The 112,967-nt window shown below is 59.4% G+C and overlaps 4 protein-coding genes across 10 annotated transcripts; 2 read left to right on the top strand and 2 right to left on the bottom strand.

Moving 5' to 3' along the window:
- Positions 1–2,344: 2,344 nt before the first annotated feature.
- Positions 2,345–9,962, top strand: SH2D7 (SH2 domain containing 7; the record flags this gene model as incomplete). The annotated part of the gene is made up of 6 exons (XM_080808665.1): positions 2,345–2,520; positions 3,684–3,773; positions 6,116–6,281; positions 6,492–6,704; positions 7,853–8,539; positions 9,739–9,962. The coding sequence occupies 6 exons, from the start codon at positions 2,345–2,347 to the stop codon at positions 9,787–9,789; spliced, it is 1,383 nt and encodes a 460-aa protein (XP_080664791.1). The 3' UTR covers positions 9,790–9,962.
- A 1,029-nt stretch (positions 9,963–10,991) lies between these two features.
- CIB2 (calcium and integrin binding family member 2) lies at positions 10,992–26,147 on the bottom strand. 3 transcript variants are annotated; one of them, XM_080809274.1, is made up of 6 exons: positions 25,860–26,147; positions 21,553–21,587; positions 15,473–15,584; positions 13,855–14,002; positions 11,759–11,954; positions 10,992–11,596 (listed from the first exon to the last, which is right to left on the bottom strand). In XM_080809274.1, exons 1-6 carry the CDS (start codon positions 25,908–25,910, stop codon positions 11,575–11,577), a joined length of 564 nt encoding a protein of 187 aa, XP_080665400.1. In that variant the 5' UTR covers positions 25,911–26,147; the 3' UTR covers positions 10,992–11,574. The 3 variants fall into 3 exon arrangements, with proteins under 3 accessions (XP_080665400.1, XP_080665402.1, XP_080665401.1); XM_080809276.1 differs by having other exon boundaries at positions 21,324–21,587; positions 25,860–25,979; XM_080809275.1 differs by lacking the exon at positions 21,553–21,587 and having other exon boundaries at positions 25,860–26,146.
- Positions 26,148–36,432: 10,285 nt separating this feature from the next.
- Positions 36,433–50,213, top strand: IDH3A (isocitrate dehydrogenase (NAD(+)) 3 catalytic subunit alpha). 4 transcript variants are annotated; one of them, XM_080808292.1, is made up of 11 exons: positions 36,433–36,579; positions 40,116–40,178; positions 42,183–42,266; positions 43,502–43,616; positions 44,800–44,987; positions 45,335–45,468; positions 46,179–46,281; positions 46,376–46,440; positions 47,624–47,708; positions 48,119–48,271; positions 49,539–50,213. In XM_080808292.1, the coding sequence occupies exons 1-11, from the start codon at positions 36,553–36,555 to the stop codon at positions 49,620–49,622; spliced, it is 1,101 nt and encodes a 366-aa protein (XP_080664418.1). In that variant the 5' UTR covers positions 36,433–36,552; the 3' UTR covers positions 49,623–50,213. The 4 variants fall into 4 exon arrangements, with proteins under 4 accessions (XP_080664418.1, XP_080664420.1, XP_080664421.1 ...); XM_080808295.1 differs by lacking the exon at positions 40,116–40,178 and adding an exon at positions 40,215–40,476 and having other exon boundaries at positions 36,515–36,579; positions 49,539–50,192; XM_080808293.1 differs by having other exon boundaries at positions 36,521–36,579; positions 40,116–40,154; positions 49,539–50,192.
- Positions 50,177–98,757, bottom strand: ACSBG1 (acyl-CoA synthetase bubblegum family member 1; the record flags this gene model as incomplete). Of its 2 annotated transcripts, XM_080808290.1 has the most annotated exons (16): positions 50,177–51,618; positions 52,802–53,048; positions 53,455–53,594; positions 55,930–56,147; positions 56,576–56,806; positions 56,944–57,125; positions 57,771–57,947; positions 58,244–58,393; positions 58,477–58,557; positions 64,389–64,509; positions 64,771–64,859; positions 65,238–65,458; positions 75,081–75,181; positions 76,111–76,209; positions 78,735–78,885; positions 79,549–79,725. In XM_080808290.1, 15 exons carry the CDS (start codon positions 78,773–78,775, stop codon positions 51,533–51,535), a joined length of 2,184 nt encoding a protein of 727 aa, XP_080664416.1. In that variant the 3' UTR covers positions 50,177–51,532. The 2 variants fall into 2 exon arrangements, with proteins under 2 accessions (XP_080664416.1, XP_080664417.1); XM_080808291.1 differs by lacking the exons at positions 78,735–78,885; positions 79,549–79,725 and adding an exon at positions 98,696–98,757.
- Between the last annotated feature and the right edge of the window lie 14,210 nt (positions 98,758–112,967).

Genomic DNA, 112,967 nt, shown 5'->3' with positions numbered 1-112,967 from the left:
GCCTGGCACTCTGCCCTTCGAATAAGAATGTGCGGATCAGCGGCTGTGCACAGGGAAACCCAGGAAGGATGTGGGGGCGGGGGGGGGGGGCGGCCCTGGGTCCCCATGGGAGGGAGAAGGACCTGGGTGCATGGGATTTAATGCTTGGGCGGAAAGTGCCGGTACAGATACGGTCTTCTATTTTTTATTTTTAAATGCCATGTGGGTGTATCCTGTACCTGGACAATAATTTAAAACATGCCTATTGAATGAGTGATGGGTGTTACATGCGAGTGATGGGTCGCTAAGTTCTACCCCCACAGCTAATGACCCGCTGTATCTTCACTAACTCGAATTTAAGTGAAACCTAAGTAAAGAATTTAAGTTAAATGAAATGTGCCTGTTGGGCATGCAACAGTGCCAAGCCCTGTTCTAGGCACAGAACAGACTAGAGAGTGGAGCAGACGACGGAGAGAGGAGGATCGCTCGCGCGCGCTCCACGCCCTCGTGTCGGGGAGCAAATCCACGCCCACTAACAGAATAACTAAGGGCCTGAAGACGTTATGTCCACAAACAACGAGCGCTGGAACTCACTCAGGAGGCCATGCTGGGCTCTCGCCACCACCGCATGGGCTCAGAAAAGGAGGCGTGCGGGGCTGGGGCTGGGTGTCCAGTCAGGACAGCTGGACAGACCTCGGGGGTGGCCTCGAGGAGGGCAGGCCAGACTGGGCGCCCTCAGGCAGGATCCCCTTTGGGGTGGCCTGCTGCCCGGTATGCGTCCTCCAGGAGGAGTGTGACCTTGGAAGGAGAACCCATCACCAGGAGGTGACGATCCGACAGACACCTGGAGCGGGGGCTGACGTTTCTGGTCCAGTGTGTCCCTTCCAGCCACTGGCCTGAATGCACAGGCTTCTGACGCCCCAAACCCTACCAGGGCGGTTTCTCCCCTCCATTTATATAGACGAGGGCACCGAGAGGTGGTGAGGTTTAGGACTGACTTCAGAGCCGCAGAGCCAGCCAGCGGGGACCAGGGTCCCAGGCCAAGCCCCTCCTGGTGCCCCAGGGAGCAGAATTGAAGGGGCACGGCCACAGCAGTGTCCCCCCCAGGTGACCATGGTGGGGACAGAGCAGCAGGGTCTGCGGCGCTATCAGAGACCACCCTCCCGCAGTCCTTCACAGAGCCCCCCCGGTGCCCCCAGACCTGGGCCTTGTCTGTCGTCTGAGCACAGATACAGACTCTGGCCCGCTGCCCCACTGGGGATCCTCACCCTGGTCCTAGGGCACAAAACGCCTTTGTCTTCCTATGCAAATGACCAGGTCCTGCCCAGGACAGCAGCGCCTGAAAGGGAGGTGGGGAGAGAGTGCTTCATGGAAAATCATAAAAACACATTTCTTTGCATTTGAATGCGTGCAGAACCTCAGTCCGGCCGCAGACCGCCTCTGCGCCAGACCCCGGCTCCCCCAGCGTCCCCTTCGGGGTCTGGCGATGCCCCTGGACTTCTCAGAATTGCGTTTTTAAATGCACATAACAGAATACACGGCGTTCCAGCGGAAATCAGTTGCACTAGAACAGGCTCTCAAAATGCTCGTGACAAGAGGTCTGTGTCCATCAGCTCCACCACGTTCTGGGCTGTTCTCCCAGACCTCCAGCGAAGACCCTCCCCATCCCCCTGCAGGTGAGCAGCCTCTCTTCCCCCATCCCCGGGCACCTGCCTGCTCCTGGCCAGACCCCCACTTGACCCCTGACCCCTGACCCAACCCCTTAGGGACGGGAGCCATGCCCTCTTCTCCCCCACTTCTGTTGGGGTGCCCATCGCACTGGACAGCGTGTTCTGTACGTGGACTTATCAACGGTCTGTGTCCACGCCACGCGTGGAGAGACGCTCTCTGGTGTACGACCCGATTCCCACGGCCCGGGGCACGCGGCGCACGGCAGGCACTCGATGCATCTTGAGAGGGAAGAGAGTCATCAGTGCAGACCTTCACCAAAAGACAAGTGGCATCCACGAGGACAGAGGGAATTTAAGCCCCTGCTTTACTAAGAGCTGCTGGGCTGAGGACCTTAGCCAGGGCCTGGCTTCAGCAGAGGCAGAGGCTGGGGGTTGGGGGGGGAAGGGTCAAGAAGTCCGAGTCTCCCCTGCGATCCAGACCCCCCAACCTCGCTGCTCATAGGACGCTCCCCGCAGTGTCTCCAGCCACACAAGGTGTCCGCCCCAGAGTCAGGAAGGAGCAGTGACAATAGGGCTCCTGTGTGTGGGGGTGGCTGGGCGTTGGGGCGGGCAAGGACTCAGGCAAATGAGCGGGGCGCCCACAGATATAGAGGCCTGTGGGTGGTCTGCCCACTGCTTCCACTTAGCTGGCCAGAATGGAGGGCAGCCCAAAGCAGCCGTGCCTGCGGAGGGGGCCCCGGGAGGTGGGGGACAGCCAGGCCCTCGCCAAGCTACAGGAACTGGCCCTGACGTGGTTCACGGAGACGCAGGCACCCTTCATCCTGCAGGACGGAGCCCTGCCCCCCTGGTTTCACGGATTCATCACCCGCAAGTAAGGCTGCCCCGTCCCCCGCCGTGAGAGAGCTGCCTGGGGCCCCCCGGGACAAGTCGGGCCTCTGCTGCCTCCCTGGGCCAGGCAGGGAGCAGACTGAGGGGCGCCGTGTGGGCAGGGCAGACGAGTGCCGGGCCGCTCTGAGTGCTGGTCTAGCAGAGGGACGGGGGCAAGGGCAGGGTGCGTTGGGACCCGCCCCGGAGAACCAAGGACTGGAGGGCTGTCATCTCTTCTGTCACGCAAGCCGGACACTTGTCCGGGAGGGTGAGCGCTGTCTTGAATGGGGGCCGACCTGGGCCAGCCTGGACGTGCGCTGCCCCACTGTGGAGGAGGCGACGTGGGGCCGGGGTTCGGGTTGCGAGGCCCCTGCCAGCAGCCTGAGCACGAGACAGAGGAGTGGCAGGATCCCCCCTGGCGCTCCCGGCTCCGCGCCGGCTGTCAACCAGGGCTGGCCACACTTAGTGTGCGGCTCTGCTGTCCCCGTCTCGAGAGGCTCGGTGTTCGTGAGGGGCTCGGCACTTTCATTTAGTGCTGGGCTTGCAAACTCTGGCGTGGGCCCTGCGTGGAGCCAGCACTGGGTGAGCAGGTGGTCCGTGGACTGCCCAACCAGAAGACAGCTAGAACTTTCCACCACCTCTCCAGAATACTTGGCGCCATTCAGAAATGGCCGTGGCTGCCTCGGGCTGGAAGGGACATGTAGGGAGATGAGAGTCTAGGAATTGCCCTTGTGATCAATCTCTGGGCATAACAGCACCTTCTCCTGGTAGAAACGTGTGTTGTGCACAGCCTGCACAACCATACAGTGGTCCTGAGGCAGGGAGCCCCCCAGACCTAAAAATCTCTGGTGATAGAGATTCATTCTTACTACAGAGACATTCAGGTGGAGAGTGGGCGGCCAGGGTCAGTGGCTGTTGTACCTGCCGGTGAGGGTGGCGCACGGGGGCCCCAGCACTCGGGCCCAGCCCAACCCTGAGCCTTGAGTTTGCCGGCTGCTCGAGCACACACAGACCACAGTAGCAGCTGCAGGTCTGAGAGTCCCCTGTGGAGAGCTGGAGATCTGTACCCACGGGAGTGGCCAGCAGGGACTCTGGGGCAGGCTGAGTCCGCCCGCTCCTGCTGCCACACGGGCGCGGGCCCCTGTTAATTGCACATCCTCCGCCCAGGCAGACAGAGCAGCTGCTTGGGGACAAAGCTCTCGGCTCCTTCCTCATCCGCCTCAGCGACCGGGCCACTGGCTACATCTTGTCCTACAGGTAGGAGAGGGAGCTGTCTGCAAGGCCCCTGAGCCCGCCTTGCCCCCACAGCCTGCACTGCCTGGCTTTCCCTGGGCGCTGGCTCTCCCACCCTCCACCACCTCCCTCTGTCACTGAGCAGCACTGGCCACGGGATGGGAGGCAGCAGCCTTCGGAAGGAGTGGGCAGGGGGCATTGGGGGAGCCACAAGGGGCTGGGGGCAGCGGGTTCCTGGGGAGGAGGGTTGCGCAGGAGGGCAGGGCCATTTGGTCAGGGTCCTGCTGTGGACGGAGGACCTAAAGACAGAGCCTGGACGGGTGAGGCCCGTGGGGACCCTTGAAAGGATGAGGCTACGATACAGAACAGAGAGCAGGACGACCAGCACGAAGCCGAGGGAGGTGGTGACATCAGGCCCAGGTTGGAGAGGAGTTTGGGTCTGAGAAGGCAGAGCTGGAGGAAGGGAGAAGCCTCCTCCCCATCAGGAAGTGAGGCCAGGGCTCCTGTGCACCTCAAAGGCCTCAGATCAGAATCAAAGTTACCTCCTGCTCAGACCACCCCAATCCTGACCTTCAGCACAGGCATCCCTGTGCCTCTGTCTCTCCATCTGTAGGGTGGAAACATTGTAGTACGGACGTCGCAGGATCGCTGAATGGGTAGGATGGGTTTACACATTGAAACGTGCTTGGCACAGGGGCTGAACATCATAATGACCAAACAAACGTCTGTCACTACCCAAATGGGAATTGTTATTCTGTGTGCCAGGTACTAAGCTAAGCACTTTGAAACACGTGAGCTCGGCAGCTTCCAAATGTCGTTTCAGCATCAGGGCTCCTTTTCCCGAACATGGCTTGGGTGGGATGCCAACTTATACAATTGCTCAGAGGTCCCTGATGGGTAGACGGACCTGTGGGCACCCTGGGGTCCAGAAACAGTCCCGCGCTTGCGGTCACCTGCTTCCCAGCAGTTCTGTGGGGGAAAGGCAGGTCTTTCCAGCAAGGAGCTCGGGAGCAGTCGGATATCCAGATGGAAAACGATGACCCCCACCTCACACCATACATAGAAGTCAACTAATTCTAGCAGGATCACAGCCCTGAGTGAGAAAAACAAAGCAGGACATTTCTAAGAAGACAGGAAAAAATTTCAAGACTTCAAGAAAGACAGATTCCTTAAGACCACACCTACTAACCATGAAAGAGAAGGTGGACACGGGGGTTTCTTTAAAATTAAAACTTTCTGCCCTTCAGAAGATGCCAGTAAGTGAATAAAAGGACAAACCAAAGTCTCGGGACAACTTACGGGTCGTAGCGCGCGTGTCTAGCGAGGGCAGAACACGCGAGGAGCTGCGGAGAACCACTGCGACAGAGACGACGCGGTACACAAGCGGGAAAGGCTGGGATGGCGCTTCGCAGACGGGGCTGTCCGGAGGGCAACGGGCCTCTCCCGGGAAATACAAGCGCCGCCCAAGTGGGCCCACGGCGGGAGGAGGGTGCGCTCCGACGCTCGGCTCCCGCCCGGCTCGCAGGGGCTTCGGAGAACATCCGCCCCAAGCCGCCGAGCGGCACAGCGGCGCCCCCCCAGCCCCCGCTACCCCCGCCGCAGTCTGCTCGGGAGCCGCCCCTGCGCGCCCAGAGGCGCGCCCCAGGATGCCCGCGGCGGCTGCGCTCCTAGCAGAGCCGAGCCTGCACACGAGCGGACGCGCGGCGACAGGGGGGGACGCGCGTGTTTGCCCGCAGGGGACCTCGCGGCATCGGGGCGGGGCGCTCGCTGGACGCGGACCCGGTCGGTCTGAGACGGAGGGTCAGGGCAAGGAGCCGGGCGGGAGAGCGAGGCGCCGGGGCTTCGAGAGGTGACGCCCCGCAGCCGCGCGGGGCCGGGCTGGGGTCTGCGGGCGGGAGCGCTCCCGTGCGGGAACCGTCGCTGCGCGCCGCACTGCAGCAGCGGTCGGTCCGTCCGGGAGGACGTGCCCCCGGGAGGGCGGCCGTGGACCCGCGCCTGGGGGCGGGGCCGGGAGTCCAGGGGTTTGGGGCGCGCTGAGGAAGTGCAGGGCTGGACCTCGTTTTGGTCGAAGATTTCGGTGTTTTGTTCATCACGGACTTTGATTCTCTAAAACATCGCCTTGCCGGTCACTGTGGTGCCCCGCTGGGTGCCGCCCTCGCCCCACCGGGTGGGCCTGGGAGCTTCCCTGCCGCCTGGGGCCCGTGGTTTGGAAGCCACTGCCCCGCTCCCGACCCCGCACGGCCACCCGCGAGGCTGGGCTCCGGGACTCCAGGCCCCGCTACAGAGGGACACACGGAGGGCTGTGCGGCCGGCGGGTGCTGGCGCCGAGGCTGGACCGCCCTCGGCCACACCTGCTTGCCTTACAGGGGCAGCGACCGCTGTCGGCACTTCGTCATCAACCAGCTGCGGGACCGGCGCTACCTGGTCTCGGGGGACACGCACAGCCACGGCACCCTGGCCGACCTCGTGCGCCATTACCAGGAGGTGCAGCTGGAGCCCTTTGGGGAGACCCTGTCTGCTGCCTGCCCGCGGGTAGGCACCCCTACCCGGGATGTGCAGGGGTGGGGCGGGGTGCCCAGGCACGCAGTGCAGAGTCGTGGTCGCCTGTGAGGAGAGCGGGCTGAGGCGGCACCTTCCCTGAGGTCAGGGCCCTGGGGAGCCTGTGCCGGTCCCTCCGTGGCAGGCCGTGGGAGGTCAGCAGGGAGTGTGTGACCACACTCCCGCTGTGCCCCCACTGCCCAGCCGGAGGACAATGATCTATATGATGCTATCACCCTGGGCCTCCACCACACCCATCTGGGCCTGGACAACCCAGCCGTCACAGCTTCGCGGGCAGCGGTCCCGGACGAGGCTGCCAGCCCCTGCCCCTGCCCCAAGCCACAGGTCTCCTTCCTCCAAACCGAGAAGAGCCTGGAGGCGAGTTCCTGCAGCTTCTCGGAGGACGGGGGCGCGGCGGTAAGCAGCATCGGGAGCCCAGTGGGTCCGGCATGCACCAGGCCCACAGGTCTGGCCTAGGGCTTTGGGGTTTGAGCTCCAGGCTCAGAGAGGTGTGGGCTCACCCACCCCAGCGCCACCTCTGGCCTGCTGGGGCTGCCTCAGTTTACCATTCCTACAGTTCTTCTGAGGCATGAATGAGAAAATGGGTAGGAAATGGCCTGAAATTCCTCTAAACTATAGGGGAACGAGGTGGGAGGTGGTGCCTATGAGAGGACATTCTCCCTCCACAGCACCCCCTGGGAGGGGCTCCGAGAGCTTTTCCTCCTATGCAGCAGACCACAGCATGCCCCAGGCCTCTCCTAACGTTCGGAAGCAACCTGAGGCCTTTCCCAGGGTCCTCGGGGGGCCTCACCAGGGGTCCTGCTACCTCCCCTCTGCACCCTCTTCTCCGACCTCTCTGGCACCTTCCCAGAACACGCCAATCTTGCTCCCACCCCAGGGCCTTTGCACTTTCTGTACCTTGCTGCGATGCTCTCCCTCCCAGATAGCTGCTTGCCCTCCTTTCTCTGCTTGCGTGTCATCTCTCCAGAAGGGCCACGACTGCAGGAAAGACCCCTTCCCACCTGTCATTCTGTCTATCCCATACATGGGACCAATCACCACCTGACAGCTTACCATCTTGTGACATGCTAGCCTATGTGTCAGGCACATGAAACCATGTAACAGACTGGTCTGCTGTCCATCTCCCAGGGTGGAAGGCAGACTTCAGAGTTGGCCTTGCTGCCCACTGAGTCCTTGGCACCTGGAACCGTGTCTGGCACAGAGCTGGTGCCCCGCGGGCATTTAGAGAATAAACACACAAATGACAGCCTTGGGAGTGACAGTCTATTCTGAAGGAGGGGGAAGCAGTGAGAGGAGGGGCTCAGGGGCTCTGAGGGGCCAGTGGAGCACTCAGGAGGGAGGACAGTGCAGGATGAGCTTGGGTGGTGCCTGCTGACTTCCAATGGCAAGGAAAGACTAGACTCGGAGTGTGGGGGCTGACAGGGACAGGACAGTGAGGTAAACTGAGCCAGGACAGGGGCTGCGGCTGGCCGAGAGCTCCTGTTTACCTGAGGGCATCTTAGCAATGGGAGAGCGTTCCAGGGGTTCTGTTTCTGTCTCCCCAGGTCCCCGGGAGGGTGCCTCCCCTCCCTGAGAGGGGTGCCTCCCTTTTGGATGAGTCCTTTGGAAGCTCCAACAACAGTATCTACTCAGACCTGAGGAAGATGAACCAGGCACGGCTAGGCCTGGGCCCAGAGGCATCCGGCAGACCCAGGCCAGCTCCAGGGGGCAGCCAGCCCAGCTCCCCAGGCAAGGAGTCCCTGAAGAGACTCTCGGCTGGAGGTCAGAACAGGCCTGATGGCCTGGGGCCTGCCTTCTCTGGGGTGAGCCCTGAGCAGGGTCCCACAGGGCCTCCCACAGCCTGGGGCCACCTCCTGCCCCCCACTTCCGAGGCCCTGGGATCCTCCACCACCCCCTGGAGCCAGGCATCTCCAAAGCTGGGCCACAGGGCTCAGCCCGGCTCCCAGGGCGCTTCTGCAGACACTTACCAGCTCCTGCAGACAGAAGGCTCCCTGTCGGAGCCCAGGGACAAGCCAGACCAAGAAGGCAGCGCCTACGCGCAGGTCCCAGTGCGCTGGGGGGGCTCACCCAGGCCCCCGTGTCCCGGGACCAGTCCTCCAACTAGCAGGCCACCAGGATCCACAGACCATGGCTACAAGAGGCTCTCAGGGGCCCCAGAGCTCCCTGAGCCCGGGAACACCTATGAACAAATCCCAGCAGCCAGGAGCAAGGAGACTGGACGGACACACAAGGTGGGCTCCACAGGGGGATGGGGTGGCTGCCAGCCCCTGCTGGTAAGAGGGATCGGTGGCCTTCATGCACGAGCGGGTCGGGTCACTGCTACCGCTCCGAGGGGCCCAGGATTTTCTAGAAGTAACATATGCTTGGAGGTGGTGGGAGGGGCTGTCGCTCAGTTTGAATGTAAGGTGTGGTCTTCTAGGCCCTTCTGAGGGCTTTCTCTGCAGACCAAGTTTCCTGGCCCCCTCCAAGCCACTTGTGCCAGGCCCTCATTGTGGCTCAGCCACCCCCAGCCATGTGGCTCTGGGCAAGGCAGCGTCCCTGGCAGGCCTTCCCAAGACTATGTCCCAAACACTGTGATCACTGCTCGCTTTCCTTCAGCAACCCGACCCAGGACCTCCCTCTCTTCCTCTGTGCAACTGTCTGCCCCAGGGCGAGGCTAGACATACTCCTGTGCTCAGGCCCAGAGACCGCCAGGCAGAGCTGTCAAATGGAGGGTTTCTGATCTGAGGGCCGGCGGGGGAAGTAGAGGGCAGGGGCTCCCACGGGGCCCAGGCACCCTCGGCCCCAGCACACTCTACCTGCACCCCGAGCCAGTGGGCAGGGAGGGTCCACTCCTCGTGGGGACGGCTTCGGACCTCGGCTCACGCAGACCCTCGAGGTCTGGGCAGCGAAACCTGAGGTCCTTGCTGAAAGGCCTTCCCACACTTCCCGGAGCGGGGTGTTCACCCAGTGCGGTGCCGGGCAGCACTGAGGTCCTGACTCTGCTGGGACCACAGGCCCTGCCTGCAGGCAGGCCCTCGAGGAACCCTGAAGCCACATCCCATGGCAGTTCCCGCCCTCCCCATCACTGCAAAGCCCACATCCTCTCCAGTCCCTCCCGCCCCAAGGATCAGCCCCCTCCCACCTGCCCAGGGCCCCGCTGGGAGATAGGGGACCCCAGGACCCTCCACGGAGGGAAGGGTGGCCGGGGCTTGCTTCTCCATCCTTTTGGAGACCCCCTCCTCCCCTAGCTTTCTCAGAAGACACAGGTCCTCACCCAGAACGGGGCGGGGGGTGGGGCCGGCTGTGCAATTTCTGGCACCGTGAGGCTCGTGAACAGCAGCAATCCTCCCAGCAGGCCTTTCCCGGGCTTGGGCCCCAGCGCCCGGCCGGTGCCGCACCGCTCTCCGCCCAGGGCCTCCAGGCCCCCGTGTCTCCTCCCTCTCTGCAGCCCGACAAGTTCCGGAGGATCTTCTTCACCGACAAGAAGCACAAGTCCTGAGCGCCGGGCTTCCTTCCAGCAGCTCACCGGCGGGCTTCCCCGGCCCCTCACTCTCCCCCGAGAGGAGTGGGAGGTCAGGGCCGGAGAGGCGGGGGGCTGACCACAGGCAGGGGCAGCACCCCCATCTCCAAGATGAACTGAGGCCTGGGGCGGCCGTTCTGAGCTGAGACCTGAGCCAGCTCCCGTGCTGAGGGCCCTCCCAGCAGCAGGGTTCAGAGGCCTCTGAGGCAAGAGTTCTGGCCCGAAGGCGCTGGGCTCCCAGGAGCGGCTCCCTTGGCCCTTCTCTGCCCCCTGCCTTACTGCAGCCCCGCCACACGGTCCCACCAGGCCCCTACCCAGCCCCTCTGTGCTGTGGACAGAGAAACCAAGGCCTGCAGAGGGGGAATAAGCCGCCTGAGGTTCTGGTCAGCCCCTCAGCACACAGCCCAAGCCTGCCTGCCCAGGGTCTGCCTGAGACGCGGTCCTGGGCGTTTCTGGAGCCAGTCGGGTGTGGACTGCCCATCCATTCGACAAGGTCACCCTCCCCTGCCCTCTGGCTCCCACCAGTCCTGGCCCCGAGGGTCGGCTCTCACACCAGGAGGCCCACACAACAGCTCTGGATACAGGCACTCCTGGGTCCCCGTCCCTCCGGGTCCTTCCTGCTTTGTCCCACTCCCCCTCGTCCCCCACGTCCCCACCTGTGTTAAGGGTGAGTAGCTTGTCTTCTGCTCCCTGCCCACAGCCCCCAGAGGTAGAAAACAAACTGACTGTCCCCCGAAGAAGCACTGTGGCCCCCACCCCGCCTACCCATGTCCCTCAGTGGCCTTGGCCCGCCTCACACCTGTGGGGGAATCTCCCCTTAGCCGCCTCTCCCCACGAAGAGCGAGCCCGCGGGAGCCCCTGCCTCCCGGGAGCCTTGTAGGATGGAGAGCGCGGCAAGCAGCCCCGTGTCTGACTCATGGTTAGCGTCCCGTAAATTCTCACCACGAGCTCTACTGTCACAGGGGAAATGGACACGGTTCTCACCAAATGTCTCCTGTGGGGCTCACCTGGAGGTTCGGGGCAATGTGTTTCCCTCTCAAAAATACAAGCACTGAAATAAACGTGAGTGTCCAAAGCAGGAAGGCAACGCTGGGCCGAGGTGACCCACTCACCATGGGATTTTAAGGAGCAGGAGAAAGGGACCACTGAGCCCGTCTTAACGTCAGCAGAGAGAGCACAGGGACGTCCAAGTGCTTTACTACCGGGAATTCACAAATGTGTGGGCAACACGCACCAGTGAGAATTCCACATCTTGGGGGGGGGGGTGCAGAGCATGGGCAGGCCTCAGAGCCAGGGACAGGGACAGAGCCCTTGGCCCACTGTCTACACAGTTTCACATTGGGGGGGCCGGGGGGCAGCCCAGCCGTGAGTTTTGGAGAAAGACTGCATAGCTCATGAAACCTTGTCCTCTTTCCCTTTTCACTTTGCCCTGGGTGACCGGGACACCCACCCAGGACTTGGGACACATCTGGAGCCCTTGCCCTGTGAGGTCTTGCTGTCCCTTGCTAGTGGGGCCACTTCTGACGGGGAGAGGACGGGGGTCCGGAGGGCTTCGGGGCCCAGACGAATGGCCTGTGGCAGGGCCCTGCTCTCCACATCCCCCTTCCCTGGTTAAGGATTTTTTTGCTGAAAGGGCCGAGGAAATGTTGGCGGGTCTAACCCCAGAGGCCACAGCCTCTATTCCGGGTAGCTCAGAGGTCACGCTCATGTGGACAGGACAGCCAGAGGGTCAGCTTCGGGGCCCCCGCGCCCTCACCAGTGTTCTCAGATCCGGATGTGAAAGGTGCTAGAAAGAGAGGAAGGGCCCCTCAGCAGAAATCCCACTGGCCCCTGGCCCAGGGCACGGTCCCATAGGAGGATGTGAAGGACACAGCTGGCCTCTGCGGAGGGCGGGTGGGCAGGGGCCCAGCTATTGCCGGAAACCCCAGCCCCAGCCGCGGGGCCTCACCTGAGGAAGTCGGGAGCCTTGGCAATCATGTCCTCAAAGTCCGCAAAGCCCAGCTTGCCGTCGCCATCCAGGTCAGCCTCCTCGATGACCTTGTCACACACGAGCACCACCTCGTCCTCGTCCAGCTCTGACTTGGTGAGCCGCGCCAGCGTGCGCTCCAGGTCCTCCTTACAGATGAAGTTGTCCGTGTTGAAGTCTGCGGGCGGGGGCGGGGTGCTCAGGCCGGGGCTCCCCATGATGTCCCACCCCCGGTGCCCAGGCCAAACAGCACATCCGAGGAGTCGACACTCATGACCCCGTAAGACCCCGTGATGGCCCTAGGTCCAAACCTGGCCCAAGACCCTTCCAAGTCTGAGTCTGAGGCTTGGGACACTGGGCCATTCCAGCCGCACCCGAGGGGGCCCTGCGCTTCCGCTGGAGCAGAGGAAACTGAGGCCCAGGAGGCCAAGCCACCGAGCCAAGGGCAAAGGGCTGCATGGAGGGGGTCAGGACAGGTGTCTTTGCCACCAAGTGCTCACCCACAACGGCCACGTTCTCCCAATGGCACCATGTGGCCTCCTGCGGGCCCCCTGCCAGGTGTGGCGGTGGTCAGGAGACTCGGGAGCCCTCAGAGGGGGGCCCAGACTGGTTGCCGTGCACAGAGCGGGGCGCATGGCTCCAGTCTACTTGGCAGACGGCACTACCGCTGCCCCAAGTACAGCCACCCAACTCGCAGCAGTGACCCCGACACCCTGCACGCCGCGTCCAGCTCGGCTCCCAGATCTCTGCCCCTCCCACTCGTCTGTCCAGCAAATTCCCATTTGTCCTCAGGTTCAGATCAAACACCACCTCTGGGGGGTTTCTAGGCTGCAGGGTCCGCCGCCGCTGGCTGCACCCTGACACGAATGGCAGGGATGAGGAGTGTGGTGGCCCGTGGGAATGGCAGGAGCTCTGCCTCCTGGCACCACCCATGCAGCAGACTGGTGGGTCCAGGTCATGCACATGTGAAGAAACAGGGTCTTGCAAAGGGCACGTGACCCAAAGGGACACCCCTAGTCAGGGCTGGACCCTGAGCCCAGTCCCTGGACAGGTGTACCTGCACAGCCCACCTCAGGACTGGTGGGCAGGCACGGGTGGGATTTTCCTCGGCTCCCGCAGGAGAGCCCAGAAAGCTCTGCAGAGATGTGCTGGCTGCCCGGCCGGCTGGATTCCTGTGCCCCTTTGATGGGAAGGAGCTAAGGCCCAGGAAGGGGGTGACCCTTGACGCGACTCTCCCCAGCACCAAAGCCCGTGTCCCAGTTGCCCTTCCCACTCTGTCCCACAGCCGGGGCAGCAGAGAGCCTGGGTACCCCTGAATCTGTCCCCACCTGCCCCCCACAACCCTCACTGGCAGACATCAGCATGCCCCACGTGTGCTGCCCTCCACGCTGCCCCACGCGTGCTGCCAGGGGTCCAAGGCTAGAAGGTGGCGGGTGCAGTGGCACAGCGTGCCACAGTGTGGCACAGTGGGGCGTGGCGTGGCACGGGGAGGGTGGGCCCACGGCTGCCGTGTTTAGACACACACACAGGGGGTGCTGCGTGTGCTGAGACCAGGCCTCTGAGAGCAGCACGGTGGCTACAAAAGGAAAAAGTCCAAGAGGCCCGGAGCCACAGGCTGGTCAAAGGTGCTGGGACACACAAGGTCTCTTGTAGCTCAGGCCCAGCCCCGCCCTGGAACTGGGTGTCCCCATGGGGGTATAGGCCAGCTGTGCCAAGTTCTCTCCTCTGGGGCCTGGTGGGACCGCGGCCCCGGGAGCCCCGCTACCCGGCCCAGGTGCCCTCTCCAGCCCCTGGCCTCTGGCGCACACGTCCACCACCCAAAGCCCGCAGCGGCCCCGAAGCCCGCAGCGGCCCCAGAGCCCCAGGCGCCAGGTCCAAACTCGTTGGCTGGTTCCTTGCAGCCTGACCTGCAACCTCCCTGGGCTCACACCGCCTGGGTGTCTGCTCCTGGAGGCTGGCACCTCCTTGCTGCTCCGTCCGTTGGGCATGCCTGCCCCCACCGTGGTGTCCATAGACAGCCCCCAGGACCCTGCATCCCCAAACACCACCCCCACCCCCAGGACCCCCCAGGCCCCCACCGTAGATCTTAAAGGCGTAGTTAGCCTTGAGCTCCCGTGGAGCCGACTCGCACAGCACAGAGAACATGTCCACAAAGTCGTTGAAGGTGAGGTTCCCCTCGCCGTCCTCAGAAAAAGCCTCCACGATCCTTTCCTTGAAGGGATTCTCCTGCAGGAAACAGCCACAGCGGTCGCGTGGGTGCAGGGTACTGGGCGGACTCCAGAGAGATCGCTAGGCCTGTGTGGCCTCGGACGAGTGAGCCCCCACGGCCGCCCGCACAGCTTGGCCGGTGTGTGAGGGGATGAATAAAGCGTGATGGGGGTTGGGGGGGGGCGGTGCGTGGCCAGGCGCCTGGGTTCCTGGGGTCACGTTTCTCAGACGAGCATGGAGCCGGCGAGGCCAAGCTGTGCTCACCAGACACTCTCTCGTCTCAGACAGCCCTGGGCTAGGCCAGGTCAGGCCAAGGTCATGGGAGGCAGAAGTGGGGCCCCCAAGGCTTGGAGAAAGGGGCGGACAAATGGCAAGACTCGGGGGGCTAGTCAGAGCCCAGGCCACTGTCAGCCTGCTCGGGGGCCGCCCACTCGGGGAGCTGCACCCCAACTCCGTCCTCTGGTCCCAGGTCTCGGGGGCTCCCTCTTCCTGGAGTCCCCACCCCAAGTGGGCTTGGCTACCCCCACTCTATGCCGGGCCAAGGAGACTCAGGAACCACCTGCGTGGCGGCCAGAGTGCCCCACGCCCCTGCAGTGACCTCTGGGCCGGCGCTCAGGCCCTTGTCTAGGCTGGCAGGCACGTGCCAGGGCCAAGCCTGGGCCTCACCGTCCCTCGGGACAGAAGTCACAACTGGAACACATACCAGAAAGAACGCCACATGGTGCCCTGACCCCGAGTCACACATCCAAGGCCTGGCGAGGGGCTCCTGGCAACATCCCACAGCGGGATGCAGCTGTGCCCCGAACACCAGTCTCCCTTACCCCTGGCGGGCACTGGTTGCGTTACAGGTCAGGAACTCATGAAATGAAACTTTCCCGTCAAACATACATGTGGTCTGAGGTCCAGCAGCACCCGCGGGCGAACGGAATCTCGCCCCCTCCACCCAGACCTGCTGACCCTAAGCGGCCTTCTGACAAGATCGGCAGGTCTGAGAAGGGGTAGTGGGGGGTGACCTGAGGCGAGAGGCCAAAGCCAGACGAGGCGGGGACAGAAGAGCCGTCTACAAAGGCAGACACAAGCGGGCACCTGGGGGGCTCTGTCGGTTAAGCGTGGGACACTCGGACTGGGCTTGGGCCATGATCTCAGGGCCACGAGATGGAGCCCCGTGCCAGGTTCTGTGCTCAGCGTCTGCTTGTCCCTCTCCCCCTGCTCGCTCACTCCCTCTCAAGAAAATAAATAAAATCTTACAAAAGAAGAAAGCAGACGAGCTCTGCCCTGAAGAGCTGCCTGGCCACTGCACAAGGGGCAGGCGAGTGAGTGCAGCCCCTGCGCCCCACCGCACGCGAGCCCGTGCATTCAGAGTGCAGGGGAGCGAGCAGGCACGGAGCAGGTGAGCCCTGGAGGGCGGAGCAGCCTCAGCCCGGGGTCCAGAGGCATGTGCTGCCTGTGCCCAAGCCCCCCTCCCGGCAGCAGCAGCCTCGCTCGTACCCGGAGCTCCGGCATCTGGATGATGAGGCTCATGGGCACGTGGACGACGGGGCTCTTCCTGTAGTCCATGGGGACGAGGTTGGGGGCCAGCTCGTAGAACCGGGCGTGGAGCCTGCGAGGGAGACAGAGGGGAGGAGCTGGAGGGGTGCACCCCGGAGCCCCCAGCGGCCGGTGCTGCCCACCCCGTACCCCAGTCTCGTGCACAGCACACTCCCCCACCCCGGCCCTTGCTCTGCCCACAGGGCCGGGACCTGTGAGGGAAGCCGCTTCTGCCCAGACCCCAGCGCCAATAACCAGGTCATGTCCTGGCCCCTTGCACCACCCCCTGCAGGCCGGGCCCCACTTGCGGGGTCTACAACCAGACCTTTGTGCTCCCCTTGGGCTCCCATAAGGGCCTTCTATGTGCTAGGCATGTCCCCTCATTTAATTCTCCCCTCGGCCATGCAGATACACTGCAGGCCCGGCTCACAGCTCAGCAAACCGAGGCCTGAGGAGGTTAGAAGCCATCTGTCTAGGACCCCCCAACTACAACTCTCGGGGTCCATGGCCGGAATAAAGACCGGGAGCTCTTCACCGCTCTGCTCCAGCCCCAAAGCTAAGGCCTGGGCTGTTTGCTGCCCCAGCCTCAATCCGGGCTGCGAGGCCTGGTCTCTGGAAGGGCTGCCAGCCTCCCCCACCCCCACCCACCCCCACCCACCCCCACAGGAAGCCCCTATGGGCCCCGGGCCGGCCGTGGGGAACGTCCTCGCACCTCCCTGGGTGGCCTAGCACTCAGGGAGAGGCCCTTCCCTGGCTCTTCGGGCCTCTTCTGCCCTGTGTTTCTCTGTCTACGCCTCTAACATCGCAGACAATAGCCCCCAACTCCCAGGCCCAGACAAGTACAACTTATGGGGGACAAGTGTCAGGGCACTGAGCAGGGACCGAGGCAGGTCCCTTGCCCAAGGTGAGGCCCAGGACTGTTGGGAGTGGCATCAAAGTGGCCCCCGAGCTCCTGGCCACACCTGCCCTGCTCCCCCAAAGCCGGGTCTGCTTGCAAGTGGAGGACCCCGCGGCAGGCCTGTCGGCACCGCCACCCAGCCCTCGCCGGCAGAGCGTGGAAGTGTGCATCTGGCTCCCCCAGGTGACGACAGCTCCGTCTAGCAAGGGCTCACTCTGCCCTGCTCCGGGTCAGTGCCCCGTGAGGACGACTCAATGTCACTCCCACACCACCCCAAGACGCAGGTGTCACCCTCTCCATAGTTTCCGGGGAGGAAACTGAGGCTTCGAGGGTTAAGTGCCCGCCCCCAGCACACCAGCCAGTGAGTGGTGGGGCTCAGACTCGAACCCAAGGCCCTCCGGGTTCCAACCACTGGGCTCCTCCCAGCCCATCGGCACCTGGCTCAGAGTACGCGCAGGGCGCAGGCAGAGCAAAGTGCCACGAGCCTGCCCTACCGGCCACAGGTTCCTGTAAACATCCCAAAATCACAATGAAGCTCTGTGGCTTAGAGACACAGCGCTGGAGGGAAACAAGCTGAGGCCGGTACCCTGGCTGGGGGCACGTTAGCAGAGAGCGGGGTGACCAGACCAAGCCAGACTCCCCACCGGGCACACTCAAGGGCTTTCTTTGCTCTTGCTTTCGGAATTACTGTTCCCAAACACGGAGCCAGGACTTCCATACCCCAATTCAGGCAGCTGGGGTAGAGTACTCGACGGTGTGTTCAACTTCCAAATGGCACATTACACCCCCGCCCCCCTGCCCTTGACTCTTGACATGCTGGGGCGTGATGCTGCATGCTCCTGGGCATCACCTGACCCTTCCAAGGTCACATAGGGTCAAGTCAGGTGGTGGCTGGAGCCCACACCTCGCTGGCTGGTGGTCTGACCCCGGGGTGAGTCAACTTCCCTATCAGAAAATGGGGACTGTTCTACTGTCCTCACATGTGGGGCTCAAAGAGGATGGCGCTACAGAAGCCAGCGGGCCCTCAGCTGCCCTCCCGTCAGGGGCACCCCACCGGGGGAACTGGGGAGAGGGGTGCAGGGCTGGCAGGGTGGTGTCCCCCCTTGTGTGGGGGGGGAGGCCAACTTCCGCCCTGACTCTAGGACAACGTGACATGGCCATTTTTTTCTTTTTAGGAGAACTTGAAGAGAATTGGGAAGGCTGAATCACTGTGGGAGAAACTCGGAGCAAGGAAGTGCATCCCTGCCTCCCCGTCCCAGCGCAGGGCCCGTTGAGCTCCTGGAGGCTTCGGCATGATGGACCCCTGCCCCGCGGGGCGTGCTTCAGCACGCGGGGCCAACAGGTAAGAGCCTCCCCGCTTATCTCAGAAAGTTAGCAAGAACCCTGCCCTCTGAACCCAACGGGCGGCATCCAGGATGGGCCGACGGCATGCCACACAGGTGCTAGAATCTTACAAGATGTGGCTACGTCAAGTCCAACGGAGTTGGAAGCTTCATGCACTCGGACCATGGAGGATTCCTGCCAGGAATACACTGGTGTCCGAAAATTTGGAACCCCACGTCATAGCAATAGGTTAAAAAACATTTTTATTCACTTGGCAGCTGCATTTACGACTGGATGGTTGTAAGAACACGGGAAAGACCCCTAGATGTACGCATGCCGTAGTCACACTGGTGGTGCCCGCAAGATGGGGGCACACGCAAGCGAGAAGATGGGGTGGGGGGGCCGCCGCTTCCCGCCAAACCCACTGCCCAACGGCTTTCAGTTGTAGAGTGTTCATTAACACAAGTGTTTACGGAGTATTAATTTTTATCAATAATAAAGCTTCCTATGCTCAGTAAAACAGAAATAAAGGGTTGCTTCACACCAGTGCCCAGCCCCATACTTAAACAGTGACCTAGCAGAGACCCCAGGATGTGGGACGCCCACTGTCACTGTCGTCACACAGCATCCGCCTGACAGCACTGGGCTCCGCAACCAGTCAGGGATATAGGTGGAGTATGGAAGTACTGGAAAGGAGGAGGCAAATTATTTGCCAAAACCAAAAATCGTCAGTTTAAAAACTACCAATGAGAAATGGCTCAGCAGCCATCCAGCGCCAAATAGTTTTCTATGTTCCATCCTCAGCCTATTCAAAAATTAGATATAAATGACCTCATTTACAATTAGGGGAAAAAACCCCACCAAGACGCCGCAAAACAACAAAGTATGAAATATACTCAAAGTGTGTAAAAAGATAGGAAACGCTCAAGGGCGCCTGGGTGGCTCAGTGGGTTGAGCCGCTGCCTTCAGCTCGGGTCATGATCTCGGGGTCCTGGGCTCGAGCCCCACGTCGGGCTCTCTGCTCGGCAGGGAGCCTGCTTCCTCCTCTCTCTCTGCCTGCCTCTCTGCCTGCTTGTGATCTGTCTGTCAAATAAATAAATAAAATCTTAAGGAGAAAAAAAAAAGATAGGAAACATTCAGGTGGGGTAAGTGCTGCTCTTTTCTTCCTTGGAACCCCGTTAACAGTGACAACCATGTCACCATTTTCCCACACAGCGATCACAACCTTAACCGCAGTCTGCAACAGGGTCATGCTAGAGCGTGCTGACCGGACTCAGCAGTCCGCCGGGCAGGATGAAGGCAGGAGAGCGGGCGCGGGCCTGGAGCAGAGGCCTCTGCGGCTGTCTGGCCCTCGGGCGTGAAGACAGCTGGCACGAACAGCAGGTCACCCGGGGGCGCAGACGGCGCCGCCTACAGAAGGGCGGCCCATGACAGACGGCACTGGGAAGCACCGGGAGGGATGGATTCTTTTGGAAGTTGTGGACTGGCCGGCAGTCCACATTTGGGGCTAGCTCGCCGGGAACAGTAAGTAAATGAAGACAATAACCCAAACCGTAGCTGCCAAACATACAAATTAGAACATGGCTTCAAGAGCCTGGATCCGCGGCAAGGCAACGAGTGACAGGCACCATGATTTCCGGGGCTTGCGGCCTGACTGGGGCCATCAGTGCATGACTGAGACTGGGGGGTGTCTCCGCTGGCAGGCATAGTGGCAGCTTGGTACGTCCCGCCGGCCCTCGCCGGGGCCCAGCAAAGGCACCAAAACTGGGATGGAGCTATCTGCACGGTGATCTCCCCAGTGCTCCCCAGCAGGCCCGGGGTTTCGGCACCCGTGCAGTCTGGGCCATCTTCCTGCGGGCAAGACCACTCCGCAGAAGCACGGCATCTGGCCCCTCGGATCCCCAGGGGGTGTGAGCACTGTGGGAAAGCTGGATGAACCAAAGCAAGCAGCCGGGACCAGGGAGGGCACCCAGATGCCGGCGGGGGGGTGGGGGGGTCCTTTTCCTGTCTGGACCCCAGCCTGGTCTGGTCTGAGCTACAGAGGCTGGGGTACTGAAGGGTTCAGAGGGCTCAGAGTGGGGCAGGCCAGGGCTGTGGGCGGGGCCCCCTTCTGCCAAGGGACAAGGGACGCTCCCAGGGACCTACCATGTCTAGCCTAATCTCTGGCCTGGCCTTTGTGCCACCCTGCCCCACGGCAGCCGTGCTCCTCTCAGGGAGAGCCCACTGGAGGCAGAGGTGGGGAGAAGCAGGCCTGTGTCCTTGGCCCTGCGGCTCTGAGCCCAGAATGTTCTCTCAGGACCAACTCGACAGGTCCTCACCTGCAGGATCTCCCAGCGCTTGCTGGTGGCTAACACGTGCCCAACGAGAGCAGGGGGGACCTGGGTCCTGGCCGACTGCAGCCTCGCAGGGGCCCGACCACCCGAGCCATGGAGCCCCCAGAGGCCCCAGAACACCGAAAGAGCAGTGGCAGGGGGCGCTCATGGAGCAGCTGACCATGGCGCTGGGTGTGAAGGGTGCACAGGATCACGGTGAGCAGAGAATGTGGAGAAGCGGTGGCCAGTGGCGGGGACAAGCTCCTGCTGCTGCCGGAGCAGAAATGGCCACGAGCCTCAGAGGCCGAGCGGCTGCATGTGAATGCCGTGGACGTGGGGCCCCCCTGCAGAGAAGAGACGTGGCCAGGCTTCCACGAGGGTCCGGGCCGAGAGCTCTGAAAGGGGAGAAGCGCCCCCGGCGACGGCTGTGGTCGTGGTTCCGAGCGCCATCCTGGGCAGACGGGGACCTCATCCCACACATCACTCAGGCCACAGACCAAATCCCATGTTCTGAACACCACGCCCCGCTGCTCCTGCCTGTCAGCCCGCAGAGAAGCACGCACCGAGGTCCCCACGTTACAGGAGGGACGGAGACTCCGTGAGGCTCACGGCTTGCCCAAGGCCACAGAGCCAGCAAGCGGGAGCAGCCCCGGTCTGCTGATGCCACAGCCTGGGGCCTGTGCCCCCCACCCCGCCTCTCCAAGGCGGTGGACGTGGGTGTCCCTGTCTAGCCAGCGGACAGGCTGGAAGAGCAGCCAGGGCAGAGGAGAAAAGACGCTGCCTGTCCGAGCAGAGCGGTCAGCACAGTGACAAAGCACAGCTCGCTGTTCCAGGCTCCACACCAGCCTGCCTGTCGACGCCCAGGGAGAGCGGCCCTGTGACCGGCTTTAATGCCGCCTGGAAGCTGTTGTCTGGCCTTGGGGCTCCCAGCTGCCGGACCCCTTCATCTCTCCCACCAAAGCCCAAAGAAAGGGGAGCGCCCGGGTGGGCAGCTCAGGGGTGGTGTGGGGATGCAGGCCATGGCCTTGACTTCTGGACCTCCCAGGAGGAGGAGGCCATCAGAGCCGGAGCCAGAGGGCCGTCAGGGGCCGCTCGTCTACTAGACAGATGCCAGGCCACGGGGACAGAGCAAGGGCCCTGCGGGAGGAGGCCAGGTCTTCAGTGCCTGGCTCTGGGACTCCGGCCGACTGCTGAGGCCCACCTGCAAAGTGGGGATAAAGGCGTTCTCCTCTTACAAGGTCACAGTGAGGACTAAATGGAAGAGCCTGGAACCACCCACCATGGCGCCTGGTGTGCAGGACCAGAGAGACGGAGAGGCTCGGTTCCTGGCAGAGGGGCGTGGGTGCAGGCGGGGCAAGCTCTCGAGTTCACTGCAGCCTGAGCTCACGACGCTCCTCCTCAGGTCCAGCTAGCACAGCCAGCCCACGCGAGGGCCCCAGCCCCTGCCCCCGTCCCCGTCCCCGCGCCCGGTGGGGGGGGGGGCGGGGGCGAACGGAAGCCGCACTTACTTGAGGATGTCCTTCTTATTGAAGAAGGTGCAGTCCTGCAAAGGGAAAACACACACACAGTCCCTTGCAAGTCCCAGGTTCCTTTCTCCCTTGGGATCTCACAGACTCATACCGCTCCTCCCTGCCTGCCCCGCCCCTGGCCAAGAGCCGCTGCCTCCCGAAGCTTCTGTCCTGGCCGGGGGACTGTGTACACGGTGTTGAGGAGCATTCATGGGCAGATGGAGAGGTCACCGAGGTGCAGACTGCCCGGCGGGACAGCAAGGAGAGGGGCTAGGAGACAAGCTCAGAGCAAGGGCCGTAGGGCCTCAGCTGCAGGGGCACGCCATCCTTAGCCGTAGCGCAGAGGGGGAGTCTGAGGTCCACAGGCTGGGGAAACCCCAGCATCTTCCCGACCTCTGAAGCCACCAGAAGAGCTGGGGTCACACAGGGAGGCTGGGGTGTGGGGCAGTACCGGCGAGGAGGCAGGCGGGCAGGGAGGGGCTGGTGGCACCTGGACAGAACCAAGGGCGAAGGCTGCCAGGGACCCTCAGACAGGTGTTTCTCAGGGTGGGGGTAGCACACGGGTCCTAAGGCCTCCCGGTCATCAACTCCTGTCAGCTGCCCCCCCCCCCCCCCCCCCGCTCTGGATGTCCCGCCCGGTGATACGGTTACCAGGCCACGGGAGGAAGTACAGAGGCGCAAAGATCCCAGCAGCGGAAGGCTCTCTCGTGCTCACCCCTGCTGTCCGGACCCTCTGCCCTTGCCCACTGTTGCCCACGGGGGCAGGCGGCCCCTGAGGCTCTGTAGAGCCCGGAGACCCCGACGCAATGTGTTGTGCAGAGCGGGCCGACGAGGGGCTCGAGGCTGCTGCCCTGGATGGGACCTCGAACTACCAGAGCAGCTGGACCACACGCTGAGGTCGGTCCCACTGGGCGCCTCTGGGAGAGCTGAGGACGGGAGCTGGTGGACATTTCCAGGCCACACGTAGTCAGTCTGTCCTTCTGAGCCACACGCTGCTACCCAAGAGTTGGACTAAGAGCCCTCATGCTGCCCTGGCCTTCTAGGAACCTAGGAGCTTCTCCTGGAGGGCGAGGCTTTGCTGTAGGCCCTAGCTCCTCTGTCTGCCCCCCACCCCAACAAGCATGGAGAGGGAATGCCCTGTCCTGCAGGCACCAGACACAGGCGGTGACTGTGTGGACTGATTTCCTCAATCCCCCAGATCTCAGGAGCAGGTCCCAAAGGCCGCCCAGCTGAGTCATCCAGGTACAGACGCCCCTCAGCCCCAGGGCTGGCTCTGTGGCCTGAAGGTGCCCAGTGAGAAGGGCCAAGGCTCTCCCAACCAGCCCGGTGGGCGCGTCAGCATCACCACCAACGCAAATGCATTACCACCAATGCAAAAGTTTCTCACATGATCCTGGTCCCTTATCAAACCACTTACATCTGTCCCCCTCAGTGGTCCTCAAGGTGTGGTGCCTGGACGGGCAGCACCCGCCTCTCAGACTCCACTCCAGACCTACTGAGTCACAAACTCGGGGGCGGGGTGGGGGGAATCTGCAATTTTAGATCCTCCGGCTTCAGTCGTGCTGATGCCTGCTAACTCGAGGGCCTCAGCTCTAGAGCAGAATCAGCTGGGGAGCTGTTTAACCTCCTGTGCCCTCTCCCAGCAGCCCCGGCCCTGGCCCCACCAGCACCAAGGAACAGATCCATTAAAGCAGAATCCCCAGGGCTAGAGCCAGGCATCAGTCTCAAAGCTACTCTGATGCCTGCACGCACATCCCAGGCTGAGAACCACACCTCAACCGGGCCTGGTCTGTGGGGCTCCGATTATCCAATTCTGTTCAGTCCTTACCACTAGCCGATGGGGGGTTGGGGGGATAGGCATCTTCTCCCCATTCTATAGATGCGAAGACTGAGGTTCCATGAAGTTGATGGTTTGCTCTTAGCTGTACATGCAGCCCAGAAGGGCTGACTGCAGCTCGGGCCTCTGTGCTTCCTGATCGTGGCCTACTGCTGTAGGGTCCACCCACGACCACTGTACGTGACCGCGTCCTGCTCCTGCTGTGTGTGCTGATCCCCTGTGCACCACAGGTGCTCAATACGTGCAGACGGGATGAGGAACCAGGCCTCTGCACGTAAACCTCCCGCTGGCTGCAGAAGGTGTCCGTGAGGACGCTGACCCTGCCTCCCCTAACCTCGCCCGCCTCTGAGCACCAGCAAAACTGCCGTGAAGCCACACATCAGCTGACGGTCTGCTTCTGCTGCTGCTGACTTATCTGCCTGAAGCCCATGGCAGGAAGCAGCCCCCGGGGGTGAATATGGCAGGAACCTTAAAAGCTTCGCAGGGTTCTGAGTAGGCTGGTGGTGTCGGCAAAGGAAAGGTTTTGTAGCCACATTCAAATTCTTGTCTTGCTTTGGATCCTTAGGCGGAGACAGAGGCAGGTTCCCAGGAGAGTTACAGGACTTGCTCAGGGCAGAAATCGTGGGCTGCCTGAGTGCAAGCAGAGAGCCGGGACTGAGCAGCACTGGTGGGTTCTGGGGAAGGCAGGGAGCCCTGCTTTGGAGAGGGAGAGGTCGGGGGGATGGATCGACTGATCAGGAAGGCAGAGAAGTCTGGAGAGAAACCTGAACTTGGGCATCACTGGCACCTGCAGAGGGGGAGGGGGACGGTGGAAAAGGCTGTAACTGGGGCCCTGGCCGGCGAGGGGCCGGCTGGACAGCTGAGGGAGAGGGCTGGGGCTCTCAGGTTTCTGCAGACGGAGAGGGGCGGGTAGGTGGTTGTAACTGGGGCCCTGACTGGCTGGACAGCCGAGGGAGGGGGCTGGGGGCTCTCAGGCCTCTTCGGCTCTCATTTCTCCCAGCCCGCCTGGCTGTGGCAGGAGGATCACACCCCAGCCCTGGCCTGGCTCAGAAGCGTAACCCAATACCTGCTGGTCTGCATGGAAACCCAGGCTCCCAGCCACACCGGGTCACTCTTCACTCCGGAGCACAGTCTACCTACTAATCGCCAGTGACCATGTGGCCCCCTGCCCCTGGAATGCCTCCTGCACAAGTGAGGCACTCTCGCTGAATCTTGCAAAGCAAAAGCCCCTCTTCCCCGTGGTGTTCCGCCGCCCACCAGGGCCCTCCCCAGAGCTGCCCGCATGAAGGGCCTCTCGGAAGGCTGGCCAGCCTCCAAGACCAAGAGCACACACAGTCCCTGCCCCCAAACAAATGCAGAGAGCCTTGGGCTAGAGCCCTGACTGGTGCCTCAGCCTCTGTTTACTCTTCTGTGAAATGGGGCTGAAAACCACCCGGCTGTAAGGGCACCTGTTCCAGTGCCTGGTACCCAGCAGCCGGGCCATGACTGCGGCTCCCTGCGCCTTCTCAGGGCCTCACGTGGAGCTGACAGTTGGGACCTTTGTTTTACCTCTGCCCAAATCAGAGGGCTCCCATGTCCAGCCCACCACCAAACTAACTGCTGGGGAAGGCAGCAGGCGGCCTCATGGCTCCCACAGCACACTCCACAGGGACCACAGCACAACCAGGGCCCCCTGCCCGGGGGGAGTGGGGTAAGAGGCATCGCCTTGGGCCTTGGAGGAGGAAGAACGCAGGCAAAGGGAGGGAGAAAGAGCTGGCATGCACGGTTGCTGTGGATAGTCAGGGGTGGCTGAAGTGGGCAGAGCAGAGAAGGGGCCTGGGAGGCTGGCCAGGGCCGCCACGGGTCAGGGCTGGGCCTTCCCTCCCGAACCTGCGTTCAGCGGCGGTGTCCTGCACCCACCGGTGGGAGGGCTCTGGACACCTGGTCCGGACAGTTTCGTGACTCTGTAGGCAGGAGGTCCTGGAAGGGTCTTAGGGGGTGGCTGCTGGGGGACTGGGGACCACCAGATGTGGACTGGTATTGGCCCGCCTTCCTGCAGCAACTACTTCCACGCTGGACCAGCGGGAAGGACCCCCACGGATAAACAGGACGCCCCCAACTTAGAACTGCATTTGCGGGCGGCTGCACCTCACTCCCGACGCGGACAGAACCCCACTCTCCTGGGCTGCTTCCTGGGATAGAGGCCCCTCCCTCCAGCCCGCGTTTGATGACCCGTCAGCTCCGTGCCAAGGTGGGCGCTGGGCAGGTGGCTGGGGCAGGGGTCGCGTCCAGGCTGGGGCCCAGAGCAAGGAGGCTGAAGGCGGGCGAGCGCGCCGGCGAGCATCTCCCCACGGGAAAGCGCTCTCAACGCGAGGGTGGGGAAACTGAGGCTCGAGGTCACGGCCCAAGGTCACGCTTCGAGCTGAAGCAGGGGCAGGGTCTCCAGCCCGCACGCGGCGCGGAGAGCGGAGGAGGGCGGGCGCCGGCTCACCTGGTAGTTGTCCAGCTGCTCCTCCGTGAAGATGGTCTGCTTGTTCCCCATGGCGGCCGCCGCGCCGTCGCCCGGGCGCCGTTGCCCGAGCCCGCGGCCACCGGGACCCGCCCCGCAGCCCCGCAGCCCCGCAGCCCCGCGGCCAGCCGGAGCCGGGAGCGTGACCGCGAGCGGCGCGGAGGGGGCCGGGCGACTCCGCCCCGCCTTGCGGCCGGCGCGCCCACCCCGTCAGGGGCCGCCTCCTCCGGCCGCGGGAGACGCTCCCCGGCCTCTTCCCGCCTCCCGCCTGGCGTGACCAAGACTTCCGGCCGGGCGTGGCCGGGACTTCCGCCCAGGTGGGGCCGAGACTTCCGGCAAGGCGGGGCGGGGACTTCCGGCCGGGGGGGGGCAGGATCACCGGCTGGGCGGGGTCAAGGTAATTGTGGGCGGGGCCGAGACTTCCGGCCAGGCGGGGCCTGGACCACTAGCGGGGCGGGGCCGGGCCCTCCTTCCGGGCGAGTCGTGGGGCTGGAGCCCGGATGTCGGGCCGGGCGGGGCCGAGGCTAATGACCCGCGGGGCCGGACCGCGGGGCCGCGGAAGAGTCCGTGGCGCGGGGATGCGGTGCGGTGGGCCTGGCGCCCCTTCACCGGGGCTGGGCGCGCCCGCGAGGCGAGCCCCGCACTGGGTACTCGCGTCCCGGCCTCGCGGCGCGGGGCGGGCGCTCGGGCGCTCGGGAGGGGTCCGTGAGCGGGAGGCCCGCGCGGCCCCGGGCCACTGCCCGGGCGTGGCCTCTCCGGCCCTCGGGTCTCCTGCGCAGGCGGGCAGGATCCGCTGGTCTGTCTTTGCAGCCCTGGGTGCCCACGCGGGACTGCGGAGGATTTCCCGTGTCCGGAGGAGTGGGGCAAAGGCCAAAGACCCTGGCCACCAGACTCCCCGCCGAGTCCTTTCAGGGGTCCCGCCCGTACCTGCTACTGCTGACCCCAGGGCAGCTGGTGCTGCCGGCGGGGACACGCGCTGAGAGCCCTTCGGTCACTCGCCCGGGCCCCACGGCTGGGCGGTAGCAGGACCTGGGCTGGACGCGGTGCCGACTTGGCCGCTGTTCCACACCTGGACTTCATGAGCTCAGGACGTTTTGCTTTAAAGTAGGTGGTTTGTTTCTTTAACCGCTTGGGAGGCTCCACTCCCAGGGTTTTTCTTTTTTCTTTTTTTAAATTTTATTTATGTATTTGACAGAGAGGTCACAAGCAGGCAGAGAGGCAGGCCGAGAGAGAGGGGGAAAAGCAGGCTCCCCGCGGAGCAGAGAGCCCGATGCGGGGCTCGATCCCAGGACCCTGAGATCATGACTTGAGCCGAAGGCAGAGGCTTAACCCACGGAGCCCCCCAGGCGCCCCTAGGGTTTCTGATTTAATAGGTCTGGGGCGGCCCATAATGTGGGGGTCTAACAAGGTCCCAAGTGATGCTAGTGCTGCTGGCTCTGGACTCCACTTAGAGAATCACTGCTGGAGGCTAGGGGTTCCGATGGGAACAGGGGTCTCTCCCTCTTGGACAGATCATCCCTGGTGTTTTTTATGCTTTCCTTTAATGCCGGAGGTTCCTGTTGGAGTTTCTCAACGTTTTGCCACTTTCAGATGAGAACAGCAGCCATCAGCGAAGCAGACGAGCCGCCCTGTTCAAATCCCAAGAGTCACCAGAGGCATCATCTGTGGCTTTGAGACGGGTGGGAGGACTTCAGAAGCCCAGGGGATTGCTGACCAGTCTTCACGCGTAGTGGACCCGTGGGAGGGGGGCCTTGGCCTCAGGAAAGGCGGTGGGATATGTGAGCAGCGATTCAGAGAATGTGGCATTTTAGAGCAGAGAGCCCGTGTGAGATTCTCCCCCGTGTCAGAGCCGGGGAGACCGCAGCCCTCTCAGAGCAATCGCCGGAGTGGTTTTTCTTCTTGCTCTTGCGTTGCACACTGCCCTACAGCGGGCCAGAGCCCTGTCTTCACATTCTGCTCCCACCCTGCGTTCCAGGTAGGGGAGCAAGCACCTCGGCACAGAAACCTGGGTGTTTAGTTCTGGGATTCTGACCTCGGGAGATCAACAGAAGCAACCCCCTCCCCGCCCCAGGAAAATTCCCTTAAAACCCTTGTGATCTCTATCGCCACTGCCCTAGAGGAGGCCCTCCCTCCTGAATTCTTCCCATAGTGCCGTGAGGAGGGGCCAGTGACATCCCGGGTTACAGTCACAGGACCCCGGGCTGGGAGAGGCACAGTGACCTGCCCAATGCCACCCAGCTGGGAAGGGGTAACAGGAACCTCTCACCTCATGCTGGGGTTCCACGCCAAGTGCTTCCACTGCTCCCGTGTGTGTGTGTGTGTGTGTGTGTGTGTGTGTTTGAAGGGAGGGTGGAGGGCGGGGACGTAACAAACATTGGTCACCTACTCAGTGCTGGATGCTGTACATTTGCTGAAATTGACTCCATGGACGCCTCCCGAGTCTGCAGGGTTGGCATTATTACCCATTTCATGCCTCTGAGAAGAGTGGCCAACGGTCACTCTGCTGGTAGTGGCTAGATTTCAATCTTGATCCCACTAAGATGGGAACACGAGGTTTCCACTCCTTAAAGCGGGCCAGCTCCTCGTCTCCCGCGGTCTCGTAAATGGTTCAGCACGGGAGGGTGGTGCCGAGAGGTCGTCGAGGAGCCCACCGGAGCGCCGGGCACTCTGCGAGCACTCAGCAACCCTGAGCTTCCTCGTTTCTGACTCACTCCATGAAATTTGTTTTAAAATTTGGAAGGAAAACAGGAGGCACCAATGGTATGAAGCTGAAGCAGTGTTTGATAGGAGGTAACTGGTCTGAGTGACCACAACGAGACGTTCTTCTCGTTCCTTCTTTCCCGTCCTTCCTCCTCGACCAGCTGTGACTCTTCTCGATGAAATGTCCTTCCTCTGCAAGCAGCTGCTCTAAGACTTAGAGTCTGAGGGGATCTTAGTGGTGGAGATGGAGTGTCCTGGGCCCGAGGCCTGATCGGGACATCTTCTAAAGTGAAGATGTTCCCTGCAGACCGGTCCTTCGCTGTCCCATCTCTAGTCACTGTTAGCAGCTTCAGGGTCCCTCCGGGCATGCCCTACCTTCTCTGACTCTTCTCTACCTCACGGGCTATCGGAACCTCATTCCTTCCCGAAATCTTATCGCTGCTGCAGGGCAGTGGTCATCTTGGCCTCTCCCCGAAGAGCTGTTTGTCATCTGTGAGCAGTTACTGGGTCCACCTCAATCCCTCACACGTGCCCTACAACTGCCCATTCCCTCTCCATCCCGAGCACTGGACGGTCTGTCTGCTCACTTCTCGTCATCTCCAGCGTTTGACACACACGTCTTCGTACTTGTGGGTGAAGGAATATAGTCTGGGGCTGTATTTCCCTTCCAATGCTAGGGCTCAGGAGGGCAACACCACATCCTATGGGGCTCTATCCCCAGGGTGTAGGGCAAGGTCTTAGTGAACACTGAATCCACATTCTTTAAAAGAATCCACTTCCTGGAGTTGTTCACACATTCAGTCAAGTCACTGCTCCTGGAGGGTCCCGTGACCAAGGCCTTCAGTACAGAGCAAGCAAGATGAGCTCGCTTTCTCCATGCATGGCCCCTGTGGTCCTGTTCCGGACCCTCCACCAGAAGCCATTCTGGATGTGAGCTGTTCCTGGGTGGCCTAGAATGGGCCCAAGCCAATGGTGACCGTCCTGTTGTTGAGGGAGGAGGGTCAGCCTCCCCTGCAAACTGTCCCGTCCCTCCTTTCAGGTGCTTTTAAAATCCTCAGAGGCGTGACCCCCTCCTTCCCTCACCCCGTATTCTCCTGTCAGCAGAGTCCCACTGCCGCGAGCTCTGAGTCCCCATCGCTTTGGTCCCAGCCCCCTCACCTCTCCTGGAGCACTGTGGGATGCCTGTCATAAAATGACCCAGGCAGGTTATTCATCACTGGGCTCGGTTTTGCCGTAGATCTGTGTCATCTCCAGCGGGGAGCGCCCAAATCTTGCTATGGGGAGGGGGGTGCGAGGCAGTGCAAGCAGGCTGGATGGTGGGGCCACAGACCATCCCTCGTTAGCAAGGAGAGCCCCCTCAGTGAGAGACGTGCTCTGTGAGCACACGGAGGGCTAAAGAGCATCCTTTCAGGTGTTGCCACAGGCTTCCTTGCTCAAGGATTTAGTCCAAAGCAGAAGCAACAATATTTGAGGAACGAGATGCAGACAGCTTCCAGTTCGGGACCAGAAGACGGCGTCCTCGCTCAGCAGCGTGAACCTGAGGCCAGACAGACATCCAAGACCCGGATCCCGTTGAGCCTTGTGCTCTGAGCGAGAGCAGAAGCCCTTGGCCAGCACCTTGTGGACGGGAACCCCGCCGTCTGAGCGCCCGCGTGCTCACCAGCGGATCCTCCGCCGCCCGGATGCTCTCGGAGTGTGGGCTTCTGGGGGAAGTCCCCGCTGCCCCAGCAGCCCTTCTCCAAGCACGGTGCCCGGGACCTTCTTGGAGGGTCTGCGAGGTCCGCGGTGTTATCATCTCTGCTACAGAAAACATAAGTCGCTGTTCCCACCCTCATCTTCTCCCGGGCGCGGGGGGGGGGGGGTGGCTCTCCAGGACTCAGCCCTATGACAGCAGGTGCGGTGCGCAGACGCAGCTGGCGGGGCGGTCCGGTGGTCCGCCAGCAGATTAAGCCACCATTTGAAGACATCTGCAAACACGTGGAACGATGCCACTCTTCTCACTAACTGTTTATTGTCCTCGAAAATATTCTTTTTTGTAAAAATAATTGAGCTAAGCTAACATATAGCAGGGGTCTTGTTATAATTATTTAAAACACACTTGAGGGATGCATGGGTGGCTCAGTGTGTTAAAGCCTCTGTCTTCAGCTCAGGTCATGATCCCGGGGTCCTGGGATCGAGCCCCGCATCGGGCTCTCTGCTCAGTGGGGAGCCTGCTTCCTCCTCTCTCTCTGCCTGCTTGTGATTTCCGTCTGTCAAATAAACAAAATCTTAAAACACACACACACACACACACACACACACACTTGAATACAGCCGTAGGGGTCATTTGCTATTTTAACTTAGGTTAAATATTGATAATCTATATTAACAGAGTTCAGGGCCTCAAATTTTAAGAGTGAGAAGTAGTGTTGAGGCCAAAATGTCTGGACACCATGGCTCTGGGGTTCAGCACGCTTTCTCCGTTTCGGCCAGACAGGAGAGTTTAGCTCTGCAGGATGCGCAGTCCAGGGCTGTGCCCCGTCTCCTCACCACGGCTCTGACTGCTGTCATACCAGGCGCGTGTGTGGGCTGTGTTCCAGCTACACGTTATCAGCACTGCAATCTGAATTTTACATAATTGAAGTCCCTCAAAGCATTATCTTTTAATTTTTATGAGCCACTTATGAAAGTGTGAGTGTCAAAACAATTCTTAGCTGTCGAAAAGGAGGCACCGGGCCAAAGCTTGTCTGTGGGGGTGGTTTTCCGTAGTTATGGGTTCAAACCCATAACACACAAATACATCACATTATTTAAACTGAAATATTTATTTATTTGTTTGTTTATTTTTTTAAATATTTTATTTATTTGACAGAGATCACAAGTAGGCAGAGAGGCAGGTAGAGAGAGAGAGGAAGGGAAGCAGGTTCCCTGCTGACCAGAAAGCCCGATGCGGGCCTCGATCCCAGGATCCTGAGATCATGACCTGAGCCGAAGGCAGAGGCTTTAACCCACTGAAGCACCCAGATGCCCCTAAACTGAAATATTTAAAGATAATATGGCAGCTTTGCCTCTGGTTCCTGACACAGGACCCCCGAAACCTCTGTCACTTTCTGGGTGACAGGAGTGTCCCTTGTTCTAATGAGGTGACCCCAGGTGGGCTCCTGAAAGGGGGTCTGATCATGAGAAAGACCCAGCAGCCATGACCCCCTCCCCATCCTCCTGAGAAGGGAGAGAGCCTGGAAATAGAGCTACTCGTTGATCATGCCGACGTGGGGAAGCCGCCATCAAAATCCCTCATGGATGAGGTCTGGGGAACTTTCGGGTTGGTGAACACATTCACATGCCTGGAGGGTGACGCGCCCCAAGTCCACGGGGACAGAAGCTCCTGCCTGCGCTCAGGAGCCTCCCAGAGCTGGCTCTGTCCCTCTGCATGGGGCTGTTCACCCGCATTCTGTGTCCTGTCCTTTAATGAGCAGGTACAAGCATGTCCCTGAGCTCTGTGAGCCCCTGGCAAATTAATTGAACCCAAGGAGGGGATCATGGGTACATCAGGTTTACGGCTGATTGTCAGAAACACAGCTGAGTATCTGGGCCAGCAACTAGTGCTGTGGTGGGGACAATCTGGTGGGACTGAGTCCTTGGCCAGAAGGAGGGACGGTGTTGCTGGAAGCTGGTGTCAGAATGGAGTTGGGGACACCCAGGGTGCTGCAGACAGTTGCTTGTTGTGGGGAAAAGCCCCACATCGGAATCACAGGGGGCCGGGAGCAAGAACAGACTTAGGGCCTACATACCATGGTCAGAGCGCTGGCTTTTACTCCGGGAGACAGTTGTGGCTCGCTGCTCTGAACAGAGGAGGCTGTATTTGCCTTAGGCTTTAACAGCATCCCTAAGGCGGGAGATGGACTGTAAGGGGTAGAGGTGGAGGCAGGAAACAAGTCTGCAGGGTCCTGCCCTGGTTTTGCCCAGAGGACTCTAGACCTGGGAGGGAGCCATGCGGGGGGAGGAGTATCTAATTCTAGATCTACTTGGAAAAACAGAGCCGACCCTCAAGGCCTCTGGCCCGAGAAGGGCCTGAGTCAGGGAGCAGGTCCCCTGCTACTCTTTGCTCACATGCACAAAGAAGTGATTGCGGAGCACAGAAGATACTGATGAGGGGGCCAAAGGCTCGCAGAAGACAAAGCAGAAGCTGACCCCCTGCACCCTCTGCCCCCACCCCACCGCCCACTCCTGGATGGCACCTGTGTGACATTCTTCGGGAATTTCCCAACTGTCTTTTTTTTTTTTAAATTTTATTTATTTTTTTGACAGACAGAGATCACAAGTAGGCAGAGAGGCAGGTAGGGAGAAAGGGGGAAGCAGGCTCCCTGCTGAGCAGAGAGCCGGATGCGGGGCTCAATCCCAGGACCCTGAGATCATGACTTGAGCCGAAGGCAGAGGCTTAACCCACTGAGCCACCCAGGCACCCCTTTCCCAACTGTCTTAATGCCTTGCTAGAGGGAAAAATGACCTTAACTTGACAGTGGCAAGGCGTCCGGTATCTTGTAGGTCCTCTTTTGAAACCTCCCTTTTCCTTACCTCCCCCAACCCCTTCAGCCACCCCTCGCCAACCCTCACAGCCCCGGGGCTGCAGCTCTTCCTGCCCATGGGTCCTGCCCTGTGCTTTAATAAACCACCATTATGCACCAAAGATGTCTCAAGAATTCTTTCTTGCCATTGGCTTTGAATCCTGATGTCCTCTTTCCTACATTAGATAAATGTTAAATTCTGATAAATTTTTTTCTGACCATAAATAATTACCAAGATACCAAAAAAGTTTCCGTAACGATCCCTTTTGAGGGCTGTGTGGTGTCCCATCCAATTCCTTTGCTGTAATTACATGACCACTTCCTGTTAATCTAGACTGCTTTTCTTTCAATTAATAAAATACAGACAATCCTATAATGAGTGTCTTCGTGCTGATGGATTTGTCTTTGTGGGTTTTCTCAAGGGATTCTCAGGAATGGATCTCTGCAGGAGATGAGAGTAAGAACACAGAAAAGCTGCAGGCACAGTGGCTACAATGTTTTCCAGAAAGGGCGTGGCGGTATCAGTGGGAGTCAGCGAGCCAGAACCACCACCATCCATTACATAGTAGAGGGTATTAGCACGTTATTTGTACTTCCTAATAAAGGGGGTAAAAAAAAGTTTCTAACTTTTAAAATTTTTGCATGTACTCGATTATGGCTAAGGGTGGACGTTTTATTTTGTTCTCTTAAGCAGGCCCCCTGCCCAGAGTGGAGCCCAACGCAGGCCTGAGCTGACCACCCTGAGATCAAGACCTGAACTGAGATCAAGAGTTGGATGTTTGGGGCGCCTGGGTGGCTCAGTGGGTTGAGCCCCTGCTTTCAGCTCGGGTCATGATCTCAGGGTCCTGGGATGGAGCCCTGCATCGGGCTCTCTGCTCAGCATGGAGCCTGCTTCTCTCTCTCTCTGCCTACTTGTGATCTATCAAATAAATAAATAAAATTTAAAAAAAAAAAGAGTTGGATGTTTAACTGACTGGAGCCCCCAGGGGCCCCTACATTAAATATTTTAAGGATTTTTTGTTTGTTTGTTTCTTTGGCTGTGAACTGACCATTCACATGGGTCCCCTGCCCATTTATTTACTAAAGTTCTAATGTTTAGGAAACTAAATGAGGGCAACCCTATTGAAATAAATCTGTGCTCCCTTTATAAATAGTAAAAAGCAGCCCTTGGTATGTGAATAAATAGAACGTATTTTGCTGATTTATTAAAGGTGGCTGTCTCGATTAAAAACGTTGTCTTGGATTGGGTGGTGCTGTAGTCCCAAGGGCACACCTTCTAGATCCTTCTCCTGAGGGGCAGACAGACACTGCTGCTGGCGCGTCCAGATGCTACAAAGTGTAAGGATAGGACACAGGGGCTTGTCCAGAGGAGAGTGACGTGCATGTCGGAGGCACTCCAGAATGTCTGAGGGGTTCTGGATCCTGTGGCCTGGTCCAGAGAGCGGCTGGCAGCTGGGGCTGAGGCAGCGTTGGTCCCTTGACGTCCCTTCGGCGGCTCAGGAGGCAGGGAGCACCTTGTTGTGGGAATTGGCTGGGAAACCTCCAAGGTCCGTTTCAGTCCCGAGCACCTGAGCTTCTGAGAATTGGATGCTTTCCTGCCTCCAAGTCTTTGCGGGCACCGGTCCCTTCTCCCGGCCCCATCTCAGGCTGCTGACATCTCGGCTCTGCAAGGACCACTTTAAGTTCCATCTTCGCAGTGGGATCTTCCCCAACCAACTGTTCAAAACCCTTCAAGCACCTGTCCCTCTCTGTGTCTGGGTGTCTCCCTCACGAGACTCGGCGGGGAGGGCTCCTTTCTTGTTCTCACAGTGCACCTGACCGAACTCCTCTTGGGAAGCCGTGTTGAACCGATGACCCCTCAGGAATTATGTTTCCCAGTGTCATGCGGCATCACTGCAGCCTGCTCTACCTCAGTTTCCTCATGGGGCTGTTGTGGGGATTCAACAGAGACTGGAGGAAGTCACTTGGTCTTTGTTTTATAGTCACTGAGGAGAAAACGTGCTGGTTTCTGTTCCCGAAGCAAAGACTGCTGGAGGGAGATCTCAAAGATACACAGCAGGAAAGAATGCGACAAGGCTCCCCAGGGGCGGTGGGAATCCAGGGCTGGGGAGCTCTGAGTAGGGAGAGGGACAGGTGGGCAGGTCGCGGGGGTTTCCCCAAGGAACCAACGTCCCAGCTGTCTCAACAGGTGGCTGGAATTTCAGCAGGTGGGAAGGGGAGGAAAGGGCCGCCAGGCAGCGGGAACGGCACGGGAAGCATCTGGGGGCTGGCCAGCAGGCCTACTTGGCGGGCACTCCGGGCCGGTGGGGCGGGAAGGAGGGCCGGGAACTCGGCTGAAAATAGACACTGGTGAGAGGCCAGCGAGAGGCCGGGAGCTGGCAAGCCAGGGTGGTCCAGTGAGAGGGGAGGAGGGCTGGCCCGGGCAGGAGGGCAGGCCTGGAGGACACGGAGGGAGAGAGTCCGCGGACCCTTCAGGGCGGGATCGCCAGGCCCCAAGACGGCCAGAGCCAGGGGGAGGCTGGCGAGGTCCCCCGGCCCTGCCCAGGCCGCAGGCGTAGCTGTGGTTGATTGTTTTATCTCACGAAGGCCCTGGGCGTCATTCCTCACCTAAGCACCACCTCGCAGGGCGGGCAGGGGAGGCCCTAGTGTGAGTCGCCGCGGCGCCCCGGGTCCCCGGGACGAGGCTCCCCGGCCGCCCCCGTCCCCCGGGAGGAGGATCCCCGGACAGCCCCCCGCCCCGGGACGAGGCTCCCCGGCCATCCCCGTCCCCCGGGAGGAGGATCCCCGGACAGCCCCCCGCCCCGGGACGAGGCTCCCCGGCCGCCCCCGTCCCCCGGGAGGAGGATCCCCGGACAGCCCCCCGCCCCGGGAGGAGGATCCCCGGACAGCCCCCCGGCCTCCGGGACGAGGTCCCCCAGCGCGTCCCCGCACCGCCTGCAGCCTCGCCCGCGCGGCCGTGACGCCCGACGCCGGGGTCCGCGGGCCCGCGCCGGACGGGACCCAGCGCTCACGGCAGACCGCCGGACTCCCGCGCCCACTCGTCGGTGACGCTGCCACACAACAAGAAGCGTCTGTGACGGCGCGAGCCGTCCCCAGGGCCCGCACGAAGTTGCAAACTGCGGCGAGCAGCCGCGCCTCGCCGGTCCCAGCGCAGCGGCCGCCGCCGGGAGGAGGGGGCGGGCCTTCCCGATGCTTCCGGGTCGCGTTTCTCTACGTCACTGCGAGGGGAGGCAGGCGATTGGCCAACAGAGACGGCGCCCGTCCCGGGCAGGACCAGACAGGGGCGGGACCGGGGCTCCGGGGAGGGGCCTGAGTGGGGGCGTGGCCCTCGGGGGCGGGGCTCCAGCCCGGGCTCCCGCCCGGGCTCCAGCCCGGACTCCGCGACTGCGCAGTGTGGCCGCTGCTGTCGTCGCGGCGCCAGGAGGGACGCGATGGCGGGGCCCGCGTGGATCTCCAAGGTGAGAGCCCGGCCGGCGGGTGTGTGGCGCGCGGGCTGCGCTGGCCGAGTGGCGGCGGCGCTGCGCGCGGGCCTCGACGGGCGCGGACGGTGCGGGCGGCCGTGCTCCCGGACAGCCGCGCCGGAGGCGGGCCAAGGTCACGGCCGGGCCAGGGTGTGCCCGCACGCGCCGCGCGGCCGGGGTGGGGGTGGGGGGGTGGGGGGGGCCCGAGTGGCGCGGGGTCCGAGCGCGGCCGGCGGGGCTGGCGCGGGGATGGTGCCCCGGGCGCGGGCCGCGCCGCCCGCGGGGTCACCCGGGCCCGCCACACGCGGCGCGGGCCCCCCCGCCCCCGGGACATCCCACCCCGGCCCCCCGCCCTGTCCCCGCGGAGAGCCCCGCGACCTCGAGGAGAGCGGCCGCTGCCCTTGACAGCTCGGGGCGGGGGCCGAACCCGGAAGGGGCGTCAGGGCCCCCCGCGGTTCCTGGGCTCGTTTCTGCAGACGCCGCCGCTCAAGGTCACGCGGGGAGTCGGGGTCGGAACTGGGGGCGCCCCCGGGCGTCCCGCTTCCTAGTTGTCGGTCCCATTCTCCCTACTCGGGACCAAGGTCACCCACATGGCAGGCGGGGACGAGTAGGCCCTGGGTCTCCTGTTGCGCTGCAAGCGTGGCCCCTGGAAATCTGCCGCAAGAAAGTCCTTTTTTTTTTTTTTGTAAAACTTGGTGCTATTTTTCTCCTTTGCTTTGAGCTTAAAGAGCATCCCAGGTCACTGTGATTTAGGGACCAGAGCTCTCCTCTGGTTTGCATCTGGGGCAGTCCTGCTGGTTGGCTGTGTGACCTTGAGCGGCTGCTTCACATCTCTGGGCTCCTGTGGCCGTCTGTAGGGGGTTGTTTGAGCGTTAGACACGGTCCTGGGGGGCGGTGAGTTCACCAGAAGGCAAGCTTCCCCCCCACGTCCATCTTGCACTCCCCGGGGGGCGGGCGGCGTTCCTGGGCCTCAGGGAGTGGGGTCTGCTTTGTCAGCCTCTCCGGACCCGGCTTCGTGCGTGATGGTCACCGTTCTGCCCCATTTGCTCCTGAAGGTGAAGTGATTTCTGTGTCACGGTCTCAGCAGAAATCAAACTTTCAGTCACGGAGGTCGCCCCCACTGACTGCCTCATCTTCGGTGGGTGCCTTGCGCTGCAGAGGTGGGCTCAGGCGGCTGCCGGTGATGACGTGCTGGTCAGCCTGCGCCGACTGCAAGGAAGAACCCCACGGCGGGTGCTCAGAAGCTGCTGGGCTGTGGGATCAGATGAGGTTCTCCCCTGCCATGGACGCCCGTGTGACCCTCGGCCAGCATTGGACCTCTGTGGGGCCCGTTTCTCCCTTGAGGGGTTGGAGCGAGAAGGTGCCGCAGAGCCCCATGCCCCAGGGTGCTGGGGATGCTGGGCTCATGCTTCGAGCAGAGCGGCTCCTCTCTTGGGGGTACATGCAGGGTTTAATCTGGAAAAGTGGTCTGCAGCTTAATCTTTTTGTCTAAAAAAAAGCTTTATTTAGAGAAAGTACTAGGTTTCTAAAGACCTTTCTTGTTCTGAAATGCCATAATTACAACGAGCGGGTTCCCCAGCAGCAAATATGTAGTGAGTGAGTACCAGCCATACATCCAACACTGTAGTTGTATATTTTTAAGTTGGATTGTGAAGCTGTAAAGGGAAGGAGGAGCCGTGGATTGAGACGGCCCAGCACCTGAGGTCAGCCCAGTTCACCACGCTCTGTGAGCCTGGCCCTAGTCTCCTTATCTGCAACGGGCCACTGATACCTGCCTCTCCAGGTTTTATAGCGGTAGTGTAACATAATGTGTGTACAAGTACAGTGTGAAGTACAAGACAGTTTCTGCCTTTAAAAATCTCCTTTTGCTTACAGTTCTGGGTCATTTTCGTGACTTAGGTGTGTACTGCCTTATTCCAAGATCACGTGGGAGAGGTGACAAACGTGGACCATCTGAGAGAAGATCGTCCCAAGTATTAAGATGTTTGCTGGGGTGGGGACTTGTCAGATAAAAGAGATGGTCGAGGCCAGCCTGTGACTCTCCAGAATGCATTCACTGAGCACCTCCTGTGAGCCCCGTGCCGTTGTCGGCACTGGAGGTCCGACAATGAGCGAGACATAAAAGTCTTTGTGCTTGTAGATTGACATTTGAAATCACGGGTTGGTTAGGTCTTTTGTCACAGAACGTGGGCCCGTTTTGTATGACTGTCTTCCCCCTCTTTCTCGCTGGGCTGGGCTGGGCTGGGCAGACACGCTCGTCACATTTTATCATGTTCCTGTCACCGAGTGCTTTTACACAGCCTCTCTTCCAGCGGCCCGTCTGTCCGTGGATGAATCATGTTCTGGGATTAAGATTTTTGCCGCTGGTTTGGCACAGTGTTCTTTTGGGTCCAGAGGGATGACTGTACATGCCAGGTTAGAGAACACCAGTCCTTCATACCTGCTGGGCTCTTGCTTGGTGTCACGTTAGTGGACACCAGGGTACTGCAAAGGGTCGGGCCTTACGAGAACCGTCCCCAGGAGGGAAGACCAAGCCAGGGTGTAACAAATGGCTTATGTATCTAGCGTGACAAAAAATTACCTTTATAACATGTAATGAATTTTTTTAGTACCTGTGGTCTATGGACCCAGTTTCTTAATAGGACTTTGTACCAGTTTTCAATGACTCAGTTATTAAAGTTCAAAGTAACCTTTTAAAATTTCTGTTTCTAGTGTCTGGTAGCGTTGAGTAGAAACCAGTATACCAGTGGTAACATCTTGGGCTAGTGGCGTTAGGGGGTCACTTTGCATTTTTCTGTATCCTCTTTCCTGACAACTAATAATGACCACATTACTTGTATTACTAGAAAAATAAGTAAAATCTTCATTCTGTATGACATAGGTGTCAAATGGCATTAAATAAACTTTGTTATATTTTGTTTTTATAAAGTGTAATTACTAAATACTCATGGGAGAAGGACAGGTACTTCCACTGGTTCCGTCAGTAGGTCCTTCCACCGAAGGAGCACTGAACTGGGAGTCAGGAGACTTGCAGTCTGTTCTCTGCAGCTGTAGGCAAATCCCGACCCTTGAGACAGTGATGCCTCCACCTGTATAATGAATGAGTTGGGCTCTGGAATTTTTAAGGACGCTTCCAGCTTAAAATTTGTGATTGTTTTCTTTGAATATGTGTTCCCCCGCAAAATGACCCGGTAGTCGAGAATGTTGACCTAAAACCTTCCAGATCATCTGAGGAAATTTCAGTGTTTGAGTTCAAAGGGATAGTTTCATTTGACCCTCAGCATTTTTTGGCAACTTAAATTCATCAAGTGAAATGTAAAAGTACATAGTACTGAAATTTTCAAGGCAAAGGTAAGCCAAAAACTGAGGTTTTCAAATCTGAGATAGCTCGTCCCATCGAGCTAATATAGAAGTTCCTGAATTACGTGTGCAAACTTGCCGCGTCCTCAGCCATCAGAAATGTCCTCATCTCTACTCCTCACTGTATGTGGTTTAATTCTGTGCGTGACATTTCTTTGTTGATATTAATGTAGGTCTCTCGGCTGCTGGGGGCGTTCCACAACCAAAAACAGGTGACCAGAGGTTTTGCTGGTGGTGTGAGTATAATTACATCTTTTATTTTTTCCTTTTAGAAGTTTCTCAAGAAAGATGCTCTAAGACATTTATGATACAGTTTTTTGTTGCCATTTACTTAAAATTTGGGAAAACCGTGTCCCACTTACACTGGATATTTAGATTCTTGGCTGACATGCATAAATTCATCGGATCGCTTGCACATTTAAGAATTACCTTGCGCTGGCTCTGTTAAGCCTGTCACACTGATGTCTTAAAGGAGCCTGGTTAAAAATAGAAATCACCCGTGAGCCTGTTGCCTCCCTTCGCAATCTCACTTTGGTAAGACGGTTTTTTTCGAAACTAGTACAAGTTGAGAGAAAGTTGTTGAGAAGCTTCAAAGCCTGCTTTGCATTTTTATTTTGTGAGCTTCCCTAAAAACCGTAGAGGGACCGCTGTTAGGAGGGCCCGCGACTTGTCTGAGCCCCGCGGGCTCGCACGTCCTCTCGCAGTCTTTGTAGACATGTTAGTGGATCTCCCATTTCTCATTAAATCTGCTGCTTTTAGAACCCCCAGCCTAGAATTCTGTGCTTCAAGAGCTGATACCACACTGTTAGAGCATTCTAAGACTGTGGGTCAGCGACTTCCTGTGGGTTTTTGTTTACCCCATCTCACAGAATCAGATTGGATTCCATGATTCCTCTGCTCCCATCCGACGTCTTAACGCTGGGAGGGGTTTGTAAGACCTTCGAACCTCTTTTCTTCCGTTGACTTTCTGTACTGTGGAAGAAAAGTGGATTCTTCTGGTGGCCTGATGACGTTTGTTTTACGTGGTGGGAGAACAGGAAGAAGAAGCCAGAGGGTTCTTTGGGCTCCTGCTCGTGCAAAGACGCAGAACGAGGCTCGCATTTCAAGCGTCAGGCTGGCCGCGCTAGCGTTTCGGACGCGCTCAGAGCTGACGGGGCGAACCGCGCTCCCTGCTGTGATTTAAGCTGTCCGTTTCGTAAAGATATTTGCCCGGTGGGACGGGGTTATATTTGAAAGAAATAAGAAGAGGAACTAAATTTTTAAAAGATGTCTTCGGTAATAACAGAGAAATTCAGAAATAGCCCACCTGCTCAGTGAGTATCAGTGGAAGGCAAATGACCCGTGACACTTGAGTCCGTGATCTAGACCAGTGTGGCGCAGGCAGCTACTTGGGAAAAGACCAGGGACCGCAGTCTGGGCAGACTTCCCGCTGAGAGCAAGTCCCCGTTGTCTCTGAATGGGGAGAGGCTGAATCTGGTCTTACCTCACTGAGGTCCCGTCGTCACGTCCCTTTACACATTTTTATTTCTACGTTTGAAATGCCGGCTTGATTGTTTGAGTCTTTGTCCTAAAGCTCTGGTGTTGCGTTATAAACACCCTTGTCATTTTGTGGCTAACTCAGACTCTCAGGTGTGACCATACTTGCTGCTCTTGTAGGCCCCACAGAAACTCCGCCGGGCTCTCTAGGTGACACTTGTCACCGAGGCGCCGGTGTCACAGAGGGACTCAGGAAAGCGGGGACCCCCTTGTGATTGGAAGTCCGATGTTCTCTGAGTTCTAGAACAGACCGCAGCAGTCCTCTGGGAACGTGTTTGAAAGTGTTTTTAAGCCTGAGCTGCTGGGGGAGGACAGACCTCCCCAGAGTCCCGTGGCGAGGGAGCAGTTGCCTCGTGGGAAGCCCTCCGAATTCTGGTGGCGGAGCGTGGCGGGAACTCTGTTCTCTTCGGTTGCCCAGACGTGAATTAATTGGCCTCTTTGTAGCTTGTCTGAAAAAAAATCAGTTGGGAAATCTGCTTCGTAGTTGATTTTTGTGTTATCTGGAGAGCATCACGTGAGCCTTACGAAGGCCTCGGACTCCGGTGGAGAGTAGAGTCTCTCCTCTTGAGGGACGTCTCTCTTCCTGAAGGCCTTCCCGTCCTCCCGAGCAGCCCCCCGGGAGCTGCATTTCTCCGCGAGTGATGTTCTTTCCGGACCTTCCAGAGTTGAACCTGACTGTCCTCTTTGGTGATTCTCACGCTCAGGTTCAGACAGTCACTCTAATTCCAGGCGACGGCATCGGCCCCGAGATCTCGGCTGCGGTCATGAAGATTTTTGATGCTGCCAAAGTAAGTGCTGGGAAAATGCCCGGAATGATCATTTGTAGAGAACTCTCCTTGGGCAGTTGGCGTGTGTGAGCTCTTGGGATGACTTCTGTGAGGCGGGGCGGTGTCGCCGGTCGCTGCGGCCCTGGCTCAGAGCGGCTCGCTGCGGCCACAGGGACAGGAGCGTGGGCTGGCTTCGTCGTACAGTCACACGAGTCGTGCCGCTGGGCCGTGGGCTCAGCCCTGCCAGTCCCCTGTCCGCCTCATCCCTGCCTTCCTGCCAACCCAACTAGAGCTGCTATTTCAAAAAACCGCCTGGGAGATCTTGAAAGATGAAACCACATTCCCGCTGTAGGGTCACCCTGAAGCGTGGGAACGATTATCGGGGCGGCCCAGCCTTCCGCGCAGGGGCCGCTTCGGAGCGCGTCTCCGTAAGCAACAGCCCCGCGGAGGGGCAGTAGCGCGGAGAGCCGGGGGGCTGCTCCCCTGCTGTGAGTGCCCTGTGGAGAAGGAGCCCCCACACCAGGGGCGTCTCCCGTGCCAGCTGCTGGGGCGCATCCGGGGAGGGAGGGGACCCTGGCGGGCACCTGTGTGGATTAGGGACTGTATCTGGGGTTTTCCCACAGCTGTACTGAAATACAGCCGACATGCTACACGCTCGCTGGTTTGCAACGTGAGGTCCAAGTCCATGGTATTTAGTGCATGCTCTGAGCTGTGCGGCCAGCACCACGGTCTAATTTTAGACTGTTCTCACCCCCCCAAACAGAAATCTTACCCTCCTTAGCACTCGCCGCCCATCCCCCGGCCCTCCCAGCCCGCCCCTCCCTCCGCCGGCCCCAGGTCACCACTTGGCTACTTTCTGGCCACACACTGGCCTCTTCTGGACACTTCTTGTGCGTAGTTTTCTACTGTGTGGTCTTTGATGATCAGATGATTTCTAGTTCACGCCCGTGTCGTAGGCGGCCGTGTTTCTGCGGACCGTGTTTCTCCTCTCGCTGCGATGTTCTGACTCTAGCCGCGGTAGGAGTTGCGAGAAAAATAAGGGGACAGGTGGCAGCTTGGTGCGGACTGGACGGGCTGGCGCGAAGAGGCCCTCTGGTCGCACTAGGGAATGACATCTCTTCTCGCGTGCCAGGAACTTTCTGGACCTTTATTGTGCGTTTTCACCAGTCCCCCCGACGTGGAAGACGGGTCCTCGGAGGTGGGTGCCGGTCACCCTGAGGCCTGCAGCTCACTGTGCTCTGTGTCGCGGCATCTAGGCACCCATTCAGTGGGAGGAGCGGAATGTCACGGCCATCCAAGGACCCGGAGGAAAGTGGATGATCCCTCCCGAAGCCAAAGAGTCCATGGATAAGAACAAGATGGGCTTGAAAGGTAGTGGCCGTGCGGGCTCTGGTGCGTTTCTGCACCATGTGCTGTGCTCTCGCAAAGCTGCGCCGTCGGAACTAGGGCTGACCGCGTTGCAGTGCAACTGTCCTTGTGGGGCGGCCTCTGCTTTCTCCCGCGTCTGTATCAGCGTGCGGCTGACACACGCACGATGGTTGTGGGTGCGCAGCACGGAGGTTCGCCTTCCCTGCCTTCCCTGCCCTCCCGCCGGCCCTGCGCGAAGCAGCCTGGTCACGGCGAGGTGGTTTCTCATTTGGGCGTGTTTTCCCCCAGTAAGAACAGTAAAGGCTTGCTGGCCAGTGTCAAACGGAAGTGTGTGTTTTGGTTCACCCAGATTTACCTTTGCACACTTTCCACATTTTATTATTATTTTAATTAATACGTGCTTTAGGTCATGATCGAAAACACAAGCGCGTGCCTGGGTCCCGTGGAGCACAGGCTGTGGGTGCGGACACGTGCGAGTTCAAATGCCCTCTCCGCCCCTCAGCGCCGGGGGCTCTGCGGGTTTCTTGCTCTTGCTTTTGTTGTTTTCCCTTCACTTTTATTTCATTTATTTTTTTGTTTTAGTTTTAAAGATATTTATTTATTTGACAGAGAGCGCACAGGCAGGGGAAGGGCAGAGAGGGAAGCAGGCTCCCTGCTGAGCAGGGAGCCCGATGCAAGGCTCGATCCCAGGACCCTGAGATCATGACCTGAGCCGAAGGCAGAGGTTTCACTCACTGAGCCACCCAGGCGCCCCTTCCCTAAGTGACAGCGGGAATGTTATCACCTCGTAGGTGGTAGAAGGGTCAGATACTGCCACGCCCCGTCCTCCCCCGGGAGGTGTGTGGTGTTTGTGAGTGCAGTAATGTTCCAGAAGGCTTCCAGGCAACTCTTCCTCCTTTGAGTGAGGGAGGGGGTACAGTCAGAGGCAGGCCTTCTGCACGGCAGCCCCGGTGTGTTAGCAGGTGGGCTGGGTGTGCCCGCCGGAAGCATGCACCGTGCACGTGTCACACGGCACTGCTCATCCTGACTACGCCCCAGTGGAAACGTGAAGCAAGGAAAACCTGGAATTTCAAGTCAACATTCTGTACTCGTGTCCGTAAAGAAGAAGAAAAGGCAGACCCAGAACGTACCCCGTTGTCATCTGGGTGTCTTGAATGTGTCATCTGGGTGTCCTTCTTTGTCACAGGCCCTTTAAAGACCCCAATAGCAGCTGGTCACCCATCTATGAATTTATTGCTGCGGAAAACATTTGACCTTTATGCGAACGTCCGCCCGTGTGTCTCGATCGAGGGCTATAAGACCCCTTACACCGACGTGAACATCGTCACCATCCGGGAGAACACGGAAGGCGAGTACAGCGGCATCGAGCATGTGGTACGTTCGTCTCACGCACTTTCTCACTCGCGTCGCCTTCTGTGCACTTGGGACTGTCCTTCGGGTTCCCGGGTGTTGGGAGCCCCTTGCGCGGACGGCTCACCATGACCTCTGTGAGTCGGGGGCTCAGACCCCAGCCCGGGGTGGGCGTCTGCTGGGCGTCTCAGTCCCCTCACAGGTTTGCTCTGGGGCAGGTGGCCCCTGCACCTCAGTTGTCCCCATCTGTTTAGTGGGCCTCGTGACGCCTGCCTCCCGGGGCTGGGGCTGCCGTGGTGAGCCCCGCGTGTCCCCCGTGGCGGGGCACCCAGCACTAGCTGTGCAGTGAGGCCGGACCCACTCTCCCTCAGATCGTGGACGGGGTTGTGCAGAGCATCAAGCTCATCACCGAGGAGGCCAGCAGGCGCATCGCGGAGTTCGCCTTCGAGTACGCCCGCAACAACCACCGGAGCCACGTCACGGCCGTGCACAAGGCCAACATCATGTGAGTCCCTGCCGGGCCGTGGCCCCGCTTGCCGTCGGGGGGCTCAGCGACTGGCGTCCCTTCCTTCTCCCCGGCCAGCGGGCCGGGCAGCTCTGTCTGTGAGCGGACTGGGGGGCAGGAGGGACTGGGCGTCATCAGAGCAACACACTGGAGACCGGATCCCCAGCTGGTGTGGCCGCTTAGCCGAGGCCATGCAGGTTGAAGGGCAGGCGCGTGTGCCGTCCCAAGTGGGCTAGGACAGCGTCTCTGACACAGCCGTGTGCCGGGGGTGGCCCGGCCAGCGCCGTCTGACGGGTCCTCGGCGGTCACCCTCTGCTCGCCCCAGGCGGCTGAAGGCAGCTCTGGACGGGTGCAGACACGGTTCCCTGACTGGCGAGAGGGCTGGAGTGTGTCCAGTGGTACAACCATTGAAAGGAGTCGGTCTTAACATTTTCTTGTATTTCTTCATTTTTGCTGGACAGAACTATTAAAAATAATAGTTTTTATTATGATCAGACTATTTTACATTTTTATGCCCTTTTGGACTTCCAGAAACATACCCAATTTCAGTTTGCTTTTTATTAACTGCCTAAAAAATAATTTTACTATGATTGAAATCAGATGTCTGGGCTTCTGGAACTAACATTTCTTGAACTTAACTTTGCTCTCTGACCTGACCCTTTTCTTCCTGCAAACCTTTCTTTCAACCATTTTTATTTGATTAAATACAGGCGAATGTCAGATGGGCTTTTTCTGCAAAAATGCAGGGAAGTTGCTGAAAACTGTAAAGATATTAAGTTTAATGAGATGTACCTTGATACAGTGTGTCTGAATGTAAGTATAAGTGCTTGCTCGCTTGCCTTCTGTGACTGTCGTGGGCGCGGCAGCCCGGCTGCCGATCGCTGAACATGCTGTGCGTCCCTCGCAGATGGTCCAGGACCCGTCCCAGTTTGACGTTCTCGTTATGCCGAATCTGTACGGAGACATCCTCAGGTGAGCCCAGCTCTATGTCGGCGTGCCTGTAGTTTATTTGCACGTGCCCTGAAATGCATGTGGCTTAAGGAGTTTCATTCAAATATAAAAAGTACAGCGTGTGTCTGGTGAGTTGGGTCCTGGCGAGTTGGTGGGGACGTTGGTGATCACGTGTTGGATGGCTGATTCGTTTAATTTGCCACATTGGCTCTGGGCTGTGCTCTGATGGTCTGTCCCTCTTCACCGTCTGAGAGGTTTTGTTGGTTGGTTGGTTGCAGTGTGTGTAGCCAGGAGGCAGTCCTTTTTACAAAATTGTTGTGACTTTCTTTTTTTTTTAAGATTTTATTTATTTATTTGACAGGCAGAGATCACAAGTAGGCAGAGAGGCAGGCAGAGAGAGAGGGGGAAGCAGGCTCCCCGCTGAGCAGAGAGCCCGATGCGGGGCTCAATCCCAGGACCCTGAGAGCATGACCTGAGCCGAAGGCAGAGGCTTTAACCCACTGAGCCACCCTGGCGCCCCTTGTTGTGACTTTTGACGTCATTTCAGACTTACAGAAGAGTTACAAGATGGACAAGGAACTCCTGTGTCTCCTGCCCCCCCAGCGCACCCCTGCTAACGTCACTTCTCCCTCTCTCGCACTCAGCCTGCCTTCCCCCTCCTGGTGTGCCCCCTCCCCCACACACGCAGAGGTCGGCGTTCTGCTGCGACGGTCAGCTCCCCTTCTCTCATAGTTACTTGTGTCCTGCTGTCCGTTTGACTCACGTGTGTAACCGTCACAGCCATTATCTGTATCAGTCAGTGCGTGTCCCTTTGAGCTGTCCTGTCTTCTGGACACAGCCCACCATCTGCTTTCTGGAACAGTAAGCTGCCTCTGGCCCATCCTGGTTTTCTAACTGTGGTCCCTGATCTGGAGCTCTGGTTCCCTTTGGCAGAGAATGGAGTCTGGGGCATCTGGGGGGCATAGTGGGTTGACTGTCTGCCCTCAGCTCAGGTCATGATCTCAGGGTCCTGGGATCGAGTCCCACATCGGGCTCCCTACTCAGTGGGAAGCCTGCTTCTCCCTCTGCCTCTTCTGCTCCCCCTGCTTGTGCTCTCTCTGTCACATAAATAAATAAAATCCTTAAAAAATAATAGATAAAATCCAAAGTCTGGGCGAGGTGTTTAGTTTTTCAGAACACCTTTGAAATGTTTTTCTGCCCCCAGTGACCTGTGTGCGGGACTGATTGGAGGTCTTGGTGTGACACCAAGTGGCAACATTGGAGCCAACGGGGTCGCGATCTTCGAGTCGGTAAGGACCCGGGTGACACGGGAAAAGCAGCGTTCACGTAGGAACGGCCCGAGGGTCCGGGACGGGTTACCTGCACAAATATGGTTCAAGTGTTGAGTTTTCCCAGGAGTCATAAGAAACGGCGCTTTCGTTGGGTCGTTTGTGTAAGCGCGGTTTGTTCATTCATCTCCCCGTCTTTGTTTTGTGTCCTTGTTACCACGTGTCCTTCCTCGGTTACGGCACTCGGTCAGAAGTTGGAGAGGGTCGTCAGTCCTCATTGTTGCACCTTCCCCCGTTATTCTGGCTCTTGATTTTTCTGAGGCTTTCTGTCCTGGCCCCGTGGCGGATGATAAGGGACGTGACGGGGCGCAGCGTCCCTGGGAGGGGACTGTTGCTGTCCCCCTGACCGTGTTTGCATTTCTCGCCGGTAGGTTCACGGCACCGCCCCGGACATCGCGGGCAAGGACATGGCCAACCCCACGGCCCTCCTGCTCAGCGCCGTCATGATGCTGCGGCACATGGGCCTTTTCGACCACGCGGCGAGGGTGGAGGCCGCGTGCTTTGCCACGATTAAGGACGGGAAGGTATGGGTCGTCGTCTTGTGCATGCTGCGTCAGGGCGGAGGAAGCAGGCATCGGCTCCCGAGCACACGTGGTGTGTGCTCTGGGGAGAGGAGCTGCAGGTTTCTCCAGGGAGGCCCGGGGAGCACCGACGCAGAGACGCCCGTATGCTGTGGGAGGAGCCACGGTTCCGGGCCCGGAGCCTGCGAGGCCTCGATGTCCTGTCTTCGGCACACGATCTGGGCCAGATCCCTGCTCCTTCCCCCGCAAACCTGGGTGGTACCCCTGATAAGGTCTGCATGGTCTGTCCCTCCCAGCCGCGGGGGCTGGGGGTCAAGCGGTTTGTGCAAATTGGGCGTGTGGAGACGGAGCACTCCATGTGAGTTGTGAGAGTAAGACCCCTTTCAGAAAAGCAGCCGTCGTGGCTGTCAGTACTGCGTGATTGTGTGTTCCCTACACACGGCGGCTCCGTCGGTCTCCACTCCTTGGGGAGGTCTGGGCTGGGAACAGCCCCCTCCCCCGGTGAGGGAACCTGCTCGTCCAAGGTCCCACCGCTGCTCCAGGGCGGCCGGGGCTGGAGTCGGGCAGTCGGGCTGGAGCCCGGCCTGGTGGTTCTGCGCGTGGGCAGGGAGGAGGCTGGGCCTCGAAGGCACAGGCTCTGTTCGGAGCGGCTGTACCAGCCCCGCAGGGGTCCACGGTGGCCCTTGGAGCTGTGCGGGAGGTGGTGGGACGCGGTGGGGTGGGAGAACTAAGTGTCTCAGGGTCGTTTTGTGAGCGAAGGGAGGACAGGCTGGTGGACGACCGGGCTGCGGGAGGGTTTCCCTCAGAGGGGAGTCAGGGAGCGGGCAGTCGGAGTGCCTGGCTGGCCGTCTCCGTGGACTGGGAGCCGCCCAGTCTCCGGCTTATGAGTCGGGCCCCGCGGGACTCACGCTGTCCCTTCAGTTTGTTTCTCAGCTTCCCCAAATAGGTCAACGCTGGCTTTTAAACTTAAAACTTCCCCAAGGGATTTGTGCTTCGTTTAAAGGTCCACAATCAACTGTTTTCTTAGGGTCTGCTGTGCTGACAGGCACAGTTCTGGAGAGCCTCCCTCCTCCCCTGTCGCGAGCGTGTCCTGGCCTCGCCAGGTGTTCCGTGTGCGCTCACTGGGCCCGTCATCCCGGGTCGGGGCCTTGCTCTCCGCGGGGGCGGCCCGACCGGCTCGGCCCGCGTCTCCCCGGGGTGCTCCGGGAAGCCGGCCCGGCTTGGCTCTAGCGCGCGGCTGCCTTTCATCTTCACTCTTTTCTTCTCCCAGAGCTTAACGAAAGATTTAGGAGGCAACGCAAAGTGCTCCGACTTCACGGACGAGATCTGTCGTCGAGTACGAGATCTGGATTGAAGCCCCGCGAGCGGTGTCTGTGGCCGTTAGTGCCACCGGCCACCGCAGGTCCCGCCCGTCGTGCCCACGTTTGCTTCGCTTCTTTCTCGATGGGCCGTTTAGATGTTGCCTTTTCGGAACAAAGTCTGTGCAGAGGCTGCTGGTGACGTCCCCAGGCCTGCTCTCTGAGGACTTTCCCAAGTGCTTGTTTTATTTATTTGGTGTCTATCTGGTGTATGTTTTTTGTAAATTCTGAGTGGACTGTATCGTTTGCCGTGTTAATCATTTTACATTTTGGTTGAAACGGTTTTTCCTCAGCTGTAAATACGATACAGAAGTAATAAGAGAAAACATAACTTTTTAAAGAAAACCTGTTTTCCTTGTTTATGAAGAATGTAATAGAAACAAAATAGATTACCGACATGTTAGTAAAGGTGGTATTCTTATAAAGCTACACAGGCACGGGAGAGGCCTCGGAAAGTTCAGGTCAAAACCAGTGGATACGGCATATTTCTTAGCGATGTGGGGAGTAGACAGGCGCATCCTTCAAAGTGAACTACTGACATGAATAAAGACTTTAAGAACTACGTAACGGGCGATGTAATTTTTGTTAATAACGGTTGTGGGTTCGGTTACTTTGTTACCTGGAGACGCACCCTTCTGGGGGAGAGCTTTAGCAGGGCGGAGGGGCGGCCGCAGGAGCCTGCAGCACGTGTCCCAAGGCCCCCACCGCCTCGACCGCGGCTGTAGTTAAACTGGGGGTGCTGGCCAGCCTGCCCTGTCCCCAGGGCACCGAGTCACTGCCCGCTGTCCTGCCTCAGTGGTGCCAGTGAGAGATGAGCCTGCGGTCCAGCCTGGGCTCCGCCACTGACCCCCTCCCCACACACCCCCCCGCCCCATTCCCCACCCAGCACCTTTGTCCTTTAAGTCAGAGTCTAAGTCACTATTTATAGCGACTCCTGTTCTCTCTTGCACCCCGTGCAGCATTGCGAACCCATGGGCTTTGCATACCGCGCCCTGAGCACATGGGATTCCTTAGCGAGGGTCCCCGTCTGGGTGCTGCCTCAGGCCGGTGCCCACACTCTCTCACGCGTGTCTCGGTCTGTCCGGGCCGTGGCTTCCTCTGCTCAGCTGGATGGCGCCAATGATCGTGACTCTTGGGTCCGCTGCAATAGAGAATTCCAGAATGGACTCAGGGGTATCCTTTCGCCACCCGTCTCCTGGTGGGGCTCTGCGTGTTTGGGGTATGGGGCTGGCGCAGGCCGCCAGCCTTTACAGTGTGCGCCCCTCGACGCCGTCTTGTGCCCCGCGGGCTCGGGGGCGCGATGGGCCCATGGGTGAAACACCCACGACTCCGACCCGGCCCACCTGCTCAGTGGACAAGAAAAACCAGGTCCTTCTTGGCAATTCTGTTAAACGGTTTAATACTCAAATCACACCCGTACAATCAGATAGGCGGCAGTTTTATTAAGCATCAGATCAGCTGGCAAGTGTGAGGTGTCCTGGTGCCGGGACGGGCACAGCAGCGGCCACGGTTCCAGAGCAGGTCAGCTCGGAGGTGAGTTCTAAGTACTGGCTCTCGTGCAGCGTGCAAAGGAGCTCCAGCCGTCCTCCCCACCGTCCTCCTCGCCGTCCTCCCCAGTGCGAGCTAGCGACCTGCCTGCCACTTCTGGGGGGAGAGCTGAGCTCATGCGTCACCTGAACAAAAGCAATGCTTAAAATTAAAACTACCCACACGAGAAGCTTCTGGGAGTCGTCCGCTGCTGCGGGTGCTGGACCTGGCAAATGTAGATGCCAGTGTCGTGGCCAGACACGGAGCCCTCGCAGCCCTGCCAGGTGTCCGTGCACCCAGACTGAAGGCGACCCGGAGCTCAGGCCGGCCCTCCGAAAGGCCTGCCCTCTTCAGCGGAAGCTGGGAGGATGGCCCCTGATTACTTCTTTTGCTCTTGGTAAAAGGAGTCAATGATGTCTTTGTACTTGTCCAGAACCGTGAGCCGTTTCAGCTTCATCGTCGGACCTAAAAGAGGGATTGGAAAGAGGGAGTGAGGCCTGGACGCCACGAAGCCTGGGAAGGTGTGTGTAAGGATCTGAGTGAGGCCAGCCTGCAGGGTGGTGCCCAGTGACCCAGCCCCTGCGGCTACACCCCCGTGCCCCCCTCCACCGCCCCAGCATTGTCCCTGCAGCCGAAGGGCCCACCAAGCATCACGGAAGACCAGGAGGTGCCGCCTTCTTATCCTGCACCCGTTTCTGGTCCCCCCCAAGCGTTTTCTGTTCTGTCTCTGGGGTGAATCGATGACGGAGACGAACAGACCTGCACAACTACGGTTTCTGTCCGGGGCTCTCGGCGAGCCACCATGCCGGGAGCACACGGGCAGCCTCGGGACAAGGCTGCGGCCAACAGCCGCGCGGGTGAGCAGGCAAGCAGCTGACATTCTGACGATCTGCCGGGGACCGTGCACATGACAGCGCGGGGCGCTGTGCTTTGTTTGCCCGACGGGCGGGGGGAGACCAGGCGCGCCACCTCTGCCGACTACCGTCTTTCCCAAATCCCTGTCCGTGCTCCTCTAAAGCACAGTCACAAGGGCTGCGACGTAGCTTGGGGGCAGCTTAGAGGCCGAACGCGCTCTGGGCTGTGACACCGGACACTTCAAAATCGAAGTCCCCTCCGGAGGCTGGTTAGGGAGGACGCCTGCCTTCCCTCTGTTTACGCCAGCCGGCCAGATGCGCTTCAGGCTCCGAGGGCCTCTCAGCGTGCCTGCTGCAGCCTCGCGGGCCAGAGGCTGTTCTAGAAACCATCCCGCCTCCCCTGGCCGTGAACCCGTGCCACAGCCAAGAGCGACTTCTCTGTCCAGCTGGGGCTGTACCACAGCTTCCCCGGTTTTGCGGACCACGGTCCCGAAGGTCTTTTTCCTTTACCTGTACGTGAGCTGAGTCCCCAGAGCCAGGGCCTTGGGGTCTGCCTGCTGCTCCCACTGTGATTTCAGGGGAGAACGGCCCCAGTCAAAGCAAAGTTAAAGGTTGTACGTCCGAATTCATAGGCTCCAGCATACACTTGCTGCACGCAGCAGACTCTCCCCGGGCGCAAGCCAGCGCCGTGCGACCGTGTCCTCCCGCCAGGAGGAGGGGCTGTTCGTGGCCCCTGCCTGCCTACACGGCCCCGCGATAGTGAGAACAGACAAGCGGGAAAAACAAAGCCCTACCCAGCTCTCCACCCGAAATGGAGAAGTCCCGCTGGAGAATGGCCCACTTCTGGACGTGGTAGGGTCGGGCGGCGGCCTTGCTGTTGACCCTCTGGATCCCCTGCTCGATGGCCTGGTACACGGCCTCGTCCTTGGTGCCCACGATCTCAGACACGGTGGTGGCTTTGCTGCCCACCCGCTGGCAGAAGGCCACGGCTGGTTCGGTCAGGCTGTCCGTCGGCTCAGACGTGTCTGCGTCCAGCACGCACTGCAAAGCCAGAGGTCAGACCGGGCCCAGGCCTCGGCCCACAAGACTCGAGCCCCGGTCTCGGAGGGTGTGGGTCACCGCGAGCCGTTCCAGAGACAGCCCGTGGCAGGACAGCCAGAAGGACCTCAGCCAGGAAAACCATGGGCTTTTCTCCCGCTCAGCAGCCTGGGCCGGGAGCATCCGGGCAGGGAGAGCGAGGGCAGGAGCCCTGGGGAGCCAGACTGAGCTGCACTGTAATGGGTCATCACAGCAGCTCGTGACCGCTTGTGTTTCCCACCTCCCACGGCAGGCAGCCAGCAGGTTAGCCCAGAACAAAGTCTGAGACGTAGATGTGTCCCGGCCGAGCATGGCTTCTGCCTGGGCCAGACCCACACCCCCCCCCCCCGAGCCAGACCCCCCGACACACCTTCAAGGTGAGCAGCATGGACAGGAACTTCCTCTGGTCCCCGATCAGCATGGCGTTGCTGATGATGGGCAACTCCATCTTCACGGCCTCCTCGATGGGCACAGGGGGCACGTTCTCTCCGCCCGCTGTGATGATTAATTCTGGGGAGGCAGCCGGCACAGGCTTCAGTCCAGGTGCCCTGGCCGGACCAGGACCCCAGCCTTGCTCCCGGAGGCAGGAGTGCCTGGCAGCACTGGGGATACTCAGGGTGGGGGGGCAGTGCTACGCCCTCAGGTTCCTCACACCTGCTGGGGGACACCCGCTGGGGGACACCCGCTGGGAGATGTACCTGCCGGGGGGATACCTACTGAGGGACGGTGGCAGCTCCTGGAGCAATGCCCGGTTGGGCCCCACGCCTTTGCTCATCTTCCAAGGCTTTGCCTGCTCAGACCTCACCCAGCGCCCTGGACGTGCCACTGTCGCCCCACAGTTGAACTGCCGCTCCCTGGCGGGCACCCGGCACGCACCGTGGGCCAGGCGCTGTGCTAAGTCCTCCATGTGGTTCACTGAACCCTCACAACCGGCCTAGAAAGCAGCTCATTTTATAGATGGAGAAACTGAGGCCCGGGGCGGTTAGGTGTCTTGTCCAAGGTTGAGTAGCATCTGGGAACCAGGTAGAGCCGAGCTCCTGCCGTGAGCCTCTCCCCTCGCCTGCACCTTCCCAACACACCCTCCCGACTCCGTCTAACACACCACGTGCTCTTCTCAGGGAGCCCTCGCCCCTCCGGGGATGCATTTGAGATGATCGGGTGTTGCACACAGAGAGCTGGAGAGACGTCTACGAGTCACCAGCTTCTAACAGGTGGCCCCGGGTCACATGACCCCAGCACGTGGGACAAGGCCCCTCTGCCGGCAGCAAGCAAGTAGAAAACACGTTTTAAATGATGCTCTGTACAGCACCCCAAAAATAAGATACGCGGGAGCAGATCTAAGGAGAAATGTGCAGAAACCTCTAGCCGCACAGTAGGAAATGCGGCCAGGAGACACGAAGCCGAAGGTTTGAAACCCAGGGACAGGCCGTGTCGCTTCCGCCCGTCAACGCCCACATCAGGAGCTACAGGCACGTCTCCCTGGCTGTGACACCTGTCTACGCTCCTGGCAGTTTGACCACGTGGAGGTTTTTTGTTTGTTTATACCAAAGTCAAAATCTTGTAGGCAACTGGCATGATTCCAGTCAAGGTCATCTGAAAAATGAAGACCGGGGCTGTGGGCCTCACTCAGCCAGATAACAGGCGGTATCACAAGATCCTTGGCTCGAGGACAGGCGGACGAGCCGGCTCCACATGGCCCCCTGCGGTGAGGCCCGGGAGCACCGTCTCCTCCACACACACGGAGGCTGGGCCGGTAGATGCTTATCTGCAGAAAAGTCAGCTGGGCTCCAGCCTCTAACCATACTATTTTAAATATTTTACTTATTTACTTGACAGAGAGAGAGAGAGCGCGAGAACAAGCAGGGGGAGCAGCGGAGGGAGAGGGAGAAGCAGACTTCCTGCGGAGCAGGGAGCCCGATGCGGGACTCGATCCCCGGACCCCAGGATCTTGACCTGAGCCCAAGGCAGATGCCTCACCGACGGAGCTCCCCCCCGCCTGACCCCAGCGCCCCTAACCACACTATTTTGAAAGGAGGGCCAACTCAGGTTGGATGTTTCTGGTTACTCTCCCCGTCAGCGTGCCGGCCCTCAGCCACCATCACCAAGCCAGGCCCTAGGCGGCGCTCTCAGCCGGCACCGGGCACGGCAGAACTGTGCCTCCAAGGATCTCACAGCCCCAGGCTGTGGGCTGGCAGCCAGGACGGTCCCGGCTCCTCCCAAGGCTCAAGCCAGGCCTGCCCAGACTCTGCCCAGAGGGCCAGCCCTCTGTGACACTCAGAACCCCGGCTGAATGGCACTCCTGCCTGCGAGATTTCCAGAGTTGTTCCCCCACTCACTGAGCTGGCTTCCCCTGAGAAGCAGGCGGAGATCTCCCCCCAGGGATGTGCTTGGGCTTACATCCCCTTGGGCAGTGAGCAAAACACTTTTTCCGTGCAAGTCCCCAGCTGTCCCCCCTGCCAGGGCCACATCCCTCATGGGAAATTTCTCTGAAGTCTCCTGCTTTATTCTAAATTTTATATCCAATCTGTGTTCTCAATATCATGCCCATTTTGCGTGTAAAAATACATGATATTTATGCCCCAGAATCTTCTGGAAAGACTTGCCTTGTTTCTCTAGGGAGTTGGAACCCAACCCCACCATTTACTAGCTGGGTGACCTTGGGCAAGTCCCTTACCCTCTCTGGGTGTCCTCCTTAGGAAGTCGGGGTGACAGTGTCCGCCCCGCAACGGAGACAGGGAAGTAAGATGCTGTCCAAGTGCACAAGCTCCATACGGGCTCAGGACTCGGTGCACACAGGCCGCGGCGCGTCCCCCCTGTCTGCAGCCACAGAGTCGGCCGCGCTCACCTTTGAGACGTCCGGTGATGTAGAGGAAGCCGTCTGCGTCCAGGCGTCCCATGTCACCCGTGTGCAGCCAGCCGTCGTCGTCGATGGCCTCCCGTGTCTTGTCCTCCATGTTGAGGTAGCCCATGAAGATGGTGCGGCCCCACAGACAGATCTCCCCGACGCCCTCGGCGTCCTCGTTCACCAGCTTTGCCAAGCAGCCTGGCACCACCTTGCCGGAGCTGGGGGGCGGCCGAGGGGGCTGGTCGGGCCTCAGTCCTGGTTGGACTCTGCCCAGAGCATCCCCTCCAACCTCTCCCTCTTAGCGTCCAGCGCTTTTGTATTTTAATAGGGACTTAGAGTGAGAGGCTTTAAGGAGGAAGGAGGGAGGGAGCAGGGAGAGAGGGAGGAAAGGCCGGCACAACTTCAAGCTCGGTGATGGGCTGACAGGAAGGGGTCTTTTAAGCATGACAGAGAGTCCCTGCACTCACCCCAGAGCCGACTGCCCTGTCCTCCCCACGACCTCAGACCCCCGGGGACAGCATGGCGGAGACCACGTGCACGGGACAGGCCTGGCCCCAGGGGCCCGGCCCAGGATGGAAGTGATGGCTCAGGACGGCCACACTGCGACGGCGCCGGGGTCCAGCAAGGGCAGGGAGCTTGTGGGTACCTGTAGAGCCGGTAGTTGTAGGGGCTGGACATGAAGTGGGGGCCCGAGGTCTCGCTGAGGCCGTAGCCCGCGTACAAGCGGATGTTGAGGCCCAGGAAGAAGTGCTGCGTCTCGGCCGTCATGGGAGCGGCGCCGTAGAAGCTCTTCTGACACTTGGCAAAGCCCAGCGCCTGCCGGACCCTGCCGAGCACGAGGTGATCCGCCAGTCGGGCCAAGAAGGGCTTCAGGTCGCTGCGGGGAGTGGGGAGCGGTCGGCGGAGGAACACGTGTGCTCACGGGGGCAAGGGGGGCATCAGGCGGCTGCTCGCTGGCCAGGCCCCGGTGAGCGGCCCGTGCGCCCCCGCCCTGCGCCCACCCCTGCCCCGTACCTGCCCGGGCAGGTGAGGTTCTGCTGCAAGGCCACCGACATGGCCCAGAGCAGCATCTTGCGCCGGATGAAACCAGACTGGGCCGCCACCTCCTGGATCCGCTCCATGAACTTCTCCCACACCCGGGGCACCCCCATGTGCGACGTGGGCTCCACCTCCCGCAGCGTGTTCACCAGGCTCCCCTGTCCGGCACCAGGGAGGGAGGCCCGCCGGCTCAGTGCCAGGAGGCCCCCCACACCCTCACACCAGCAGCAGGGGCACACCCCCCCCGTGTCCCGTGCCTGGGCGCCCACACAGGTGCACACGCACACTTGCACACGCCATGTTCCACGCGGTCAGCCGCTGCCGTCCCCACTGTTCGTGGGGCCCGTCGCTTTAGCGCTGCTCTGCCTCCTCCCAGCCCTCTTTCCTCTCTAACCTGACCTCTCCCCTCAGCAGTGACCTGTGCAGGAATGGACGAGGGGCCCTTTGGGCCAGGAGGTGCGGGGCGGGGGGGTTGTTGGGCAGAGTGCCGGTCGGCGGGGGGGGGGGGGTCCGGGAGAGCTCTCTGCCTACTTAAAATCGGTTTCCAAAGAACGGGGTAGCTGGTGAGCCTGGGAAGCAGGGGGGCTGTGCACCCACAGCCTTCCTCTGAGCACTATCCTTGATGGCACGTGGCCCTTTCCTCCACGTACCGGCGTCAGCCCCTGGGTGACATGGGCCATGCTGGCTGCGGCAGAGAGAGTTCTGGCTGACAAACTGCGGGGGACCCACTCGCTCCCACGCCCCCAGGTGCATACACGGGTGCGCATGTCCACGGACCACTGCTTGGGCCGAGGCAGACTGACCTTGAGGGCGTCAGGCTCGGCAAAGCAGACCTGGGCCCCCCACTGGATGCCCGTCCACAGGTCATAGATCTGGGCGGCGATGTGGCTGAGGGGCAGGTAGCTGACCACCACCTCCTGCTGGACTTCAGCTGGCTGGATGTCGCCGGCCTGGCTGCCGTACCGTGCTGTCCACGTGATCTAGAGGACAGGCACACGGGCCCGGCAGGGTCCCAGAGCCTGTCCCAGAAGTGCTCACCCCGGGGGGATTGGGCGACCTCTTCAGGCACCCCCCAACCCTGGGAGCTCCCAGGATAGGCCTCCCTCCCCTCCCCATCCCCTTCCGTGGACTTGGTCTGGACCACAGACCCAGGGGCCGTCCCACGTGTCCTGCCCCCCCAGCTGAGGGGCCAGAGGAGCATCCCCAGGGGCTGTAAGGTCAGGTCCCGCACCCAGATCCACCTGCGGCCAAGCCCACCCATCCGGGACCCGCGTACATTGTCCTGACTCAGCATCACGCCCTTGGGGCTGCCGGTGGTGCCGGAGGTGTAGACCAGTACGCAGCACTGGTTGGGCCGCTGGGTGGCGATGACTGCGTCCAGGGTCTCCTCGGGCAGCCCGTCCCCCAGCTGCATGAGTTCGTCCATCTGCAGCAGGTGGGAGAGCGCGGGTGCCCGGTCAGTGGGGCGGCCAGACGGGCCCCACCCGCCCCCGCGCGCCCCCCACGCACCGTGTACACATTGGCCATCTTCTTTGGGGGGGCGTCTCTGTACATCACCACTGCCCTCAGGTGTGGCAGGTGTTTCCAGGTCTGGGTTGGCAGGAAAAATAATGGGGCTTCATTGAAAAAGAGAAGTTACCTGCTGAGAAGAGCCTCCGCTCCAGGTGTCCTGCCTGGTGGGCACTTTGGTCACTGGGTTCCTGGGGTCTGACCTGCAACTCAGTGGGACACTCGCCCCTCTTGATGCAGAGCTGTCCCCTCACGAGAAAACCGAGAAAACCGAGCATTTGAATGAAGTTGAATGAAGTGTGGCTTATCCCATAACAGGGAACTTTGTGAAAGAGAGAGGGACAGAGAGGGGGAGGAGGAGAGGGAGAGAGGGGGAGGGGAGCAGAGGGGGGACGGGGAGAGATGCAGGGTGGCAGAGTGGGGGACAGAAGAGGGAGGAGGACAGAGAGAGGGGTTGGGGACGGAGACAGGGAGCAGGGAGGGAGAACAGAATTCGGTTGTCTTGCTGAGCGGAGGTGACAGAGCACAGAGTTCAGGAAAGACAAAGCCCTGGTGACTAGAGTCTGTGGGACTGGACGCTGGTGAGGAGAGAAAGTTCTAGAACTCTCTCATCAGATGCCCAGGGCTCCAGGGTCTTTGGCTGAGGACCAGCGTGCATGGCAGCCTCCGGGGCTGGAGGACAGAGTTCATAGGGGCCAGAACTGTCTGCGTGTCCATCAGGCGGCACGCAGGGGCTCTCGGAGACGTTCAGGGGAGACCCGGAAAGGTCAGATCTGAGCACTGGCGCGAAACCTGGTAAACCTGCCCCGAATGGCCAAACCCAAGTCTCAAAGTTCAGAGAGAGAGAAAACGGGCAGGACAGGGCCCGTGGGAGAGCACCAAGACACCTAGCGTACGTGGAATTGGAGTCCCAGGAAATATTTTTTAAAAAATTGAAAAGCAGTCTGAGAAATTTCCACATTTGATTATAAATCTGCCAATATAAGACTCACGATGAGCCCCAGGCAGGATGAGCACAAAGAAAAACCACACCAAGTCACAGCATAACGGATGCTAAACATCAGCGACGAAGAGAAAAGCCTTAAAAGCAACCAGAGAGGACAAAGGAGCGCTCGTGCGCCGTTGGCCAGGATGCCGGCTGCCGCAGCCGCTCTGGCAAACGGTATAGAGGGTCCCCGAGACGTCAGATACAGAGGCACCCTTAGAGAAAGAGCCCAGACGTCCACCGACAGACGAACGGGCAAAGAAGATGCGGTATATTACGATGCAGTATTACTCAGCCGTCAAAAAATAATGAAATCCTGCCATTTGCAACGACGTGGACGGAACTGGAGGGCATTATGCTGAGCAGAATGTGTCCGTCAGAGAAAGACGATTGTCCTATGGTCTCACTCATGTGGGACTGTGGACACAGAGCAAACGAGAAAACGGGAAAAGAGAGAGGGGGGATCATTTTTTAAAAAGATTTTATTTATTTATTTTAGAGAGAGAGAGCACGCAAATGGCGGGGGCGGGGGAGGGACAAGCCGACTCCCCACTGAGCACAGAGCCCGAGGCAGGGCTGGATCCCAGGACACCGAGGTCATGACCTGAGCCGAAACCGAGACTCAGATGGGCTCAACCCATGGAGCCACCCAGGTGCCCCCAAGAAAGAGACTCTTAACTCTAGAGAACCCAGTGCTGGTGACCCGAGGGGAGCTGGGTGGGGGATGGGGAGACAGGTGATGGGGATGACGGCGGGCCCTGGTGAGCCCTGGGTGGTGTGGGGCGTGTCCGGTCACTGGGCTGTACCTCTGAAAGTAATATTGCCGAAAACGGAAACTGTGTATCAACTACGCTGGAATGAAAATAAAACTTAAAAAGTCAGAAGATAAAAATACATGAAAGCAGCCAGAGAACCTACCTACACGGAGAAGAACAAAGACACAAAACAAGAGACTTCCCATCAGAAACGACACAGAGTTGAAAACATTGGAACGGGGTCTTCAAAGGCTGAAAGGACAAAAAAATCCTATCAATGCGGATTTTTAAACCACATGAAAATATCTTTCAGAAAATGAAAATAAACACGTTTTCAGATGTGTATTACAAGAAATGTTGAAGAAAATCCGTAAGGCAGGAAGACGACGCTGGAGCCAGACTTCTGTCTGCGGAAGGGAACGAGGAGACTCAGAGACGGCCAGTGGGAGGGCGAGTGGGAGAGACGTCCTCCCTGCATTGAAAACGCCTTCCAGCGGTACTGACCAGTGAAAACAATGTAGTGTAGGGTCTGTAACCTATTTGGAGGCGGACCGGAGGCGGGGACCCTCGCAGAGCCGGCGGGACCGTGAGCAGCTTAGCGGGGCGGGGGTTCGGGGGGAGTAGACCCGCTAAGTCAGAAATGCCGTGGCTCCGGGCACCTGGGTGGCTCAGTGGGTTAAGCCTCTGCCTTCGGCTCAGGTCATGACCTCAGGGTCCTGGGATCAAGCCCCGCGTCGGGCTCTCTGCTCCGCGGGGAGCCTGCTTCCCCCTCTCTCTCTGCCTGCCTCTCTGCCTACTTGTGATCTCTCTCTCTGACAAATAAATACAATCTTTTAAAAAATGCAAATGGTAAACCGGGGCGCAAACACTAGCTAGCCACTGGAGATGAACCGGACGCCACAGGACGGACACCCCAGGACGGGCCGAAATGCAAATAAAGAACCGAGTGCAGAGGAGCGCAGGGAGGAGGGAAGCAACAGGGAGCAGACGCGTCCTCCGGCAGCAGCCGTGCTGCTGGGTAGGACAGAGAGGCCACTCCGTTCTGTGCTGCCCACGAGACACCTGCTGTGAGCACAAGGACACGGGCCGCTAGGGACGCTGCAAGCGTGAGTCGGGAGTCTGGAGTCTGAACCGGAGACGGTCGCTTCGGAACGAGCACTGCTCCTCCGCCTTCGGAACAGCCCTCAAGGAGAAGGTTGTGCGTAGCAAGAGGACGCGGGAGCCTGGACGTGCGCGCACGGGACGGACCTTCCAAGTACGCGGGGCAACCCCTCGTGGAGGGAAGGAGAAGCGGACAAACCCACAGTAATAACGGGCAGCTCGCTGCTCCCTTTCTCAGTCCTGGACGGACCGAGGAGGCAGGGATCAAGGAGACCAACGATCTGAACATCGTGACGCCGCCTGCCGCGGTGACGGCGTGGCACTCTGCGAGCCTTCCACCCGGCGGCCGCACGCCGCCCCTCCCTTCGGACGTGCCGGAACATTCGCCGTCACAGGCCGCCGTCCCGCCCAGCGCGAGTACCCGCAGCTGCCACAGACGGCCGAGAGCCCCACCCGGCAGGGAGAGAAAGTTCCGAGAACAGTCCCGGGGTGAATCAGAGAACCAGCTCTCACTTGCCGCCACTCACGAGGTAAACATTCAGGCCACGACCGTCCACGGAGCAAGGTTGATGGGGAACGTCCCGGGCACGGCGCCACCGCCCACGTGCTGATGAAGCCCAGCTCCCTGCGAGGGTCCCCCCACCCCGCCACGCCCCCACCCCGAGGCCGTGGGCATGGAATCCGCCTGTGGGCTGTGTGCCGGGCAGGGCTTCATCAGAACGCGGCCGCCTTTCCATCTAAGAGCAGGGACGGGGGTTAGAGAACCAGGGGAGCAGCAGGGAGGGGAGCGGGCGGGTAAGTCCCCACCGGACACTGCTTAGGACAGCTGGCCTCGTTTCTGCCGCGCGCTTGTGGCAAAGGTTCTCACTGTCGGTCCGTCCGAGGCACCTGCGGGTGTGCTCCCCTCCCCACAGGGTGCCGCAGCCCCACCCGTCAGCGTCCGAGGGCGGGAGGCCTGGGGTGGGGCCTGAGGATTTGCGTTTCTAACAAGTTCCGGGTCAGGCTGCGGCAGTCCCAGTCCCGCAAGGTGGGGCTTTGCTCTGGGTCAAGGACACTCTGAGACCATCACCGGCATCTGCAGGGCCGTTAGGTCCTGATTCAAAGGAACCTACTGTTGAACGGCATTATTCTAAATGGTGACCTGGGGTGAGCATTTCCTCACTCTGGGCCTCAGCCTCTTCAGATGCAAAACAGGGCCGGGAGGACAGCATTGGGCTTAAATCAGGGGTCCATGCAGAGGGCTGCAGAATCTAGGGGAGGGAGGCCTCCCTGCCCTCGGACTCTGGGGTGCCTGCGTGGAGCTGGAGAGAAGGGCCCCGCCTCGCTGGCTCTCAGGGAAACCTTAGAGACTGAGGCCCCAGCAAAGCCGGCCTGGGGGCTGTGGGTCCGCTCCTGGCTGGGTGTGCGCAGGGGGTCCTTCGTTCAGAGAACTCTCGGGGCTCTGAAGCCCCCAAGGCTGAGGAAATCACTGAGTCCCGGGGTAGCCAGGTGGGCCCGTGAGGGGACATCCCTGCTGGTCACTGCTCTCCAAGTACTTATCCCCCTTCTGTTTCGTGAAGGGCCTGAGTGCTTGGGGTGGGGGCAGGGGCGTGAGGAGGGGCGCCCAGGACGGCTCGGGCTGCGCACTGTGGCCCCAGCAGTCCGCACCCCTACCTCCTCCCCAGTCCCAGCAGGATGGAGACATTCCTGACAAGGTCCTGCAAACACATCCCAGAGGACCCCCCAGGGAGGTGAGCCCATCGGCAAATCTTTAACCCTCAAACAAAGCAGGTCCAAAATGCCCTGAGAAAGCCGGTTTTCAGAAGAATCCAAAACCGCAGGGACGGGGAGCCTGCTTCCCCCACCCCCCTCTCCGCCTGCCTCTCTGCCTACTTGTGATCTCTGTCTGTCGAATAAATAAATAAAATCTTAGAAAAAAAAAAAAAGCACTCATATAGGTTGAATTGTGTCCCCAAGAAGATATGTTGGACTCTTAAGCTCCAGTCCCCTAGAATGCCCTCTTACTGGGAAATCCGGTCTTACAGAGGGAGTCAGGCTTAAACGATTGACCCTAACAGCCGCTGTCCTCACGGAAAGGGATTTGGATACGGGGAGCGTGGGGCACGCCAGCGGGGAGGCGAGACGACAGGCTGCCGTGTCCGAACACCGGCCTTCGCAAACAGAAGTGGGGGGCCCACGGCCTCACCGGGGGAGCGATTTCAAAACTCACTCTGATTTGGGGGCGCCTACCGGTGAGTCTGGCTCAGGGGACTGGCGGCCACCGTGGCCGGCCCAGGATTCTGATGGGAGCCAATGGCCAAGCTGGCGTCTTTCTTTAGGCTTGAGGGGGAGACCTCCTCACTGGTGATGGAGGGAGACGCCTGCCCCAGTCTCCTCTCTGCGCTTCCAGACCCACCGTCCCCCCGGCAGGGGCAGGTCAGGAGCCGGGGCCGGGCAGACATCTCCAGAACCAGTGCCAAGCCACCAAGTCCACCCCAGAGGCCTCTGGGATGCAAGGAGCCCCTGAGGGCCCCGCAGGCGGCAGGTGGCAGTGCAGGGGGGCTCAGGGCTGTCCCTGGGCCACCGTGCCCTGGCCGTGGGTCACGTGGGCCGCGGCCGATGGGGGGGGCTCTTAAGTGAGTCCCCGGCTACAGGGGAGGCTTGGCTGGCTCAGGGGGTGATTTCAAGCCCTTGCTCTGCCCCCACTGTCTTTAGAAGACCTGACAAGACCTGCGGCAGGCCCCCGTCCCCCGCACCGAGGGTCAGCGTTGAGTGCTCAAGGTGCCCGGGCCCTGGGTCACTGTCACACAGGCCTGAGGACCCTGGTGCCCACGGGAGGCAGCAGGCCAGCTGGCGGCCCTAGCCCGAGGCTGTCACCCCATCCCGGGCTTCCTGGTCCTCCGTGTCCTGAGCTGGCCAGCAGGTCAGTTCTCATCGCCTGGCCTTGTTCTGTAAGTATCTGTGTGGCATGGGGTCGCCGCAGAGAATGAGGGCGACCCCAGAAGGGAGAGTGGAAAAGTCCTTTTGTAGCCGGAGCTCCCCCAGGACACCTGGTCTCTGGCCCCCGTGCCCACCTCCCCTCTGCTCCAAACCTTCAGGATCTTTTCCAGCTGCTTCTGTGTGTCGACCACGATGATGTTGGCGCGGCTGTCGTGGGCGATGTACTGGCAGGCCTCTGGGGAGCTGGTGGTGTAGATGCCGGTGACAATGCCCCTGCAGGGGACCCGGGGTTCACATGTAAGCCGGTGCAGACGGCCACGCCCTGCCCCAGGGAGCTGCCACACCTGGACAGATGGTGGGGGGGTGGGGGAGTGGGGGGTGGAGGGGGATGCAGAGGGGTTCGCAGAGGGCCCCTGGGGGAAGATGGGGGCTGGGGAGGGCATGGGGGAGCTCTGAAAAGAGAGATCGACCCTCTTTCCCCTCTCTGCCCTCCTCCGACCCACCGGACACCGCGCCCCGCCCCCAGCCACTCACCCTGCAAACACCGCGCCCACGGCGGAGAAGAACCACTCCGGGGAGTTGAAGCCCAGGATGGCCACGCTGTGTGCCTGCTCCAGGCCGAGCTCCAGGACCAAGGCACACAGGCGGGGTCAGCAGGCATGGACGGGGTCTCTCCTTCCCATCCAGGCCGCCTTCCAGACCACAGGGACCACCCTCCCGGCGCACGGAGTGGGAGAATGCCGTGGGGCCTGCCCCCACCCCCGCCCAGCACAGCAGGCAGCCCGGCCCTTCTCGAATGTGACCACAAAGGAAAACCAGCGGCTGAGTGGCTGGCCCGTGGGGAGGGCCCAGGACATACCAGCGGGCCAGTACATGCGAGCGGTTTCACGGTTATTCTCCCTAAAGTCTCGCCAGGTTGAGGGTCAGGGAGGAGGCCTACGGGGGTCCTGAGCCGAAAGGCAGGGCTGGGGAGGCAAGGCTGCGTCTCAAGGGGCCCTCACCTTCAGGAAGCCCTTGGCGGCTCTTCGGGCCAGCTGGTAGTACTGGGAGTAGGAGGTGTGCTCCCACGTGCCCTGGCGCTTGAAGCCCAAAGCGTGGAGGTCCCCATACTTGTCCAGGGCCTCGGAGAACATCCGGTGCACGGTGTAGGGGGGCTGAGGGCAGGCAGGGTGGAGGCGTGGGCGCACGCGCCCGTCGGCCCGCGTTGTCCACAGCTTCTCCTCTGCAGGGGAGGGGAGACCACGGCTGGGATCATGCTGGCCTAGAGTCACCTCCCTACTCCGCCGGGGCCCCGGTCCTCCCGGGGGCAGAGCCCCCAGGCTGCTGGTCCCAGTGGTGCCTCCGGGGCTGAGTGGTGGCAGACAAGCAAGGGACTGGGGTAGTCAGGAGGCTGCCTGGAAGAGGAGGTCTGATGGTTCCGAGGATGGGCCAGGCTTAGGGAGGCAGCGAGGAGGTGGAGGCCACGCAGACGCTGAGGGCCTAGACCTTTTCCTGTCTTCTTGACAGTGAACCTGTCCCCTGAGGCTGGGTGGTCAGCAGCGTTCGGGCCACCTCAGAAAAGGGGCCCATCAGACCTCCCGGTGCTCCAGACTTCCCACCCTTCCTCTGCCTCCTGAGAACTGGGGACAGACCCAGCTGGACAGAAGGTCAAAGCCGCAGAAAGTGCAGCCTCCCGAGGGGGAGACCGGACACTGGAGGCTCCAACGGCCCGAGAAGTGGCCCCGCTGTGGGGACCAATTTCAGGCCTTCTCGCCGGACGCCAGGTGCCGTGCCCATTCCCTCCTGCGGGCGGCCAGTCTGCTCCAAGGGGCTTGGCCCCTCGGCTTGCAGACGTTGCCGCGCAGCTCTGGCAGGCCCAGGCATTTCCCCGAGGTCACAGTGCTGGCCCTGTAGGCCTGATGCCACAGCTCACTCTTGGGGCACCACCCCGCCCTGAAGCGTCAGGTGGCCATTCCCCGCGGGGCAGGTGGGACAGCCTGACCGCTGCGTACCAGAGCCTTCGCGCACCGTGCGGTCTCTGAGTCGGCTTCCTCGGAGGAGAGGCAAAGATGCAGACCTTAGGGCCCATCAGGGGTCAACAGAAACCGTGTCCATGAAGAACCCTGACACACAGGCGGTCTGCAGCAAATGCACGTTTCCGATTTCCCAAGTTCTCCAAATTCCCAGGAGGCTTGGCCGGAGGTCTAGACCCTTCTGTCCTCTGGGCTTCCTTTCCCCGGCCCGAGAGAGTCCTTTGGAGCAGACGACCCACCAGGAGGCGGGGCAGCTCTGCCACCTGCTGGCTAGACCGCACGGGTGGCCCCAGCCGCTGGATGTCTGACCTCAATCCCGTCCTGTGGGATGACCTCGTCCCTGCCCTCCAGATACTCTTGGGTGGCACGTGGACCCTCGAGGTGGATAGGGGACCCCAGGCTGGGACAGGACAGCCCCCTCCTCTTTCCAACGAGCCCACGGAATTTGCCACGCAAAGACGTGGATATGGACGCCATCAGCATTATTTATAGGACAGTCAAACATGCAACCCGGCAAACGCCCGTCCGCTGGTGAACAGAGTCAAGCGTGGCCCCCGCCCCCCACCATCCCCAAACACAGGTCGGCTCAGAAACAGCAGTCGCGACCGCGGCGGGCACGGCGCCGTGTATCTCTGAACCGTGTTCGCGGAAAGAAGCCACGAGTGTGGGAACCGTCCAGAAAAGGCGGGTTCGTGGTTGCCTGGCAGTGAGGAGTCCCCGCAAACGGGCACCAAGGCGGAAAGTCAGATCTAAAGTTCTAAAGTCAGATCGCAGTGATATCGGCGCAACCATAAACATTTGCTACAAATAACGGACAAAATGATTTTTTTTCAGTGAAAAATAATCACACTTAAAATGGGACAGTTCGAGGCTGTACAATTACCTCAGTGAACCTGCTCTAATACCTGGGCAGCCGGAGGCCCTCTTCCCTTCCCTGGTCCCTAAACCAGAACAGGTGGAGTCTCCCGCGGCGCGTCCCTCGGGGGCACGAGAGAGAGGCGGCTGCAGGCGGAGAGGGAGACGCAGGTCCCTGCTGAGCGCGGAGCTCGATCCCGACCCTGAGATCAGGACGCGAGCCGAAGGCAGACGCTTCCCCGAGCCTGCTTCCCCCTCGGCCCCTCCCTGCTCGTGTTCTCTCATCTCAAATGAATACTTAAAATCTTCAGAAACCCGACGCGCAAAGACGATACCGCGGGAGTGGAGCGCTCCAGGGCCGGGCGCCGGGCGTCCGCGCTCCCACAGAGGGGCCGGGCTCCTCCTCACCTCCCCGAAGCGCCGGCTGCGGGGGGCCTCCTCCCGCTTCTCGGTTCTTCAGCAGGCACGGCACTCGCGAAGGGGGCCGCAGTCCAGGGGGACAGTAACCACCCCGGGCCCCGTCCCCGCGCTGGGGAGGCTGCAGGGCAGTGCGGGGCGGGGGCGGCGGGCACAGCTCCTCTGCGGGGCAGCCGCCCTGGGCACGGCGAGCGGGTGCCCGGCAGGAATGAAAACCGAGGGTCCCATGATGTCAGGGTGTCTGTGTGCAGTCACCCTGTTTTCAAATGTTGGCTCGCAGTTTGAAAGAAACATTACTCGGACCAAATCCCACAGAGCTGTCGAAAATCCCCGCTCCTCAATTCCATGAGCCCAGCGAGTCTCCCCGGCGGTGCCCGCGGCGGGGGCGAGCGCCCCTCCCAGACACCTCCACGGCCACGCGTGCTCCCACGGCCCCCAGCTTTGGCCCGCATTCCAGGCTTTCCAAAGGACGAGTCTCTAGACATGGGTCCATTGGCTCTGAAGGACGAAGCATGTAGGTTTCGACGGAGTTCCTTCATCCGACCTCTGCTCTCCCACGGACGGCGGGGCCCTGCCTGGTGGTGCCCACGCTCGGCACGCAGGGGGACGGAGGAGACGGTGAGGAGGGGAAATGTGGTGGGCCCTTGAACCCGGCTGCTCTGCCCCGACAGGAGAGCCACCCCGGAGGATCACCAGCTCCCCTGCCCAGCCAAGCCGGCCAGGCCCCCGCAGCCCCCAGGCCCGCCCGAGGAAGGGCTCTGGTGGGCAAGGGGCCTGCCGTGGTCCCAGAGGCCCAGGCGCCCCCTGCCCGCGGACAGCTGCCGTGGTCCTGGCTCGCAGTCTGAGCGCCCACCTTGCAGCAGGTGGGCCGTGTAAACCTTCTCCATGGCCACGGGACGGCCCCGCTGACCCTCGGAGAAACAGGGAGGCAGGCAGGTCACCTGGCGGCGGCGCAGCTGCGATTCGCACCTGCAGGCCGGCTCCCAGCCCCATGCTGAGCCCAGCGCCCGCGTCTCCTTTGGGAAAGGACTGTTCTACCTCCTGCGCAAGGCCTGGGAGGGTAGCCCAGGAGCGGTGATCTTGGGCAGCGGCCACCACTGCCCCTTCCCACATTCCGTGGCTCCCGAGCGACCTTCTGGAACCCAGGTCTGACCTTGACCACAGGGCGGTTTCCACACTGCGGCCTCTGTGGAAGGCCCTCTGTGACCTCAGCACACACCCCCCTTCTGGTCAGCCAGAGCAGTTCCTGGTCCCCGAGCCCCCCACCCATGCCTGGGCCTGAGCTGCGTCTCTGCCTGGGACTCGCTCTGGGGCACGTGGCTCTCCTGCATTTCCCGTCCCAAGTACCACCCCTCCCTGAACGCTGGGGCCGGCTGGGCCTTGCTGAGGGTCCCGCCTCTCCCATAGCTGGAGGCCTCGAAAGCAGGCGTGACTCCTCCCTGGGGCCTGAGTGCCGAAGCCGGACCCAGAGCGGAGGTCAGGGGGCCTTCAGGGAAGACGCAGCTCGCTTCTGTCCCATCCCCGTCCCAGGGAGGCCGGACCGAACCAGCATGTGTCTAGGGGACCCAGGCCTCCTATCCTCCATCCTCTCGGTCACTGGCATGGCCTGACGGTGATGCAGGTCACCTTCCTGCCCAAGTACCCAGAGAGGCTGGCCCACCGAGTGGCCCACCCGTGAACCTCTGTCCCGCATGCCCGGGAGCCTGCCACAGCTCAGGGGCCGTGGCCTCTGGTGCCCGCCGCCGAGCACCCATCGGCTTGGGGACTGAATGGAGGAAGACACGGGAATCTCCAAGCCTGGGAGGGCCTCACGCTCCCCTTTGTCTTCTCACGTGCACGCAGGCCCACATTTGGGCCTCTGCTCACGCCGTTCCCTCTCCCGACCCCACCTCTGTCCGAAGAGGACACACCTCTGGACGATGAGTTTTCGCTACCAGCAGGTGGGCAGAGCCGTCGGGGGGAGCTGGTGGGCCCACAAAGCAACGAGGCTTGGACCCCGGCCCTGCACCCTGGCCGCAGGAACTCTGGAGCCTCATGTCCTGGACCAGACCCATGGGGTCCCCGTGCCATGGGGGCCTCTCTCGCGCAGAGCACGTGTGGCAGGCCTGGGCCACGGCGGGTGGGGAGCCTAGATAGGCAGGTGGCAGGCGGAGTGTGTGCGCAGTGGCGGCCATGGGCACCCGGAGCCGCGGCCTCTATTACCTCCCATCCCTCCGCCCACCTTCACTTCCTCCCACGTGGCCTGCCGTTGTGACAACCCCCCTGGTGGAGCCATGTCCACTCGACGGCCCACCAGCCTCCTGCCCGGGGCCTCTCCCAGTGTGAGGCAGCGTCAAAGACAGCGCCAGCCCCGCCGACCCCGCTCACGACCGGCCGGGGCTCTGGGCCGTGTGGGAGTGGGAGTCGGTGCGACCTCCCTGCGGACAGTCAGCCAGATACACCAAAAGGCTTCGGAAAGGTGTCCCCTCGGAGCAGCAGCCACTCTTGCAGGACGGGCCCGTGCGACCAGAGCAGGGTCCGGAGCCTGCGAGCCCAGAGACCCATCTGTCCGTGGCTCTGCTCTGAGCGCGGTCCCTGGGACTGACCCCGTGTCCCAGCAGGGACTGGCGCCTGCGTCGGGGGAGCCACACGGCAGATGCTGAGCAGTCACAGGAACAAGGCATCTGAAGCGTTTAACGACACGGAAGTGCCCGCGGATGACATCCCAGGGGACGTGGGGTCAGCTCACAGGTGGAGGGGAAACGGGCCGCCTCTCAGACCCACACCCACAGCCGACACAGTGGGCACCTCCGGAACCTTCCCTCCTTCTCTCCAGACAGACCTGAGCCCGTGCAACCACCGTGCTCGCCACAAACGTTCGCCAACAGTGAAGTAAAGCTAAGCCTGTGGCGTCCATCGCGGATGGGGACGGAGCCTCCGTGGAAGCGGCCGGGATTCCCACACACAGCACGCTGGCGGCCTGAGCGGGCTTCCTTACAGGGGGCCGGGGTGGCCAGGGTCACAGCAGCTCAGGGCAACAGTAGGGCCAGACCGCAGTCAGTCCTGGCAGCTGAAGGGGGTGTAGGCGTGGGGGTCCACGGTCCATTCCCTTGGGGATGGTGTTGGGGGAGGAGCCGGGCCCCCTACCAGACCCGAGCAGGGAGGAGGGCCCGTGAGCTGGGGGGCTGCTCAGCCCTCCATTCCAGGGGCAGTGTCCGCGGTGACCGCGGAGACATAGAAATCAGGATGGGTTGCCAGTCCCCTTTAGCCCTTTCTTTTCTGTTTATTGTTTTTTATTTTAAGTAGGCTCCGTGCCCAACGTGGGGCTTGAACTCACGACCCTGAGATCAAGAGAGCCATGCTCCACCAACGGGGCCAGCCCAAATCCCCGAGGTGCCTGCCCTTTAAAGTGTCCTCGCCCCCCAACCCGACGTTGGGCGGGGACGCAGATCCGCCGTGCCCCACCAAGCTCACGGCTCCAGGAGCAGCCAAGAACACAGCTGCGACCAGCCAAGGTCCCTGACATCCAGGAAGGCCCCCTCGATCCCAGCGCAGACCGTCTGCGGCCGGCAGCCAACCCCCCAGCGCACAGGAGAGAATGCCAGCCGAGTGCCTGGGATGGGCTTTCCCAAGGCCCGGACCCCCTCTCCTCGCCTCCTCTGACCCATGTGGTCACCGGTCTTGGCCTGACCCGGCCTGTGTCTTATCAATCACCCATTATGCTGGGGGTGGCCGGGGGGCTGGGAGCTGCTGTCCTTGAGGCTCTGGGATAAAGGCTTCTGAGTAGCAGAGGAAATCGCTCTGAACTGGCTGGGGAGGAGAAAAAACTGGGCGAGGCGAGGGCGGTGGGGGGAGGAGAAGCCCGGGGCTGTTTACCACAGTCTGTGGGGATGACTGAGAAGGAGCCTATTGTACAGCTGGAGGGATACGTGGGCCTGGGGTGGGGAGGTGGGGCTTCAGGCCTGGGACGGATCTGCCTCCGAGCTGCCCCTTCCAGCTCTGGGCCCCCAAACCTCTGCTGTCGAGGTCAGCCTAGCCGGGGGCGGGGGTTGGACGGGGCCTGGACGCGGGCCTGGACGGGGGCTGGACAGGGGCCCGGACGCGGGCCTGGACGGGGGCTGGATGGAGGCTGGACAGGGGCATGGACGCTCCCTCTGCGCACAGGGACCCTTTGCTTCAGCCCTTGGACCCTGCTCAGACCATGCCAGGGCCTCGTGGGGATATTTAAGGGAAAGAGGTCATGGTGGCCTCAGAACACAACTCAAGATAAGGACAAGGCCTGCCTGGGACAGAACGGCTTGTCCAGACCTTGTACAGAATGTACCAGAATGCGATTGCGGCTCCCCTGTGTCTGAGGTGGGAGAGGCCCCTCCACCTGCTGGCCACGCGCCAGGCTTCTTGCCCAAAGGTTACGAGCTCGGGCTTGTGGCCACTCAGCAGGGAGAGCCTGGGCAGACCCCCATCCTCCCCGGGCCTCAGTTGCCCCACCTGAATTACAATCGGGACGGACAAGATGGTCTCTGTGGGCCCCCTGGGGTCACCGTTTCTGCTTTTATGTTCTACCCCCAGGATTCCACTCGTCCAGGCCTGGACCACTCAGTGGGGTTGCCGAGCCGGGCTTTGCCCGCCTCGTGGTGGGCGTGTGCTGGAGACGCTCCGAAGCCCGGAGCCAGCGTCCACCTGCCCCGCGGAGCCCAGCTTCCCTCTGCCGGCACCTTTTTCAGGGGCAACCCTGTGGCTGGCCCCCTGGGGCCCAAGGCGGTGTTCTGGTCGTTTCGGGCAGGAGCCCAGCCTCCCAGCCCCTCCCTTGAACACGCGTCTGCTCAGTTGGGGTGGGGTGGGGTGGGGGGACAGGCAGGAGCAGCTCGGGGCCATGGGCACAAACGGTCATCAGCCTCTCAGCCCTGGGGCAGCTCTTCTGCCCACCGGGCCTGTCGCCGCGCTTTAGTAAGACCACATTTTGCACCAAAAACATTTCAAGAGTTCTATCTTGACCCCACCAACCTCCCCTACACTCTGAAACAACATCAGACACGACAGCTCTGGGCCCAGACAAAACGTCTACTGCACCCTCCACAGAACGGGGCCTGTGCTCAGGGGAAGTTCGCACAAGGGTCCCCTCTCTCCCAGGCTGGTGCAGCGGAGGTTCCCACCGGCAAGGCGCGGCCTGCACGCGCCCGCCCTGTTCTCGGGGACGTCTGTCCTTCCCCAGCCCTCCCCCGCCAGAGGTAGAGGGGACCGTGGGGGGCTCCCCTCCCTCTGTCCCCGCCCTGCCCCCTGCCTCAGGCTGCGGGCGCCCCAGGACCAGGGTGGTGTCTGCCTCCGCCCAGCCAAGAGCAGCCCCGTCCTTGAGGCACCCGGGCAGGGTGGGAGCGCGGGACAAGGAGGCCCCGTGCGGCCCTTGACCCAGCCACAGGCCTCACGGGGCTCAGAGCTCCCGGGGCTGTGGGGGTCCGCTAGAAGAGGGGCGTGGGGACCAGGCTCCGGCCAGCCCCTCTGCCGGTCCCAACCCGAGCAGCTGCTCTCCCTGGGCCCCTCCCCTTCCCCGTGGTCTTGGCCTGGCCCTGCTCCAGCTGGGGCTCATGCTCTGCTGGAAAGAACTAGAAAGAAATGAATCTCCAGGGCCTGGCACAAGGCTGCCTTTGTGTGGAGGTCGGACTCCAGCAGCTCGCAGGCCCCATTCAGGGGGCCTGCCTCCCAGCTCAGAGCCTGGCCTGGGGACAGGGGCTCGAGGACCCTCCGGCTTCTGGGAACTCACAGAGGCCCCGGTGGTGGGTGACGTGAAAACAAGACTCCCCTGAACTCCCCAGGGGGGCCGCGGCTCAGAGGTGAACTGGAGGGGAGGCGGGGCTGGTGGGCCCGGAGGTGGCCATGCAGGTGGCCCGTGAAGACTTCCACGTCCTACTAGTGGCGTGACTGAGACCGTTGCAGAACCTCTCTGAGCCTGGTTTCCTCCGTCACGTGGGAATGAACTCGGGCCCACCCCACGCTGCTCTCTGAAGGTAACATGCGGGATGGCGAACCCCTCGGCAAAAAGCCAAGCACGCGCCCCATGTTCTCCAGGGGCAGGCGGGTGGAGAAGGAGGACTGAACCCCCCACTGCCCTCCGGCCCCTCCCCACGACCGTCTCCCAGTCCTATGGAGAGCGCTTTTGGACAGGCAGCTCCAAGGCTCCTTCCCCCTCCTTCCCCGTGGAGCCTGGAGCCCGGGTTCCTGGACTTGCTGGGCAGTCCCGAGAGCAAGAGGGCCCAGCCCCGGCACCAGGCGGGCACGTGGCGGGCACTCAGTCCCTGCGGGACTCGGATCCCACTGCGGCCACGCCCCGGAGGCCCCGGGGCTGCACGGGACAGGCTGGCAGAGCACGACCCACATGCCGGGCCTGTGGGGCTCCCAACAGGCTGGACGGTGCCCCTGGCAGTGCCAACATCCTGGGAGCAGCTCTGCCCCGAGGTGTGTGCCCTCCTGACGCCTCTCGGCATCTCTTCTAGCGCAGGGCAACCTTCACCTTGACACTCCTCGGTCCTCCGACCCAGAAAGCCCGGCTGGAAGGAATCTGGGGGAGGAGGCCTGGGCCTCCCCTCCAGCTGTTGCTGGCTCTGCCCTCCCCTCGGTCCTGTGCGGAGACCGGAAGAAATGGCCTCCCAGGGGCGCCTGGGGGGCTCAGTGGGTTGGGCCTCTGCCTTCGGCTCAGGTCATGATCCCAGGGTCCTGGGATCGAGCCCCGCATCGGGCTCTCTGCTCAGCGGGGAGCCTGCTTCCCCCTCTCTCTCTGCCTGCCTCTCTGCCTACTTGTGATCTCTCTCCAACTCTCTAATAAATAAATAAAATCTTTAAAAAAAGGAAAAGAAGTGGCCTCCCCAGATCCCAGACCTAGTCTGAGCATGAGGAAGACACCAGGCAGACCCAAACTTAAGAACATTCTGCAAAAGATGCCCAAGTTCAAACGCCTGCACCCCAACACCTGAGCGAGGGGGCAGCCTGAGGGTCGCGCCTGGCTGCTCCCAGGAGCTCAGGGGCAGGTGACACGGACGGCACTGTCCCAGGGGCCACGCAGGACCAGGAGACAGCCGTCTCTGCACCAGGAGCTTCCTGCTTCTGTTTACCTCTGACCTGCGCTTTTGCTACAATGTTGTCACACAGCCAATAAAAATGAGCGAAGCTATGTGGCTACTGTCATTGTGATGACTCTTCAGGGTAAATGATGGCTCTGTACCCTCCCTGGGCAGCTGTGGGAGAAGGTCTTTGCGAACCTCCCACAGACTCGGCACCCTTCCAGGCCCCGGCGGCCCCACACCCCAGGCAACCAGGCTGCTCCCTGGGACCTCCAACCGTCCAGAGGCCCCAGCCGCCTCCCTGCCTCTGTCCTCCCCACCAGTCACTGCCTTCTCTCGTGCTGGGCCCTGACACAGCCATAAGGAAAGGGGTGTGATGGGGTTCCTGGGGACGTGGCGACCAGCAGGATTTCCACCAGATCTGGCCCCCGAAGTCTCGTCCTGTGGCTCCCCGAGCTTGCCTCTGCCCGGGCTCTGTCCGTAGCCCCCCAGCACCCCGGCGCAGCCTGCAGTCTCCTGGCCGGCTCACCTGAGCCATCCAGCTGGGCGTCCTTCTCCTCCTCCGGGGATGAGAGCGTGAGAGCTCGGCTTAGGGACTCCTTGGAGAGCTTCCGCGCATCAGTCAGGGAGCTGGCGGGGAGGGGAGAAACAACGTGAGACCCTCGGGCCCCGCCTGGCACACATCTGGGCACTGGGGGTGACATGGGCGTCCCTGCCTCCCGGTGGGGGTCGGGGACAAGAGCGCAGCAGCTGCAGGGCTGACCTCGCCCTCCCCAGCCCCCCACCGTGGTTTCTCAGCGCTCAGCCCTGCTCTGCTCTGGATTGTGTGGCTCTGGGCAAGGGCACAGCTCTGTCTGGACTCAGTGTCCCCATCTGGACAAGGAAAGGCTGGGTGGGGGTCCAGCACTGGCCGACTCTGGGCACGACTTCATGAGAGCCCCTCCTGCTCACTCCCAGACCCCTGGGCCTCAGGCGTCGGACGCACTCATGCTTACAAGCTCAGACTGGAGCTGAGGACATTCCTAGAGCTCCCACGCGTCCCGCGCGGGACCCAGCAAGGACCTCCCCGCCCCCAGGGCACCTGTGGGGAGGCCCTAGCCTACTCCTCCAGGGAGAGGACAGGTGTGGAGCGAGAGAGATCTGGGGCTCAGGCCATTTGCTTTCACTCCTGGCCCAGATCCTCCTTGCTTCCCAGGCATGGTGGCCATGGACGACGGATCTCCTGTTCCAGCTGGATGGCGTAAGGGGTTACGGGGCCTCTGTTGTCAACCGAATGGACCTCAGCACCATTCCTCCTCGGGGTTCAGCGTCCTGGGTGATGAGCGGATGGAGTTCAGTACACACACCAGGGTCAAGAAGGGCTATAACCTCACTCAACTCCAGGGGCATATTTCATACACATCAATATGTAAACAGAGCCTACTGGAGTTGTGCAGTGTGCAACCTGTGTAGCTGGTCATGGCAGCCCTGAGGGCAGGACCCTGGCTCCAGGGAGTCTCGTCTGTCAGGGTGGGGCTGGTCCCATCCTTGCCCATTTCCCAGGCTGTTGCACCAGTTACCTGCTTGTCACATTCGGCCTTACTCCTTGCTGGTTCTGCAGGTTCAAACTAAGTTTCTGAACGCACCCAGGCCCACCTGGCAGCAGTCTGCTTAAGAACCTGGGATAGGTTTTAAAGTGAAAGACATCAGGGTGTTATGACGGGAGGGGCCTGGGGAGAGGGGGTTGGGTGGGGGCCAAGGTGGTCCCCTTCCTGGGAACTTTGTGAGCAAGTCCCCTCTGTCTGGGGCCAGGGACCCCTGTCCTAGGTGGAGGGTCTGAGCACGTGGGACTCGTCCTGCTGACTTTGGGTCATTGGTCACCACCATTACCCTCTCGGGTCACAGAGTGGATGCTGCGTCTGCTTTGGGACAGAGACAGCCATGCTGGTACCAAACGGCCCCCGAGCTCTGGGCACAGACACGGCAATCAATGGGTGGATACGGGACATGCACACGCACGGGCCGAGAGTCCCCCATTGGGAGCTCCTGAGCAGGCATGGTGAACTTGGTACAGGGCCCACACTCTCCTGGCCGTGTCCTCAAAGGACAGGTGAGGCCACCCAAGGGGCAAACCCCGGGGCCTACTGCGACGGGCCTCTGGACTCCCCACACCCAGATTAGTGGAGGCCGCCAGCCACCGGCACCGTCTGCTTTAAATGCCCACCACCGGGGCGCCTGGGTGGCTCCATGGGCTAAAGCCTCTGCCTTCGGCTCAGGTTGTGATCCCAGTGTCCTGGGATCGAGCCCCGTATCGGGCTCTCTGACCAGCGGGGAGCCTGCTTCCCTTCCTCTCTCTCGGCCTGCCTGTGATCTCTGTCAAATAAATAAATAAAATCTTAAAAAAAAAAAAAATGCCCACCACCAAGGGTGCAGGCAGCCTGTCCCGCACCTGGTAGAGCTTCTGGTTTCTGCCTCCGCGTGGGGCCCTTTCCCGAGCACCTGGCAGCCCCACGCACGGGCTGGGCCCTGGGGACTCAGACACGCTGCCGTCCACCCCCCGTCCTGGGGGACTGTGATGGGGATACCTCGCTCACCCTGCGCATGGCCCGGAGCCTGCAGAACGCTGGATGCCTCGTTAGGAGAGGGCAGCATCCCGTCTCCCCGGCGAGGAAGGCGTGCCCTTGCCCTTGCCGGAGCTTGGCCCCTGGAAGGGGACAGCACCCTCGCCCACCATCAGAAACAGACTTTGCAGGACCTCCCTGAGTCCTGGCCCCGCTCGCAGCAGGGAAGGGAAGGGAGCCATGCTGTGTGGTACAGGGGCCATGCCCTCCCTGCGTGGCCGCTGCCCCGTGTCCGGGCGGGGGTGCCGCAGTGGCCACTCCAGTGGTCCTCCTCGACCCTGCTCCTGCTGCTACGGGGATGGCCTCCAGCCCCGCCCCGCCCCCATTTTGCAGGCCTGTCTGCACCCGCCCTGGGGGCCAGGAGAGCCAAGCCCGCCAAACCAGCCTCTTCTGCCTGGGGAGTGAGGCCACGGACCCGGCTTCCACAGTGTCTTCCAAGGGCAGCCACCTCGACCGCGCTGACCCTCCCACACACGGGGGCCCTTGGACTCCTGCTGCTGCTCTGGGCAGCCCCGGGGTCCGGCGAGGGACCAGCAGGCGAGGTGGGTCCACCGTGATCATGACCAGAGCCCGTCCAAGGGGATGAGCACAGTATTCCTGTCCCTCCGGCAAGCTAGACCCCTTCCTGTGCGCACGCACCCCATTAGCACCTGGCCTCACGCCGCTTGCACAGAAACCAAATGTCCTTAGCAGGGGCCCAGTCGCCCTGGGGCGAGGAAGCTCTTGAAGGGCTTGTGTGCGGTAATATACCGAAGGTATAGTCGAGGTTCGTGGGACAGGCGGGGGGGCTGTGAAAGCACTTCCTCTCTTGACCGTCTCTGGTCAACTCTCCTCTGTCCTCCTGTCCTGCCCCAGGAGCTGAAGCGAACCATTTGAAGACAGAGCTTACTGAACCTCATTCACTTCCTCCTTCAGGAAGGCCCCAGGGATTGTCCCCAACACCTTCTCACTCTCACGGCCTTTGGACACTCCGGTTTGGGCCTTGAAGGCCACACGCGACTTGGTAAGCTCCATGAGTCTGTCTGTCCTCTGGCCTTGAGAGGCCCTGAGGTGCACAGTTGGAGCTCAGTAAGCATCCTCAAGTTGTCACCATGTGTGTGACCCACAAGCCAAGAGGAACCCTCGTTTTCCATGGGAGCCTCTCCTGGATGGGGGTCCACCTCCTCGTTACTCGTTCTTTCTTCCCTTTCCACTTCCAACAGCCAAGCCACTGTGCCGTATGCAACACGTGTTCAAGAAATGCTTTCTAAGGCTCATCAGAACCGGCCTGTCTGGGGTCAGCTCCTCTGGTTGTGTGACCCTGGGCAAGTCGCCGTCCCTCTCTGAGCCTCGGGGCCCTGGGGCAGCCCTGCATCTGTGGTGAGGCTATGGGACCCTGCAAAGTGCCTCGTGCGCTCAGCGTCTCTCCCATATTGCTGGGGGGCTGTCAGGGGTCTTCCTGGGAGAAAGGAGGAGAAAGTTCTTTGGTGGGATTGGGAGGGTGACTGAGTGGAAAGAAAGCCACCAAGCCCAGGCCTGGGGGTCCAGGCGCCGTGCGGTGCGGGGACCGTCTCTGGGAGGAGGGTGGGGACCTAGTTCCTTACACGGTCCTCAGGACGGAGCAGGCAGACCTGAGCAGGAGCATCTCTGGCGTGGTCCCCGTGGGGCGGCTGTGCCCCTCGAGCTCACCCAGGAGAGAGTGGGGACCGCAGGGGACGCATCAGCCCCAGAGAGGCCCCGCTCCACCAAACCGCCCTGCAACAGAGACACAGCGTGCGTCACGGCCCGAGGCTGGGCTGGGCGAGGACGAAGGTGCCCTCCTTGCCGGGCAGGACTCACCGGCTCCTGGGGCTGGCACCTGACTGTAGCCTGCCGCCTGCTGAGCCCACACACCTGATCCTATTGAGAGCAGCACCGATTCGCCTGTGGGGTCCAGTTTCTCTTCCCAGGGCCGGGCGGCGCTGACCAGGATGAGCAAACCCACCGGTCCCCGGGACTCCTGCACGCCCCCCCCCCTGCAAACCCACCGGTCCCCGGGACTCCTGCACGCCCCCCCCCCTGCAAACCCACCGGTCCCTGGGACTCCTGTGCCCCCCCCCGCCCCGCCCTGGCTGCCTTCCCCTTTCCTCTTCCCGTTCCCACCTCTCTCCGCCCGGAGTCAAAGGGGAGACCTTAGCTCCGGAAACTCAGCAGAGGATTTCCAGTTCAGGGCCTTGCCCAGACATTCCCCGAATCCTAAAACGCCTGGGCTGGGAGAGGAGCAGCTCCTCCTCCAGATCCCACTGTCCCCGTCACAGCGGCGGGAGTCAGGCTCGCCAGCAGCCCGGCGGAGAGCTGCTCCCTCGGGGCCTCTCTGACCCCCCCCCCCCACGGTGGTCCACACCCCTGCTTCTCCTTAGTCCATGTGGCCTGTCTCACCTCGAAGATCGGTTGGACCCCCGCAGCTCTCTCAGGATGCCGGGTTCCGGGCCAAAAACCCCATGGAGGCAGCCCCGGGTCCGGCCCCACGGGGGGCTCACCTGTCTCCCCGAGGCAGAGGCAGGGACAGGGCTCTGCGTTCCCTGCGCGCCGCCGGCGAAGGCTCCCAGTGTGGGAGCTGGTGCCGCCTGAGCTCCAGGTAATGAGGCGGGGTGGGGGCGGGCGGGCATGCGTGGGGACCCGCCCCAGCTTGCCCCGGGGCTGTGGGTGAGGTGTGTCCCCAGACACCTCTGACCCACCTGGCATAGGCCCAGCTGCCCACCCGCAAGCCTTACACAAGAGGACGGAGAAGAGGCAAGGAAGAGGGCCCCGCCGGTGTGGGTGGGGGAGGCAGTGTGCTGGTGCCGCCCTCGGCTGGGCGCTGCTCCTGAAGCCGGCCCAGGCCCCAGCGGCAGGGTGCAAGCTTGACTTTTGGTTTGGTTTTGGCTTTTTAACTTTTCTGTACTAAATGCACGCCCGGTGTCAAGCACCCCAGGTGTGCCTTCCCCTGCACTCTCCCAGCCCCGCGGCGGAGGCTTCGCTGAGAGCTCCGAGCTCTGGGCGAGGCAGCACAGGGGTCTGGAGAGCCTGGGACGGGGTCGACGTCGTGTGCCCAGCCGGAGGCGGAACAGGGACGGGATCCCGGGTCTCCGTGAACCAGGACGCGACGGGTGCTAGATTTACCCATCACCTGCGTCATGAAACAGTCCCCTGCTCCCTCACTCCTGCCTCTGGAGAGTCCCTGTCCCGCGGCAGCCAGCGTCCTGCCCGGTGCCCTTTTGCCCTCTTGTGCCCCCTCTGCTTCTTCCCCCCGGGACTTGGCAGGATTGTCGCATCAAGCCCAAGCCTTTGAACACCAGGAGCCCTGCTCCTTGGAAACCCCCTCCCAGCTGCCCTCCCAGCCCGGGAGGTCCCCACCTTTACTGATCACTTGCAAGCTACAGCTTCAGGATCTGGACTGCCTCCGGGGGAGGCGAAGACGTGCTGAGCCCCGCTGGGCGTTCAGGGGCTTTGAAAGTCCCTTCTGAGGGCCCGGGGGCAGGACACGGGTTGTTCCAAGGCCCTGAACCCAGTCAGGTGGCAGACGCCGCCAGACGGCCCCGGGAAGCTGGTACCCACTGCCAGTGGACCCGCTTCAAGAAAAGTCTGCCTTTCACCAAATCCCGGTTCCTTCAAGTTCCCTTTTCCCGGCCGTGCGCGCCCACAGCCGCCGCCTCAGGACGCCCTGACAGTTTGGGTCTGGGCACTAGCCCTGAGCCTCCCATGGGTTATGTGCTCCTTTGAGAACCTGCCAAAAGCCCCCTCCTCCCCCCCATCCATGCTTCGGAAGGGCTCCCAGCCCCAGCGAACCCCAGGAAGGAATGCAGGCCTCCTCTGTCCCCAGGACGTGGGTGACTCCTGCTGAGCGCCAAGGGCTCCGCAGTGGTGGTGGTGATGGGAGTTGGCGCTGGGCATGGCTGTGGGTGGGGTGGGGGACGGCATCAGCAAGGGCCTCTGTTCAAGGGCTGGCAGCTACCCCCTGCCCAGGCCTCAGCACCCCCAGGGCAGCTGGATCTACAGCAGTTCCTAAACGGAGGAGGAGGCAGAGAGGCTCCTTCTGGGATCAGGGTGGCTTGGGAAATACACCCTCTTCACTTTCCATCCCCTTGCAAAATCCACAAGCTGGCCCGCCTCCTGTTCTCCAGACCCCTCCTCCTCCTCCAGGAAGCCCTCTGGGAGGGATGCTCTGGAGCTGCCCTGGCTGACCCCCTCCCAGAGCACGCAGTCTAGAGGCTGGGTGTTATTTTGTTAAGCATAACCGTCTACCATGAAGTAAAACTTCTAATGAAGCCCATATTCCCTGGAAATGATCTGACCCTTCCCCAGGACTGACAGCACCAGGAGGATCCCCCTTCTACCGTGGGGAGGGGTTCGGTGCCTCCCCTGTGCGGGGGGGTAAGGGGGCCGAGGGAGCCAGCCAGCCTGGCTGAGATTGACTGTCCGGCGACCATCTGTGAATGGAGGAGCATTCAGGGTCACCGGGGCACCCAACCCAGGCTGGGGGTGGTGCGCAGCGAAATTAAAGGAGACAGCTGGCAAGGAGTGAGAGCGCGTCTATTTGGCCCGAGACGGAGGATGTGTTCCGAGGGGCGGCAGCTGAGGCCCCGTGAGAGACCAGCTCCGGGGGGACCCATGGGCTCTCCAAAAGGGTGGGGACAGGGCACAAGCGGCCTAAGCCAAGTTTGCCACACCCACTAGAAGGAACATATTTGTGGCAGGCACCTGGGGACTGAGCCTCCAGGGCAAGGCCTCCACAGAGGTGTGTTTGGGGAGTGGCGTTCGCCCCCAAGCCTGGTCCCAGCTCCAGCTTGGCTTCTGCCGTGTTGGGTGAGGCCAGCCAGCTCACTTCTAACCCAGCTGGCCACACCCAGAGTCTCCAACCCTGTCAGGACAAAGCTCACAGGCCTACCTGGGATGAACCCACCCATCATCAGGCTCTCTTGCAAAACCCAGACGGAGCCGGGAGGCAGTCCCGTCCTGTCCAAGACAAAGTGTTCTGGACACTGAGCCCTGTGGCTTCTAGCTTGGGGTCTGCCCCGGATGGGTGATCGTGGGTGAGTCCTTGGTCCTCTCTGGGACCGCCTTGCCCCGGTGAAGGGTGATTTTGGCATCTGGGCCGGAATTCAGCTGCCTCGGGCAGGGACAACGCTACCAGATGGGGTGTTACCAGGCCCCTAGGCCAGAGGGGGCAGAGGGAAAGCTGGCAGAAATAATAATTTTATGTAAACAGCCGGTAGCTAGCATTTATGTGGCTCCACGCATCAGGCCATTGCCTCTGCACCTTGTACAGACGTGAACACAGGCAGCCCTCAGACGGCCAACAAGGGCACCTCCTGTCGCTGTCGTTAGTGTCCACTGCTCGTCTTCTTTTTTCTTTTTTCAGATTTTATTTATTTATTTGACAGAGACACAGCAAGGGAGGGAACACAAGCAGAGGGAGCAGGAGAGGGGGAAGCAGGCTTCCTACCAAGCAGAGAGCCCGATGCGGGACTCGATCCCAGGACCCTGAGATCATGACCTGAGCCGAAGGCAGAGGCTTAGCCCGCTGAGCCACCCAGGCGCCCCCTCCAGGGCCTCTAACGGCAGGAACGCCTTCCCGGGGAAGGCAGGATAGCGATCCATAGCGATATCTTGAGGGACGCCTCTGGTCGCTTTTGACACGCGAGAACCTCTGACATATCCTGCGTGGGACGCCACCCAGGAGTCGGGGGGGATTTGGTCATGGACCTTCTTTACTTTTCTGGGAGCATGGCCTCAGCAGGCTTCTTCAGTTCCCAAGGACTCTACCTAGGGGTGCCTTTAACCCACTGGAAATAATTTGGATTGCAAACCTTAGAAAAGGACTGAGCTCCTGTAACACTGCACGGCCTCGGTGGGATCTATCAGTTAGATCTCCTCTGCGGGAAACAGGGCAAATGGACCTAGGACACCTTCATTGCTCATACCTAGGACTTCATTGCTCTGCACCAGGACCCCGAACTAAGAGGCTTTTGCGGAATGTGTTTGCCCAAATGAGTCCGCTAGTAAACTTCCTCCTGACATACTGGATGATAATTACGTTAATAAGCCGCCTTCTAGTAAACCCGGGTTGCTGGGCCATCCCTAGCAAAGGGGACTCTGACTTTATATCTCTCTGTTTCTCCTAATAGATGTGGGGGCTTCTCCCTCACTCATTTCCCGTGTTAATGGCTATAACCGGAGCCAACTGGGGTTAGTCTAACTCAAGACAGAGACCTTAAGGAATATTCTCAAGCAGCTGCCGAAACTCTCTTTGTTTCGGGGAAATTCCCTGTTTTCTCTGGCCTGACTTGGACTGCTTAACCCCTCCCCCCCGCTGGTGGGAAAGCTGGTGGGAAAGTCTGCTCCTCTGTTGGGGCTGATGAGCTCTAGAACCGGGAATCCTTTCTCTGCCTCCTGGCAGCACTTTATTTCCTCTGTTTCCCCCTTCTCGTGTTTCGGCAACAACGTGTGTGCAGCCTGCATGACCAGTCTCTAGACCGTGCACCACGGCTCCTTCTCTCCTCACTGTCAAGGAGCAGGAAGATCATCCCCTGGACCTAACACCCCCCACTCCGGATCTCCCCACTCGTGTCTCGGGTAAACATTCAAAGTGGAGTGGGCCCAGGTGGAACGTAAATCAGTTTGGAACTAAGTTAAGTTTGTTGGTTTAGTTATCAGCAGTAAATGTGAAACTTCGAAGTTTACTGAAGATCAAATAAGCTCGTGTTATTTGTTTCAATTTGTTAGCAAAGAAATGACTAAACTGATGGTTAATTGTCTGTCTCAAAGTTTTAATGGGTAATTGCTGAAGTAGCTTTCAAAGTCTTTGGTAATCCAAAACTTTAAAGTTTTGGTGGGATGACAAATGGAATTAAATTATGGACATCTAGGTCTTAACCAAACAGGATAAAATGCTAAGTCGTTAATTACTGGATGTAGGTTTGTGCTTTTGACTTCTTACTGCAAAGAAACTAAGAGTATTTAAATTACTGTTGGTAAACATGTTTTGTGCTTAACTGACTGATAAATTTGCCATCTAAAGAATTCTGTTCTAACAGTTCACAATTGGTTAATAACTGATTAAGGTGTTTCGAAGAGTACAAAATGCTAAGTGTACCTAAGACTGATGGAGAATAAGGGAAACAACCCTGTGGAAAAGTAGATGATATGTAAGAAAGATTTAAGGAATGGAAATGCATTTTATTAAAGATAAAAGGTAAATTTGTCCTAAATAAGATGGTTGTTTGGAAGGAAATGACTTGCGACAAAACCTGAATGCAAAGGAAAGTTGTAGAAGGTTTGTGAAGGGAAATCTTCAGAAAAGGAATTTTAGCTCTGGTCGGGACGGACTAAGATTGAAATGAATGGGTTTTAAAGGTCCATTGGTATAAGACTGAAATTCTCTCTGTTCAAAAGGACAAAGTTTTCTTAGATTAATTGATCTGCTGTTAAGAAAATGTAAATGGGGGGCGCCTGGGTGGCTCAGTGGGTTAAAGCCTCTGCCTTCGGCTCAGGTCATGATTCCAGGGTCCTGGGATCGAGCCCCGCATCGGGCTCTCTGCTCAGCGGGGTGCCTGCTTCCTCCTCTCTCTCTGCCTGCCTCTCTGCCTACTTGTGATCTCTGTCTGTCAAATAAATAAATAAAATCTTAAAAAAAAAAGAAAGAAAATGTAAATGGTTTTCTCTTTGCCTGCCCAGAAAACCCAGTTTCTATGTTTTGTTTTATCAGGTATTTAACATCCCTAACTATATTTAGGTATGTGCTTTAAAACTTTATAAGATTTTAGCAAATGTTGACAAGATTTAAGTTGTAAATCTCTTTAACTCAGGCTTTTCCTTGGTATGCTAAGTTACTCATGAAGTACTGCTAAGCCAATGATAAACCTTGGGTCATATTTGGGAAAATGCTGTAACTATTCTAGAGATTCTATGCATTTCCTAAAGTTTTAATGTTTTGAGAGATCATCGCTTGATATTGTGATTATGGAAATGTTATGTGTCACAGAAATAACCTGATTTCCTTGCCAGCTAAAGTGTAAACTCTCGTCTCATCAGCTCTAACCATATCCATTCTGAGTTTTTGTCATTTATAATTGTTTTATTTCTCTTGTAAAATGAGTTTTATCTTAAAGGAGATTCATATAAAGGACTTTCAGGACAAATACAGATATTTGATATACTTGAAAATCCTAAAACTGAAATGGGTAAGAATTTCCAAAACTAACTAAAGCTGCATTCACCAGATTTAGTAACATGGGACTAAATGAACTAAAACATTATAGTGTTGTGTCTCGTCATGTTTTGTCTTGTTTTAGACATTGCTGGTTTTTTAATGTTTGCTCTTCCAGACTAAGGAAACTTTTTTCTTAAAATGTCTGTGACTTACAGAAATATAAAATTATTTATTTGCAAACAAATCAAAAGCATTCAACTTTTCCCTCTATCTGAACCCTCTAAAACTCAAAAGGGCTCAGCAAGTATTCTTTCTTCCTTGGCAATCAGTCATTTGCATAAGTTCAATAAGAATCTGTTCTCCTCGGAACAGGACAGCATTGGAAACTGGTTATTTTACCAAGGCTTTGACTGGAATGTCATATTTGAAAAGACTCAGATATGACCAGACAGCTTAAAGGAACTAAGGTTGACTTTGTGAAACCTGGAGCCGTAAAGCCCCTTGGAACTGTTGGCCTGACACCTGCTTACAGAGTTCCCAGCAGCCTCACCAGGTGAGTAAAGAATGTCACTCCCTGGCAGGATACTTTGGGAACCTCAGAAGACGCATTTGCCCAAATCGACAGGTATTGCAGGCATCTCTGATGGCAAGTACGTGGCTTGGCTTCTGGCCCGGAGAGGCTACTAAAAGTTCAACCTAGAGATTCCTTATAAGAAGTTCCAGCAAAGCAGATTCTAAAAGATCTAGATGATCACACTCACCGTTCTTGCCGAGCTTATGCAAATAATAGGTCAAGTTTGTTAAAACTGGACTTGTTTTTCAAATGACTTAGTCCTGATTTGGCTATCTCCTGGAGATGAGGGTTATTTTAGAGAGAAAAATTATGTTTTAATAACACACCTTTATGGATGTTAAACTCTAGGTTTGGTAGTATTTAAATGTTTGTTTACCCAAGCTAAACAATTTGAGATAAACTTCAGAGAATTTGCACAATAGCTTCTTTAGTTGATCTTATTATTTTGTGGAGATATGAGCAGAACCCCATGGCACATGATTAAACAACTAGAAAATGGGATTGATTCCCCTACAATGGTATAACTTAACTATGAACTTGTGGAGATAATGGATAACCCCTTTTCTTTATGATTGGATTGGATGATGCATGGGGAACTCCCCTTATCTCTTGACAAGTTTTCTCCCACTTGCCAGTGATCCTTTGTAATTAGGATATTGTTAAGGCTGGAGCACTCAAAGGGCTTCTTAATGGTTTCATCCCTTAGTCATATTTATCCTAGAAGCCACCTCTGTTGAGGTACAATTGCAAATAAATGTTTTAGCCAAGCATAGAACAGCCCTCCTCATAAAAAGAGCCTCAAAGCTCACTATGGGACAGTCCCTGACTGTAATGACTTCACATCAGGTCCAGATTTGTCCTAGAAACCAAAGGCCACCAATGGATGATGGAGGCCGACTTGTTAAATACTGGGCTACACTTACAGATATGCCCGGGATAATACTTAAAACTTGTCAAACTTTAAACCTAGTTACCTGTATGCCTGAACCTGACCATTGTACTTCTCTATAGAGCAAAACTGTTCAGAGGTTATTGATCTAGCTTACTCTCTTTGGCCAGATTTAAGATGCTCCTGTTAAAAATACAAATGACAGTTGGTTTACTGATGACAATACTTTTCATAGAAAGAATAAGAGAAGCTAGGTATGCCATAGTGCTCACTAGCACTTTGCAATTGCCAAAGCCTAAAAATAAACAACACGGACTCCAAATATGCCTTCCTGGTACGTCATGCCCAGGGAGCTATCTGGAAGGAAAGGGGATTGCTGTCAAGCCATAACTCCCCAATCAAATATGGGCCTAAGTTAAAAACCCTCCTTATCACTATACTAAAGATGGTATTTATCAAATCTGGGATACATATTTGTGGCTCACACCCACTATTGGACAGCTCAGTCAAAAGGCAGTTTAATGCCAGGAACAAAGAAATCATACATATGATACTTGGGCAAATAACACACGACATCTAGGATGGCTATCATTAGAAATGTGTTCCCAAATAATAGTACTCCAGGCTACTGACTGGTTTGCTACTGGTTGGGCAAGGCGACCTGCCATTAGATGGTCAGTTCCAAACGGAACCCACTGGACATGTGGAACTAACCTGTGGCCCTGGCTTCCTCCAGGGTAGATAGGTCGCTGTACCTTAGGATTTGTCTGGATTCATGGGCACACTACTAAAACCATCACCACTCCAGCTAATCGCCCCAACTTAAAGCAAAGATGGACACGATCTGGTTTTGAATGGTGCGGCCACTTAGCATCCATTTTTGTTCCATCTGTGGGACTAGAGGATGTCATTTGGCATGTAAAAGCCCTTAATAAATATACTACAAAGGCACTCAATGATTTACTAAATAGCATCTCCTTAATACAGAAATCTCACAGATAACGCAAGGCAGTCCTACAAAATAGGATGGCCTTAGATGTCCTGACAGCAGCACAGGGTGGCACACGCGCAATTATCAAAGCAGAATGTTGCGTGTACATCCCAGACTATCACAAAAATGTCTCAGGACTAATAAAAGATATGAATGCCCAGATGAAGGCTCTACAAGATCCTTCTCTCTCTCTCGGTGATTGGTTAAGTTCCTGGTTTGAAGGAGGACTATGGCCAACAATTAGAAATCTCCTTTTTGGGATTCTCATCCTTATCGCCTTATTAATCTTAATATGTTGCTTTGTTCAGTGTTTGTTTCTCTACTTGGTGCCGAGACTCCACTGCCGCAATGACTTCCCCGCGACAGATGATCCTGACCACGCGCAGAGACACTTCTTCCCTGTCAGCGCTGGATTCAACTGCCGCTGCCTTTCGTAACTCCCCTATACGTTCCTCCACTGATCAATGTTGACCCAAGTAGGTAGGGACAGCTCTACGCCCCTATTCAGCAGGAAGAAGTTACAGAAGACGAGACCTTCCACTCTCAACTACCTTAAAGATTTAAGGGTCAAAATTGTTCAGGGGGGAATAATGAGGGAGCAGGAGGCTGACCGAGGACAAAGCAAAAGCTGGCACCTTGCACCCCCTCTTCATCCACTCCCCTCGGTAATATGTGTAGCATTCCTCAGGCACTGCTGACCGCCATAAATGAGAAACAAATAGTTAACTTGCAGAGATCACAATCCTGCAAGACAGGAATCTCCCAACTATCTAGATGTCAATGGCGTGCTGAAAGACAACATTGATCAAGCTGGGAGACCTCAGGTATCCCCGCACCTTGTAGGCCTCCTTTGGCATATGAAAACTCAAACCTCCCTTTCCCTCACCTTCCCCCAACCGCAGAGTACATAACCTGCCATCCCTCACAACCCAGGGCGGCAGCTCTTCCTGCCCACGGGTCCTGTCCCCGTGCTTTCATAAACCACCATTTTGCACCAGAGATGTCTCAAGAATTCTTTCTTGGTCATCGGCTCCGGACCTCAGCCCACCGAACCTCACCCAGGTTCTAGAACTTCATCAGAATCTGCACAGAGAGCTGAAGTGCTGAAGCTGACGCAGCTGCTAATCAGAATATTTGGGATTCAAAGCCAGGTAGTCTGACTCCAGACTTCAAATTCTCAAGTACTGTACACACTGCCCGAACGTGGCTGGGTGTCTGCCAGGCTCCGGGGCCGCTGCACACAGCCAGCAACATGGGAACTCTTAGGAGTGACTGACTCAGAAAGCCAGAGCCCTGTGGCTGAGACACCAGCTGACGCTCGTGCAGATTTAAACCTTTTGAATCAACATACTCCCAACCTATCATAACAATATCTAGCATATAACAAAAAATGACCAGATATCTGAAAAAGCAAGAATTTTGAGCCAAAATTGAAAGGCAGTCAACAGAAACAAACTTGGATCTGATGCAGATGTTGAGATGAGTGTGCCAGGACTTTAACGCAGTTCCTAACACATGTTTGATGAGTAAGAGAAAAAATAGCGACGTGCTTGATGAATAACGGAGGATTGCCCATGAAAATGGAAAGTATAAGGGAAGTACAATCTCTGAATGAAAAGCCCACCAGATGAGCTTAACAGCAGTTTTGAGACGATCAGAAAAACATTGTGAACTTGAAGACAGAACAGTAGAAATAATTCAATCTAAAGAATAGGGAGAAAAAAAGGTTTTTAAAAATTAAACGTAACAAAACATTGTTGAAAGAAATTAAGATCTAAACAAATGGAAAGTCATCTTAAGATCAAGAGATTTAATATTAAGATGACAATTCCCCCCTCCCCCACCAAACTGATCTACAGGTCAACATCATCCCTATCAAAATCCCAGCTGACTTAGTTTTCAGAAATCAACAAGCTGGTCTAAAGTTTATATGAAAATTCAAAAGCCCCAGAATAGCCAAAACAATATTGCAAAAGAACAAAGCTGAAGGATTCACACCTCTTGATTTCAAACCACACTACACATCTATAGTCATTTAGACAATGCAGTGCAGCGCAAGGATACGTGTGTGGATAAAGGGAGCAGAACATGGAGTCCAGAACTCAAGTTCGCATGTACCGTCTACTGGTTTCCAACGAGGTCACCAAGACCATTCAGTAGGGGAAAAATAGTCTTTTCAACAAATAGCTCTGGGACAGCTGGATATCCACATGCAGAAGAATGAAGTTGGACCCCACCATACTCACAAAAAATTAAAGTCAAAGTCTTAACAGTAAGAGCTAAAACTTTAACCATTAGAAGAAAATCGAAGTCTGTGAGGCCTGGGGTTAGGCACAGCCTTCTGAGACACGATGTCAAGAGCAGAAGCGGCAAGAGAAAAACACATAAATTGGACTATGTCAAAATTAAGCCTGTGCTTCAAGGACAGCATAAGTAAATAAAAGCATAAATAAAGCAAAGAGATAACCTGCAGAATGGGAGAAAACATTTGCCAATTATATTTCTGCTAAGAGAATTACATGTAGGATATACAAAGAACCCTTACAACTCAACAAGATGACAAGTAACCTGATTAAAACCAGGCAAAGTGTTTCAGTGGACATTTCTGCCAGACGCACGAGTGGGCGACAGCCACAGGCAGGGGCGCTCAGCACAGCCAGCCTTCAGGAAATCAGAACCATGGGGACGCCCCTCCCCGCTCCTGGATGGCTGTAGTCGGAGAGATGAAGAGGAGTGTTGGGTGGGTGGGAGGCGTCAGAGCCCCTGTACACGGCTGCTGGGGACTTGGGGGGATGTAGCCACCATAGGGAACAGTCTGGCGGGTCCTCGAAAGGTGACACACAGAGTCATCCTATGACCCAGCGGCTCTACCCCCACATAGACACCCGAGGGAAATACAAACATGTCCAGATAAACCCCTGTGCATGTGTTCCTGGCAGCGTCATGAACTGTGGCCATCGAGTGAAAACAACCCAACTGTCCTCCAGCTGATGAGAGGGTGAGCGGAATGGGGCGCTTCCCTGCACCGGAATGTGAGCCGGCCGTCCACGGAACGAGCACGGTCACATAGCACGACGTGGCTGAATCATGAAAGCAGGATTCGTGAAAGAAGCCATTCACGGTAGATGATACACAAGTTCGCTGACGTAAAACGTCCAGAAGAAGCAACCCTTTGAACTGTAAAATTCAATAATTTTTAGTATTTTTGCAGTTGCGCCGTCATCATCATGGTCACTTTGAGAACATTTTTGTCATCTCCAGAAGAAACGCTAACCCTCTTAGCAGTTACTTTCCATTTCCTCTCAAGCCCCCCAACCCCAGGCAACTGCTAACCTACTTTTCCTCTATAGTTTCGCTTCTTCTGGCCTTATCTCTCAAGAAGCCGATAGAGAGGTCCACTGGCATAATTAAAGTCTTTGGCTAACAACCAATGTGGTAAATTGAAAACTGTCCCCCCAAAATATCCATGTCTTAGTCTCTGGAACCTGTGATTATTACCCTATACGATAAAAGGGAATTTTGTGGATGTGATTAAATTAAGAATCTTAAGAGAGGGAGATTGACCTGGACCCTCCAGGTGGGCCCTCACTGCAGTCCCCTGTATGCTTACAAGAGCCAGGCAGAGGGAGACACACACAGGAGAGAGGCCGTGTGACCACAGAGGCAGAGATTGGAGTGGTGACGCCCCAGGTCAAGGACGAATGCTGGACGATGGACAGGCGAGGGACAGAGTCTCTCTGAGAGCCTCTGGAGGGGGGCACAGCCCTGCTGACACCTTGACTTGAGCCCCATGAAAGTGTGACTTCCAGAACTTCAGAATAAATGTCTGCTGTCTGAAGCCACCAGGTTTGTGGTGACCTGTCACAGTGTCCACAGGAAACAAATACAGTTTCCAGCAGGTCCTCCAAGTCCAGATGTCTGGCACCTGGCTGGCTGATGACTTGACTGTGACCTCCGGAGACCCTGAGTCAGAGCCCCTCTGCTAAGTGGCTCGTGACCCATGGAAACCATGAAAAATAATGAATAATCGTTATTGGTTTGAGGCTGGAGGGGATCGCACCAGAAGGACCACACATCTGCAGGAAGGACCGAAGGTCACTGGAAATGGCAACGACGTCAGGAACCGGCAAGGACGTCCCCTACGTAAGCTCCACCGCAGGTTCTAGCTGGTGCGATAAGACAAGAAAACTTAAAGACAAAATGACTGGAAAGGAGGAAATACAGCCATCTTTATTAATAGATAACAAAACTGTGCAAATAAAAAATCATAGGGAGGGCCTCCCCAAAAAGTTACTAGAACTGATAAAAGAATTTAGTAAGATCACAGAACACAAGGTCAATAATTTAAAAAATCGATTGTATTAGTATCTACCAACAATAAATGTTGGACAATTAAGTGTGAAATACATTTGCATAGCATCAAAACCCATACAATTCTTAGGATTAAATGGAAAAAAAAGTGTGCAAGGAATCTACACTGAAAATTACAAATCACAGATAAGAGGAATCAAAGACCTAAATAAATGAAAATACAGACTCTGTTCATGGATCAGAAGAGTTTCCCTCACTCCCTGTCAAAGTTCCAACAGCCTTTTTTTGCAGAGACTGACAAGATGGTTCTAAATTTTGTGTGGGGACACAAAGGAGTGAGTGTTTTAGTCATTTATCGTTCCATAACAAGCATCCTAAAATGTGGTTACTTAAGCACTCATTACCTCAGGGCTGCCATGGGTCAGGAATCTGGTGTGGGTTTGCTGGTGCCTCTGGCTCGAAGCCTCGCACAGGCCACGGTCAAACTGTCCTCTGGGCTGCATCTCATCTGGGGGTTCGACTGGGGGAGGACCGGCTTCCAAGCGCACTCCTGTCTTTGCTCGTGTTAAGTCCCTGGCAGATCATTGGGCCGAGGGCCTCAGCTCTCTGGTTCTCGGCCAGAGGTCTTCCTCGGCCCTTGCCACAGGGGCCTCTCCCTCAGAACGAGCAAGGAAATGAAGGTGAGAGCATGAGCCTTTTGTGACCCAACGTCTGCAGTGAAAGCCCACGGCTTCTGCGATTCTCCACTTGTTAGAGATGAGTCACTAGCTCAGCGCACACCCAGAGGTGGCCATTGCACAGAATCCGGAGGCAAGAGTCCTAGAACAACTCAGAGGCTGCCAATGGCACTGGCCGTTGCCCAAGCAGGAGGAAAGAACCACACGGGGGACCAAGATCGCCTGGTTTCAAGACTTACGATGCAGCAAGGGCAAAGGAGACGGTATGGTAGGAACCCGGGGATGGAAGACCGGCTCCGGGAAGAGAGTCCAGGAGAAGGCCCACACGCACATGGTCAGATGAGTTTTTCTCTTTTTCTTTCTTTTTTTTTCTTTTTTTACAAAGGAGACTTGGCAGCTTAATAGTGAAAAAAACATTTTCGACAAATGGCACTTGAATCAATGTGTGGAAAAATATTAATTTGACATAGATCATGCACATCAATGTAAAAGCTAAAATTATCAAGCTTCTGGGAGAACACACAGAGAAGCATCTTCTAACCTCGGCAGAGGCAGATTTCTTAGAGGAGACACAGTGTCTCCAACCATAAAAGAAAAAAGGAGATTGGATTTTTTTTTTAAAGATTTTATTTATTTATTTGACAGAGATCACAAGTAGGCAGAGAGGCAGGCAGAGAGAGAGGAGGAAGCAGGCCCCCCGCTGAGCAGAGAGCCCGATGCGGGGCTTGATCCCAGGACACTGGGATCATGACCTGAGCCGAAGGCAGCGGCTTTAACCCACTGAGCCACCCAGGCGCCCCAAGGAGACTGGATTTTTTAAAAAAGATTTTATTTATTTATTTGACAGACAGAGATCACAAGTAGGCAGAGAGGCAGGCAGAGAGAGAGGGGGAAGCAGGCCCCCCGCTGAGCAGAGAGCCCGACGCGGGGCTCCATCCCAGGACCCCGAGATCATGACCTGAGCTGAAGGCAGAGGCTTTAACCCACTGAGCCGCCCCGGCGCCCCAAGGAGACTGTATTTTATCAAATAGAAGATGTTTGTTCATCAAGACAGCATTGCAAAAGGGAAAATAAGCCACAGGGTGGGAGAAAACATTGGCACGCCCTGTATCTAACGAGGGACGGAGGTCCAGAATGTATGAAGAATCTGAACAAACGAGAACAAAAGGGCTAAACGTGGTTACGAAATGGGCTGCAGATTTGAACAGACCTCACCGCAGAAGGCGGAGAAACGGCCAGTCGGCGCTTGGAAGCAGGCTCAGCACCGTTCGCAGGGACACGAACACCGAAACCACGGGAGACTCCACCACTCACCCCGCAGGGCGGCTCGCCAGGAACAGTGCTCCCAGCGCCGGCAGAGATGCGGGACCAGCGCGGACGGCACGACCCGACTCCGTGGGGACGCGTCTGGTGGCTTCAAACACACCCCCCCCCCGCCCCGGCCCTGAGCCGGCGGTAGGATCCCAGGGGTTGAGCCAAGAAAACAAATACGCCCGCCACAAAACACGCTCGGCAAGAATGTTCCTTACAGCTCCGTTCATCAAATCCTCAATCTGGAAACAGCCCAAACGTCCGGAAGAACGGGTAGTCCAAGTGTGGAAGAGCCTGGAGCAGGGCTCACCCCGCAGGGCAGGAGGGTGAGCGGCAGAAACACTTCGCCACAGGAGTGAGTCTCACAGGGAGGAGGGCACGGGCACCTGCGGCGTGACCCGCTGACGGGACGTCCGGAAATGGCCAGAGCAGGGTTTGTTCCCACCGCTGCTCACGCAAGACGGGGCGAGGGCGGACCGGCGGGGAGTACAAGAATGTTTTGGGATAATGAAACTTTCGGTATTTCTACCGCGTCGCTGAACCCACTCATCAAGTTCTACTCACCTTTGTGCCCTCTATGGACAACTTCCTTCCATTAACACAGGACGCAACCTATTAGGTTCTGCATACGTAAAGTCTAGTTTACAGCGGCTTGGGGCTAGAGTCTGAGCTCCGTCCTAGACGTCCCTCACATGGCCATGACCTTCACAGTTTTCAAAGCACCATCCCTGCCCTGACCTCAAGCGTCCCTCACTGGCTCCCTTGCAAGGAGCCAGGACTGCCCGGGAGGAGAGAGTGATGTAGGGATTTCTCTAAATGAAACCACATCTTTCGCAGGGACAAAGAAGTAAGTAGTGAGTTCCCCATCACTGGAGTTTTCAAGTCAGGGTAGGTTGGTAATATATGAACATTGTGATGGAGCAGGTTAGACTCGGTGACCTAAAAAAACCCCCACTGACCTGAGGGTCTACCGTGCGAGGGCTTGCGTGGGGACAGAGTAAGTCAGCTTTGGGCCCAGCGTCCTGACTCCAGGCCAGCTTAGGCTCTGCTGTCCCCAGCCAACAGCTTGGCATCCCCTGCAAGGACCCAGGGCTGGCCTGGGCTGACCTGCATCCCGAAGGCATCTGGATCTGTATTCAGATGTCCGGGACCGGGGACTCTGACTCTACCGATGTGCCTTTTGCCCAGGGACAGTTGGCACCTGCACCACCCTTCCTGGGGCGCACAGACTCCCAAGCTCTCTGCCTGTGCCCACTGGCCTTGCACATTCTCAAACACTCCGAGCTCCTTCCCGTCTCAGGGCCTTTGCATGTGCTGTGCCTTTTTCCTAGAAAGCTCCCCTAATCACCCCTTCTTCCTCGACACCTAAGATCTCAGCTTAGGTGTTGCTTCTCCTAAGGTGTTGTCGAGCCTAGGCTGGACACCTGTTATGTGCTGTCCATAATTTCCTTTAAAAAATTACCAACATTTTAAAGATAATTTTTATTGTGATGAAACATATGTAACACAAATGTGCCAGTTTAGCCGTTTTCGAGTACTGTTTGGTGTCATTGCTCACATCCCCTCCCTCTTTTCCTGAGTCCCTCCTTGGCACGTTCGCAATGACGAGTCCATAGGTCATTGCACAATTACAGTGTGATGGGGGTCTTCGTGGCACGGATATAAACTCGCTCCTCAGGTCAGGAGCCTGCCTGGTTTTCCATGATGACTCTGCTGGGCTCAGCACAGGGCCTGACGTAGTCAATGACGAATGATTTTGCATAAGTGAACGTGTGTTTGCGAAAGCAGAGAAAAACAATAAAGATGCCGGAAACAAACACACAAACACAACAACAAGCCAAACCCCCGCCCTAGCCGTGTTTCGTACGCAGGGGAGCAGGGAGGAGGCTGGGGGGACCTCGGAGGTACTGGGTAGCCCCCCTTCTTTCGAAGGCCTGTGTCCTTCCCCTAGTATTTGCATTTTAACCGTTCCTCCTAGGCTTACCTACCGCAGAGACGGGGAGCTCACCCCTTGTCCTCCTTGGGAAGCTCCGTCAGGGAGAACAGCCTCCTTTCCCAGGCTTGCTGGGCCCCCGCCTGCCTCACGTCCCTGGCTCCCGCGGGCCATCTCTCTGCACCCAGTCCTTGGGTGGGCCCTGCCGGGAGGGGCAGTTGGGAGCCCAGGGCAAGTGTGGCCACTCACTGTCCTTCCTTCCCTGGGCCAGACTCGGCCCTGCAGGCTGCCGTCTCCGGGCCTCCAGCCCCCAGCCCACCCCGCCAGCTTCCTCTCCCCCCGCACCGGGCTCTCCTCCGCTTCTGTGCTCTCGGGGCTCCTCAGGGCCAGCTCCTCCGGCCGCGGCCACCCCTCATCTGGCCACACCAGCCCGTCCACACCTAGAAGTTAGCCCGGCCCGTCCTGACCGATCTAACGAGGCCCTTGACTCCCCCTCACCCACGCCTTCAGTCCTGGCGGTGCCCTTGCCTGCCCCCTGGGCGTCCACGACCGCCCAGCCCCAGAACGGCTCCTTTCCCTGGTTCCTTTGAAGGCCTTCCTCCAAGCTGCGCTTCTTCAGCCTCGGAGAGCTGCTCTCTGAACCAGACAGACACTCGAACAGGGGCTCTGCACACACCCAGTGGTGCTCCCGACGTCCGGCATGGCCTCCCACCTCGGTCTCAAGGGGACCCTGCTCCAGCCCCGCGGCTTCTAGCTCTGCCGGCCTGGGTCTGGCTCCTTCCCCTCAACCCTGCCCGAAAGGCCCAGCGCCAGCCCTGCCATCAGCTTGGCACAGAAGGGAATTCTCGTCGGTCTGGCTGGTGTGCCGGCCCTCCTCCGGCTCTCGGTTCCTTCCCTCCCCCGACCTCCAGTCGTCCCCTCTGCAGTCCTGGGAGCGGGGTGGGCAGATAAGCCCCCTCTCGGGCTCCTGGAGGAGAGCCGGCCCGTGGTCTCGCGGTCTCACAGCCGCTGGACGGACGGGGGAACGGAGGCTCCGTTCTCCAGCCAGACTTGCCCAGGGTCAGAGTAGGTCCGGAGCAGAGCGTGGTGGGAACCCAAGATCCCCTTGGATGCCACCAGCACCCCCCCGCGCCGCTGAGAGAGGTCCCCGCGTCGCCAGGGGTCCCCTGTGCCTGGGCGGATGGTCTTCTGCTCCTGGAAGCAGGCCACCCTCTCCAGCCTACGGGATCTGCCCGACTTCTCTGCAAGGCCAGCGCGGGTCAGGGTCTGTCTCCGTGGGCACGGAGGGTGGGACTGAGCTCAGAGAGGCCAGACGACTTACCCAAAGCCTCTAAGCAAGAAGGCAGAGGGGCGGGTCCTGTAACTGGGCTTTCAGCCCTCTTACCCCAGCAGGGCCTCTGCCCCTGTCTGACGGCCTCCCTTTCCTGGTGTCTACAAACCGGGCTCAGCCTCTGCGGACCCTGCTGTCCAGCCCCTCCAGAGCGGCTGGCTCCGGTGAGTGCACAGGACCCTTGGCCACCCCGTCCCCATGGACCTTCTCGGCGAACCTCGGAAAACCCTGGGCTCCCGACGCCCCCCCCCCCCCCCCCCGCCGACTGCTTGTCCACGGGCACGGGAAACCCGGAGAAGCAGCAGAACCCGGTGCTTCCTGTCAAAGGGCGAGCTTTTGAGGCGTACCTGTGAGCGCATCGCCCCCAGGATGGAGGCCGGTGCCAGGATGACCTGTGTGAAGAGCCGTTCAGAAGCTACCCCTGGGTGAGGACGCTCCGCCAGCCACCTCGAGGGGCCTACTGACCCTCGGGGTACGGCCGTGTCCAGGGAGGGAGGCTGGACCTCCTGCTCTCGCGGCCTTGCAGGCAAGGACCCCTGCTTCTGGAAGGTTCCCTGGAGACCCAGGGCCCAGCCCCTGTAGGGGCCTCTGTCTCTGAGGCTCGTTAACATTCGTTCTGTCCTCCCACCCTCTCTTGTTAGAACAGGGGCCGGGCGCTCTGGAGCTCAGACCTGGCAGTTTCCCCTCGTCCCCCTCGGATCCTACACAGCGGCCGCCCGGACCTTTCCCATCCCCGAAGTCCCCGACTTTCTGCGTGTCTTTTCACCGTGGCCGGCGCCCCCAGTTAGAAGTCTCTCCCTCCCCAGTGGCCGGCGCCCCTTCTGGGCACCGAGCACAATGTCTGGACTCTGGAGATGTCTGCGCTCTCCTGCCTCCTGGCTGAGCGCTCTGTGGCCGGGACTGGGTCCCTTCTTCTCAGGAGCCCCCGCTCCTTGGGCGGACAGGGCCGGGTCTGCGTGGGTGCCAGCAAATGTCTGATTCCTCTGAATCGCGGGTTGGTACAATACACAGCGCGAGGGCTTCGGGGAGAGGGGCAGGGACCTGCCAAGGTCACACACAGCCAGCCTGAGCTCTCCCGGTCCTCGCCTCTTAACGACTCCAGGTGCCAAGGGCCCTTGGGGAGGTAGGGAAGGTTCTTAAGGACTGAGGGATCCTTCCCCCATTCCACAGCAGCTCACACCCCTGGGGGACAACTCCCTTTTCGGTTGAGCCCCTCTTGGCCACACAGGGGAGCGGACACAAGTAACAGCTCAAAGGACTCACGTCCCAGCCAGCGCTCATCCCATGGATCATCCAGACCCTTCCTTCCATTTCCCAGATGGGGAGGCTGAGGCTCAGAGGAGGTCAGAGCCCCCAGTCCGGAGGACGGACGGGCTCACCTGGTGGCAGAGCTTTCCCGGGCGGGCCCAGTGGCCTGCAGGGCCTCCGCGCAGTCCGGCATGCTGGGCTCCTCCGGGGCGGCCGCGTCCAGCTCTGGAGCTGCGTGGCCTCTGCGGCGGGTGTCCCACGGGGCGGGAGGCTGCCCTTGAGTGGGCAGTGGGGGCGGGCCCCAGGCTGGGAGGCGGCGACCGGAGCGGCCCAAAGAGGCCCACTTCCTCTCTATTTTTAGAAGCTCAGAACACTCCTGCTCCCGGTGGTGAAGTTGCTCAGGACGAAAACTTCACTTTTTTCCGCAGTTTTGTTTCACTGGAGGCGAGCAGAATTTCAATGAAGCAGCGTCCTTTGTGATGCAAATCTGCCGGAAGCCAGGCCGATGGGCCCCGGGCTTCTGCCCCCCCAGCCGTCCTCGCGGGCCTCGCTGGCGCAGAAGGGGATCCCAGCCCCAGGGGCGCCCGGACCCTGCCGCGGCTGCTGCCCCCCAGGGCCCACCGTCTGCAGCCTTGCCTGGCTCACCGTCCGCCCCACGAGCCCCGGCTGGCAGTCTCCCCTCTGGCCTCCCTGCCCAGGCCCTGCCCGGACGAGGGCCAGCTGAGGGGGTCCCTGACTCCTGCCCTCCAGGAGCCCAGTCTGGGGGCAGGAGAGACATTCCCGCCCTGAGGACTGTCCTGTCGTTGTCACAGGCAACTGACTCAGAGCAGACATGGGAGAGGGACCAAGGACCGAGACCATCCAGGGCACCGAAATACAAGCACGGATCTGCCCCTCCGGCGGGAGGCAAGCAGGGCGCCGACGGACTTGCGGCAGCGGAGGACGGCCGGACGCGGGGCAGGGAGAACGGACGGCTTCCTCTGGACCCCAGAGAGCCCCCCTCACCCTGTGTAGATGTCCCTGAAGCAGGCGGGAGCAAAGCACCACAGAATGGGCGGCGTGAAACGCACAAGGTCATTGTCTCCCATTCCGGAGGTCGGCGGCGGGAGGTCGGGCGGCCGCAGTGGCGCGCCCCCTCCAGGACTCCAGGAGAGCCCCTTCCCTCGCCTCTCCCCGCTCTGCTCGCGCCCTCGGCGGCCCAGGCTTGGAGGTGCCGCACCCCAGTCTGTGCCTATGCCCCTCACCCCGTCCTCGCCACGAGGTCGGCCGTCCCGGGACTGGGGCCCACCTGACCCCATACCACGTCGTCCTCGTGGACCCGTCTGCAAAGGCCGTCCTTCCACGTGAGGACGCATTCCGGGGCTCTGAGTGGGCGTGAGTTCTGGGGACACGAGTGGGCACCCCATGCAGGAGCTGTTGGTGGTGATCCCTGTGTGGGGATCCCTGAAAGGGGCGGTGGGGTCCCCCGGGTCCTGGGGTGCTTCCCGACAGGTGGCGGCAGTGGGATGCGGAGGAGCTGGGCAGTCTGCAGGGAAACTCGGACATCGGCCTCCGGCCTCGGGGTGCTGCCTCCCGGTGCTGTTCGCCGTACACGGGACGGGGCCCCAGAGCCTGGCTTTGAGGCCGGAACCCTCACTCCTGCCCCCTCCCCTGGGACCTTGCGTGGGTCCTCATCCCTCTCGGGGCCTCCGGTGGACTGACTGAATCATGTGGGTAAAGGCCCGAAACTGGCCACCTGGGCAGGGACGGGGACCGGGGTGGGGGCCTGTTTCTGAGCTCGGGAGTGCCACGGGACCGCAACTCGAGGGGTGGGTCGGGGAGCCCACAGCCCGTGGCAGCCGGGTCAGAGAACAACGTCCGGTTCTTGGCTAAGATGAAAGCCTAGAAGGGTTTGGAAAGAGGTGTGAACGGGCCCAGCCAGGACACCCCGCCCTCCCTCCCCGATTTTCAGGGGTCCTAGGAAGGGAGCCGCCCTGCGGAGGGGTGCAGGGAGGGGCTTCCTTGGGCCGTTTCTGAGGTGAAGATGACAAGGTCCCTGAGGGCTACCGAGGAGACGGTGCCAGGGCCCCAGAGATGGGAGGGTCTGGGCGGCCCCCTCCTCAGAGCAGGCAACGGACCAGAGGCCCACCTGGGGAGACGGCAGAGCTGGGGGCACGAAAGGCTGCCGGCTCCTGTGCTGGGCCCCAGGACCAAGGGCACAGGCTGTGCGGAGGGTCGGTGCTGGGCTCGGGGCTGAAGGGAAGGGCGGGGTTTAGCTGAGCTGTGTGGACGTCCGTGGGATGGAGTTAGGCCCACACAGGGGGACACGGGGTGAGGGAGAGGCTGGGGGCCGCGTCCCCTCACCCACCGGTGGCTGGCGTGGTCTGCAGCAGCGTCCTCGCCCCGTACGCGGCCCTGCGTGGCCCGGGGTGGGGCCGCCCCTCCGGGCTCCTCGGCCACCAGAGGTCTGGCTCCCCCGCCCCCTGTCGCGGGATGACCATCGAGGTTGTTTGCCGCAGCAAGTGGCGGTGCCTGGGCCATCGGCCCTTCACCCCAGGACAAGCTCCCACGGTGGCGCTGCTCGGGTGGGACTCGGGTTAAAGTGAGAAATGACAGTTTTTGCGACAGGGACAGACTGAACGTTCTGCCATTAGGAGGAGGAAGGGGAGAGGGTCACAGTTCTTTCCACCGACTTACAGAGAACGAACGCCGCAGTTTGCCGCCTGAGCGTGCGGGCTGGGGGTTCCCTCCACGTTCTGCAGCGGCTGGAGGCCCCCCTCTGCTCGGTACTCGGGGCGCAGGGTGGGGTGGGGAGGGCTTGCTGAGGGGAAGTGGGGTGTCTCCAGGATGCTCCGGGCCCAGCGGTAAGAGGGGGTTGTGGATGGTACAGGTGTGCTCCTAGCTGGGGGTGTGGGAAGTTACAGAAATCACAGGCTCTGTGTGTCCCCACTTGTCCCCGTCTTTCTAGGGACAGGGCTCGAGCCCTTCGCAGACCCCGAGGTGATCGGACAGTGAGCGACCACAGTGAGGAAAGCCCCGAGCTTTGGGGTTAACAGACCGCGGCTCCGCTCCCCGTCCTCCAGAGCTGAGTGACCTTGGGGAAGGGACCCCAGCCCAGGGAGCCTGAGAGTGGACGCAGCGGGGTGGGTTGGGGGGGCGACTTCTGACAGTCGTGGGGGAGGAGCGAACCACGAGGTGGGGAGGTGCCCGGCATGGAGGGGGCGGCCGATGGGGCTTCCTCGTGGCACCACTGCCTTTGCGGGAACGGCCTGGTCTCTGCCCCCCTCCCTGCACCGGGGCCTGTGCGGACAACGGTGCCCCCGCCGGTCCCGCCCGACTGACCTGGAACAAGACTGTGGGAACGTGTGCGCAGAAGGCATTTCCCTCTCTGGGAGATTAGATCAGGCGGGTCTAGATCAGCCTCTTTGCTGTGCCCACTGCCTCAGGGCCTTTGCACAGTGTTCCCTCGTGTGGAACACACCGTCTGCAAATATTGGCTGTCTCTCCTTCACCTCCCTCAGCCCTGCCCAGATGTCGCCTTCTCAGGACGCCTTCTCCAGCCACCGGGCTGGAACCTAGTCCCCCCCCCCCCCCCCGAGCACGCCCCGCCCCCTTTCTGTTTACTTTCTGCGTGCGCCTTACCATCACCAAATTCTGGGATGCTCTGTTTTTTATCATTTACCCGTGCGCCAGAATGCGCGCTCCTGGAAGGCGGAGGTTTCTGTGTGACCTTGGCCACTGGGGCATCGTAGCTCCTTTAGGAAAGCGGACGTCTCCCGGCACAAGGGGCAGGCCCTGCTCCCGACCCAGGGACTGCGCCCGAGAGCTGCTGTCTGGTCAGGGCGGACACAGAGCAACAGGACAGGCGGTTTGGAGAGCCAAGAAAACAACCTGCAAAGACAAATCCCGGCACAAATGTGAAAGTGGCGACGTTGTGAACAGTTGGGAGACAATCAAGTCTACGTGTCCCTACGTGTCCGCCGCCTGGAGGACCGAGGCCAACTTTCCATTTCATTCCAGACCATCGCAGTCTGCCAGGTCTGCACACCTCTGGCCTCCTACACCCTTAAACGTTCCTCTTGACTTTGATCCACTTTTAAAATCTAGAGCCTGACGCTGGTCCCATGCTAAGCCTTTCTGTCAGTGCCGTCACCGACGGCAGGACTGGTACCATGCACGCTTTTCCCGAGGCACGTCGAAATTCCCAGGAAACTTCCAAAAAATGTCCATTCCACGTATACCGTTGGGTCAGGTGACACTTTTGGAATCTGCTAAAGAAAAAGCCGGGGAAATCTAGTTTACTTTTCGCTGAAGAGTGTACATGTTCTTCCTTTGACGCACGCCAGCGTCAGGGAGCGGCCGCCCGGAGCCTCGCGTGGGTGACTGGGGGGGCTTCAGACCCGCAGCGACGCGGAGGACTCCCGGGTTCCGTGGACGCTGGAACGCGGCTGGAGGCATCAGGGCGCTGCTCAGAGCTGCTGGAGCAGATCACAGAGCCGGCGCTCGGAGCACAGTGCCCGAGCACGGGCAGGAGGCCGGGGGAGCTAAGTCGTTGTACCGGGTGTCCCTCACGGCTGATGAACCAAGACCATGGGAGATGACGTATGCTTTAAACCTGCCGAGGCCTCTCAAGACACAAGGGTTACCGACAGAAGCGGTCAAGAAACAGAACAGCCCACGGACGCGTCTGCAGCTCGGGCCGGGGGAGCCTTGCTGTCTGTTTTCAGCATGGACTCCTCTGGGCTGTTTTCTGATACCATGTGTACGTATTCCTAGGGCATCGTCTTTGTGCTTTAAATCTTGACAGGCTGCGCTCGGGGGCCCTGACTTAGGCTGCCTGGTCTTAGCCGTGGGCTCAGGAGAACGGCCATAGCTCCCACGTGCCCGATCTCCAAGACCCACCTCCGCCCCCAGGAACTACCTTCTCCCCCGGCCCTAGCAGGCCCTCGGGGGCCAGAGCCTAGCTTCCGGGTGCCCAGGGGCCCTGTGGCTGGGGTTGTGCCTGTGTCCCGTGGTCGGGAGGGTTTTGGGTCCCCAGCTCCGAGCTGCGTTTCCTCCAGCTCTGGACAGAATCAGAGGGGCTCGGGGGGGTCCCTGAGGTTCAGACCCCTCGCCCAGGGCCTCACAGACTTACCAGGGCAGAGCTTCCCCGAGGCGGGGGCCGAGGAACGGGATGTGGTGGGTTCTGACGCGTGGGCGCAGGGCCGGGCGGGGACAGTGGGGCTGCCTGGGAATGAGCCCTTTGAGGGAGGAGACTGGTGGGCGGGGAGCAGGTGGGCATCTGCGGAGGCCTGCCCGTCCGCAGAGGACACCCCTTCCCTTCTGCCCTCACCCGGAAGGCCCAGACCAGGGGCCACAGGGCTGGGGATTTGGGGGCAGAGACTGAGCCCTGGCGTAGGATTATAACCCAGCCCGGGACAAGTCACCCCACTCTGAGTCTGTTTCTTCATTTATAAAATGAGGACTCTTGGTGGCCAGGGGCAGAAACCCTAACAGAAGCCAGCTTAAGGAACGAGGACAACACAGTGATGTGCCCAAGGCGGGGTTAACAGGTCATCTTGGGGGACGGGGTGGGGAGGTTGCAGGCTGGGCCGGCCGTTCTGCCCCCCGGCCCCTTGCCTCCCGTCTGACTCTGTCCTCCCAGACACTGTCTGCACTGTCTCCCTGTCGTGGAGACAGGTGAGATCAGGAGGAGCCCGGGGATCCCACAGGCTTGAGACCAAGAGCTGTTTTCCTGAGCCGCAACGGGCCGCTCACTACCTTGCGTTTGCTTTCCACCGTTTTCTGCCTCACTCCCCCCCCCCAAAATCTGTGCCCCAGGAGTGCAGCCCCCACAAAGCCTCCGGGCAGAAGCTCTGCCTCGGGCTCTGTTTTCCGGGGAACCTGGGAGGAAATAGCTGCTCGCAAGCTGTGTGACCTTATGTGACCTCTCTGTGCTTCAGTTTTCTCATCCGAAAAATGGAGCCTAATAACCCGTCGCACGGCTCACAGTGAGCTAATCACACGGAGAGCGCCGAGAGCTGTGGGAACTTTCGGCAGGAGTCAGTGGTCGTTGCTTTATTACCCTGGGTCCCGAGAAAGCTCCAGATTGGCACGGAGGCAGGTCCCCCTGGAGCGGGTGGGGGTGTGCATCTTGCGGCTCAGGTCCCCACCACAGCCCCTGCCAGCTGCCTTTGGAGCTGGGGCAGGGCTGGGGCTGGGAAGGGAGCCCCAGACGAGGGTCCACAGGCCTCGGCGCCAGCCTGCACCACCCTGGGAGAGGTCCTTGTGGCCCAAAACCTCAGTTTCCCCACTTATGAAGCAACATTTATGTGCACACCTGTCTCGGGGCCTCCCCCGCGGCTGGGCCCATGGAGCTCCAAGAGCTTCACTGACCGAAAATTTAGTGAGTCTTTGCCCCAGGCGAGGTGTGCACGTGCCAGGCCTGGACACCTTGGCCTCTGTGATACACTTGTGGGAACTGAGGCCCAGAGAGAGGAAGCAAGCTGGTCCACGTGGGGAAAGGCCCTGGGCATTCCCCCTTCCCCCACAAGCCCTAGCGCAGAGCCCCAGTGTCAGGGAGCAGGGGGCAGGGCCTGGGGACCCACCAAGGCCTTGGAGTCCTGGCACGCGGCCCGGGCAGCCAGGACACGGGGCCGAGGCCCTGGAGGAGGCCAGCACTGGTCACTGCTGGGACTGAACACACAAGCACGGAGAGGGTGCTTTCTGCTCGAACCCTGTGTCCTACTTAATGGCCAGCCTCCAAGGCCGGGCAGCAGGGTGTGACAGAGGAGTGTCTCTAGCAGAGTCAGGCTGGGGCCCTCCGAGTTGTGACCCTTTCCTGTCCAGCCCCTGCTCCTTGATGTCCAGAGGGCACCAGCTGGGAAGCAATGAGGTGCCCCAGTGCTCAGGTGTGAGTGGCCGCATCTGGCCTACTGGGGCCGGCAGCCCGGCCCCCTAACACAGGAGAGGGGTGCGGGGTGACGCTGGTGTCCCACGTGTCTGGAACCGTGCCATGTGTCCGTGCCCGAGGCTCACGTGTGTGTCAGGATGGCCCTGCCAGGAGGCATCGTGTAACCCCACCGTGCAGACGGGGACACTCTGAGAGGCAAGGACTTGCCGAGGTCCCACAGCAAACCCTCACAGACTTGAGGCCAGAGCCCGGGTGGCCTAACCTCCCAGCCAGGCCTGGCCCTGCGGGGCTGGTGTAGCTCGGGGGTGGTCGCCCTCGGAGTGAGACACGTGGAACATGGAACGCAAGCCAAGGAGGACATGTAGCGATGCCTCGTTACGAGTAGGGGGCCCGGGAGACGGCTCCCAGCGCCATCTCCCGCGGGGTTAGCGCGGGAAGCTCACTCGGGGCCGGGCACGGGGCTTGCGCGAGCACTCGGGTTCAGTCGGGGGCCTACGTGCTCCGACGTGCCGCTGCGCACGCTGGCGGTCCAGAAGTGCTGGAAAGCTCCCACCCCAGGCGCCCCTGGTGGTGTGAGGAGCTGGAGCTCACTTGGAGACTGCTCAGGGGCCATCGCGCCCGGCCCAGACCGGCTCACGGAAGGGGCTGTCGGGTGAGACCCCTACTCGGGCTTCCTTCCCGGCCCTTCTGCTGATGGCTTTCGGCCCTCTGATTGGAGCCATGTCCTGATGCACCCGAGCTCACAGGGAGGGCTTGCCGAACGTGGGTGGGAGCTCCGGGGAGGTTCCCTGACCAGGGGTGGGGGGGGGTGAGTGTCCGTTGTGCTCAGGGAGCCCCCTGGATGGGGCTCAGGGCAGGTACAGCCGCAGCATGTTGCCCAGGAGTCTGAAAAGCTCCCCCCCCCAAATAAGAGTCTGGTCACCCCAATAGACCGTTTTTGCCGTGGAGGAATTCAGGAGATGCATTCTTCATGGAGTTCTCCCTGGGACAGAACAGAGTCAGACTCTGAGCCCCCATCCCCCAAGAACACTGAGTGGAGCCCCGGGGGGAGCTGGGGGCTCGGGACCGGCTTCCATCAGCCCTTTCTGAGGACCCGGGTCAGAGAGGAGCCGAGTCACCCCCAGGGACCTTCTCAGCATCTGTAACTGTCTTCCCTTGGGCTTACCCCCGTTCCGAGCGAGCATTCACACTACAGGGCCATGGGAGGCTGGAGAGGTGGTGGAAAGGGGCACAAAGCGGGGAGGGCTGCCTCCCCTCACTCCAGGCTTCCCACATTCACCTCCTCTGGGAAGCCTTCCCAGATACCCCTATATGCTCCAGCTTCTGGTACATTCCATGGAGACTTGCTCCCTGCCACACACAGCTATGCTGGCCCCTCTGCTCAGTCTGGGGCTCCGGAGCCTGCTTTTCCTGGTGGCTCCAAGGACTGGCCACTCGGCAGGGGGATGAGGAACACAGGTCTGACGGCGTGGAGTCCGGCCTGGCTGGGAAGGGGGCCTTGGACGTCAGTAATCGTGGAAACAGGACCACTGTTGGAATCAAGCTCTTCTTTACCACGCTCTATGCTGCAGCATCTTATGCACATTCTCTTGTTTAGGCCTTATACAACCTTAAAAAACTGTGTTATTATTATAATTTTATACATGAGGACCCTGGCCTGGGGTCACACAGCACAGGACGGAGCCAGACTTTGAGCCCATAAGTGCCACCTGTCTGAGCCGTTATCCATGCACACAGCTCCGGGGCTCCCTGGTGAAGGGGGCTCTTCGGGGGTCGGGGGCACTGAGTCTGAGAATTCCAGGAACCAGGCTGTGGGAATAGAGAGGTGCTGGCTCCGAGAACCCAGGGGCATGTGGGCCGGGAGAGGGGAGCGTGTGTGTGGACCCGACAGGCAGTTCCTGGGTTTGGGGCAGGGTTACAGCCCAGCTGAAGATCTCCGTGTCCTAACACAACCTGCGAATATGTTAACGTCCACGTCAGGAGGGACCTGGCCAGTGTGCTCAAGTTAAGGACCTCAGGATGGAAGCTTATCCTGGGTTATCGGGGGTCCCAAAGTGGCCACAGGGGTCCATATAAGAGGGAGGCAGCAGGGCCTGCAGGAGGGGAGATGTGACCACGGACACGGAGTCAGGCAGAGGCTGGAGACGGGGGAAGGGTCCTGAGCGCAGCAGTCACGGGGACAGACATGGGGACAGACAGGGGGCTGCTGACCACGTCCAGTGCATCTGCATTTTAGAAAGCTAAATTCAATCCCACGAACACTCACTGAGCGCCTTCCCTGTAGCGGGCAATGCACGGGGCCTGGGGAACACAGGGGCAAGGGGGGCGCTGCCGCAAAGGCGGGGAGGGCATTCCAACCCCCCGAGAGGCCGTGCAGGCCCAGCAAGTTATCACCAAGCGGCAGCCTGAACAGAACCAGGGCCCGACCTGCAGGTGGGGCCTCTGTTTATCTGTTAAGGGTTATCTGGAAGGTTCCCTGGGAGCCCTTCTCTGCGGACGCGCGGGAGCCGGGGGTGGCGGGGGTGGGAGGAGTGCTCTGCTGGAGCACGTCTCTGCCTGCTGCGGCCCTGGGCCCATTCTGCGCACGCCCCACAGGGAGGTCTCCACGCACCAAGCTGAGGTCTTCGTGGGGTGAACGCACGGGGAGGGGGTGAAGAAGCGCCACCCCCACCCACGCGGCGATCCCATCCCTAGGGGCGGACCTACAGATGTAGACACACGCGGCCCGCAGACACGCAGGGTCCGTGGCCACGCTAGCCCCAAACCCGAAACACCCTGAATGCTCATGAGAGCGGAATGGGAGACATACGCACACCGTGGGGCACCCAGTGGCAGTGAGAATGTGAGTTATTGTCAGACCAGAAATGGGTAATTCTCACCAAGCTCACACCAAGCAAAAGCAGCGACGCACGGAAGGACACGTGTTCCCGGACGCACTCAGACAACGTTCACAAAGAGGGACCGCGACTCCGCGTGCTAGAAGTCGGGGCGGCTCCCCGGGCGGGGGTGTGTGGTGCTGGGGGGATGGGGTGGTGGTGCTGGGGGGCCGGCAGGGGGGTGGTGTGCGGTGCGGGGGGGCCGTGGGGGCTGCTCCAACCCCCAACTGGGGTTACTTGGGAGTGTTCACTTTGTGGTGATTGGCTGAGCCGTGTACTTGGGGTTGGTGGTTTTTGGTGGGGACGTTATAGCGTAGTAAGTAGTTTACTTTTCAGATCCCTGAGCCTACACTCGCCGTGAGCGCTGGGTGAGACTAATATAATTATGTTAACTGTCCTGGAATGTAAAATACAACAGAATAAAATGAGTGAGCAGAGGACAGTGGTTAGGGCGTTTTGTTGGCTGTGGTACGGGGCTTGTCGCCTGGGAGCAAGGCAGCTCAGGACTAAGATGCCGTGTGACCCTGGGCAAGCTGGGGCCCACTCCGGTCTTCATTTCCTCATCCAAAAATTGGGAGGGTGTGTAGGTGGATTATATGATTTTTGCAGAAACTGAGCAAAATGTTTGCCCTGTAGCTAACCGGCCTCCTCATAAAAGACAAGAAAGAGGCCAAGACTTTGTGGGAGCTAAAGAGGTTTTCTGCGTCCTCGCGCTGGTCATGTGAGGGTTCGGCTGTACCTGTACCGGCCCTTCTCTGACCTCGGCCACAGGCAGGTGTGGCGGACTGGGAAGAACGCAGAGGGCGCTGGGATCCTTCGGACGGGGCTGGGGTCCTGGCAGTGCCCCCATCTTCGCAGTCTGTGAGCTGGGGTAAGCTGTGGGTCTGTCTCCTCCTCGCTGGGGAAATGAGGGCGATCGTGCCCATGCTGCTGGGCAGACGTGAAGCTCAGCGAGGAGGGGCCGGCCACGGGCAGACGCGGTGCCTTCCCTCCAGCTGGCGAGTTAGGTCTCCTGCGGGGACCAGCCCAAAGCCAACGTCCCGGTCCTCCTGACGGCGTGTTCATGCCAACTACACAAAGATCCGGAGGCCTCCTAAGGCCGACCAAGTGCCTCGAGGGCCTCCCCTTGCCAGCCCACAGCCCTGGGAGGGTCAGAGAATCGGGAGGAGTACGTGCTGGTATTCTGGGGCCCTGTCCTCACTGCCTGTGGGGCCCTCCAGGGCCTTGTGACGCCCAGAGACGCCTCACTGGGTGGCAATCCAGCCTCTCTTCCGTGCTCAGCTCCGGGCCCGCTCTGTGAGGCAAACAGGACTCCGGGGAGGGTCCCAACATGGGAGGGACAGCTGGGGAGGCCGCTGGGCTGGATGCCGCGGCTCCGAGAACTTTCGAGGGGCCCCGCATCAGCACCTCTGCAAACCCAGCAGCCTTCTGGGGGGACGCTGGTGTTGCCCTGGCCCGGTCTCAGAGGATCCAAACCTGCTTTTTTTTTTTTTTTTTTTTAAGATTTTATTTATTTATTTGACAGAGAGATCACAGGCAGGCAGAGAGGCAGAGAGAGAGAGAGGAAGGGAAGCAGGCTCCCCGCGGAACAGAGAGCCCGATGCGGGGCTCGATCCCAGGACCCTGAGACCATGACCCGCGCTGAAGGCAGAGGCTTAACCCACAGAGCCACCCAGGCACCCCAAACCTGCTTATTTTTAGTAACTTTTTCCTAAGTGTATTTTATATAAATGCTCATGCAAAAAAGAGAGAGAGACACACACACACAGAAAAGCAGAGTAAGAAAATAAAAATTACCCAGAATTTCATCATCCAGAAATGGTGGTTGTTGACATTTTTGTGCACGCCTTCCAGATGTAGGTGTCTAGTGCCCCGATAGGTCTCGTCAGTGAGCGTTTTTGGCAGTGGGCACCAGAAACTGGCTCCGGCCAGCTCTGTGAGCTAGGGCATACTTGGCTGATGCCCTGGGAAAACCCCAGAACTAGGATAGCTCTTCCTGACGGGTCAGACTCGGAGGCGGAAGGTGGCTCTGCCGCACAGCACATGGCTTCCCGGGTCACCAGCCCACACACCGCCGCCGGCAGGGGAGGAGAGAGGGTGCAGGAGGGCTTCCGGGGCCCGGCGTCGGAACCCTCCCCTCGCTTTCCGTTAGCTGCATTCACACCCGGGACCACCTACCCGACGGTGGTACCTCGAAAGCTCTCGGAGCCGCGGCATCCAGCCCAGCGGCCTCCCCAGCTGTCCCTCCCATGTCGGGACCCTCCCCGGAGTCCTGTTTGCCTCACAGAGGGGGGCCCGGAGCTGAGCACGGGACCTGCAGAACTGGCAGGAGGCCAGACACCAGCTTCATGGGCTGCATCCCTCCAGGTGCTCTGGGGGCCGTGAAGCCAGGAGCAAGAAACAGGCCAAGCGCCCGGTAGCCGGGCCGGCCCCGCTACGGCTGCCTGGAGGCCTTCCTCTGCCTGGGTCAGTCTCGTGGGACCCGGTGTCTTAGAAAGGAGCATCTGGAGGCCAAGTCCAGGTCATGCCCTCATCCCTGGCCCCCAGGAGGGGAGGCGGGCTCTGCCGCGGTCACTCAGCCCCTCCCCAGGGAGAGACTGCTCTCTGGAGGGCTCCTGGGACAGAAGACCGGCACCGGGCAGTCGCATAACCATGTTCGGTAGGACACGCTTCGCCGCGCTGGGCTGCCGGGCGGGGCCGCTCCTTGGGCCTCCCCCCGCAGGCCCAGAGCCCACAGCCCCCCACGGCTGCTACGGCAGTGGAGGGAAGTCAGAGCCTATCTGGTCCACCGAACTGCCCGGGAGCCTCACAAGGTGGCGCAACGCAGGCCGCGTTTCCCCGCGGTTTCTGTATTTGGGCCCCAAATACCCAAGGTCAGCTTCCCCAGCCCTCCCACCGCCAGCCCGCAGGAGGCGGCAAGCGGGTTTGGGAAAGGAGGACGACAGGTGTACATTTCCCCGCCCACCCCCCATTGTGGGGCTGAGCTGTCTTTGGGGGGCACCCCCCCATGACTTCGGGTCCTTGACATCCCCCAGCTGGCATTTGACAGCGGGTATCAGGTGCCCAGCACGCTGGGTTCTCAGGGAAGCTGACGGAAGCCTTCAACCAGGACCACAGTCACTGGAAATGAGAGTCGACCAGGCTGGTGACACCGGTGTTGGTACGCTGGGGGGCCGCAGGGACTCGCACACGCTGGCGCGGGAGCGCACACGGATGTAATGGCAGCTGCGCGGGGGGGACATGAACGTCATGGCCACACGGGGGGCCCCAGAGGGCACAGCCGTCCTGTGGGGCCAGAGCTCAGCATACAGAGGAGACTTTCTGGGGTGAAGGAATTGTCCTCTCTCTGGATCCGGGTGGTGGTCACACGGGTATACACTTCTTTATCCAGTCATCTGTCGATGGACGTCTCCTCTTCCACAGTTCGGCTCCTGTGGACGTTGCTGCTATAAACTTTCGGGTGCACGTGCCCCTTCGGATCCCTACATTTGCATCTTTAGGGTAAATACCCAGTAGTGTGATTGCTGGGTCATACAGTAGCTCTATTTTCAACTTTTTAAATTATTATTTTTTAAAAAAGATTTTTATTTATTTGACAGACAGAGACCATAAGCAGGCAGAGAGGCAGACAGAGACAGAGGAGGAAGCAGACTCCCTGCAGAGCAGAGAGTCCGACACAGGGCTCGATCCCAGGACCCCAAGATCATGACCCGAGCCAAAGGCAGAGGTTTTAGCCCACTGAGCCACCCAGGCGTCCCTATTTTCAACTTTTTGAGGAAATTCCATCCTGTTTTCCAGAGTGACTGCACCAGCTTGCATTCCCAAAATGGTACACTTATTTTATTTTTTAAAGATTTTATTAATTTGAGACAGAGAGAGCATGAGAGGAGAGGTCAGAGAGAGAAGCAGGCTCCCCATGGAGCTGGGATCCTGATGCGGGACTCGATCCCACACTTGATCCCAGACTCCAGGATCGTGACTTGAGCCAAAGGCAGTTCCCCAACTAACCGAGCCACCCAGGCGCCCCAAATGGTACACTTTAAACATGGGCAACATGTTGTATGTCAGTGCTACCTCAACAAAGCTGTTAAAAAACCAATAGCAAGGGCACCTAGGTGGCTCAGTTGGTTGGGCGACTGCCTTTGGCTCAGGTCATGATCCCAGCGTCCAGGGATCGAGTCCCACATCAGGCTCCCAGCTCCATGGGGAGTCTGCTTCTCCCTTTCAAGCTCTCGCTCATTCTCTCTCTCTCTCTCAAATAAATAAACAAAAATCTTTAAAAAAAAAAAACCGATAGCAAGTATACGATGAGATGAAAATATATGCAACTTTTTAATTTTAATTTTAATTTATTTATTTGACAGAGAGACAGTGAGAGAGGGAACAGAAACGGGGGGAGAGGGAGAGAAAAAAGCAGACTCTCCGCTGAGCAGAGAGCTCGATGCAGGGCTCCATCCCAGGACCCCAGGATCATGACCTGAGCTGAAGGCAGGGGCTTAACCCATTGAGCCACCCAGGTGCCCCCATTTGCAACATTTTTACGGTAACTGTTATTTACCTTATGTGAGCCCACTGCAATGTTCCAACACAGTGCATAGAAAATTCACGATTTGTTTCTGAATCTAAGCATTGAGAATTCAGCAATGCCTCAGAAGA

The sequence above is a fragment of the Martes martes genome, assembly GCF_963455335.1.
Source record: "Martes martes genome assembly, chromosome: 7".
Classification (NCBI taxonomy): domain Eukaryota; kingdom Metazoa; phylum Chordata; class Mammalia; order Carnivora; family Mustelidae; genus Martes; species Martes martes.
Note: the sequence above shows the minus strand (reverse complement) of the source record. Positions and strands in the feature narration are given on the sequence as shown.

Excerpts from the sequence above, each read along its gene's own strand:
- CIB2 (XM_080809274.1), bottom strand. The coding sequence starts at position 25,910 with ATGGGGAACAAGCAGACCATCTTCACGGAGGAGCAGCTGGACAACTAC. Across the intron at positions 21,588-25,859 it reads AGCAGCTGGACAACTACCAG|GACTGCACCTTCTTCAATAA; the intron begins GTGAGCCGGCGC and ends TTCCCTTTGCAG. Across the intron at positions 14,003-15,472 it reads TCCAGATGCCGGAGCTCCGG|GAGAATCCCTTCAAGGAAAG; the intron begins GTACGAGCGAGG and ends TGTTTCCTGCAG.
- IDH3A (XM_080808292.1), top strand. The coding sequence starts at position 36,553 with ATGGCGGGGCCCGCGTGGATCTCCAAG. Across the intron at positions 36,580-40,115 it reads GGCCCGCGTGGATCTCCAAG|GTCTCTCGGCTGCTGGGGGC; the intron begins GTGAGAGCCCGG and ends ATATTAATGTAG. Across the intron at positions 43,617-44,799 it reads GAACAAGATGGGCTTGAAAG|GCCCTTTAAAGACCCCAATA; the intron begins GTAGTGGCCGTG and ends TCTTTGTCACAG.